This window comes from Petromyzon marinus, chromosome 6 (assembly GCF_048934315.1).
Source record: "Petromyzon marinus isolate PM22_M1 ecotype Great Lakes invasive population chromosome 6, UKy_Petmar_22M1.pri1.0, whole genome shotgun sequence".
Classification (NCBI taxonomy): Eukaryota; Metazoa; Chordata; class Hyperoartia; order Petromyzontiformes; family Petromyzontidae; genus Petromyzon; species Petromyzon marinus.
The window spans coordinates 8,159,002-8,303,180 of NC_133672.1; the positions used below are offsets into that span (position 1 = coordinate 8,159,002).

A 144,179-nucleotide genomic window follows, 5' to 3' on the forward strand; every position below is an offset into this window, starting at 1 on the left:
CAACCGCCGAGCCACTCGGCCACCTCATCTCGGTTCTCGTGCTTCTCAGTGGTGACCCAGTGTGTTGCGAGTCGGGTTTGTGGTTGCATCAGATTCGTGGCGGGGGGAGGGAGGATCGGCTCGCTGCTATTTCGAGCTGGGAGATGTTTGTCGGGAACAGGGCTCATGTCCTGGCCACTCCATGTGCCCATACATTAAAGGGGCGGTTTTTTGACATTGCAGCAGAGTAATGGTGATATTTTAATGTATTTTTTAAAAATGTCATTAGCAACGGAGTCGAAAGCTAAACTATATTATTTTTTTCCAGGTAAGGCCCACTGAGCTATCCTGTATAGCTCTTTTTCAGAAGCGACCTGGCCACAAATGAAAGCCCAACAAAGTGGCTCAATGTGGAAATTGATTACAAATACTATAAACGTATGTTGATTCTAAATGTGGAGGGAAAAACTGGAGGACAAGGAAAAACATCCAAGCGACCACAGGAAGAACATGCAAACTCCAATATATAAAGGCGTCGGGGCCGGTATCGAACCCAGGAGTTCCTGTATAGTAGGCGAGGTAGTTAACGTCTCGCCACCGTGGCGCAGCAGTCATATGCAGGGCGGGTGCTGGTGTAACGATTCTTCATCGGTTCATATCGATAATCACATAAGAACCAATGTTTTTCAATCTGTATATGCTCTATGCAATGGGCTAACGTGACCCCTGTAGCAACTAGCGGTGTTACATTCACCGTAATGTAAATTCAATGATAGATGTTTCAGTCGAATCGCGATGCTTAATCACGAGAACTCATCTAAGCGCCGTGGGTTGGCTAATGAGTCCACCCTGAGCTAACATTCTCACTCGGGGTGGAACACAAAGGTACACATAGCACGTGTGTGGCTGTGTGCACATGCCATGCACATTTAGAGTGGGCAATCTCCATTGGACGGCTCACCCCACCCCCATCCATGACAAAGACAGCGTCGGGTCTTAAAAGGCCGATGAACGATGTCACTAAGTAGGGGGATGGCTGGGGCATTGTTTAGCTTAGCATCCCCGGGTATTTACAACATTTTTATGCCAAAGGCAGACCCGCACAACGTGACGAGGCCCTCATCCAGCAGTGGATTGACAACAGGCTGTACACATGTTAGACATTATATCACACATCTCTGCACGTATGCACACAAAGGCAAAGATCCCCCGTATAGCCTAAACATGCTGTTGGGGCAAGTGCTGTTCGCGAGGACCAATGAATGCACACGAGGAGATGGGTGGCCAGTACGACGCCCGGCCGCCTTTGTCTCCCCAGTGGTGATGCTTACATACTGCACCAGGTAGTGATTTGAGGCTGAGTCGACTTAGGGGAAGGCCCATGACCGGTTCACACAATGTGACACGCACATGTGTTCCTGAGGATGTGAACGAATCACCCCCCCACCTCCACAGTTCGATGAATTTGTCACGCTATGAAATCGTAATTATTTTCAAGAATTGATTATTTTTGTCTACCGTTTGTATTTGTCCGTCTCTTACATCCTGCGCATGCCTCGTCGGTCACATTTTGTTTAAATGTAGCGTAGCATGTAAGGGAACAGCCCTGCATGGAATGCCCTGCAAATGTTCTAAATACATTTTAAATCAAGCCCCCACCAACCAACCCAGCGACCCCGAGGCAAAATGCCACCTACAACAACGAGTCAACAATTTGCATCGGACAGCTGCTGCAACTCGGGAAGGGGGATAAGCAGCCGAACTCGCACCAGCGGAGGGAAGTGGACACCTCAGCAGTGATTGCGACGTCTCAATTCGCACCGTTCACACGTGGCGCAGGTATTCTTAAGAATTCTCAAGCAACGCAGCCACCGACAACGCAACGATTCGTCCTGAGAGGCTCTCATGATCCGGATACAGTATAGAGAAGACGGTGGTGGTGGTGGAGATGTCGATGAAACGAATGACGGCTGTAATGTAATGTCCACGTATAGCGATTTTTTTGTTGTTGTCGAGAACTTCCCCGCGCAGTGCCGGGTATTCTATCAAAGCGGGCGCTTTGCGGGGGAGTTCAACAAAGGAACACGTGGAATCGTCAAGTCAAAAGTATGCAACAGTTATCTTAAATTATTTCGTGTACAGTGTTTATGTAACGCAAGTTACGCAACGGTAGCATCGTCAGGCAAACTATGTAAATATCTCTCTATATATCAATGGTGCAAGTGTGCCACAGGCAATTGGGTGATCAGAGGCAGCATGAGCGACATTTGCATTCCCCAATCGATGTTGGTGGTGGTGATGGGGAGCGGTGACGCAACGGTTCGCGTGCGGCGCTACGAACCCGGCCACCCGAGTTCGATTCCCGTTCACGGTCAACAACCAACACCAGTGAGGCTCATCTGAAGCGGTCCTGCGCCTCCCCCGAGGTCGACCCAGCCTTTAATTGGTGCCTGGTCCCATGTGTAAACATCGCCACTAGGGAGACAAAGGTGACCGGGCGTGGTGCTACCCCCTCGTGTGCCGTGCCAGCGTTAATTGGTGCTCGCTAACGGTACTTGCCCCGACAGCCTGTTGAGACTACAGTTGACCGGGGGGATCGTTGTATGTGGTGGCCGTGATGGCAGTGATTAGGATGCCCATCAAAATTGTGGTTTCACAATAGCTGCAAATTTGGAGGGCTTCGTGCGGTGATTTCCAAAGCCACTCCACCCCTTAGCTACCACCACACACCCCCAGCCAAGTCACCCCACAACCCCCTCACCCCAGCCACTCAACCCCCAGGCACCACATCCCCTATCCACCGCACCCCTGGGCCCTCGCATTAAAATATCCAGCCATGAAAGCCTCAGTCTCGAGATTGGGACACGAGGGTTCTGATGAATTGGGATTTTTGGACAATTCTATCAACGAGTGTTTGGCTTTACACGGGAGCATACCGGAGAAACCCCGACACGCATACGCGGGGACACAGCCGAAACGAGATGGCACAAATAACATAGACGATTGCAGTAATGTACAATAATACAAACGAGCCAGAAAAATACGAGGCAAAATATATAATCCTTTCTCAAATCGAACAAATTATTCGGTGATGCTGCGTTGGCGGTGGTGCCCAAGCACAACTAACAAAAACCTCAGCACATTCGCCAAACAAAACCGTGGCCTTAAATGGAAACAAAACATAAGTCATATTTTAAAAAAAAGTTTATTTTAAACAAGTTTTCATGAAATGTACCGTACTGGTAATGGCAGAACTCCACGACTCCAGGAAGTGGCCCCGAAGCTTGCCATAACGTAAGGGGGTGGTGGTGATTTACAGTCAACGTCAGTTGAGCGTGGACAATTAGACCCAAGCCGAAACATAACATATAAAAATAATGTTTATTTTTAACGATAGAATATATTGTCATCAGTATGACATACGTATACCAAATTTGCAGTCGATACCACGTTGGGAAGTGGGTTAAAATTGAGTTACAACATTTGAGGATACAACAACAGACAGAGTGAGTTAATAAAAAAGCGTGTAATAGAAAAAAAGGCGCGACGTTTCTCCTCTTACATACAAAACGTCGCTTTCTACGTAGACAGCCATTATTGGATGAGGGCCATTGCGCGAAACGTCGCCTGTAAATTGAATCATCGGCCGTGAACCCCCCCCCCCCCCGTGCTCACCCGCGAATATATCATCCAATTCACAGATCGTTTGCTTGCAGGGTGAAACATTTCGTTTATTACCCTCCCGATGATCAGTGACACTCGGAAGTAAACGTAATCCGTTGGATCATTCTAGTCGATTACGTAATGACGATTACTCGTTACATGCCTCGTGCAGCCCTTTTTCAATCCACTGCTAGATGAGGGTCTCGACAGTTATAGGGTTGTTTGGCCATACTTCACCACGCCGGTCAGTACAGGTTTAAGAGGCGGAGGGGCAGTAGGGTGCCCGGGACCGGTTCAGGCACCACTCGACACTGATGTTCGTCGTGGCCGGGAATCGAACTCGTCAGGTTTACCATTGCTCCAACGCTTGGTGGTGTGGCTAATACCACACCCGGCCGCCTTTGTCTCCCCAGTGCAGGCGTTCGCGAACCGCGCGGAGCACTCATTTAAAACCGAGTCAACCATTGGAACATCTAGGCCAGGTTCTGACACCACTTGCGTTCGAAATTACCTAGTTGGGAGGAATCAAACCCATCCCAGTCAACACACAAAGTCGGTACAACGTTGGCATGTGATTGCAACCGTTGGGCAAACGTTGGCTCAACGTTCAACATTTTAGGGGAATGCCTGGTAAAGTATTTTAATACGCTAACCATTGCACCACCGTTCCACACACACACATACACACACGTGTATGCATACAGAACCAACGACCCCGCGCGTAGCTAGCCTCCTTAAAGAGTGCCGTTAGCGAGCGCCTATTATAGGGCAGGCACGGACACAGACAGGTAAGTGTGGCCACCTCTTATCTCATTGACGATACACGCAGCGAAATATGCACACGTACACACGGATCCAAATGCGATTGCACGAGCGCAGGAACTAATCGCACAAGACAATGCAACTCCACCCCAAAGCAGCAGCAGCCCCTCTTAAAGCCCGTGACAGACGACAATATCGGTGGCGGGCAAGCGCCGTTAGCGAGGAGCGGCACCCAGAAAAATGTGGCACGTAAAGAGCAGCGCGAGTCTCGGCTTGCTACGGTGCCGTCACCTGGACATGCTTGGGGTTCATTCCCCAGAACATGCTGAGATACACCACCTTCCTGTGTGCACGCAAGCTACGTAAACTAAACGATTCCTTTCTGGATTTGAAGCTTTCGTGACTGCAGGAATCCATACTCATTGGTTCTTTCGGTAAAGTCACGTAGGTATAGAATAAATTAAATCACGACGTTTTCGGGCGCGACACCAGCGTCCGTCATCGGGTGGGAAAGCGTGGCCCGCTGCTGTGGTAGACTGTTTTAAAAGGTGTCCTCTCTGGCCTCTTTTAAAAGTCTGCCACAGCAGCAGGCCACGCTTTCCCACCCGATGACGGACGCGGGTGTCGCGCCCGAAACGTCGTGATTTATTTTATTTTATACCTACGTGACTTTACCGAAAGAACCAAAGAGTATAAACTATTCTAGATTTGAAGCTTTCGTGACTGCAAGGATCCATACTCTTTGGTTCTATTCGGTAAAGTCACGTAGGTAAAAAAAATATTTATAAACTATTCCTGTTATTTTACCAGATGAGTCCCGCTGAGCTATATGGCTCTTTTTTATTTTGTAAACGCATGTTTCTAAATGTGGAGGGAGGGCGAAAAAAAAACTCCGCCAGGACCCGGAGAAAAATCCACGCGACCACGGCGAGAGAGAGAGAGCCCAGGACCCCCTCGCATACCAGGCGAGAGCGTTAACATCTCATCACCACCGTGATGGTGGGGATGAGACGCACGAACCCCCAAATATACAGCAGGCGTCAGGGTCGGGAGCGAGCCCAGGACCCCCTCGCATACCAGGCGAGGGCGTTAACATCTCCGAGCCACCGTGGCACGCCTCATCAACAACGCCTCTTCGCCTCTTCATGCATCGGGCTTGTTCCAGGCGAGGTCGCACGCCGAGAGCAGCACGTGGAGACTCGCGCGCAGGTCACGGGAACGCCGACCGAGTTGACCGGCATCTCGATGCGCCATGCCATGTCCCTTCCCTCCCTCCATACTGCGCCACCTTGCAGCGATTTATCCGCTCCCCCACCCCCACCAACCCACCACCCCCCACGGCTATCTTGCTCGTCGTTGTGAGAAATTATTCTTTGTCAATAAATACAATATACACCCTTCACCCGGAGCCGTCCCTACAGGCGACCGCCCGGGGCCCCGCGCTTTCGGTGGTGGGGGGCGCGCTTCGTCGCCACGGTGCCAGATGTAATACTTCCGCTATAGTTTGGAGGCTGTCGGAGGGCTCGCAGTGGGACTTGCCCCGGGCCCCCGCCCCCCTCCACATCGACTGTTTTAGAGGCAAAGTGCCGATGAGTAGCCGGCACGGCGCACGAACGGGGGGGTGGGAAGGGGTTTCGTGCGGCGAGCGCCAAGGCCTCGTCGGCCGCCCCGCTTTTCCGCACCGTTGCCGACGTTTTACTCCGGCGCGCACCGATTTAAGGCCGAGTAGACCTAGGGGCGGAAGGCACGGCCGCAGGTAACCCCCGCGCCTCTCGTCGGCGATAGTGTATGTCCCGCGAGGCTCGAATGGAACTCGGGTCGCAACAACAACGACAACAACGAGGACGACATCGTCATCGTCTCGGCCCACCCACCGCCTCGCCGCGTTTTATCCACCCCGCGCCCCTGCGCCGTTGTTGTGAGCGTGGCGGGCACGGAACGCGGCACCGCGCCTCTCGACTCGCCCCTATGGGAAGTGACGCCCGAGCGGAATTTTCCTTTGGCCGGTGCCCCGGGGGGGTCTCGGGGTAGGCGTCTCCAAGCTCCGCGGACCCCATTGGGTCGCCGCCCCACGCCCACGGGGCACCATTGGTCGGGGGCTCAGACGCCTTCTATTTAGAGGGGATGATCTCGGAATCTGTGACCACGAACCTCCCCCCCACCACCGTCCTCCCTGCTCGCCGGCGCTCACTCCGTGTGTGTGCGCGCGCCATCCGCCACCCCCAGCAAAAGGCGATCCACGCCAGCGACCGCGTTAACCACCGTGTTAACCTCCCCCCCCCCGGCTATCTGAGATAGAATTACCGCTCCCCCAGCCACCCCCCACACCCACCACCCTACCTCTGTGATCCCACTCGCCACCATCACCCACCCCCCACCACCTCCATCAGCCACTTTCCTGCTGTACGCGTGGCTCCTCCTATCACTCGCTTGCAGTGCCGCCCGCGAAGCGCAGCTCAACGATTCACGTCCACGCGCCCACACGCAGAGAAGAGAGACACGGAGAGATATAGCGAGGCGCACACACACACACACACGTGTGCGCACACGCGTCCGCTCGGCCCATTCAACAGCAAGGACAGATCCGGCGAGCGAGACCTCTCATTTCACATCATCATCTTCATCACCACCAACACCACCACCACCAGGAGCAAGCTGCATCATCATCGTCAGGGCACAGGAGTGAAGGCTGAAGTTTGGAGCACGTGGAGGGGTTTACGGCGCGAAGGATGGACATGGCTCTGGATTTCGCGGCTGGGTGCTTGGGAGGTGCGTGAACTCAGCATCACCACCACCACCAACACCATCTCCTAGTAGCGCGGCGAGTTTGCATCACGGGGGCGCACGATTCATTCATCCGCACACGAGGGTCGCGGTCGCGGTGATTGTGACGATGATGTTACTGGCGCGGTGGGAGGGGGGGTGAGAATGCTGCACTGCGTAGTGGGATGAGATGTGGAGAGAGGGGAGAGGGGGGTGCCGAGCTCTTGAGCTCAATGCGCACGCAAACGCGGAATCCCCGCACGTGCGCCGTTCAAACGCGGAGCAGCAGCAGCGGCTGAGCCGGCACCACCGTCCGCAGCCCACGGCTCCGCGTTCTCGAACAATCCAAACCGGGAGCGCACGAAATGCCTCGCCTCTCGCGTATCCCGAGTCCCCGTATCATCGTTCACGGTTGCAAGTACCTGCCCGGCGTTGAATGACGCCCCCACCCCGCCCCCCCCACCCCGCCTCTCCTTCAACTTCTCCACCTCCTGCTCCCCCCACGACCCTCGCCCCCCCCCCAAACCCTCTCCCCCTTGGGCCCCCTCCGCGCACCCCCTCCACTGTTACGATTTTGACATTTATTTGGGGGTGGAGCGGTGGCGCAGTGGTTGGCGCACTGCGCTGCTCACCCGGCCGCCTTGAGTTCGATTCCCGGCTGCCGTTGCCAGCAAGGGGTATACATTTGTGTAAGCAGCACCCCGTTCTGTGGCTCCACGTACACAACCGGTGTAGTTCTAGTCCATCGGCCTACTACCAATGTTACCGAGCACCATCAGTGGCGCGATGTGAACGCTAAACTGAGCACACCGTCTCCAAGTCTCACTGACACAGTCTGGTGAAGTATGACCAAACAACCCCCAATTGCCGACACGGCAGTGAGAGGGCCTTCGTCCCAGTGGTGGACTCACGAAGGGCTGTACATGATTATCTTTCATTATTACCTTGCCGGCTGTGAGCGGTGTGCGTGTTCACTTTGTGAATAGGGTGGAGGCTTCCGTTGTAGAGTGACCTGCATCGTATGAATTGCCAAAGAGGCACGTTAAATCACTTATCTCAGACGGCCTCAGCGAGTTTTGAAGACTTCTCTTTAAGGGGCGTCTTGCATTTGGGTATTTGCCCAGTTCCCTAGCGATTTCGCTTACAGCACTGTATATACAACTTGCATTCCATGTTGCATAACGATGGCGACGATTGTATTGGTGCGTTATGTTTTTTTACGTGTAAGTACATAACATTATCAGGCATGATTTCTCCACTGCTGGATGAAGGCCCTCCCTCTCACTGCTGTCGCCTCTCGCAAGCCTACGGTGATACAAGCCATCTTGCTCCTTCGCATGAGCTGATCACATTGCTCCATCTTCCCTGTTGTCTGTCTCGGGAGCATTCTCTCCTTTGGCTGCCATTCCATCAATAGTCTAGTCCATCGGTCGTCATCACTTCTATCGATGCCCTGCCCCAAGCCCATTGCCTGAACATTCGGCGCGATGTCTTTGAGCTTCCAATGCTGCTGCAATGAAGTGCTCCTGGAGGGTCGTGTGGCTGCTGGGATGTGTAAAACATGCAAAGATAATTTACCTGGAGAGACATATGTGAAGGAGGCATATTGTCCATTTATTTAGCCACTATTGTGACATCACTTCAATGTTTTTCCTGCCAAGAGTGCAAATCATTGGTGATGCCACAAAGCACGAATACATTTTACATTGGTACAGAATGTATGATCCCAATATTGGAAAAAAATATCTAGGGATGTATCCAATCCTCTACCCTAATTTGTAGGTATTGCACAGCAAAATATCTGTGCTTTTGTCAGCTACATTATCATTCGTGCTATGTGGCGGTGGCCACTTGTGCAATAGGCCTTCGGGCCTGTGATCAGCATCAATGATTTACATAGGTATGCGCAGTGGTGGAAATGGGCTGGAACGCCATGGTGTTCCGGTAGAAATCAAGAATTAATCTTTTTTATTTAATTTGTATGTGACTCACAGACAGACCCCTCGGGTAACAGACACGCACAGAAACCCACAGACACGCTCAGAGACCCACACATGGAGCGAAACTCCTGCTCATATTTTAGTGGGGGTGGGGGGACTGATTTATGAGTTCCCGCAGTGATTTCTTCCCATTTCCAGCCCTGGGTATACAGCTGTGAGATGGTCAGGAGATGGCAGTACAGTAATGCATTCTTTATCAATCTGGTCAGAATTTTGAGTGTCACCCCCTATGCGTGGTGGGTTTTCTCCTGGTATTCCTGGCCCCCCCCCCCATGTATTGGTATAATTACTCTGCTTGTTTTACCCAGGAAAGCCTCAATGCGTCTCGAGACTCTTCCAGGAGGGTCCTGTTAAGTTGTCACAATAGGGAGCGACTTTGCTGCCATGTGTAATCCCAATTGAGTAATTTATAGATAATTGTTCATAATACCAGTTACACTGTACGTGTTTTTGTAGCTATGGAAGGAAATCAGAGAACCCGGAGTAAACCCACACATGTACAAAACGCCACACAGAAAGATGCCCAAGTAGAGAATCGAACCCAGGCCCTCCTTTCTGTGAGCCACTCTGCGGCCCACTTGATACCAAACATTCATGTAATTGGCAAAACATCCCAATTTGGAACTCTTCCGAAAAACAGTCTCTATATTCAGTTATACTTTGCTGGGCAGATAAATGGCAGAGTGAGCGCAGATTTAAAGTGACTCTTAATTAAACCACAATGAGGCACGGTTCCATAAGTCAGCAACTCAACACATAGTGGTTTCCAGATCATCCTACTGTGCCTACAGCCTTGAGTCAGTGGTGGAAATTCCACATTCATATGGCAGGTACAAATCGTACCAATCTATAGGTTAGCCACTCCATTTGGGTCGTGGAGGGTGAATTGACCATGCTTCATCACGCTGGTCAGAGTGGCTTGGTGAATGTTGGGCGCATAGATGTTGGAGCATAGTACAATACAACGGTGAATTTTTATGGTGATACAAACCAGTGACTAATGAATAATAAAACCCCATTGATTCCTGCATACACAGCAATGCGTGAATCGTTAGTTTCAAAACATAAATGAATCGATACATTGCATCATTCTACCCCTCAATAAATAGTTCAGGTGCACAGCAAAGATTCAGAACTGATTGATACGTATGAGGTATACACCCCATTCTGAAAAGTGTTACATTCTCACGTTAACCTTAACTTGCACTTATGACCACACTGCCCGGAATGAGCATGATCTCGGCAGATTTTGGAAACTAAGCAGGGCTCAGCCTGGGTAGTGATTGGATGGGGGAGACCATGGTGCGTAAAGCAAGTGCTGTGGGCGGATGTGGGGGCCACGTTATTAACAGAGGGCTGTGCAGCAAAATCCACTGATTGTACTGTGCTCCAAACGTCTGTGTCCTGCCTTCACCAACCCGCACTGACCAGCATGGTAAAGTGCGGTCAAATAACCTCCACAACCTGCACGGAGCATCTCCAGTTTCGCCGCCCCTCCGATTAGCACAGTTGGCGACGTACGGTGTAAAAACAAAGTTCTGCATACACACGGAGCAGTTCTATGGATTGGTACGATTTGTGCCTGCCATAGGTATGTGAAATTTCCACTACTTAATCGAAGCTGAAGGCGGTAAGATGATCTGCATAACCACGTGGCATTTTTGAGTCGCTGACCCCGTGGCTTTGTGCCTCATTGTGGCTCATTGAGAAAATACAAGTGCCCCTCAGCTGTTCCCATGTGAGCAATAACTTTCAATCTGCGCTCACTCCTGGTAAAGTCCACATGTAGCTCATACACAATATGACAACCGTGATAATCATCCCAACCGTCCAGCAAAGCCTCACTGAGTCTCGAGACTCTTTGTTCACTAGGGTCCGGCTACATTGGAATGTTTGGCCAGTTTTTTGTGTGAGTGTTTGGCTTTGTGTGGGGGAAAAAAAAACTACAATACCCACAGTGCATACGAGGAGGTGACACACTCAAAGTTCCAAACAGATGGATTCAAGAATCCATCTGTTTGGAAGCGATCACCGTATTGCCATCTCATGCCCAGTTTTTAGCCATCTTTTGAAATTACACTTGCTGATCACGGGTCCTAACGCCCATAACACAAAGCGGCCAGCAACAAATGGCATTAACGATTTTGCCAATACAAATGCATTTATTTAATTGAACAGAATGCACAAAAGCGCCGTGTTATTATATGGATGCATCGAGTCCGTGCATTGCAGGGGCAGTCGTGGTTTTTTGCCGACCGCCCAAAACTTCTATCTGCCGAGTTTATTGATTGAAAGGTTTTTTAGGTTTTTTTTCCACAAAGCAAAGATTTGCGAGGGTCGCGCTGCCAGGAAGGATGGCAAAGTCCTTTCATCTCGTGCGTGCGTGCCGTGACCTCCCCGTCTCTCCCGCTTCCCCCAGTCCCCAGTCCACCAGGCTCCCCCCCCTTACCCGACTTCCCAGCACTAACCTCTCCACGGCAGGGGTGGGAGTGGGGGGGTGCAATGGAAGGAACCAACCTGCCCTTTTAACCTGATGCTCAATGCGGAGCCCCTGAGAAATGGGTCTTGGCAGGCAGCCACCTGCCTCTCTCATTTTTCTCCGTCTCTGCTCTGCAGAACATTCCTTGCCTGGATGTTTCATTTATTTCAGGTACCAGGAAGAGTTTGTTCCATGAATGAGCCCGGGGAGAAATTTTGAGGTTCAGCTTTTTTCAGAAATTGGTTTTTGAACGCAGGTGCATGCACGCATGCACAGAATGCTAGCAATGTCATGGTAATGATAGGGTAAGCAATTTTGAAGTTCATGGAATGGAACGTGGAAATGAAGGGTTATTAACGCAATCGGGGAGAGGAGGTTGGAATGGGTGAGATATGCAGAATGGAAACGCATCGGGTAAGTGACTTGGAGGTGTTGAATGTAATGTAGCAAAAAAAAATCATTGTGGATGTGACGGTGGGTGGGCTGCGTGTGCAGGGTGTAGCAGGGCCGATGACTGACACGGGCATTGGAATGGCATACAGAAGGCCGGTGACTAAGGGGAAGTGATAATGATCCACTGTGTAACAAAAACAATTTTTGTTCCTGGGTAGTAACTGTTATTTCCTAATTGCTTATGCCTCAAAAGTGCAGAAAATGGCTATTATTCCCCACAAACTTTTCTTTTGTGACCAGGACAGTGATATTTGGAAATTTACCTATAACGTGTGCATTTGTGTCATTCTTTCACGTAAAGTCCTGGTCACAAAAGCAAAGTTTGTGGGGAATAATAGCCATTTTCTATACTTTTGAGGCATAAGCAATTAGAAAATAACACTTACTACCCAGGGACAAAAGTCGTGTTACATAGTGTGTAATTAAAGTAAGAGAAGCTGTCCTTAAAATACGTTTGTCTGCTTTACCAGCGACGGGACCAAGCAGAACGAATGAGGCAAGAGCGAGGTGTAGTGGCATCCTTGGCATGACTAAACCTGTCACAAACATTCCTCTTAGGGGATGCAGGGGAGGGAGAGAACGGGTTTTCTGCCACGGTTTACGCTTCATATTTGCACCGTCCCGACCTCCACCCCCAGTCCCCGCCCTGCCTCCTCCCACATGGCCCCCCACATGCTCGAGGCGCTCGGCATACATTTAATTGACAAGGCCATGTGCCTGGCACGCGGTGCATGGGCGCGTACGCTCTGCCCACTGACCACAAGTCCAAACATTGAGATTATATTCCACTTGTGATATCGGCCTCATCTTCTCACGAGGGTACAAGACAATTACGTCCAGGATTCTCGCAGAGCGGTGCTTCGTCACCCCATGTCAGAAAACGGCCTTTAGAAGCAGATGTTACATCACTACTTCTGAGAGCCCTTCAAGTGACCTCTTATATACGCTTGATGTTGCTACACTTTCCCACAAACCTAGGTTTCTAGGACGATAGCGCAGTGCGCTAACATAACCGCACCACAGTTCCCTTAACTTGCAGGCACTCTTATAAACTGTGGACAGAAAACATTATTTTAAGTTCCCCTGATCGTGTTGGATCTCGTTGTAAATACCACGTGTTTTAGGTGTGGGCTGAGGGGCGGTCAGTAGATGGCAGGGGTCAGTGCCCTCCCAACCACCCCCTAGTCTGCAGGTTCATAGCGTGACGCGCTAACCTCTGCACCACCTTTCCCACTCATTCGCATACCTCCACCCACACCTCGTCACGTACTGTTCCCAGAAAAGGCACGCGCGCCACTGTTGTTGACTAAATCAGTGACTCGCCGTCAACTCCGCGAGGCTGGCGTCATCACCGCGTGTGCGGTGTTCTCGTGACGAACATTCGCTCGATACAAATGCGTACATGATGCCCGTTTCTTTCACCGACAGCACGAAGTGCCACTGGTTATGAACTTTCCTCTGCTCTTGCAAGGGCCATTTGAACAACAATGCAACAACGTGAACGTCCAGAATAAACACCTCATTCGAGACTCAAACATTATCTCGCCTCCTGGCTTTGACATTGCTCAGAGACACAGTTTTAACTATCAGTCGCATCAGAACATTAACAGGCCAATGCACACACCTCCTTCATGAATCGAAAATAAGAGGCACGTGCCACAGATGTGTGATTGTGGCCATGCAGCCTAAACTATGGTGCATAGAGTAAACCACTGGACTTGAGCTCCTGAACATATTGCTGTTGCCATCATGAGCAAGACTAGAATAGCAATTCTCTTTACATTACTCAGGAGGGTCCTGCTTTGGGACGATTGGCACATTTCATAGGCGAGTGTTTGGCTTCACGTGGGAGAAATCTGGGGTGTGAGCAGCCTTACGGACTGATTTGAGGGTGGAGAGCGGAGACGATTTGAGAGACAAGGGGAGGGAGGGGGCAGGAGTTATTGGTGCTTGGGTAGAGTGAGGTTGAGAGTGGGGGGAGAGGAGATGGAGGGCACGCGATGCCCCCCTGGTCCTCTCACACCTGACCCGGACGCGTGTGGCTCTCCCTGGCAGGTGCCGCCGGAGTGGTCGTGGGGCACCCCTTCGACACGGTGAAGGTGAGGGCCGAGAGAAGGTGGAGACCGCGTGGGGAGCCGCCACAACACGGGCGTACACCCTCCAACCCCTCCCGATGCCGTGTTATACCATAAACAGCATACAGATACATACACACAGCCTGCAACATACACCAAACTGCATACCAATGCATACACACTATGCAATATGAACATACCAAAGACACTACATATGCATACTTACAACAACAACCACCGTTCACCACTAAGTAGAGGTGACATCACCACAGGGCTTATACCAGGCTAGGCACACCTTCACGAGCCTCTTCTACAGAGGCCGATCTCGACACCGCTGGTACCAGTCGTTGGCAAGTCCATACAGCTGCACATCCTTCTGTACCGCATCAGTACATCATCACTTTTCTTACCAATGCCATGCCCGTTTAACCCCCCCCCGCCAAACAGAAGCTGCTTGGTCCTGCGGTGGCTGGGCACATGAGCTACATGAATCAGCCTTGCCTGCTGGAGGAGCTCACTGATGGGACTGTGTCCGGATCTCTCAAGGATCTTTGAGCTCCTCACAAAATCCAGTCGGGTTTAACTCGGGGTGGAATGTAGGCAAGCCACCCTGATTGTTTAAAAACTGTGAAAATTGGTCCATGTTTTGCAAGCATATAGAAGGGAGGGCATTACTGTGGCCGAGAAGACCCAGAGCTTCAAGCTTCCACACAGTGTTACGCAGCTGATTAAAATAATGTCGCTCAACCAGGTACGCGTTTAAGGCTCAGTTGACCTAGGAGAGGCTCAGGGTCGGTTCAGACGAGCGGCACACTCACTTGCACATATACACTCCATGCACACTCGTACAGTGTCTACCATGTATACCCGATGACAAGAGTGGATTCCATTCGCAAAACATGATGAGTAATCGGATGCTAATTCCAGACGAATTAAACACCACCACCACTGGCAGAGCACAGTGTTTGGTCAGCGCCTTGGCTGTGAACGGTGAGCAGAGTTGCTCTGACTCAGTGTGAACATTGGCATTTGGGCGATGACTAAGGGAAACTACATAATGTAAATGTTATGTAACTATTCAGACGCTTGAGTTGCTCGGCATTGATACATACATACACACCTACAAAGATAGATCCCCTGTATAGCCTAAGCAAACTTTTTGTGTTGTTAGCAAGCAGCTATGAAGGTCAGCATGGTACACGAGGGTGGTGGGTGGCCAGCACCACGCCCGACCGCCTTTGACCCCCCAGTGGCCACACTCACACACATACACACATACACACCTATACACCTACACATACAAAAAGACAAAGATTCCCTATACATTGTTAACAGACTCTTGGGGCAAACGCTGGTACACACACGGACACACGACGTGCACACATACAAGAAGTTAAGCATGTGTTCTAAACAGGAACCCTTCACAACAAGGTGCGTGTGTTCACGTGGGGAGCGGTGGCGCAGTGATAAGTGCACTACCCTATGAACCTAGCGGCCCAAGTTCGATTCTTGGCCACGACCAACATCAGTGGTGATTATCTGAGCCAGTCCTAGCTCTTCCCTTGGTTGACTCAGCCATAAATGAGTGCATGGCATATGAACATCATTTGCCAGGAAGACAAAGGTGTGGTGCTGGCCACATTACCCACAGATGTGCTGTTCCAGCCTTCATTGGTACACGCAAACAGCACTTTCCAGTACAGCCTGTGTAGGCTAGGTGTGACTGTCAGGTTATATGGGATGCTCGACTTAATTATTACATTAGAGTAATGAACGCCCTGTGTGAAGCTTAAATTAATATTTCCATCAATTGATGTAGAGAGTGGGTCACCAGCAGGCGCAATGTGCGTGTTCAGGGTTTGGTGCTCTTTCCACCTTGGTCACAGAATGCCTCAACGCCTGGCATTGCTCGACTTACCACCACCACCACCACAGGCAGCAAATGCAAAAGCACGGCGTGTCGATTGTCAGTACATATTTCCTGTAAACACGAACTGAACTAACCAGTGATTCGGCATGTCACATGTCCGTCGAGACGAATTTACCCGGGATATCCTCACTCATTCTCAGGATCCTTCTTTTCAGGAGGGTCCTTTCGACACACTGTGTGGCATGTTTGGCTGAATCCAGCGATTGCGAGGAAACTGGAGAGCACCGGTAGAAAACTTGCCCCTCATGTGAGGGGATACACGTACAGCTTCACACAGATAGATTATGTGCAGAAAGTTGTAAGTGGTTAGTGCTTTGATGTCTCCTGTCCAAGTGCTAACCCTGCTTAGCCTCTGAGACATAACGAGGTGGGGCGCGTTCAGGGTGATTTGGCGATATGCAGTGACCGCTCACACGCGCTTACCAAGAAGCTGACCGTGACTTAAAACTGTTCTTTTTAAATTATCGTGGGGAGTGGTGGCGCAGTGGTTAGCACGCTACCCTACAAACCCAGCAACCCGAGTTTGATTCCCCAATCATGGCCAACGCCAATGTCGATTATCTGAACTAATCCTGGGCCTCTCCTAGGTAGACTCAGCCTAAACGAGTACCTGGTGCGGTGTGTAAACGTCGCCACTTGGGAGACAAAGGTGGCCGAGTGTGGTACTGGCTACCACCCCCACGTGTGCCGTGCCAGCCATCATAGGTGCTCGCTAACAGCACTTGCCCCAACAGTCTGTTAAGACTATACGGGAACTCTGTGTGTTTGTGTGAGTGCAGGTGAGGCTGCAGGTGCAGTCCGTGGAGAAGCCTCGGTACCGCGGAACATATCACTGCTTCTCATCCATTGTCAAGCAGGAGTCGGTGAGGCACGCACCCACCAGCCTGGGTTCAATACCTGCTTTCCAACTTGTACACTCCTTCGACGAGACTAAATGTGGTGGAGTAGCTAACAGAGGGCACAGGCGGTACAACTGCCCAGGTTGCCCACGGGCCAGAGGAGCCTAGTCGCCGGGCTACTCACGTGGAGGAAATTGGACCGGAGGCCTCATTTCATTCCTTGCACCAGGGCCCATGCCAACAACGTGACTATGCCACTGGACCAAAAGCTAAACAAAAATAATACTAATTAAAAGTGACAAGGGTCTGTGTCCACTACCAGCTCCATTAACCTCTCGGCCTTCTGTACCGACGTTTGCAGGCAAAACTCTAGACCGGTTTTGACTTCTCCGAATATCACCAGCAGTGTGGGGTCTGTTTAAAAAAAATGCTGCTGGGTTTTCTGGTGCTGTAGGTAAGAGACCTCCAAGAACACCCCATTTAGGGCTGTTCCAACAACATTGTACAAAGTGTCGTGGTGGATTGTGGGTAATGATAGACCTTGCTACATCTTCTTGTGGACTTTGGGATCAGAGTTCAAGACGTTGCAGGTGTGGCCTGGGGGGCTGACACGGCACCGGGGCACTGAGCCAGCACCGCTGAGATAATGGGCGGGTGGATCCGGCCGCCCGTGATCGAACCGCGTTGCGAAGCGAATTGCGTCGATGAGCTCCGCTCCGTTACCAGGGAGACATGCTATTTTATTCGGTAAATTCCTGGTATCTGGATGTTGCCGTGGTGTATAAGTACGTATGTATGTTAAATTTATTTCGTACCGTACGTAGCCATTTGCGCTAATTGGAGGTGCAGGGAAAGGACAACAAACTAAGCGCAAACAGCAGTTCTAAAGAAATTAGTTTTCAAGCTAGATTTTAAAAAGCATAGCTCCAGTGGCTTGCTAATATCGTAGTGAAGAGCGTTTAGTGGTTAACAAAATAGACCTGCAATTCAGAGGTTACCGGTTCAATTCCATCTCTCGGCACGGCATTCGACGCAATGGGCAAAGTTTCTTCAATACTCCTTCCTCTATCCACGCAGTCCTACAAATAGACCCCCACCACAGCTGATTGGCAGGTCATGTGTGGTGGCATAATCTGTGGGTACTCTCACCTCTTCCGAGATGGCTGGCCAGTGTCGAAAAGTAGGTCAAATACCTTTCTAGAGGGCCTCTCCAGAGGTCCCTCTACTAGGGGCCCTTCTGGACTGCCATGAGACAAACACCTCTCTGTGTCTAGGCATGGGGGGAGAGACTTCAGAAGTAGTTACATGATGTCCTCTTTTAGAATCTGTCATCTGACACCTGGTGATCTTAAACTGCTCTCTCCGCGTTATGAATAGAAATGTTACGCGGAAGATGCTTGATTGCTCAATTGGAACCTAATTGCGTGGAAGAAATAACAAAAATACCGAGACTCCCTTCCGCTAATACCACCCCGACTCGTTCTTCTACCGCACACCTTCCCCCCCCCCCCAACCCCACCCCCAAAGGCCATGGGTCTGTACAAGGGCATCGGCTCGCCCATGATGGGCCTCACCTTCATCAACGCCATCGTGTTCGGAGTCCAGGGCAACGCCATGCGCCGCCTGGGCCAGGACTCCCCGCGCAACCAGTTCCTGGCGGGCTCGGCGGCGGGCGTGATCCAGTGCGTGATCGCGTGCCCCATGGAGCTCGCCAAGACGCGCATGCAGCTGCAGGGCACGGGCGAGAAGGGCACCAAGAAGAGCTCGCGCCTCTACAAGAGCACGCTCGACTGCCTGCGCAAGATCTACCAGCGCGAGGGCGTGCGCGGCATCAACCGCGGCATGGTGTGCACGCTGCTGCGCGAGACACCCGCCTTCGGCTTCTACTTCCTCACGTACGACGTGCTCACGCGGCACCTGGGCTGCGAGCCCGACGACCCCAGCCTCATCCCCAAGCTGCTGTTCGCGGGCGGCATGTCGGGCATCGCGTCCTGGCTCTCCACGTACCCGTTCGACGTGGTGAAGTCGCGGCTGCAGGCGGACGGCGTGGGCGGGGAGAGCCGCTACGCCGGCATCACGGACTGCTTCCGGCAGAGCTACCGCCAGGAGGGGTGGCGCATGTTCACTCGCGGGCTCGTGTCCACGCTGCTGCGGGCCTTTCCCGTCAACGCCGCCACCTTCGCCACCGTGACTCTCTTCCTGAGCTACATGCGGGCGGGCGAGGGCAAGGCCGTCGACATGGTGCAGGGAGACCCGGCTGCCGTGGTCCAGCCGACCAACTTGTAAAGGGTGGAAACCGTGAATAAGGATGGCCGTGGTGGTGGTGATGATAACGATGGAGGTGATGGAGGTGGTGACGGTGGCGGTAATATAATTAAGAACAGGAAGCCTCATGGCGACACGAGCTCTGGTTGTGGCCTCGTGAAACATAACAGGAGGAGGTGGAGAGGGATGTAAGAATGTTTGACCTCGAGTACTTGACCTGGTTATTGTTACTGTATTAGCATTATTATAACAGTGCGTGTGTGTGTGCGCATGAGTGAATGAGCAGTTTGTCTGGGTTGGGTGAGCGACTTGTTGGGCGGTTGAGCGAACGGACACAACGGAGTAAGTGGGTTTTGTGTGTGTGACTCTGTGGATGCGCATGTGGATGGATGTTTCACTCAGCGGAAGTTTACGCTTGGAACACGTGTGGGCCAGAATGTGAGATGCATGGTCACAAGTTTTCTAACCACCCCCCACCCGCCCTCGTCTCATCGGAACGAAACACGTGGTAGGCACTGCGCAAGGTGCCAACGTAAACATCTCCATGTCCTCGGAAAATCTTGTTCAGCACTTTTATCCTTTCACCGTCGTGGACACTGTGATTGATGTCTCCGGGGCCGCGTCACTCGCGAACTCTGTGCGAGGTCCCGCAGGCGGTCGTGAGATCTGTGGCCGTGGAGCGGCCGAGGGAGCTTCACCAACCGTGGCCTCCGATTTAAGAATCTGGAAGCTTAATTTCCTACGTTAACAGGCACAGATATGTCCTCCAAAAAATAATAATTCATATATCCTGTACATATATAAAATATAACTAAGGGTAGACGTATTGACTGTGTTCCTAGGCACACTCAGCGTGTATTGTTTTGTTGTTTTCTTGCCATTGCTGCTTTGTTGCTGTATAAATATAAAGGGTGCCTTAGCTGGGCCTTTGAAGCCCCTTTTTGACATTTCCTTGCGTGTGTTTCATCAGCGGTCGCCACTGGTGGACAGAGAGTTCGGGTCACCAGGCTGGGTTCGTGCAGAGCACCACTTTACGGTTTTGGCCTCACTACCGCAGCCTGGCAGTTTTCTTGTGTGGATTTTACCAAAGCGCGCCCGTCTGCTGTCCAACTGGATGTTAAAGACCCTGTGAGGTCGCATGCGAGGGTACGATATTGTGTGCCGACATCAAAGCCAAACACCGAATGTAAACATTAACTGCGGCTGAACTTTATTTCATTTACATTTTTTACACGAGGCCAAGAATCCGACTTGACTCTTGCCTTGCTTATGCCTCAAAAGTACAGAACATGGCTATTATTCCCCACAAACTATGCTTTTGTGACCAGAATATTTTGAAATGTACCTATTTTCAATGAAAAAACGGGCGAATTTGTGTCTTTTCGTTCACATAAAGTCAGAAAAAACAACATGAATCAAAATTAACATGTATTTATACTAAAGTAATACAAAATTTACTACAAAATAGACACCACGATGCACTAGCACAGGCGGGACTGGCCACAGCGGACCGAGTCCTCAGTGGGGAGGAACAATCTCGAAAAATGACTCGCTTCTAAATCTTTTGTAGTAATTTTTGTATTACTTTAGTATAAATACATGTAAATTTTGATTCATGTTGTTTTTTCTGACTCTATGTGAACGAAAAGACACAAATTCGCCCGTTTTCTTATTGGAAATAGGTAAATTTCAAATATTACTGTCTTGTGTGAGGAATAATAGCCATCTAATATACTTTTTAGGCATAAGCAATTACGAAATAACACTTACTGCCCAGGAACAAAAATTGTTTTACATAGTATTATTACGTCGCTGAGGCTGATGGTGACATCTTGTGGGAGGGCTTCGTCCAACAGTGGATTGACCATGGCATGGCTGCTGCTGATGAAGAGGCTAGGGCACAGATTGAGGCATTTGCAGCAGCTAGCCCGCCATGACAACCCGCTACCCAAATTCAGCTTCATGTTTCAAAATAACAGCAGGAACTCCATTCTATACCTCCATATATATGAAGACAATTACTGTGTAGTTTAGAGCAGTGGTTCTCAACCGGGGGTACGTGGACCCTTGGGGGCTACGTGGCAATGTCCCAGTGGGTACGTGAGGTGATTTATAAATGTGTGACGTTACATCATTCATGAGTCATTGGTGAATAATCACGTATGAATCTGCAAATATAAAATAATTACGATAAAATGTAATTCACTATGGTCATCTAGAACGATTTAAAAGACCATAGTTGAGGGGTTTTGGGTTAGATCGTGTAAATATATAAATGCGTCGTGAAACCCGCCACCACCCGACACAGCCAACTAGTAAGGGTTGTCACGTTAACAGAACGTGACAATTCGTCACTAGTACAGCACGCCGGTGTGTTGGAGAGCCCAGCCACAACATTTGGCTGTGTCGGGTAGTGGCGGGTTTAACGACACATTTATACATTTTCGCAATCTAACCCAAAACAACTTTTATCGATGATATTGGTCGCGAAAGCCTACGTGTTAAACGGACATCAAAGACCTTTCTAAACTCATTGATTGTAAACAATGTTGGTTTCCAAGAGCAACCATCGATCGCGAACAATTCGCCTCACGCACGCAGAGGGCCCGTTGCATTTTTTTTTCTATTTGCTTGCAGTTGCTCGCTAGTTAGGATACCTCACAAAACGGACAATTGATTAACACACTGATGTTCATCACTCATATATTGATTTTTTTTTTCAGAACCATGTTGGGTCAGGCAAGAGGGGACACTCGGTTGGAACAACATTCAACAAGGGGGTACAGTAGCCAAACTAGGTTGAGCAACCACTGATTTAGACAATCCTCTTGGCTGTCTAGACCCATTTGAAAATATCAACCCATATCTCAATATCAATTCTTCCTTACAATGTCAATCCCGACCACAATACCAACCCCATAATACAATCCCAAGAAGAGTGTGGGCACTCTGTGGCGGCGAAGGGTTGTCGGCGGCGTCCTCTCCGCGCCGTTTGCCGCGCGCATGACAAGGGGGGAACTCATCTTCTTTGGTTCTTTCGGTACGTGACTTTACCGAAAGAACCAAAGAAGATGAGTCCTTGCAGTCACGAAAGCTTTAAATCGAAATTTAAGGGGGGAACTGCACCGGCCCGAGGTGGCAGCACCCCGGCGGCGTGGCTCTCGGAGAGCGCAGGCGGTGCAACTGCACCGGGCTGAGAGTGTAGGGGGGGCAATTGGATCGAAGGTCCCCCCCCCCCACCATTCTATGTACGAGGGCCCATGCTGACCACGTTCCAAGGCCACTGCTGTGATCACGGCCTGGGGTTCCCCATTGCTCCATGTCACCCATCGCGATGCACGGAGGTTGCCTGCGGTGGAAGGAGCGATATAAGAGAAGGAGGCGAGTGTAGCCATGAGTGCCACTTGAGATTGCCTCGTGCCGGCGTGAGATCAGAAAGGGGGGTTGCGAGTGGTTTTGACCTGCGAATCATGTCACTGCAGCCAACAAACAGTCTGGCTGCCGAACGGAGTAAATACAGAAGTTGCGTTGAGTGCAGCCATTTACTGATTGATGCAGACTTTTGTACTGGGTGACCGGAAGGCGAATTGTCTGGGAGCTTTTTAACAGGTCGTGGGGGGGGGGAGATGTGGTGGCCCTGGTTTGAAATATTGCGGAGGTGAAGGAGGGCGGGGGAAGGGGGGGGGGCCTTCAATGTCACCACTGCAGGGACGTGCATCGTACCGCACCGGTGCAAGTCTCTCCAAGCAATAAAACATTCGAGAAGGAAAACTGCTGTGAGAAAAAATGTCGTTATTAACGAAATGCGTTGCCGAGATGGGGGGGGGGGCGGGCAGCAACAGCGGGATTCCCCTGTTATTGCGAACGTCTCGCGCTGCGTCACATTGTTACTTTGTTCACTGCTGACAATCGCGGTTGTATTTATTTAAAAGCATTCCGGTACCCGTGCATTCTCGCGCTATAATTTATTTTCAGCTCTCTCCTCCTCCTCCTGTCCCTTCCCTCCGCGGCGTCCAGATTCACCAGTGAACCAGGCGCGGGCCGTGCGGGCGGCCACTTCACCTGCATTTGGTTGAGCTTGGTCAGCGTGGGAAGTCCCGAAAAGTCGTAGCTCATGGCGGTGAAGCCTCGGACGCGATCTTTCTCTGTGCACAGACACGCACGCACACGAGGGAGACGCGGCCGCGATGGATGCGGACGGTGGATGCGCGAGACCCGCATCGAAACCCAATTTTTGGTCCGACGCAACATTGTTACCAAAAAACAAACGCCGACTTGCGTCAATGTAGTTGATGGACTGGAAGGTCGACGGCGTTTCCCAGAAATTCCTGGCCCGCGCCGCTTCGGGTGAAGTGACCATTCGCCACCCCCACGCTGCCAGCGATTTGACGCAATTGTTACGGCTCAAGAATGGGCGATTGTGTCTTTTTTTGTCTCGCCTCTATCATTTATCATTTGTTGTTTCATTTTGTAGCGCTTGGAATACAATTGGCATGACTTGTAAATGATGGAATCTAAAAAAAAACACAACTTGACGCGTGCACCACCCCCCCCCCCCCCCCCATTAAATTATTTGCAACAGGAACCCACGCCAATCCCACCGAGGTCAGCAGAATGCGGCTATAGTGACAAGCGTGTTTGACGGCGTGTTTGGGCTTAGCACCCCGTGTGATGGGGAGGGGGTGGGGGTACTTTAACCCTATGGAGTTCGGGGACAAGATGGGGAGTGAGGCGTCAGCAAAGCGCAGCCCCCCCCCCCACTCCCGACCCCCTCCCCGAGGCGTGTAGCTTCGAACGCGGATGGCGGAGCGCGCACGATCCTCTCCCTGGGGTTCCAGCCATTGCCTATCTGTTTGACGCCGATTGACCGAAATTTTAATAATAATAACAATAATGATGATGTAGCCTCGTCCGACCGAGACTTGGTCACGCTGAACGCAGCAGAGGGCACGCGGGTGACGAATAGGAGGAGTAGGGGGGACCGCGTGCCGAGTTGCCCTCCCGATTGACCGCGAACCACCTCGTCGACACTGCCCTCATGTGACACTGGACACTCGTTACAGCCGTGTAACATCGTGGGCAATAATTGGCCTTACTTGCCTATTTTAGAGCAACCATTGACCAGGATTGTAGCTCAGTCCAGATCGCTCCGTCCCGACGGTAATGTGTGTGGGTTTTGGCACGCAACTGGTCCTAAGCCTCCCCTAGGTCGACTCGGCATCAAAGGAGTACCTGGTGCGGTGTGTAAACATCGCCACTGGGAGGCAAAGGCGGTCGGGCGTGGTGCTGGCTAGCCACTCCTCGTGTGCCGTGCCGGCTTTCAAAGGTGATCGTTAACAGAACTTGCCCCAAAAGTATGTTAAGGCTATATAGGTTCACCTACGTGACTTTACCCAATAGAACCAAAGAGTATGGATCCTAGCAGTCACGAAAGCTTTAAATCTAGAATATACGGGGGATCTTAGTCTTATCACGCAGTAGTAATATACAAAAGCCATCTCATATATTTACTGTGGTCAGCTGTACCGCATATGTATAGAGCTGTTTGAGACGCAGTGTTACATAAGAATGGCAGGAGTGAGCTGACGTGACAGAATAACGAAAGGCCGTTGAAGCAGAGCCGCCACAAACAAAGACTGCGTGCAGTCGGATGAGAAACGTGGCACAAATGTGATCACTCGACGGCAGAGCAAGTTGAGGTTCACATCCTGGTTGAGGGATTGACTCAGGCCATCATTTTGAGGTGGATAAAAAAAATGAGCACCACTTTGCATGGAAGTCAACGATGGTTGTCCTGTGCATAGATTCGCTCCCACCATAGCAATGTGGAATTTCCACCGCTGGCTCAGGGCTGTGAACATGGGATGAGTACCAATGCCTCAATTTGAGCTGGAAATAACGACGGCGGCCAAAATATCGCGATAGTGTGACGATTGCTTGGTTAGATTCAAATCCCGACGAGACTGCCTTAATACACCGCGTCAACAATGTTGGCGATTTCCATGATTTCGCTCAAAATCGGACGCGAATATGTTAAATATTCACCAACGCCACGAGACATGGGGCTCAACTTCACAAACCACGTGGTTTCACTGCTGTCCAATTCTCCACCCCCGGCGGCGTTCCTCAACTCCAGTTCCCACGACACATCCCTGCTCGTGATTACCAACCTAACCCGATCGAAAATAAATCAGTGCACACCGCACGCACCAGATAGTTGGTGAACACTCGATTGATCTCATCCAGTAAAAACGTCATGCACACTCAGCATACCGTGTTGCCAAGCAACTCGCTTGCATCCCTCAAGGTGCAGCAGCAACACTTGAGGGTTGAATTAAAAAGTCTACCCCAGCTCGGGTTCAACGATTGCATTTGGACGTACGCGCACACAAACACACGCGCACACACACGTCGTATGTTTGCAAGCTAGGCATGTTTGGAATGTTTACCGTTGCCAAGGTGGACAGGAGAGAAATCTGTCCAGCGCCGTGTCCCGTCCCACCACCCGCGAGCTGAGGACTCGTAGAGACCCAGACAAAGCGCACAGTGTTACCAAATTGGCTGGAGAGATTAGTCAAGACTTGTGTCTTCCAACGGTATGTGTCCTCCCAGATAACCCCCCCCCCCCCCGGCAAAATGCGCGCGTGTCACAGCAGCGCAAGCGTTGCGGAAATTTTCGGTTCATAATTCCAGAGGTGACGAGAGTTCAGGAGTGTAATCATCTTCCCGTGGCTGATATTCACGTAGGGAGACAGCTGTAATCTTGCGCTTGAGGTGGTTCAGCCAAATAATTGCGTCAGGAGTGGCGGGGTGGTTGAATCATCGCTGTTGATGGCGCCTCCTCCTTCGTGTTTGTGAATCTCGGGCACTGAGTCGTTCTACGTCCCGTGGTCTGTTCTGGGTGACCACAGTCGCAGCTTAAATGCGTTTAATGTGTATATTATTTCACCGGGTGACAACTACAGCGACAAGGATAGTCTCACTTGCAGGAGTGACCTGGCCATAACATTCAAATTTCGTGGCACAGAGTTTGCGACAGATATATTCCGATAGAGGGTTGCCAAAGGTTTGAGTGCATATCCGTGTTGTCTCTTCAACGCCACCATCCGTGAGAGCACGGGCCAACCCCCTGTCCCTGAATTGGCGAGCCGGCACGGGGTACATGCGGTTCGTCCTTGCGCACCGCAGCAATGACGCGCGTGGCGGGCGTCTAAACCACGCGCGGAGTGGGCACGGTTTGGTGGGACAGGAGAACGCGTGGAGGGCACCCGGGGATCAAAGACCAACGTCCTTCAGAATTTGGGTTCCTCGTCGGAAAAGGGGGCCTGCCGACTCCGCACCAATGGCGAGGCTTCTGCGTGACTCGATCGGCCAAATGTTGCTGAACGAGACTAATTCAACGGACGGGACGAGTCCTTGTTAAGGGTTACGTCGATGCGAAAGTATGTTCGCATGCGTACAGGCACGGTATAGGCTTAGATTAGCGAGGTGATGCCACTTCCTCTATTGACGGAAAACATTTTACTGGGTTCACGTAAATGACACGACCCACTCGGGCATGGCAACCAGTGGGCACATCATGTACATTTGGTGAGAACAGTTGTAACAGGAGGAGGTGGGGGGGCAGGACTGGACTTGTAGGGGTATAAAGGTTGTGGTTCCCACCTCTGTAAGTTGCTACCATGTATTCTACGTGAGGCGAGTTAACGATTCAACGCGAATTTCATTCGTGAATCTAAAATAAGTTTTGTAACATTTAAACCATTTCGGATGCAGTTTATCCCCCCCTCCCCCCGTCTCGTTTGTATAGTCGTTTTCCCCTTTCCACTGGTCTAAATGTGACAGTAGGCATATTCATTAATCGTAAATCATAAACAGTCAATCCTTATACGGAACGATTTCGGTGCGCGTGTCGTGACGGAACGATCGTCACTGCGCGCCTATCGGATGTCGATCAATTTGTGTTACTCTGCGTTTGCAATTTTAGTAAAGCTTAATATTGAATATAGTCGCCAAATAGTTGAAAGTCACAGGCACATTAACCTACTTCTCGATTTAGTGCCAGCACACACACACGCACGAGTGCCGAGTCCTGCTGGGACATTGGGTCTTCTCTAATCAGCAGGTGCATCCAATTAGTTTGATCCCTTTCAGAAAGTCCCCCTTTGACAACCGGCGGGCTAAGTTTTATGAGAGATGATGGCTGGTCGAGGTCTCGGTCTCACTAGAAGCGGGGTTTTAAGTCCCAAATCTTAAAAAAAATATATATCGATTTGCCTTCTAAATAAAAATAACATCGCCCGAACTCAGGGGGCGCTCCCAAATTGCCAGTTGCCTAAATCTGCTCCGTTCAAATGTAACAAATTATCTGATGCTCCTGTTGCTGCGTCACTCAAGCACAAGAACCGTTCATACTCAGCAGAGTCGTGAATGCAACCGCGTGGCCTTAAAAGGAAGAACAAAAACCCGTTAAATAAGAGGTGTTCGGGAGCGGTGGCATTTTAAGGAGTGTTCTTGACGAATGTTTCTCATTGAGCGATACGTTTTGTAAAGGGAAAGTTTGAACGGATACCAGAATAATGACCTATATAGGTTCAACGTGCTCGCGTGGTCAGACCCCCCCCCCACTCAACAGAGTTCGCTCAGATGCAATAATGCCAACCCGTTGGCATTATTGCATCAGCCATCAGCCAGAATAAAAATAACCACGGCTTTGAATTCGCAGTGCTTTCCTGACACGTGTGTGTACAGCATATGGCTCATGAGTTAAAACAAGGCTATAAACTTTTACAAAATCACTCTATTGCCAGATATCGAAATAAAAAAAACATGTTGGTGATGTTGCTGCTGCTGCGTTGGCAGTGGTTGCACAAGCACAACAGAAAAAAAAACACTCATTGTGAAAAAGGGACATTGCCCAAAACGTCGACTGTTGTACATGTCAAACCATAGTGTTGTTGACGAATGTGTTGAGTTGTCTTTCCCCTATAAATCTCCATCGTTAAAACTGCTAGAGCGGCCGGGAATAGGTGGTCAGGTTTGAACAACCGTCAGGCATATAAAGATTACATAATTGATTTTAAAACGTCGCTTAATATTAATTATTGTGCTGACTACACACACGTTAATTTGTGTTGGTAAAAAATAGCGTACTGGCATTGCCAAGGTACATTGAGTGAGAAAGGAGACTGGAAGCTGTAGGCAATAAAACGCATGAGACACAGGACCGAGAGTGGTGCAGCCAGTAACATGGATCGTGGCGTTCCGAGTAGAGCATCCAGGACCCCAATGCCTCTTCACCTCGGCCGGTTGCAGCGAGGGCTGCCGCTAGATTCTGCTGGAGGACGCGGCATCTATGGGATGTGTTCTGTACTCAAAACATTTATCTCCAGTGCTGTTCCGGTAACAAAAAAAATTACATTGAACAAACTAAAAAAAATGTCAAAAATGCATTCGTCAATAACACAGTGGCCTTAAAATAAAAAAAAAATATAGCAGCCGACGTTTCGGATAATTTGCCTATTTCATAGCACAGTGTACTGTAATGTTGTAAAAAAAAATGATGCATCAAAACCGTCTTTTAAAAAGTCTGCCACTGAACACCACGAATTTGTTGACAATGTTTTTAATACGCATTGAATGAAAGGGAATCATTTGTATAGAAGTGGAGGCATTTCTCCAACTGAACTTCAATGTGGAAGCACAGCGTCGCAGTGTTACCGCCACAGAACGTTTGAATTGCGTGCGGCAGCGACTGAAGGCGACTGCCGCACGCACCACGCGCGCGCTCCTCCACCCTCGCTCCTCCATCCTCGCTCCACCACCCTCGCTCCACCACCCTCGCTCCACCACCCTCGCTCCTCCACCCTCGCTCCCCCACCCTCGCTCCACCACCCTCGCTCCACCACCCTCGCTCCACCACCCACGCGCCTGCTACTCCACCCTCGCTCCTCCACCCACGCTCCTCCACCCTCGCTCCTCCACCCACGCGCCCACTCCTCCACCCTCGCTCCACCACCCACGCGCCCGCCCGCCCCCCCGCCTGCCCCTCTGCACGTAACGCGGCACGGAGTAGCTGGCATCAGCCCCGCGCTGTTTGCGCCAAGTCCGAGAATGGAAAGAGGCCGGCGCGGTCGTCAGGGGACGGACAGCTCACGAGGGGAGCCAACCAACGGAGCCGTCCCCACGACACACCCCTTCCCACACCAATCCACAGCCGCACACGTCCAACAATAGCGGCACACGCGCCGCGACACACGACCCAACAATCGACACGCCACTCCACTCAGTCATGGCATGCACACACACGCGCGCGCCCCCAAACAACCAATACGTGTAGCACACCCGCCCCCCTAAAGAACAACGCCGATACCGCCCCCCCCCCTTCCCTCTCCACCTTTGCACCCCCCCCCACACCACCAACTTCGCAACCGGTGCCACACTCGGACTGCAAGGACGCGCGATCATCGACTCACAAGCAGCAGCAGCGTTGGCAGTGTTGGTATTCGCGCCAAGCAATGAGCGGAAACAAATACTCGTCGATTGTGACGCTACCTTAAGAAAAAAACAGAACAAAAACAGAATTCGACGTTTCGGTCAATGGCCCTTCCCGGTAAACATGGAACGTTGGACCAATACTGGTCCAATATTGGTTCAACGGTTACAACCACGTGCCGATGTTGGGTCAACCACTGTTGGCGCATTTAATGTGTTCGTCACGTAGAGTAGTAGTAACCAAGGAGGCAGCGTCACCGAATCGGTTGTTTGAGAAATTCGACGTCCGGGCGTGCGGCACGCGAGCTCATTCCACGCGGCGCCGCGCCACGGTGGCTCCCAGTGAAGAGGAGGAGGAGCAGTGGCCGCCGATCGCGCGACACCGCAGGGCAGAGAACCCGAGGGTGTCACGGTGGCCCCGCTAGCGCCACTCCGCCGGTCTCCACGGGCTCATAAGGGGCGCCACGCTGGCTAGATGTTAACTCCCTCGCCTGGTGTGGAGGAGGTGGGCTCGATGCCAACCCCGACGCCTGCTGTGAATTTGGAGTTTGCGCGTCTCTCTCTCTCCCCGTGGTCGCGTGGATTTAGCTTCGGGTCCTCCGGTTGTTCCCCTCCACATTTAGAATCAACATGTCGTATAGAGGATTTGGCTGCTATACATTTCCGCGTGATAAGCCACTTCGTTGAGCTATCATTTGTTCATAATAGCTCAGTGGGCCTTACATGGTAAAATAAAATATATCTTTTTTGGTTTAAATCTCTCGAACTGCCGCCCTCCTATCCAGCAGCCCAGCAAATCAACCCCCAATCAATGGATGTTCGCTCATTCTCCTTCTCTGCTGCTCCCCCCACTGTCTGCAGCTCGCGTCTGCTGTTGGTCTGCACTGCTGTCCCCCGTGCAAATCTATGCGGCAGACAATTTTCACTCCTTTTCTCGTCTCTCTAATCCAACTCCTATCACGAATAACAGGTACACGAATGATTTACAGCAGTTTGTCAACCAAACACCTCGATGAACGTCACACCACACCATTCTGGTAATGACGGTGGCCTGACCATACTTCACCGTGCTGGTCCGTGCGGGTTGGTGAAGGGAGCGCACAACTATCAACCCCTTATCAGTGTCCTACCTTATTAGAGACCAATCCAGACCTTATTGGTCACCCCGTGCCCTTATGAATCTCAACGTTCATCCTACAAAACCCCATCATAAGGGAAAAACACAAATTGACAAAAAAAATTGCCCATATTGAAACGGCTGTACACCGTATGGACCTGAAAACTCAATTTCCCTGTTCAAGAATATGGGTAAACCGTATGGGTTGACACGGTATGGGAGCGGTACAGGACTGGTTCACATATCTCTCGCCACTGATGTTGGCTGTGGCCGGAAATAGAACGCACGTCGCCAGGTCTTTAGCGCAGTGCGCTTGGCACCCTGCGATCGTTCCTGCACTTTCATTTGCTTCCCCTGACTGCTCTCCCCACCTCCGTTAAGATTTGTTTTAATACTTATCGTTTTATTTCTGTCCACTCTGTTAGCCGTTCCACCATCGTGTACGGCATATTCATATAGCATTATTTGGACATCGACATAACAGATGGTTATCACTATGTCCGAGTTTTGCATTGGTATAACCATAAACTATAAGGTGCATTCTGAAGCATTTGTCTCATGCGACCAAACGCTTACGCAACCTTGCTCGATGCATTATTCTGGTTGAATTTTACCCTGATGAACCTGAGCTCACAACAAGAAACACACTCACACGGTCATACCCTGCCAACAAACAGCTAACGTGCCCCAAAGGACTGCCACAAGACTGACTGGCAGGACAGTGGGGAAAGTGTTACACGCCAACTGGTTTGTGCCGAGATTAAAACCGGATTTAAGGATTATTGTTTCGGCGCGTGGCCGAGAGGTGGCCGCTAGTTTCGTGACAGACGGACGCACATTTTGCACCTTCACGATGGCTTGATGGGTCCTACAGTTGGGGCATCGCAGCTACGGACGATGGCGGCAGGCGACTCCATCCAGGCAGCGGAGGCATTAAACTCTACCTCACACCATTCCCACTCTCGGGTGACACGTGCAGGCGGTGTGATTTGTCATTGAAATGCAAAGGCAGCTTGATGGCGGTGGTGGTGATGATGCACCAGTGCTGGGCTCCACCAGACCGGTTCTCCTGGGAAGCTGCGTGCGCTGCGAGCGTTTGTCTGGTGGAGAAAGCGCTGATGATGATGTCACTACCAAATGGTTCCAGTTTCTTCATTAAAACACCCGACATGATCTATCACCCGAGACTGAAAAACCAGAGGCAGAGTTTGGGTCTTCTTAAACTGCAGACACGAACCATCATTAAATCGTACATGTGTGATGCTTTAAGACACACACTCTTTTAAGGAAGAGTTTCCTCAGTATCTCGATAGAAAACACTTGTTGATTCCTGTAACTTGTTTTGCACAAGTTTGCTTCGAAAGCTCCGGACAGGCACGCATGGATATCGCATACTAGAGGGAGCACAAGTAGGCGTTTGGTACGTGCATGTAGGTGTATAAGCCAGAAAAGAGCCATTAGACTAGGGTAAAATAAACAAAATGAATCGCAGTTTAATTAAATGCCACACGCATGCTGCCCCAATAACACTCCCAACACAGCGACTTTCGAATGTAAGGGGATTTAAAATCACGCGAGTACATTTATAGAAACTATGTCAACGCAGTAAAAAAAAGTCACGTTCTTTCTAAAAGCAATTAAATTATGTACAAGAGAAACGGCGTGATCAGCAAGCCAAGCAGCTGCCTACTCAGTGTTCATGTTGCAGGGCCTCGGGCGCCCCTCTACCAGTGGTCCATGAAGAATGTGGCCATCACTAAGCCACGGTCCCTCAGTAGTCACTTCCAATCTCTTCGACGGCAGTGTGTGCAGAGTGCAGAGCGGTCATTTCTTGAGTGCCTCCAGGGATCCAACTAAAGCTCCGTGCTTCCGCGTGCAACGCAATTAGAAAGTGCAGCCCACGAACACAAGATGTCCCTCGTGCGTTTGTAAGTTTGCCACGGACGAATGAAAATTTCAGTCATGCATGTTTATGGAATATACATCAACACCCTGACGCCGATTTTAATTCCCACGCTTTACTCTCAGGATTGACAAGATACTTTTAAGATGGCGTCCTGCATTCACCACAAGCCGCGGCTGTCCCTGGGAGACAGAAACACTTCTGTGGAGATTACCGACTTCATTACCATGGCTACCCGGCGAGCAGGGCTGGGAACCGCATGGTCGTCTCATGCACGATGCTCCCGCATACGCTTCGAACGCTCACGCCCCCACGCTACGGCGATGCTGGTGCTAGGCCGCGCCACCCAGCGGCTTCTGTTCGCCGCCGGGACGATACGTAATAGAAGGCTGGATTGCCGTGGATGTTGAGAGCGTGGTGAGGCTGGGCGAGTCGGCGGGCCCGGTGGAGACGGCACGGTCGAGACGTAGGGTGCCCGCGGGGGCGTGAACGGACGTAAGGCTCCGTCAGGGGCGGTAGTGCTCGCGCACAAACTGGAGCACGTCCTCCTTATTGAGGTGGTCGGGGTGTGGCGTGGCGGCCTGCGAGTCATGCACCCGCGCGTCCGCCCAGCTCCACAGCAGCCGTGTCGCGTGGCAGTCGCTGTGCGAGACACGCGCGTGACAGCACGTGGTCCACGCACGGAACAACCAACGGTCGATTCCAATTAAACAACACATTCTCTGTATGAAAGTGACAATCAGCAGGTCCATTCCCTAGCCACTGTTAGATGAAACTTTTCCCTTACAATTTGGATTAAGCTGGCTCAAAGTGTGAACAATTTTTAAAATGATTTTCTTTCGCTTGTTTAGCTATCAGCCCCATGTTTATTGAGACACAGGCATTGCAATGGGAGATTGCTGGGGAACATTTTGCTGTTATAGACTCGTAGTGTGAGGTAACCAATAGATGGCAGCGGAGTTTTGATTGTGATGCCCTGGTACGCGTGGTGTTTTTCTCCATTCACCCCGGTTTCATCCCAAATGAGACAAAGCATTCACAAATGGACCGGACCAAACTTGCAGAACCCTGCAAATATAACTCGGGATAATTATTATTGTTGTGACAATCAGGTTGATTTAAGTGGCAATCTCATCACAAGGTGCATGGGGAGGGGTGGGGTGAGAGGATGGGCTGTTATCTAAAGGTCACTGGCCTGTGCTAGGGTTTAAGATCTCGCGATGATTAACCCGGGGAATGTTCCCGTGTCGCCGCTTGGGCGAGCACGCCTCGGGGTTGGCGGCGCACTTGATTGGCCTGTGCCGGCAGCCTCACCTGAAGGTGGCCACAGACTCGGGCGGAATCTCGAACGTGGACTGGTTCTTCTCTCGGTTGAAGAAGTATTTCATGCGAGAGTTCTTGCTGTACGCCATACACCAGGGGTCTGCGGTCACTCGCACAATGGAGGCATCATCATCGTCGTCGTCATCAGCGTTACCACCATCAACATAAACGTCATTATCTTCACCACCACCATTATGATCATCTAAAGTATATTCTTCTTCGTCATCATCAACATATTAATCATAACCAAAAAATAAGAGACTCCAAATCTCTCATGCATATCACAGGTGCTCATGAGCCCCTGAGTCACACACACACACAAGCATTTAAAAAAGCCTATAAAACAAATGAAATTAGCAAAATCACCTTCACAGGAAACACTGAAACAAATATAGTGGAGGACATTTTGGCGTGGTGACTTGAAAGGTCCTTATTATTCAAGTATGGAGTTTTCAGATTAAAGTGCTGTGGTTTGGCTAAGCGTCTTATTCTGTTTTTTTCGGGAAAGTCACGTATAAATAAGAAATAATAAAATGACATAATAGCGTACGACGTTTCGGTTGCAACACAAGCAGCCATCATTAGGTACAGAAGAGCTAAATTTACGAGAGAGAGGAAACACATAACCCCAGATGTATATACAGACACCCAAGTAGGGGGAACTAACACAGATACAACAGGGGACACAGAGAGAGAATCACACCAAACAAACAGGGTTTAGCAAAATTTGGAAACCATATAAAGCAACACAGACGGTCGGTCAAAACACAACGCATAGTCTGGTTGATTACGCTATTTCAAAGATTGCTAAATTGCAAGTTAAGTATGAAATTTTAAAATACAGACCGCACACACACACATAGACATCCAAGCAGAGCGAACCAGCACAGAGTGAAGTCGCCTTAAATAGGCAGAGAAGGTAAGGTTGAGAGACAATGGGACAAATTAGCATTGTCTTGGCTTGGATTTGTGTCTCTGTGCTGTCTCTGCCTGTGTGTGGGCCTTGGTGTTTTCGAGTGTGTGCTGCTGCTCCGCACTTTCCGCGCCCCCCTTTGCTCCATACATACCTCATGCTAATTTGTCCCATTGTCTCTCAGCCTTACCTTCTCTGCCTATTTAAGGCGACTTCACTCTGTGCTGGTTCGCTCTGCTTGGATGTCTATGTGTGTGTGTGCGGTCTGTATTTTAAAATTTCATACTTAACTTGCAATTTAGCAATCTTTGAAATAGCGTAATCAACCAGACTATGCGTTGTGTTTTGACCGACCGTCTGTGTTGCTTTATATGGTTTCCAAATTTTGCTAAACCGATTGTTTGGTGTGATTCTCTCTCTGTGTCCCCTGTTGTATCTGTGTTAGTTCCCCCTACTTGGGTGCCTGTATATACATCTGGGGTTATGCGTTTCCTCTCTCTCGTAAATTTAGCTCTTCTGTACCTGATGATGGCTGCTTGTGTTGCAACTGAAACGTCGTACGCTATTATGTTATTTTATTATTTCTCATTTATACGTGACTTTCCCGAAAAAAACAAAGAGTAATTCCTGCAGTCACGAAAGCTTCGAATCAAGTCTAAAGCGTCTTATGTTTGGCTTATATCCGATTTTCCTCTCATCTTGGATAACCGTGGGCACGGGCCCTGTCTGCTCGACCCACCCCGTGTGGTGCGGACAAAGTAGAGGCCCGACGGGAGGAAGTGGCGGTCGTCTTGTCCTGTGTACGACAGTTTTGGCATCCCGCCGGAACCCTTGGTCACCTTCATCTCCAGTCTGGACGCACCCAAAAAGACAAAGTCCCCCCCCCCGTGTCGCCTTAACAGACTGTTGGGGCAAGTGCTGTTAGCGAGCACCTTTGAAGGCCAGCCGCCTTTGTACCGTGTGTAGTGATGTATACACATATCAGGTACACATTTAAGGCTGAGTCGACCTCAGCCTTAAAATTAGTACCTGGTGTGTTCATAGTGCACTGCCTTATCCACTGCTCCCAAACATAAAAAGACAAAGATCCCTGTATAGGTTTAACAGACTGTTGAGGCAAGTGCTGCCAGCGAGTACCCACTGCTCCTACACACGCTAACAAATGCAAGCATGCTGCACACGCACACAAAAAGGCCAAAGATCCCTCGTATAGCTTGTTCGGGCAAGTGCTGTTAGCGAGAACCTTTGAAGGTGGTGGGTGGCCAGCATCATGCCCAGCTACTTTTGTCTTCCTAGTGTCGACATGTACACATCGCACCAGGTACTCATTTGAGACCGAGTCAACCCAGGGGAGGCCCAGGACCGGTTGAGATAATCGTCACTGGTGCTGGCCGTGAGCTGCAATCAAAGTCGAGTCACCGGGTTCATAATGCAGCATGCTAAGCACTATACTCCCACTCATTTACAGACACGTATATACTCTTTAGTTTTTTCGGTAAAGTCACGTGACTTTACCGAAAAAAACAAAGAGTATGAATCCTTGCAGTCACGAAAGCTTCAAATCTAGACACGTATATGTCCACACATGCACACACGAACCATGCAGGTCCAACCGCTATGATGATGATGAAGATTTCATAACTCTCATTTGAATTTCTAATAGTGGTGCTGGCAACAGTTGGTGGGGGAATTAAACCCCTCACCTATAACAGGACTAGGAAAATACTTGGTATAATTAGAATAGACTTCGTGGGGGTTAGGACTGTTCTAGATGGAGCCTGCATTAAGAGCAAGGCTTGCTCGGGGGGCTAGAATTAAGGTCGCAAAATAATAAAATAGGAATTGTGTAAAAAGTCACGCTCCAATAACATAAAGTCACCACGTTCATCTATGACTTTGCCTTGCAATAACAATATATACATATATACAGTACGAAGCTAAAGTTTCTGGCAATGCGCGTCAAGGAGAGGTCAAAAAGATTGACTAAGCCTCTGTTTTCTCTCCCAAGTTAATAGTCCGTTTGGCCGGGGTTGGAAGTAAGGGTCAGCTTTGTTTCACACAGCAGCACTGGCGGCCTAATGAATATACATTCGTTGAACTTCTTTTGCACCCTACGTAGCGTGCTAATCGGAAGTGCGGGGGAAGGACAACAAACTAAACACAAAAAGAAGTTGTAAAGAAATGAGTTTTCAATCTAGATTATTTAAAAGTGCATAGCTCCAGTGGCTTCCTAATATCGGAAGGAAGAGCGTTCCAGATGATCGCAAAAGCATGCTACGCCACTGGTGCAGATTCGTAATCCTGCGCCGTATCGGGGTCATCTGATCGCTTTTTTCACAGTCGCGCCGAGTCAGTCCCCTCCCCGAGGGAACGACCGCGCCGAGCCGTGGCACACGAGATGCAGGCAGGCGAGCATCTCACACCTGAGGAACACGCGGTCGATCTCCTCCAGGCGGTATCGCTCCTTCACCCTGCACGCATCACACACAGCCAGCACTGCACCAACCTGTTCTCCGAGCCGACACCTGACTCGCCATGTGGCTAGCGCTGCAGGGATGCCCGGGTAAATGAGCCATGTGAGGCAGTCTTCTCCGGCGACTCAGATCTGAGGGAGCTTCAGAAAGGGCTGAATAGGCCTCAGATGGAGGACCTAGAAAAGGACTGACAGTCGCTCAACTGTCATTTTATACCAAGGCCACCAAAAACCTTTTGACTGCCCTGAGCCTGGTGCCTTTGTGGCATTCAATGCTGTTACCGTGGCCAGGGCCTGGTTTGAGTATTGCTCTAGTGCTCTCGATGCAGTGGTGGGTGATGTCATGACTGCTGTTGATACTCTAGCATACACCTGTCCTTAATTTATTGAGACACAAATGTAAGTGGCTTCGAGTCAGCCTGTATGTCTGAATGCCCAGGCAGGCAGCCCATGTATTCACAAATAATGAGGCAGGTACACAGCGAAGGAAACAAACTTTTCAGCAGGATAATGAAGGGGATTTCAGAAAAAGAATTAGCGATGCAAGTTTAGGAGTGTTTAAGTTGTTGAATGTGTTTAAGCTGTAACAGTCAACAGGACCAACAGTTCACTGAAATTTTGTCTGCTGCTATTTATTATTGTACATTCAGGTTTTATTTATTTCCATACCCAAGTGCATGCCACAAACACGATGATTAGCCTGGTGGCTCACAAAATCGTGATGTGGGCCAGGACCACACCCAGTAACCTTTATGTCTCCACTGGTGATGCGGATAAACAAACAAAAAACACACCAAAGAGAACCAAAAAACAGACATAAAAGCCAAACAAAGTGAACACAAAGATCTCCCGTGTAGCCTTTAACAGAATGTTGGGGCAAGTGCTGCTAGTGAACACCTATGAAGGCTGGAACGACACACGAGGGGGGGGGGGTAGCCAGCACCATGCCAGGCCACCTTTGTCTTTCCAGTGCTGATGTGTCCGCATAGCACCAGGTACTCATTTAAGAAGTCGACCTAGGAAAGGTGCAGGAGCCATTCAGATGTTTGTCACCGATGTTGGTCGTAAGCAGGGATCGAACCCAGGTCGCTGGGTTCGTTGAACAGCTTGCTAACCGCTGCACTACCGCTAAAACCACATTACCACTCCCCATCACAATAACACATACAAACATAACGACAGACACACCAAGGCAAGCAGAATCATACACACAAAGACGATCACATGTCACTCACCGTATTGGATTCATGTCTGAGCGGCTGGGTTTCGCGATGGCTTTGACAAATTTTTCAGCCATCTGCATCCTGCACGCAAACATCCGCAGGGGGCAAGCAGGAAAGTCAAGTATGGTGAGAACCTGGATGGGAGACTGCCCGGGAATACCAGGTGCTGTAGCCTTTGGAAGCGATGTGGCGAGGAGATGCTTGTACAGCAATGAATTCTTTAATTCCCGTGTACAAAACTTTTACGTGTGTGTTTTTTTTTCCCACATGCCAAACACTTGTTAAAGGATACAAGTCTTGAGAGTCGGTGAGGCTTTCCTGGTTAAATTAATGGAATAAAATATTATTTTTCGTATTTCTCTTCACCTCGAAGTTTACAATTGCAATCGTAATGGCACAACTGACCGTTGCAATTCATAACAATGTGCGCATATTTAGTGGGGCGTATCTGACAGATTGTCAAATGTGTTGGGCTATGTGGTGGGCAGCAGGGGAAAGTGTGGCGATATCCACAGTTGTACTGTACTTCAATGCTACCACGTCTAATTATCCCTCACTGCCACCAACCCATATGAACCAACATCTTTTTGGTTCTTTCGGTTAAGTCACGTTTTCACACCTGATGCTGACTGCTTGTGTTGCAGTCGAAACGTCGTGAGAATTTTGTTTTATATTTTTATTATTTTATTGTTTCCCTTCTACGTGACTTTACCGAAAGAACCAAGAATATGAATCCCTGCAGTCACGAAAGCTTTAAATAAAAATTGAACCAGCATCGTGAAGTCTGGTCATATAACCTTCACGACCCGCACAGCGTATAGAGGCCATTATCCAGCAGCTTTTTAAATAAATGTTTAAGTAACCCTGAATTGTACAGAAAGTACAACAAAACACAGAAACAAGATGAAAGAAATGTGAAATACAATGACAAATTATGGGAAACTGATATCGTGATAATCGTCACACCGTGAAGTGTGACACCGTATCATGTGAAGTGTAACATCATATCGTGTATATTGCAATATAATATCGTATCATGGGCAGTGTGATATCGTATGGTATGAAGTATAATATCTTATCGTATGAAGTTCGATATCATATTGTGAGACATTATATCGCATAGTATGGGCCAGCCCGTCTCACGCACCGCAGGTTGAAGTGCTCGCTCCGCACGTCTGTGCCGCACAGGATGAGCGCGTCCAGGATGTGAATGGCCGTTACTCTTCTCTGTGCTCTCCCCTGCAGAGGCAAAGTTCCTGTAAGTAGCCTACATCTATTGTTGGAGCAACTGCCATGAGATATATTAAGGCTGGCACGGTAATAGAGGGGGTGGTATGGCTTGGTTGGCCGCCTACATTTCTCCAGCGCTGATGGTTAGACACCGCACCGCATCAGGTACTCGTATAAGGCTGAGCTGACCTCGGAAGAGGATTCAGGACCGGTTCTCACATCACTTGCCACTGATGTTGGGCAACGACCGGGAATCAAATGCACGCCGCATAAAATGACACACACATACACAAGTCACGCCATTGAGTGACGTTTATTTAAAGAAGACTCAATCCAAAACAAACAGCTCATTATAGATACATGCCTAAGCCAGTGTGTCCTGAGCTGTCTGATATAAGTTGTACGTCTCATTAGTGAGAGAAAAAAAATACTTTAAAGTAGTGATCAAACATTATTATGACACTGTAGTGATCTTCCTAATGACACCACTCCCCGACGTTTGAATGCAATGCCAATGCAGTGCATTACTCAAGTGCCCGTTTAGGCATCCGATTGATTTCAGTCCTTTCTCATTAACAAGCTTCAACCTCATGTTGGACAGAGTGTGGGTAGGCCTGGGTGCAGGTTTTAGTTGAACCTGGCGAGAGCTGCTGCAAACCGATCTCTCCTCTGCAAGAGGAATCTACGATCTACTAGCTCGTACTGACTCACGGTCGGTCCACAGAATTTTTACATCATTTATTGGGGGATCGTTTTTTTCACAGGCGGGAAGTGGGGGTGCGTAACCGCAACAATGGCACGCAATAATGGCTTGCCGCTCCAAATGGCGTCACAAGCTCTGTAGCGTGCACCACAGCGCAGGGCTCTGAGCTGTGGTAACACTGCCAACGCTGTTGTTAGCCCATAGAAATGCACGCTTGCCAAATGGAAGCTCGAATATAAAAAGGTTACTATATTGGGAACTCCAAACTTGGTCAACGGGTCATGAGAAGTACACACAGACCTACAGCCTTATAGGCTGTTGGGGCACATGCTGTGAGCACCTATGAAAGCTGGCATGGTGCCCAAGAGTGGGTTTGTGGCTAGCACCACGTCTGGCTGTCATTGTTTACACACGGCACAAGGTATTCATTGAAGGCTGACTTGACCTAGGGGAGAAACAGGACTGGTTCAGATATATGTCACTGATGTTAGCCGTGAGTGGGAATCTATATTGGGTCACTGTGTTTGAAGCACAGTATGCCAACCGGCTACACCACCGCTCACCACACACAAATACACATGCTCACACGCACACATGTGCATGTAGACATGCCCATACAGTGCACACACCCCCAAAAAGAAAGATCCCCTTTCAGCCGGAACGGATTGTTGGGGAAAGTACTGTTAGTGTAGTGAGCACCTATGAAGGCTGACACGGTACACGAAGAGTGTGGGTGACCAACACCATGCCCGCCCGCCTTTGTATCTCTAGTTGCAATGTTTACCCATGTTTACACATTGCCACCAGGTACTCTTTAAGGATGAGTCGATTTTATGGGGAGGCACAGGATCAGTTCAGATAATCGTCGCTTGTGTTGGCCGTGAGCGGGAATCGAACTTAGGTCGCCGGGTTCGTAGCGCAGCACACGCTAACAACTGCGCCACCGCTCCCCACACTACCCCACATGCAGACACGCGCGCGCACACATGGGAGTCACGCACCTCTCCACGGAGCTCCTGCACTGTCTCGACGAGCAGCAGTGTGTCGCGCGGGAGCTCTGTGCGCAGCCCCTCCGGTTTGCGCCACCGCACGGGCTGCCTCCCGTCCCAGCTGTAGATCTGGGTTTTCTGGGAGACATGAGCGCACGAGAAAACTTGACTCAGGTGACTGCACAGACAATGCCGAGTTCACAGTTTTGCGTGTAGGTATGTTGAACGTCTTCCGCTGTGCTAATCGGAGGTGCGGAGTGGCAGGGTGGCAACGCAGTGGTAACAGTTGTGCATCACGGCAAGGTCCTGGGTTCGATTCACAACTCGGGCCCCTTTCTGTGTGGAGTTTGTATGTTCTCCCCCTGTTCTGCATGGGTTTCCTCCAGGTTTCCTGGTTTCATCCCATAGCTCAAAAACAAATAATTTAACCCTTTCCCATTCCGATGACGTACATCTACATGTACGTCATCAGTTTTTCTTCCGATTCCGTTCCGACAACGTACACATACGTTTAACGTGTAAAAGGCTATGCAGGAGGGTGTGTGGCATAGTTAGGTGCTGGTTGTCCAGTCGTGTCGCTACAGTTCTCTGCGGTGAGTAAAATGTCTATAAAAACCACAGCGCTTTGCCTATCTAAATAAAATTAACGCTAAATGCTTGCGCGTTCCGAAATTCAGCGGTGAACGGGACCCACCCTGCAACTTGCAGACGTCTCGGAAGGGGAAAGGGTTAACTGGTATTGGCCAAACATTTCAATGCTGAAAATTTTACAACCAATTACTTAATGGGAAGTTCAAGATAGTATAATTTACGATTTATATAAATTAGATCGAGGTTAGACTAACATCAAACAAAATTATACAAACGAGACAGAATTGTTTTTTTTCATATCATAAATTGAACAATAAAAATTAGATTACAAGTTATTGATTCTCAAATCACATCGCAACCTCTGTATAGTGAAGTCCTATAATGACTGGGATGAATCATTGTCTATATTAAACAAACATGGCACGTATTTAAACATAGCTATGCAAAAGTTCAACATATTTGTATATTTCATTTTGTAAAAATGCAGGATGTCCAAAGATGTTATGTAAATTACTTAATGGAAAATCATACTTTTTGCAAATAAGTCATATTTATTATTTATGGTCAGTACAAAATAAAAACTCAATAACCCTTGGACCCCATTTACTTTTAACTGTTGTTTAACCACAACGGCTCCATTCAGATGAATGGGTTCCATCCAAAAACGACATCTGCTACACAAATATGTACAGTTCACAGAAAAATAAATGCATAAATGTAAAACAACTGTCCCCATGCACTCCGTCTGTCTTAGAGCTGATCTACGAGGCGCACAACGATCAACAAATTCAAGTAAAATCGATTCTTACGCAAAATTGAATCGTGTGAGAATTCACAACTGACAACGGTTGCTAATTATATACAAATTATATGCTGTTACATTCAGGCTAATGGATGGCGGGCAGGATTGGCAGGACATGGAGGTGTAACTCTGGGCCTCAGAGCTGAGAGGGCCTTAAAAGGGGTCATTTTCCATTCGGCTCTGAGCCTCAAAAAAACATTTTGTGGCCTCGCTTAAGGGAGTGAACAAAACTGTATAAGACAGAAAAAAATAGATACAATACCGATGGGTTAAAAAATATGGGACAAAAATTCCCTGCCAATTCGAAAATAAAATTGTGAACTGAAATCGTTAAAACATTTTAATGCTCAAGGCAGGGTGAACTGCTATTATCTGGCCAGAATTGGCATAAACCACTCACAGCGTCAGCAGCAAATCAATTGTGAACCCATGCTGAGCGAACCCCACGACCCCCACGTCAGTGCCAATGCCACCACTGACCCCCAGGCCCATCAGGAAGATATGCTCCCCTCCAGCCACCATGCAGCGGTAGTCCAGCACGGGCCGCAACTTTTCCATCGACTTGGACGTCAGCGCCAGTGGTTGACGCCCAAAACTTTCCACGTCCTTTTCCTGCTTTGGGAGGGAAGGGACACAGGGAATGATAAAACCGGACAGGTTGGTAGCAAACGGGCGGGAATTAAGCAAGGTAACTTCCGTGTTTCCACACAAGGCATTCGCATACAAGTTAACAAGATCCCACGTCACCTATTGATAGCCCACTAAGGCTATTTAAGCCAGTCTACAGAGTGATTTTCTTTGCAAGGAAGCAAAGAAAATCACTCTGTCCCAGATGATGGTGATCAACACAATTGAATGCCTTCTGGTGGTGCTCCATTTCATTTTGTTTGCGAGTGGTATTTTGCACGCGACTGTCAGTTACTAATTGAGAACTTCAAAAGAGAGTTTGGCCAAAATTAATTTCAAAAACAAAACTGCATAAGATGCTACATCTTGTCACTTGTGACTGATTGGGCTGACATCGGCTCCTAAGATTTGAGAAACTGGGTTCATGCCAGGTGACTACCTGTAATTTGGAAGCCAGGTCTTCTTGGCAAAAGAGACTTTTCCTTCATTGGGCTCTCACCTGCCATCGTTCGTCCCGGGGGGTGGGGGCGTGAGGGGGAGGTGGTGGGGGGCAAGAGGAGGGGCTGCACGGGTGCCAACACAAGGGTTCACGCTGCGAGGAGGGGTGTGCTCGGGGAGAAGGGGGGAGAGTGGGTGAGGCCAAGGAAAGGGTGCGAAAGGTGGGGAGAGGCGGCTGTGGGGGTGCTGCTTGAGGGGGTGGAGCGCCTGGGGGCTGTCCCACACAAGGGAGGGTACCTGGGGGAGGGGGGATGGGGGTGTTGGGAGTAGGGCTGTCGGCCAGGTCTACATACTTTTTTCTATTACCCGTATAGTACAGTATGCAGATGTAATACATGTAGCTACGCTGTATGAACCCAGAATCTCAGCTATGCTAGCTCTGTGGTCTGACACAGGCATAGCTAATGCACTCGGGATCCTCATCATACAAATGTATCTTAAAATATTGAGATGGAGGTGACTGGGTAGCTCAGAGTTTCGAGCGCATAGTCAAGATTACTAAGATATGTTTTGTTCAAATATGGGTTTCAGCCGCCTGTGATTAACATGGGTTCTCAAGTGTAGTGAGCTAACAGCCTTATCCAGGTCAACAATTGCTCAAAATAAAACACCACATTTAGCTTTTAAACTTGACTTTTTTTTTACTTCATTGGGCCAAATTCCAGCTCTGAAAATTAAAAAAAATATATATATATCAGTCTTCAAATTTTGTTACTTGAAGCACTCTCAAATACAGTTCTGTGCTATATCTTTCAATGGGCTGCTCTATTAACTCACAGGGTGATACACTACTCTGCGTGAGTTGTGAATGGGCACTTGTTCTCCTGACATGTTGCCGAGACCCGAGAGCACATGAAATAACATCGGCGAAAAGGCATGTCGAGACAGGGCAAGGTATCGAGGTACGAGGTTGGCCTGCAGCAGGGAGGCACAATAATGGGTGAATCTGCGTTGGGTCTTGGCAGTAGTGTTGTTTCAGGCCACATGTTTGTTGTGCACAGGGGCAGTGAGATCCAAGCACGGGCAATGCTTGAAGGTGACGGGGGTGGTCATGTGGTCAAACGCCCAGCCCGAGCAGGAGGGGCGAAGGGTTCCGAGAAGTGTTGGACATGATGCTAAAAAAAACTCGCTGCAGACTAAATACTGCGCCTTTCGTAATTGCATGCCGTTCTCCTGCTGCTGCTGTTGTTCATCTGTTTGACTCTGTGTTTTTTTATTCCACGCGTTTAATTTCGTTAACAGCCCTCCGCTAACCAGTGTTACAAACACGTAATTGCACCAAAGTCGATAAATGTATTCATTGAAGTGATTATTTTATTACTTTATTATTCACCTGTATATTTTAGAAAATTCATTTTAGATTATGTGTAGTGCTCCTGAATGAGGATTTTAGTTATTTGTGCCATCAATATCAGTGGCTGGTTGGAAACAACACCTTATTTATTTCTTCTCATGAAATTGACTGCTTTATATGGCCATCAGCCACAGGGGTCAAGAGTGAAATGCACAATTCCTGTACCCCTACTACTATAGAGGTTAGTAGCATCTGTAAGACCAGTATTCACATGCAGGTCTGAATGTTGGACTCAGGATGGAGCAATGTTGTCCACCACAGGAATGAGGATGACGAGATGGATCTCAGGAAGCAAAATGAAGAGACGTGGAGAAGGCAAGAGAGGGGGAGGGGGGGGTATCCAAGGCGACTAAGCGATATCGTAAGAGACGAAAACCACATCGGAAGAAAGGTGATGAACATGGAAGCACTGGGGTCGAGACTGAGAGGCCTGGAGATGGTGGTTCCAAGTGGTGAACCAGGATATGAATGGTTATGGAGTGGATGTGGAGATGGTGGCCCAGGACAGGAGTGAGTGGAGAAGATCGTGAAGACAAACTCCAAATTGCCAAGAGAGGTTAAAAGTGTCCGCTGGTGAATGTCAACGAACCTCAATGAGCTCCGCAAACTTGGATTTGGGGTCGTTCATGGGGCGAGCAACTCGTGCTTTGTCCGGTATCTGGAACGAGAATGCGGTACACGGGACAAGAGTGGAGAGGGGCAGGCACTGGTTTAGAAGCTGTGGAGAAGAATATAGTTGATTAAGTCTTGTTTGGTGTATGCCGTGAGTCGGGAAAGGCTTGGCAAGGAGGTGGCAACTCACCCCCCAGCGCTCGAGGCAAGCCTTCCTCACCTCCGCCTGCCGTGGCTCGTAAAGGGTGCTGCACACACACGTTTTTTTACACGCGCGAGTGAACATTTTCATGGGGACACACAGAAGCGCACAAGTCCGCAGCAAACAAACAGGCGCATGGCCAAGCACGGCTGTTTTCTGAGCAACTTCACGTGTGCATAGATTACGATCCCCGCTCCCATCTAGTTCCAGATTGCCAGGCAAGCTTTTCAGATAGCACTCCCCACTAATGTTAAAACAAAACAAGGTCGCTGGATCTGTAGTGCAGTGCGCTAACTAATGTGCCATCACTCCCCACCCATGCACTTACACACAGAAACACTCCGCATGCACACAGACACACACGTATGCCTTGACTTAAAGCTTTTGTGACTGCAGGAATTCATATTCTTGGGTCTTTCGGTAAAGTCACGTATATAGGTTCAAAGAAAATAACAAAAAATTTTTAAAAACTATGACGTTTCGACACGTATGCTTGTGTCTGGTTATCCCAAACATGGGGGCGGCAACCAAAATAACAAAAAAAAGAGCCTTATTTTCCAATTTGGTAAAAAAAGTCAATGTATCAATGTATGTGAATATGAGATGGTAGTCCTTAATAAATAACGTTACAAAGCAGTCCTTAAAAAGCTGCATGTGGCCCCGGAGCCGCAGGTTGCTGACCCCTGTTCTATACCCTCCGCTATCGCACCCAAAACCCCTTGGTGCTTCCATCAAAACGAGCCCCTACCTCGTCTGGGTCATGGACCCTGCAGAGGAGAGGTACTCACGGTTCTAGTGCGAAAGCGTGGATCTTCGCCAGCGCCAGCACCTGCACCTTGGCGTGGCTGGGTCAGAGAGGGAGGGAGAGTCAAGAGGAGGGAGAGAGAGTGGGACCCACGTGAGGCCAATGTATGGTGCGTCAGGCCCCCTGCTGGCCATCGCAAGCCGTCCATGACCACCCAAAAATTTAGAACGAACTCGGTTGACTTATAACGACATTCACCCTCTCAAAAATATTATGGAATTTGAGGATTTGGGTACACGATTGGAATCACTCATTTCTGTTTAGTCCATGTGGCCCATGTTGAATTGTAGAGTGGTGTTATCATACAGATCAGGCTGCTTCTCAGCCATCCACTAGCTTACTCACCAACCTTGACATGTTTCAAGTACAAGTTTATTCATTTAACCAGGTGGGAATTCAAGAAACACCAGGATAAGTGTCATTTGCAAGAGTGGCTTGGGGCATTGTTCTGTCAGTAGGGGGCGATGATTCGAGATTAAACGTGTGTTTAAAATCGATTTTGTAATTAGCAACTAATTTTAGAATTTGGAAAATGTGTACCTTGTCGATGGCACACAATGGCTTACTCTTGAAAATCACATCAGGGGATCTTTAACGTCCACTGGGAAGGAGGCGGCATGTAGTATTACCACGGTTGTTACATCGGCAGTAATAGAGGCCGCCGGATTCAAACCGTGCACCGCCGTGGTTAACTACCTCGCCTGGTATACAGGAGGTCATGGGGTTGATCCCTACCCCGATGCCTGTCTATTTGGAGTTTGCATGTTCTCCCCGTGGTCACGTGGATTTTTCTCCGGGTCCTCTGGTTTTTCCCTCCACATTTGGAAACATGCGTTTAGAGTATTTGGCTGCTTTACATTTCCACATGATAAGCCACTTCGTTGAGCTATCATTTGTGGCCAGGTCTCTTCTGAAAAAGCCCTATATAGCCGAGTGGTAAAATAGTAGTAATAGTAACCTCTGCAACAAGCGGCGAACACGCTACACCACCGGCCATACCTCTCGTTGGATGAGCACACGTACGAGAAGAACTCCTGGTCGCCCTTGAGGGTGGACAGCGGCACAATCTCCAGCACCTCGTCGTCATCGCCGCCCTTCAACCGGTTTATCTCAGCGTTCACCGCCAGCATTAACTCGCGCACGTGCTCCACGCCCCCTCGCAGGCCCCGGCACACCACGTACCTTGGTCAAAGTTACGTGGTCGTAAGGATGGTGGGGATGAAGGACAATGAAGGGGACAGAGGGAAGTAAAGGGGACAGGGTCGTGTGAAGGTCACCCGTCATCGGTGTGTATAAAGTCGCAGTGTGCATGCTGTAAAGGTATGTTTGATGAATGTGGCCTTTTTTATCGGAACACAAAGTTTAGGTATTTTCAGTGAAAGCAGTGTCAGGCCCACAAATATCTCTTAAATTCCTCATATCAGCATCATAATTGCAAAAATAAATATTTTTTTTGCACGTATCGCGAGTCTGATCTGTGATAATGCAACAAATCGTCGTACATTGTTCCTCCTCCAGTGGGCACAGCTGGAGCATGGACCCTGATTGTGCACTGAGCGTAAGTATAGTGCGTGTGGTGAGTGCGGTGCACCACCTCTCTGAGTTGGCGGGGCGGCTGGTGACGGGCTTGAAGAGGCACACCCTGGAGAAGCAGCGGTACAGGAGGTAGATCACTCCGACGCTGAAGCGCGTGAACAGGTCAAAGGTCTTGCACACGAAGTGACCTCCTGCACCACCACACGGCAGGCCACACCACACCCAGGCATTACGAGTGTGCGGGCTCAAGTTAATGGCACCAATACTTGAGAGTGCCCATCAGCCCCATTCTGTTTGAGCTGTCCGATCCTCTGCTATCATTGGGGAGAGAGGTGCACCAGTGATGTAGCTATTGGGGATGCAGGTGGTGCAACTCATCTGGGGCTCATGAGCTGGAGGGGCCCAGGCTACGAAGAGGGGTGAAGAGTACTGGTAGTTGGCAGGGGGCTCTAGCAGTGTCAGCTTTAGGTGTAGGAATTTACCTGGAGTGGCTGTAGATTGTTGGGTCCCCAAAGGAGGGGTGAAAATATCAAGTTAGGTGGCTGTGATTGGTGGGCGTTGTGTCATGTGAATTGCTCAAGTGACTTACTTCCACCTACATTGTTGGGAGACGCGCTTGTGTAAAAAGGCACCATCGGCACAGCGCGACGCGAGGTGCCTGCCTGCACCCTAACCAGCCCGCATGCCGGACACGCACCTTTGCGGACGACGGAAAGCGCCACCAGTGCCTGGCAGAGTAGCAGCTGTTTGCTGAGAATCTCCTGCAAATTCTCCTGGCCCTCCACCGAAAAACCCTGTGCACACGGGCGCAGATCCATGAATGAGGGTTGGTAGCTGTAGTGTGCGGCGGGTGCGTGGAAATTTTAGCAATTCACCCCCCTTGGCGATTCCATTCATTTTGATGATTACGGGTAGTGGTTCGATTCCCATTTGTACTCTCATCTGTATAGTTTTGCTTTCTAAATTTAGCCAAAACGTAACATTCGCATACCATTAGCATAAACTGAAAATAATACGTTCTTACACAATTCGACACGTGTGTCGTGAGCATAATATCTGATGCACTTTACACGCGTAATTTTGTGGTGCCCGCTTCCTAGTGGCGTCATAGCTACTGAGTGTGCTGGCGTGCGACTGCCCGGGGGGAGGGGGGGTCCATGGTCCAGAGAGGCCCAGGTGGCGGAATACAAAGAGTGGGAGGGCGGTGAATTGGACTGGGGGGACCTCTTCTCAATCCTTGCGCCAGGGTCCACGCGGACCACGCTACACCACTTGGTGGATGACCATGTGGAAGGCCAACCCGGCTCGCACGATGCCACCGTAATGCACCCGCCACTCGGCCGCGGCGCTCACCCCGTCGGCCATGAGGAAGTGCACGCCACGGCCCTCGGTGCCGCACAGCACAAAGCGGCGGAACTCCTCGATGTTGTCGGAGCGCGTGATGTCACCGTCCCCGTCCACTCCGCTAACGCCTGCGGGCCAACGCACGACACCACAATGCACCACAGTGCCTGCCAACCACTACCCGGCGTCAACGATGAACATCGCCCATCAGTGACATCTGCTAAGGGCGCACTTTTAAATAACCTGCTGAATAAATCGCAGTTGCTGAAAACAGGCCCGAAGGCCTATGACTAGCAATAGACATAAAGAAGCATCAACGCAATCTTTAACCAAATATTATCAATTCTCACAATCACAATATGATATGATATGCATTGAATCGCACGTGTCAGATGTTTTTTTTTTATTCGTACGTGTATGAATGCAGTGGGTTAATGTCACTCCTGCAGCCACAGAGGTGCTACCATTGACTGCAATGTTAAAATAAAAGTAATAGATTATTGAATTGAATCGTCACACTGAATGGTGACAATTAGTTGAATAACTATGAGGGTCGGGGGTATGGGGGCTTAATTCTACCTCTACTCTTTATGGACAAAATCATTAATGGGCGGCAGCATAGACACAACCATCACTGCAGGGATCGTCACTCAGCTTCCACAGTGCTGACGTTAAGTGGGTCCAGCATGAGTAATTAAATATCGACACTTTTCCATACTGAGTGTACTAAATCTATTACCGACACACCTCAAAGTGGTGACTTTCAGAGAGTCCTCCCTCCGGGAAATAATTTAGTTCCCCGCTGGCCAGTAAACAGATAAGCACTTGCAGGATTCTAAATTTCTCAGTCCTTTACGCAGCTCAACTATTACAAGTGCGAAACATTACAAATTGGTACACGGTTATTACTTCTACCTGATTTACTCACTTATTATGCAATTATCCGAGCGCTTTAAAGCATCTTTTCAAGTGCTTGGCCAAATGTTATTAAAATGGTTGTTTTTAACAACACAATGCTTCCTAAAATACTGAAAATGTTTACAACACTGCAACAAAATATATACTCAAATTTACAGATTGCAGAAACACATCATGAACACACACTGGGTGCATCCACACATGCAAACATTTGCGCATGCACTCATTCCAATTACTTAACTTCCTCCAATCATATTCTTGGTTCTTTCGGTAAAGTCACGTAGAAGGAAAACAATAAAATAATAAAAATATAAAACAATTAATTTTATTTTATTGTGACTTTACCGAAAGAACCAAGAATATGAATCCCTGCAGTCACGAAAGCTTTGAATCAATTTTTTTTCCTCCAATCAGTTCTTGCTATGTTGCTCGTATTGTGTAAACGACACAACAGACCTGGGGTCAATTATAATTACAATACAATTACACTGTGATTGCAATTAGATGATTGCGGGATTTTGGGTGGTACATCTGTCACCCTGGTTTGTGCACATGGATCGTTGTGTATCCCTTGTCTGTGATGTCCTTCACTCATTATTTTATGGTGCATTGTTCATCGTTGTTTCCCCTCTTCACATGACATTTTGGCCCCTACCGTGTTCTATTTCCCTGTTCATTTGGTAAAGCACTTTGAGAATCCGCGGCATTTTGGCAAGTGCTACGGTGGCACGATTTCAACTTCCTTGCCTGGTATACAGGAGGTTGTGGGTTCGATCCCGACCCTGATGCCTATATTTGGAGTTTGCATGTTCTTCCCATGGTCGTGTGGATTTTTCTCCGGGACTTCCGGTTTTTCCCTCCACATTTAGAATCAACGTGCATTGAGAGTATTTGGCTGCTATAAATTTCCACATGATAAGCCACTTCGTTGAGCTATCATTTGCGGCCAGGTAGCTTCTGAAAAAGAGCTATATAGCTCAGTGGGTTTTACCTGGTAAAATAAAAATACTCTTTGGTTTTTTTTCGGTCGAGTCACGTAGGTAAAATAAAGTCACCTATGTGACTTTACCGAAAAAACCAAAGAGTATAAATCCTTGCAGTCACAAAAGCTTCAAATCTAAAATAAAAAGTTTATAATTTAATAGTTTAGTTTAAAGGGAAAATCCTAAATCCTGCAATACAAATTACACAATTGAAACTATTAATTCACCCCAGGTCTGCCACACTGTGACGCAACGCCTACCGTAGTGCGCCTCGAACATCTCGCTGGGAGCCGCAAAGAAGTCCTCGAGCTTGAAGTCGTTGGGGCCGCGCAGGGTGAGGCCGAAGCCCTTGGCATGCCACGAACGGCGCCACAGCACGTACTCTGAGAATCCACCGGGGCCCGCGCACACGTCCGCAAAGTATAGCAGCTCGCCGCCCTTATCGTTCACCAGTGGTTGCTGCAAAGGACGCAAGCAAGCGCGCGCACACGCACGCACAGTGGTCACTACGATCCGACACGCTCGTGGTATCTGCCCTCCCGTGTGCCTGCCCTGGGCCTCTCTGCGCACGTTTATCGTCCACACGCGCCCACCCATCTATGCACTACTGCATCTCTCGCCCATGCCTTGGGAGTGAGTTGCATATAGATTCATGGTTGGCAGAGACTCACCCCATTTTTATCCTTTGGGTTGGTGAACATGAAGTCGAACACACAGTCCATGTTGGCCATCTTCACTGAAGCCCTGGTCATTGAAGAGACGCAAATAGGTGCGATTTAGATAGACAGATTTGATAATTTACTATAATTTATGACCAGGCGCGAGCTCATTGAGTATAATTCTCTTCTTCGTGGAATACATTCATCTCCCTTGTTTGTATTGTTTTGTCATGTACAGCGCTTTGAGTACCTTGTAGAAAGGCTCTATATAAACGTAATTCATTATTACAAATCTTATTACAAGTAAAACACTGACAATGTACACATGCAAAACGTATTGCTCCAGGTACTGCAACAGACAGGGTGTTCACAGGGTCTGCGGTGGACACCACCGAGCCGCCCATTGCACCTGTTGAGGAAGATGACCCCGCGGATCGTCTCATAAGGGTTGGAGCGCGTACGCGCCTTCCTCATTTCCTCCCCGTCCAGCTCGTCGAAGACGCTCTGCAGCCACACGCGGGCACGGACAAACACAGGAAGAGACCGTTCCAAGGATTGATCATCGAGTGATGTCAAGACTCTGCCAATAGCGCGGTGCCATGTGGATCTTCTGCTTTAATCATTTTCCAAACGGCAGGTCTTTGCCTCAAACTCCCTACCATATCTTAAGCTTTCATCTGCATTTCACTGTAATGGATACCTTCCTTCAAGTCGTCTATTTGACTTTTTCTAAACAATCATGCTTCCATGTGCATCATCCTCCTGGAAAATGTGTACATTAAGCCCAAGGATGCAATGGTGGCATACCCTATATTATTCTAGTGGCTGAGTCAGGTAGCCCTGTTCAAGCAGTCATCTATATTGGCTGACAAAACATGACTGCTTGATCCCATTATGTAACGAGATGGGAAACATCTTGTATAGGGTCAAGTAAGCGCCGTTAACATGTATACTAAAGACATCATGCCAGGTCCCTTGGACCACAGGGCTGAATCTTCGGTTTGAAATAGGAGCCCTTGCAATTCCGTGTATTATGACAAAATTTGGCATCATGATTCAAGAACTGATTATCTTGTGTCTTAAGTCATTCTGCCTTGTTTATACTGGCTCGATTGTACTGTGGCCCGCATGTTTTGCTTTCTTTGTACGGTCTTGTTTGCATCTAGTGTTTGCTTTTTCTGTCTTGTTCTTTACATGATCCCGTGCTCTATGAAGCAATACACATTGTGTCACTCCTAGTTAAGTCACTCCCTAACAAACTCTGACAAGTCTACATGGAAACATCTCCAGAGTGCCCCCTCACCTTACATCGCAGTACGTTGTGAATGGTTTGCAGGTCACAGAACTCCACTTCGTCTTCGGGAGCGTGCTTTTTCTGCAACAGAAATAGATTTAAAAAAAATTAGGCGTCTAACAATCCACACATGTACTGACTAATATCGATTATTACGCACAATATACGGTAATACCCTGATTTACGCCCTCCCATTCTACATACTTTCACTGTAACACTCAACTTAATGATACCCAAAACTGTTTCACGTACGGCGTGCCTCACCATAAAGTACTCGAGATTTACGAACTTGGGCCAGATGGTGCCCAAGCGTTAGCGATCCTGACTGCAGCAGTCTCTTTCATGTACTCTGTTCATTGTTTTTTTCCCACATACCGTATTTATGGAGACTATGTTTATACAAGTGTAAACCATTTGTATATGATAAACTAATAATATAGTGTAATAGACAACATATCTCAATATATCAAAAGTATACACTTACTTTTCATAACAATGGTTGTACAGTATAGTTGTGTAACGAGTTACTATTAAGGTTCTGGACCACATTACGATCTACCATCTCATCTCTTTGCTTTGATTTCACTACTTTCAAGAGACATTCTGATTTTCAGGGACAGAACCTGGGTGTACATTAAATAGTTTGTCCTAACCATCAATTATATATTGTTTATACATATTAAATTAAAATGTTGAACTTGGGATAATGGAATGATGGAGAATGTACAAAGAGATCCCTTAAACTAATGTCTGTTTCACATAGTAGGGGGCAGCACTTCCCACCATGCCACTGACAGTAATGTTCGTTACCTGACAGTCAATCCAATATTATTCTCAGAGCTGGAATTTGGGCAAATTAAATGCACAACTAAATTGTATGTAATGTTTTTTTTTTCAAGTCAGTAGTGACCATACTGATACCATAATCTCTCGATTCTTGAGAATCAGGTTTAATCACAGGCGGCTGAAACCAGCTACTTGGAATATTAGCACTGGCAAATAAGCGCTCTGGCCTCTCAGCCATCCGGCCACCTCACAACTGTGTCCTTACCGGCCCAACTTGCATCCACCGCTGCATGTGCTCGGCGATGGGCGGAGGCTCGCTGCTCTCTGGAAGCCACTTCACCTGCTCGTCCGCACTGGGCTGAGGCAGACGATGCAGCCGTAACAACAACAATGACAACAATAGCCATTACGTCTGGCTACGACCAATAAAGAAACAAATTAACCCTTTCCCATTCCGATGACATACGTGTACGTCCAATTCCAGAATCGCAATAAAAACTAAAATATAATAACTATATCGGTACGTCTTCAGGTCAGAAGACGTACCGAGACTCCCACAAGGACATGCTAAAGGGCGTGGCACAGTTTGGCGCCAGCTATTATAGAGTGCGGTCGTGTCGCTACAGTTCTCTGCGGTGAGTACAGTACAATGTCTTTCAAAAACATAGGCGCTATGCCTTTAAATAAATTAACGCTAATTGCTTAATTGTTCCAAGACTCAGCGGTGAACAGGACCAACCCTGCAATTTGCAGACGGAATGGGAAAGGGTGAAGAATACTGCTGCAACAGACTTCCGCTAATCCGAGCAGAAATTAATTTAATCCGGACCTCTCATTCTGGAACGCAAAAAGAATCCGGGGTAATGTAAATACATCAGTGGCACTTGCTCGATGCGCAAATTAGCAGTGAAGAGAAATTTTGAGTCTAGTGAGGTCACATGCACTGACTATGCCCATTTTTTTTCTGTTCGTTTTTGTTTCCTATTTACATTCCAACTGTGCTAAAAGCATCATGTCAAACATAAGTTTATTTAATTGAAATATATTCTCACAGAGAGCAATGTGAAGCTCTGTATCAAAGAAAGGCCCGAAAAGATGACATCACTATGTTCAAAGTAATTTCAATAGACCTCTTTATCCACACTAGGGGACACAAATTTTGATGCCCTGAGAAGATGAATCGTCACGTCAATCGATTCTAAACATGTATGGCTTGAGATGGAACAAGCCTAATTAGTTGCAAAAATATATTTCATGTGATTGGTTCTTTTTTTCTTCAATTACTACTGACGGGGCTGAAACTATCAACTCGCTTAAACTGAGAATTGGGTTAATCATAAGCGGCTGTTCAGATTCGAGCCCAGAATCTCAGCCGTGCCAGCTCACTGCTCTGATATTTTAGCGAACTGACCTTCACCTATGACCACTTTTTAATGCAGACGAATGCACAAGTGCACAGCCATCTCTACAGTAACACTGCCACAATATGGTGATGTATTAATACTTGTAGACTACTAAAATAGCAGTAACTAAACCAGAGCTAATTTAGCATGACTTCTTTGGCATTTGATTTCCGTCAAAAATTGGAATATCATCAGGTGGCTTTACATGAAATGTAATATCGTGTAAAGCCACCAGACCACTTTCCCATCATCTTCCAAACGATCAGTTGAACAGTTCCTCATGCAGGCAAATCTAAGCCAATCCCTTCTGACAACCACTGTCGTTTTGAAAGCAACTCTTAGAAAACTAAATCAACAATGAATGAACTCCTTGGACTCGGGCATTGTTCCAGATAAGCAGCGTACTGGGCATTTAATGCATACAAATTCTGAATCAAGTATACTATTGATATATTATGTATCACAAAAATATTAATATTGCTATACAGCTAGAGTTTGTATGCAAGAATAGGCACTGACACATGCCGGAGAGAGGACGTTCGATAATACATACCTCAGGCTCACTCCTCCAGTCGATCTCGAGGCTGCCCTCGAAGCCGGGCAGCGTGAGGCCTAATCCGCGTCGACCTCGCTGCGTGGACGCCTCGACGATTTCCTTGCGGCCCTGGCCATGCTTGCCCAGGCCCTCACCTTCACGGAAGCCCATCTTGGCCTAAAGCAACAGAATCGCGGTGACGACGACACAGCACGGCGTGGTGGCGCACGGGTGAGCACGCATTCAGAGTAGAAAACCTCATCTAAGACGTTGTTGCAATTGAGCTAGTGCATTGGGGCAATATGATGGAATTTTTTTCATATTCCCCAACCCCCTCTCAATTATATGACGCCGTTGACACCATGCAGCAAGCTAGGCACCAGTGAATTGCCTGGAAAGATGTCAGAGAACTATTTCTGAAGTCACTTCTATATAGCTTTTTTCCACACTAGAGTACACCTTATATATACCCTCACAATTGTTTATAAAATGCCAAACTAAAACTTTTCAAGCTCGTTTATTATCAAACCAACTTTGAAACACACAATTGATGTTTTTTATGTGCTTGTTTTGGGGTTCTTTTTGGAGAGACCATGAACTCACAACACTTGATAACTAAGTTTAATCATGGGTGGCTGAAACCCAGATTTGAAATTCGGATCTCAACAGTGCCAACTCGGTACTCTTCTGACTTCTGAGCCACCTTGTCCACCTTCAGGGACAATGTAATGATATCCGGTGAATAGTTTTCAAGCATGCATGTTATCAGGTAAATGTAAACAAACCAACTTTTCACGTGGGTAAATTTAAATGTCTGAAGTAGATATAGTCAAATGTGTCAAACTGAAAGAAATGTATCATACCATGACCAATATACCTCCAGAGGTGCCCGAATTAAGATCAAACTCTTCAAGTCTAATTTTAATACAGAACCTAAAGAATAAATGGCCAGTGTATCTTGCCTAAACGATCTAACATTCATTTTATCATGGCACCACCAATATCACAGGCTTCTCATATTTCTACGACGCAAGGTTTCCAGGTCACTCGGCATCACATTTCGTTTCAGAGACACTGTGGGCCATGATCAGCAAGGTATAGCACAGAACGTGACCGAGCCCAGAGGCTTACTACGCCTCACCATGAGCCTCTGCGAGACGGAGTTGTAGATCGGTAACGCAGAGGTGGTACAGGAGGGCCCGGTGCTGCTGCTGCTGCTGCTACCGCTGCCACCGCTGCCATCCCCACCGGCGCCCAACATGGGCCTCTCGCTCTCCTCATCCTCGTCACCGCTGCTCGTGGACTCTGCCAACACACCACCTCTCGTCAGTTTTTCTCCATCCAAACATGTTCCTTGTTGAAACTAAATATTGTGTCGTTAGTCTTGACCACCAGCCATCATTGCAAAGTCATGTTCAAGCTCATTTACTTCGTCTAACAGTCGAATGAGTGCAATACCAAGAATGCACCATTAAGATGGTTTCAATACGTGCGATATCCCTTCCTTGGTTAAATTAGTGAGAAGCGTGGTCCAGGCCCATTGGGGGTTTATGCAGACATTTTTTTGGAGATCGCCTTTGGATTTAAAACAGAAGAGGCATCTTCTGTTTTATATTTTTATTATTTTATTATTTCCCTTCTAAGTGACTTTACCGAAAGAACCAAGAATAAGAAGAGACATCGACAACAGATAGAGATGTAGCGTGATGAGAGAACAGTTAGATAACACATGTATTAGAGATGATTGGGATTTGAGCTATTATGTTCCTTAAATAAACATTTTTTCCATGCATCAGGTGCGACTTGAAACTGCCCGAGGCCATATGCGTGTTCTTGTCTGCTTATGCCTTTGAGCCACCACTGAGAAGAGGCAATGGAGAGAGAACCCCCGGACTCGTGCGTGATGTCGTCAGATGCCTCAACAAGAGGACTGCTGCAGACAAGCCCTGTTATATTGGCAGATGGGGCAATGCGTGACAGAGGCCAGTGGGAGGCATGCGTCTAGAAGCCAGGCGGCGGCGTGACTGACAGCGAGCATGGGTGGAGAGGTAAACAAAACACGGCGACTGCGTCTTGTCATTCGGTACATTCTTGTGACATTCCAAGTAGGGTCGTACGATGGCAACTGCAGCCTGTACTACATTGTACGGGTTTCGCCGCTGTGCCGCACGGCTCTCCGATGTGTTTGCGGGACTGCTGCACACCGCGCGTGGTCGGCGTATACGTCCAACAGCAGGGGGGGGGGGGGCAGGTCCTGAAGGTTTCCGACGCGTGCAGCGAAACGTCGGACATCGCGCCAATTTCCAGGACAAAGCCTCGTCAACCCTACGCGGCAAGCCACCGTTGCGCCGTGGGTGGGTTTGGCAACTCCACATTCCCGTGTCGGGCACCCCGCACCCCACCCTCCTCCTCGGTCACGTCTCATGAGTTCCTGAGTCGGCAGCGAATGTTGTGAGCGAGACTGGATCCTGGGGAAGAGGAAGGATGAGGGGAGCGTGAGGGTGGTGGTGATGGTGGTGGGGGGTTTGGACTCTCACCCGCCGCGCTGTTCAGGGGCTGCTGGGCTCCTAGAGCGCGAATGGACGGCGGCGGCGACGCCGCCGCGGGGCCGCCGCCGTCTCCCGCCGCCGTCCCGGGCGAGGCGCTCAAGGCGACTCGCTTCGCTCCCGGCTCCTTCTCGTCCGCCTCATCCCCCTCCTCCTCCTCCCCACCACCACCACCACTACAACAACCCTGCCCCTCCTTCAGGCGTCGCCTCATGGCGACGGCTCGCCGTTCCCTCCCCGCGCAAGTCGGGGGGGGGGGGGGCGGGAGTGGTGTGTGTGGAGTTAGAACGAGGACACGGACACACACAGAGATAGAGAGAAACTAAACAAACAAAAAACGAGAAGGCCCCGCGCGTCTCCCGCGCGACCAGCCCCCAACAGGACAGGGCCGCGTTTCTCTTCACCGCCACCGCCGCCGCCGCCACAAAACCCTTCCCGCCCGCCGCTTTCAACGCGGCGACGATCGCGCCTCCGTCGACACCTCGGCGAGCCCGCGCGCCATCTTACGTAGGGGCATTTGGCCGCGTGTCCACCGCCGGTGTTAAACAAATCAACGGGGCCGGCCCTCGTGTGTGAGGGGGCGCTAGAGAGCCGTTGGCAACTTCGGTTGCTGCGTCATCGAAACGAGCAACTCGATGCGAGTTGCTTCGGCTTCCCTTCCCCCACGTAATATGGCCGCCCGCGGTATCGGCTCGTTAACCCTCGCCCACCCCGGTCCCCACACACACACACGCAACGCTCTGCAGTGATGCAGAGCAACAGTGGCCGCTCGTTGTTTTCGTGTGGCCCGTGTCCCACTGTGAGTTTGTACCCCCCACCGTGGCGATGGGAGGCCGGTTTCTTCGTCGTTTTGCCGACGTGGTTTTCGTTGGTATGAGCCGGGGGGGGGGGGCATGTTGCATGTGGGGATGACTCCACCACGCACGTGGCTTCCACAGACAGACTTTGATGATGAGGCCCCAATGAAAACGACGCCGGTCCAAAGTTGTCTATCGCTGCTGCATCGCTGCTGCTGGCAAGTGGTCACATTTGCTCAAATAGATTTTGATGGTGACCCAAGACCAACAGTGCAAGTTCTCCAGGAACCGCAACTCTTGTTTTTCGCACGATATACACATTGCCCGTTTTTACTTTTTTTTTACACAGTTGTCACGTGTTGCATGAAACGAGTGAAAGGGATCTGCCACTTGTGGAAGATGTAAAATTGTATAATCATTATAGTGTCAGGTGGGGGCCCCATTTGGATAATCATGTATTTTGAAAAGGGAGACATACAATAAAAAAAACTAATTATTTTGTTTGTTTTAAAGCTTTCGTGACTGCAGGGATTCATATTCTTGGTTCTTTCGGTAAAGTCACGTAGAAGGAAAACAATAAAATAATAAAAATATAAAACAATTCTCACGACGTTTCGACTGCAACACAATCGAAACGTCGTGATAATTTTATTGTTTTATATTTTTATGATTTTATTGTTTCCCTTCTACGTGACTTTACCGAAAGAACCAAGAATATTTTGTTTGTGTTTAATGTAACATTTGAAGGACGAATTATAAAACCCAGAAATGAATTTGCAGGTACGCCGATTATAACGTGCCTGGTTTATTCAAGGAAAGCCTCGCCAAGTGTCAAGACTTGTTTTCAGGAGGGATCTGCATTTGAGACGTTTAGACAATTGCATTATAGTGGCTTCTCCGAGGAAGCCTGGAGAAACCCCACCACATACGAGGGCATAACTCAAAGCTCTGCACAGATTCAAGAGTCAAAATGTTGTATTGCCATCTCATGACCACCTACCTCGCAGCCCAAGCCTAACACATTCCTGCGAAGGGAGCTGGTAGGAACGTTGGGTTGCTCGGCCAATGGCCAGGGTCAACGGCAGGCACAAGCCGGCGTGAGTAGGTTGCACATTGAGTTTTATAAGGGCACCACGGGGTGACCAGCCCCTCCCCACCAAGCCCCACCCCACCCTCCCAACCCAGCCCCTCCCCACCCTCCCATCTCCACCCAGCCCCACCCCTCCAATTTTTGGATGCACGACGGACGGACACAATAATCCCCTGTGGGCTGGTGTAACCAGGAGGTTCCTACCAGTAAAAACACCTTGTACTGAACTATAGAGTATTTCCCATGGAAGTATTAACCAGGCTAAAACCCGTTTAAACTTTTAAGATCTGATGACATCTGGCACACTCCGTATAATGTGGTCATAGGTTAGAGCCAAACAAAACCAAATTATTTTTTGTAAAAGAGGTGGAAGCCTATTTAGGCTCTTTGAAAGGGAACCTAGGGAACACTATACAATAGGGGCATTATTTTGTAGGTTTTTTTTCAAACGTTTGGATATATGATGCCATTTTTGAACGGAAGTCAAACTTGTTCCATTCATGTCTAGACTTCACAGTTCCCTTCATAAGGAAAATAGTCTATTCAATATAACCTGTATTCTAAACTGCAAAAGGTACAGTACAGGGTTTGTGCAATGTCTTGTTGCACACAGCCAAGTGTCTCCTTAATAGCGACAATGTTCACACCTGAAAGGAAGTCAGTGCAGTCTCAGAAGCAAGACATTTGCTATTGGTCAATTTCCCACTGCCACACAAAGGAGACATGGACACGAAGGTGTTACCTGCTCAGCGATCTCATTCCTGCCCAACTGGTTTTATATCTCCCAACATGTATATGGTGCAGTCCTTTACAGTGGCGGACCAAGTGACGCTGTGGGTTAGCACGCTGCGCTAGGAACCCAGCAAACAGTTTGAGTCCCAGGCAGGGCTAACATCCATGGCGAGTGTTATCCCTTTACAAACCGGCACTGACCAAGGTGGTTAAGTATGATAACAATTTGTTTTAAAAACAGACATTCATGGGTAGGCCTTCATCTATTTGTGAATAGGCTGGAATATTTTATTTTAATAATTTACGTAATGTATTTCCAGGCATGAGTGTATACGCTTATAATGTAATCTCTTTGTTTCACCGTTTGTATTTACGAGCAAAGTGCATCTTAGGCTTCTTGCTATGGAGTACAAACCGACGGCCTCAAAACTGTACTGCCACCCATGAGGCACATATGTGCAGTAAGGATGCCAGCAAATACAGCCACCAACTGTTGAGATAGCTTTGTCGTGGACGTGCAACCGCTCGCGCATTGGAAAATGTCTTGGACCCCTGCCACATCCAAAAGAAGTCTGAATAATGTCCATCCGGTTCTTGCGAAGAGGAGGCAAATCCTTGCCAGAGGAGTCAATGACACAAACCTTGTGTACCACTTTCCAGTTCAAATTTATTTAGCTGGAATCACCTACATTATATAAGAACATACCAAAAAAATATTTAACACCAATCGTTTGGCCATTACCTTATGCCACTTTACCTTTATACCCATTTACAACACACCATGTAATGTCGGAAAATGACAGCTGTCAATTTGAATTTTTTTTTTCATATAAAGAGAAAATCATTACTTGTGCTAACACCAATTAATGTATGTTTTACATTTTTCAGTTATAACAACACAGATTCAGGCAAAGGATGGATTTAAACTGTAACAAAACAATTGAAAAAAAAATAAGAATATTAAGGGTGGGGGGAGATGAGAATGGGGTAGTGGAACAACATTGGTCCCTCACACACATGAAAAATGTTTCTTTTTGTTCTCAATTGACACCCAGACATGGCTTTGCAGAACGGGAGAATTCAAGACAATTGCCGCTGCTCCTCTGTTCAACTCAGCGCAGCTGTCTGTAGCTCTGGCAGAGCGCGTGGTCTCGCTTGTCACCCCAGCCACCGTTGACAGTGTGGGGGTTGATGGGCGACACATAGTGCATCTGCAGGATTTGTAGGGTGGTCGGGTAGAGGTGCGGCACATTGGCGGACACGTGCTCCGCGAGGCGGCGGGCCTCCCCCTCGGCGTCGCACGGGCCCTGGTGGTGCATGCCGCAACCGCCCGTGTGGCGCACGCGCGGAGCCTGCAGCACCAGCGCCTTGAGCGGGTGCGGCAGGCAGGCCACCGTCAGGTGCTGCAGCGTCCAGTCCCAGTTGTAGTCGTCGTACGTGCAGAATTCCTGCGTGCAGGCCAGCAGGTGCTTGTACGTCAGCCGTCCGATGGCCATGCCCATGTTGTGCCGCGATGACTGCCAGGGCAGCCCCTCAAGCTTGTCGCTCTTGCCCTCAAAGTTGTCCACCATATCGTAGGAGCCAAGGCTCAGTATGTCGCAGTCGGGGCACTCGCGCTTCTGCATGTCCCACATCTTCTGCAGGACGACGTAGAAGTCGGGCAATAGATAGTGGTCCTCCTCGATGAGCAGCACGAGGCCGTCATGGGCGTTGATGGCGTTCAAGCGGTCCCACACGAAGTGCAACTTCCACCACCAGTGGTGCTTGGTCTGCGTGAAGACGGCCTCGCGATAGTGGGCGTATTTATCTGGGAATTCGGCATTGTTGCACTTCAGCCGACGGGCTTCTTCCAGGGAGATGTCCCGGGGACAGTCATTGGGGTCCTGTCCCGGGAACTCGTTAGGGTAGATCTGTAGACTAAACGGGAAGAAGATCTGCAGCACACGGCAGAAGTCAATGGTGCGCACGACCTCGTTCACCTCCTCTGATATGTAGTCGTGGCTGAGTACAAGCAGCACCTCCTCAATCCTCTGGGCTTTTCTCAGCGACTCCACTAGCAGCTTGAGGTGCTGTGGGCGGTTGTGAACTTGCACCAGGATGACCAGCCCATCCTTAGCTGGAGCCTTGATTTTTTCAGAGTTTCTGATGAACTGGTAAAAGTTTTGGTGGTATATGTACTTTTTCAGCTCCTTTGATGTATTTTTCACACCAATTTTCACGTCGAAAAAATTAGATGACACATTGTCACGACCTCGGAAATAGTCATATTCATCTCGATCTTCGGATAAAATCCGGTTCTGCTCAGTCGCTACTGCATTTTTTGGACTTTCGCGAGGAGCCTGCTTCCGTGCTTTCGTCACGTTCCACGTAGCAATGCCGGCCACGGTTAGCAGCACAAACAAAATGGCCACCTTCCTCTTGTGTATTCGGAACCTCATTTCCAAAAGGATTTGACCACCCTTGGCTGGGCCCTTCCGCTACTGAGCCCTGCTGCTACCGGGCCACGCGAGGCTCCGGGGTAACGCAAATAGTGCCGTTAGCCGTCGAGCTGGGTATACAGGAGCCGGGGGGACACCTGTATCACCGCACAGCTCAGGGGAGCACCCAGCTCTGCATCAACCCAGGTCAGCATCCGGCCTCAGTTCTGAAACGTGAACACAAACAACAAACAGAATGTGTGATTATCAGGTGCTGTAAAAGCATTGGCCCAAGAAAAATGCTTCGAGGGAAAACATTAAAAACAAGCAACATAAACAATAATCAGCGTGCTTGTTTAAAATTAAAAACAAGCACGCAGGACACACTTTACCACAGATCACTCAAGACATTACAGGGCTCTGCAACAAATAAATATAAATAGAGCCCCGACAGGATATATTACGGGCCTCCTGTTACATCTATACAATGAAAAGTCTGTGGGCTTATTTTGGCCATTTCACGCACAGTATTGCATACCAGCTCGTACCAAGTATAATCAATAGCCATTGAGAATTACGATGGTTAGAGTGCTGTTCTGGTATAGGCAGAGGGATAATGTGTGCAGTCCCATATAGCTGGTGTGGAGAATGTGCACTTGTAGACTGTTCATTGATATGGAAGCTGTTTACACAGCACTTCTTAACAAATTTAGTCTTTGTTGATACTGATCAAGCAATAGAGGAAAAAAACCGAGGTATATCTGCACATATAGTTGGCAAATAATAAAGCATTGTTTCATTGATTACATTAAATCGTCATGCTCACTATACTGTACATGCATCGAAATATGTGTAATGATTCATAACGAATTGTCTGAAAACTACAACGTTAATAACTGTGCATGTGTCGCACAAAGCCACGTAATAAAACAACTTGTGACTGCCACATGCTGCCCTTTGAACTTGAATTTTACTCGCTAACCCTACCCCAAGCCCATCCTTCACACGTCAGTGTAAGCGCTATGATATATGCTGTATAATAACACAAGAGTGGAGCAGAAGTGCGATGGTTAGTGCATTGCACTACGAACCCAGCGAACTCGGTTCAATTCCAAGCCATAGCTAACATCAGTGACGAGTGATATCTGAACCAGTCCTGGACTCCTCTTTCACCAAGCCGCACTGGCCAGTATGGTGAAGTATGGTCAAACAACATCCCTCACCCCGTCTCGGCCGCGTGGCCGAGACGGGGTGAAGGCCACCCGATTGACAAAGGGCTGTAAATCATTCGGAGAACAACTTAAATTTTGGTAAAACACTGTGAACGACTCTTTCCCGTACCATTGGTATACTTAGCGGCATTGGTTTATCAGGGTACATCTTGCTGCTGAAACCCTATTTGCATTGCATTCTAAACATGTGACAGGAAGGTGCGTGTGTCAATAGATTTAATATAACTTACTGTACAGTATTTTCTTTAAAATATTTAAACAAACCCTTTACCTGTAAAATTATACATTTATAAGATTACACGTATAATTGTGGGTCGGGACTATTCCTACGGGATGCTTAACAGCAATTTAAACATTAAAGTTTCACGGCCAGCACCTTTGACTTGCTAAAATGAAAATCTCACGAGTGGTCCTGTGACGCATTATAGACCGACCACACACACATCTATCGAAAGGCTGATCACATTACTCCGTGTGCAAATCTAGCACCAAATGCTGTCCCTCCGTACCTACGGAGGGGCAGATAATGGACCTTTTTACGACCAGTTAGGAGCCCAATGAAACTGTTATTCTTTTTTTCTTTTAAAGGAGATCTGGATTTCAGTAAGTATTGCACAGCGATGAGAATATCACAATACTGCATTTAAACAAAACTGGTTACAGCGGCGTTGCAGAGTTAATGTCCTTGCCACAGCTACGCCAGTGGCGAGTGATGTACAGTATAACCGGTTCTCACAACCACGTTCCCCAGCATGTTCTGACCAGCGTGATGAAGTATGGTTAAACAACCCCAACGACCGACATGGCAAGGGGGAGGCCTTCAATCCCGAAGTGGTTTTACAAGAGGATGCCATTTTTGTTTAAATATACAAAATGATATAACTAACGATGGACATGCACGCACAATTTATATTTAAAACAATCATAACTACAGGTTTGATCACATAAACACCCTCATTGTGGAGCAAGTTACTCTTCCAACTGCTTGCAATTCAAGGCATTATTAGGGCTTCTGGGTCACAATTAAATCCACGAATAGTTTGAATGATAGTGCCTCTAATGGCTGGCATAATATAAACCTATTAGATACCACAAGCGGTATGAAAATAAAAAAACCGTGGACACTCTCGCGCGATGCGATGCTTGATTATGAATGCAATAATCAATGTCGATCAACTGATCGATGCATTCCACCCCTCAACAGTAATCCAAAGTCGAAACAGCGGACAAACTGCACCTTGATATAGGAATGTTTACTCACCACCACTGTAAGCTATTTACTCAACAATGGAGATTAACACCACCTAATATTCATGCAAGTGTTGGGCCTACAACCAAATGATCATAAATACCCTATCATCAAATCTCTGAAGCTAAGCAGGCTTGACCCTGGTCAGTACTTGTGGCTGGATGACCTGCCAGGGCTTGCCACGTCTTGTAGGTGTGTGGTTACAATGTGTATTGCAGTGCTGAGTCTCTCCCGTCGTTTGTGTGGTGGGTATTCTCTGGGTACCCTGGTTTTTATCCCACACAAAACCATAAACGATCATTAATTTAACTGGCCAAGGATTTCAATGTCGCAGGAACCTCCTGAAAAAGTGTACTGAGACTCGACTGACACTTGTAATGCTACTTATCTACCTAGTCTTTCCCAGGTACAATACAGTAATTGGCAATACAAATGTGTCATGCACATTTTCACACTATGACAATGACGCCAGCACAAGATAATCACTCAAACCTTGCTCAACAGCGGAATCATTAAACGAAAAGCAATCTTCGTTGTACTGTCACCGTATCTACTGATGTCGCCCCACCTTGCAAAATTCTAACCACGTGTTAAGTGCTGTGCCAACAGCTGCTGCATTGACAAAGTTTCCCTGCTTCGGTTTACAAGCCCCACCACCATTACTGCGATTAATAAGCAAGCCTGACTATTGATGAGTGCGTGAATGTCAAATCCGGTCTGGACTTTGCCTGCATTAAACCGATGTTGCTGAAAACATTTACTCCCGCTGGGCGGTGTGGCTAATGGGATGTGTACAAAAAGAAAACCCTACTTGATTTTTGTTATGTGGAGAGACAGATATGTAAATTTGGCGTATTTTATTTATTTATTTGGGGATTTATGTGACATTGGTAAGTCCAGGTTACTGATCTGATGATGGTTCACATCAACTCCCATTCAAGGCCCACGCGGTAAGATCATGGGGACCAATTTGACCCCATCAAACTAATCGTACATGCCTGAACTCCCTGATAATATTCAATAGGAAGCAATTAATTGACAGGCAGGCTCGCTCAGTTAACGCGATATATTGACACGCATCAGAACTGTAATGTCATGCATTATTTAAAAGACAAATTTGTAACAAAGGAAGGGTATACGAGTTTGAAATGACATTGTAGCCTCAACGTCATCAACTAACGCATCACAACTACTGTATGCACTGTAGATCTAGCTATTGTCCAGATCGGGATAATACTAAAAGTATGAGTTACTTGATTATGGTCATCATCAGTATAAACATCATCACCACTAGCAATCGTTTCCATTACAATCCTCATGACTGCCATCATACAATATCATCACTATGACAACTAGCACCCCTATCATCATCAAGCGCGTTGGTAAGCATCCTCGAAGATAGATAACGATAGGAACATCGCCGTCAAGATCACTACGGACGTCACTGCCATCACCAACATCATTAACACCGCCAACAGCTTCAGCAGCAGCATCAAAAAGCACCCTCATCACCAACACAACCAACGACCATCATCAAACCACCCTTCATCACCCACGCGACGATCACCGCCACTCCTCCCCCCTCATTATCACCATCACCACCACCACCCTCATCCTCACCATCAACACCAAACCACGAGCAATACCAAACCACCACCGTCACCATCAGGTGCACATCACCACCACCACACCACCACCACCACCACAGCACCACCACCACACCACCACCACATCACCACACCACCACCACACCACCACCACACCACGGCACCACCACCACGGCACCACCACTACCACAGCACCACCACCACACCACCACCACCACAGCACCACCACCACACCACCACCACACACGACCGTCGCGGGACCGTCTACGCCCAGAAGCGGCGTTCGTTCGCGACTTCCACCACTAGCATCGCGACCAAACCGCACTGACACAACACACACAGCCACACTTACCCGTGCTCAAAATGCCGATCTTGAACGAGGACGAGAGCAAGAGACGGAGGCGAGAGAGAGAGCGAGAGACGGAGGCGACAGAGAGAGAGAGCGCGAGAGAGCGCGGCCCTCCTCACCTGAGCGGGCTGCGGCTCGCGGAGGCGCCGAGCGTGCCAATGAATCGAGGCGACGGCGGCTTCCGCCTACGTCACGACACAGAGGCGCCACGCACGGGGCCCACCAAGGCGTCACCACAGTGTAGTCGGCGTGTCACGTGCACAGGGCCCACCAAGGCGTCGTCAAAGTGTACTCGGTGTGTCACGTGCACAGGGCCCACCACAGTGTAGTCGGTGTGTCACGTGCACAGGACCCACCACAGTGTAGTCGGTGTGTCACGTGCACAGGGCCCACCACAGTGTAGTCGGTGTGTCACGTGCACAGGACCCACCACAGTGTAGTCGGTGTGTCACGTGCACAGGGCCCACCAAGGCGTCACCACAGTGTAGTCGGTGTGTCACGTGCACAGGGCCCACCACAGTGTAGTCGGTGTGTCACGTGCACAGGACCCACCATAGTGTAGTCGGTGTGTCACGTGCACAGGGCCCACCACAGTGTACTCGGTGTGTCACGTGCACAGGGCCCACCACAGTGTAGTCGGTGTGTCACGTGCACAGGACCCACCATAGTGTAGTCGGTGTGTCACGTGCACAGGGCCCACCACAGTGTACTCGGTGTGTCACGTGCACAGGGCCCACCACAGTGTAGTCGGTGTGTCACGTGCACAGGGCCCACCACAGTGTACTCGGTGTGTCACGTGCACGGGGCCCACCACAGTGTACTCGGTGTGTCACGTGCACGGAGCCCACCACAGTGTACTCGGTTTGTCACGTGCACAGGGCCCACCACAGTGTATTCGGTGTGTCACGTGCACAGGGCCCACCAAGGCGTCGTCAAAGTGTACTCGGTGTGTCACGTGCACAGGGCCCACCACAGTGTACTCGGTGTGTCACGTGCACAGGGCCCACCAAGGCGTCGCCAAAGTGTACTCGGTGTGTCACGTGCACAGGGCCCACCAAAGTGTACTCGGTGTGTCACGTGCACAGGGCCCACCACAGTGTACTCGGTGTGTCACGTGCACAGGGCCCACCACAGTGTACTCGGTGTGTCACGTGCACAGGGCCCACCAAGGCGTCACCACAGTGTACTCGGTGTGTCACGTGCACAGGGCCCACCACAGTGTACTCGGTGTGTCACGTGCACAGGGCCCACCACAGTGTACTCGGTGTGTCACGTGCACAGAGCCCACCAAGGCGTCGCCAAAGTGTACTCGGTGTGTCACGTGCACAGGGCCCACCACAGTGTACTCGGTGTGTCACGTGCACAGGGCCCACCACAGTGTACTCGGTGTGTCACGTGCACAGGGCCCACCAAGGCGTCGCCAAAGTGTACTCGGTGTGTCACGTGCACAGGGCCCACCACAGTGTAGTCGGTGTGTCACGTGCACAGGGCCCCCATCAAGGCGTCGCCAAAGTGTACTCGGTGTGTAACGTGCACAAGGCCCCCGCCAAAGTGTACTCGGTGTGTCACGTGCACAGGGCCCACCACAGTGTATTTGGTGTGTCACGTGCACAGGGCCCCCACCAAGGCATCGCCAAAGTGTACTCGGTGTGTCACGTGCACAGGGCCCCCACCACGGCACCGTCAAGTGTACTTAGAGTGTCTCACACGCACAGGGTCCGGCAAGGCACCTTCAGCCTGATCGGTGTGTCACACGCACAGGGCCCACTAAGGCACCGTAAGTCGACTCGAATGTCTCACGTGCACAGGGCCCATCCATGCACCATCAGTGTCTCGGTGTGCCACACGCACATGGTCCACCAAGGCATCGCGACATCTTCACAAGAGTCAAGATTCACAAGGGGCCCCCAAGGCATCGGTGACTCTATACTCGAGTCAAAATACACAGGGACCACAAGGCATCGTGACTTTACTTCGAGCCACAGGGCCTTCAAAGCAGTGTGACGTTAATAGATTCCACACATAGGGGCCACAAGTCACCGTGACGTTACTAGCCCAAGACACAGGTACTAATAATACCTTATTAGCGTCCAGAGAAACAAGGTCTACATATCATCGAGATTTAAGTAATAGTAATACGAGGCATCGAAACTGTATAGTAAATGCAGTAACATTTAAGTCAAAATACATAAGGGGTTACAAGGCATAGGTTATTGTACTTAAATACGAAGAGTCCAAAGACGCAGGGTGAATAAAACATTTGACGTTACTATCATAACTAGAATTAAAGCCACGCGGTTTAAAAGGCTTCAACAATGATTCATAGCGAGGAACCGTCTCAGAGCTATTCATGCGTTATAATAAAAATCAAAAAATAGTCAACTTCGTCAGCTCCAATGAATTGTTTTATTTTGCAGTTCTGGGTCCGCTTGCTTGAAACAAATTCTGCGTGATTATATCGGTATGTAAGGCACCATAGGCTGATGGACTAAAAGACAACATTTATTCATGTTTAGACTCAGGATGGGGTTCTGCCTGTGTTAATGTTTTTGTACAGCCGAGGTCAGAGCCGCATTATTTTGGCAGTTATGTTGTAATCTCCTTACACTATTTAACTTGGACATTTGTTTTTGCTGAGCATGGGCGAGAATTCCCTATACCCCCTTTACATCCAGAGTCCATTGCAGACTTCAATACAAGGGTATACGGACTTCTCGCCCATCGTATTGATCCACCCTCCCAATAAAACACTTTTTTTTATTGGCGAGGTTGCTGCTGCGTTGGCAGTGATGCACAAATAACAAAAAATTCAACACATTCGTCAATAACACTGCCTTAAATGGTAATACAATATATAATGGTCGACGTTACGGGCAATGCCCCATTTTTTATTCTTCTACTTGGCACGTGGCCGGCCGACATCTCGAGCAGGGGCACGTTTTGAAGTGGTTGGCATTGGATGAGGGCAGCAAATGTACCCTTAACGAAGATGGCAACGAGAAGGGCTTCACCTCCCGTTGGGACGCTCAGCTCAAACCCCACGGCGCGTGTCGCGTTTGGTGCACACATCCATGCGTTCGAGCAGGCGGCGCGATGAATCGACGTGCGCGCCCTCTATTGGCGGCCAAAAACACGTGGCTCGCTCTTCGCAATCGATGACTGCTGACACAAGAGTTATCAATCAAAATGTGTGGCAGGAAAATTTATAAAATGTTGTCTCGTGTTTTTTTTTACGGTCTCGTTTATTTTGTTTAAAGTTTTTTTTCCTTTCCTATTCTGTTTTTCTTTACAAGTTTATCTTACTTCATCGGCCTATGTAGTTGCATGCAAGTTGCATTGCATGAGACAAACATCTAATAATCACACACGCGATTCGATTATTGTAAATGTGAGCCGTAGGTAATTCATTACTGGCCAAATCGTTCTTCGCATGGCTGATCTTAATGTAGAGCAACAGATATCATATTACACTGACGTGGTTGAGCCAGATAATGGCATCAGTAGTAGCGAAGTGGTGAATCACTGTGATGCCTCTTTCGTCTTTATGAATCCGGCATTGAGTCGTTCTACGTTCCATGGTTCTGTTCGGTGTGTCTCCGCACACTAGCAGAGAGTTTTATTTTTTATTTTCCATTTGTGCATCAAGTCTCCACATTTGTTGCCATGATTGGTGCGGATACGGCTTAGGGCTGTGGGCCAGGAGCATCGCGGAATATCGACGCCAGGGATCTACGTCGTCGGGTCTTTTACGAGTTGTTTGTGACTTCCCGTGATCTCGATTCGGATTTCCGAGCATCATCAGAATTTAATTGATGCGCTGCATCGGATCAACACTGGCCGCCGGGTGTGGGCCAACAATGGACCACTGGGCACCGTCATGGACATCTACACCTGTAGTGTGTGAAGTGCACCACGCCTGTGTTGTAGTCTTGCTGGAAAACCTCTATACCATGGGTGCAGTTTTGGTGAAGAGCCCCTATACCATGGGTGTAGTTTGGTGGAGAGCCCCTATACCATGGGTGTAGTTTGGTGGAGAGCCCCTATACCACGGATGTAATTTTTTGGAAAACCTCTATACCATGGGTGTAGTTTTGGTGGAGAGCCCCTATACCATGGATGTAGCTTGGTGGAGAGCCTCTATACCACGGATGTAGTTTTTTTGGAAAACCTCTATACCATGGGTGTAGTTTTGGTGGAGAGCCTCTATACCCTGGGTGGAGATTTGCTGGATATTTGCTGGATATTCTCTATACAATGGGTGTTTTTTTTTTTCTGGAGAGCCTTGAGTGCAGTTTTGCTGGAGGTTTCACGCTTTGTGGACCACGTGTTGTTTTTTTTCACAACAAAAATGCCACAGATCTGGCCGGCATCCCCCAACACCTATCGAGATGCCGGCTGTGCCACGCGCCCGCCAGTGTGGCCGTGTTGGGGCTGACGGTAGGGGTCTCCACTCGAGGGAGCTCAAGCGAGGCCCTCAACTGGAGCAGTGTTTACCCAAACCTTTGTTGGAACGCGTACTGTCACTGTCAGCCCACGACGTGACTTGGCGGTGCACCATGCATCAAGAAAACATTTTTGTATTTACAGTACGAATCTGAATAGGTGCGCAATGGGCAGTGAATATATGATTTTGCAAAAGAAAAAATATCAACAAGTGCAAAGAGTTCCGAGGACCACTTCCCACGACCTTGTAGTCACCAGTAGTCCGTGGACCGCAGATTCAGAATCACTGCTCTTGGAAGAGGTGGGAGAAACTCACGCTTTACCCCACCACACGTTGTGGTGTACCCGTTTATATTGCTGGCTGGATAGATGTGGAGGGGGGGGTGTTAAGAATCGTGCCCATTTTTTTCCACTGCCATGCCGGGAGATCAAACAGATTTGATGAGCCACTTCGAGAACAAAGCGATACAAACGATTGCATTGAAAATAAATTTCCTGTGTCTCTCGTAATATCACTCTGCTTTATTGACTCTGTGTTGTTTTACTCGTACTTTGTAGACACCACTACGTTGGGCTTCTCGTTTGTGCTGATGACTCTCTAATTCATATTGCGTATAACGGGAGAAGCATACAACGGGACGTCTGGTTTAGCCGATCCACTCAGTGGCTTCGGAGCTTCTTCGGAAACTAAACAACGAAGCTCCAAGAGGCGGAGCGAAACTACGAGCAGCGTATTTGTCAATGCACTGCTGGAAGATGGCCTTCCCATGGTAACTTCGTAAACTCCCAGAAAATGGAGCGAAATATTGGATATCGTGTCAAACAATACTCGGTGCAAGCCGAGCAGAAAGTCGATCATGACGTCTATCGTTGGCGATGTGAATTCCAACCCGTGCATGGACTCGTGTATTACTATAGGAATAATGGCGTTTGTCACTCGATGGCATGCATACGTGAATTGATATAATCACGGCTATATAGCATCATCATCAACATCATCATCGTCGTCACTATCATCGAGCTGTAGGAGGGTTAATATCTCGCGAATAATTCCGGAGTCCATTAACCCCACCTCTTTCCACCGGGGAATATTTTTCAGAGTTTAAGCCCTGGACAGTTCTGGATGAAAGGCAGTCATCGACATCAATGAAATGATGTTATTTGTCAGCCTGATAACTGTAACAATGCCTTTTCCGTACTTGATATGTTCGCAAAATAAATGACAACACGTGCAGTAAAACAATTTCAAGGCTTAACAACAAAGAACAATTTTAATTAACCGCAAATAAATAAGTCAACAAGCCACAGCGCCTCGATTCGTCAAAGGTAGATTTGCGCTGGTTCTTCTGATGTCTGTGGCCAAACAACCACAACAGCAAGAGGCACACGTAGTATCCACCTACATGCACAGCAACATCAATATACGTACGCGTCATTATACACACAGCGATGTCACGTAATAACCTTTCTAGTTCCGATTGTCATAGTTTAGAGGTGCAACCTATGAATGATTAAAGCTATGATGTCATACGTCATAATTCGTGTATTTCACGCAAGCAGGACACGTGTGATAAGTACACAAGCTCGGCCATGAACGTTGTGGGTCGAGTCGAAGTCCATTGGCTATGCACACGTTGCTGTTCCTAATCGCAGGGTCCCTAAGCTTCAGTCCTCTCGCCTTCAGAGTTTACGCAGCGCTCCAGTAAGCGAGTCTGAACATTCGTTACCGAGCACTCTCTGTATGATGAGTCCAGTCCATCACAAACGCGCCGCGCCGATCACACCCAGGGTCGGCTGTTAGCAACTACAGTGAGGGAAAAAAACTGTATTTTATCCCACTGCTGATTTTGTATGTTTTCCCACTGACAAAGAAATGATCAGTCTATAATTTTAATGGTAGGTTTATTTGAATAGTGAAGGACAGAATAACAACAAAATCCAGAAAACTCATGTCAAAAATGTTATGAATTGATTTGCATTTCAATGAGGGAAAGAAGTATTTGACCCCCTCTCAATCAGAAAGATTTCTGGCTCCCAGGTGTCTTTAATACAGGTAACGAGCTGAGATTAGGAGCACTCTTTAAGGGAGTGCTCCTAATCTCAGCTTGTTACCTGTATAAAAGACACGTCCACAGAAGAAATCAATCAATCAGATTCCAAACTCTCCACCATGGCCAAGACCAAAAAGCTCTCCAAGGATGTCAGGGACAAGATTGTAGACCTACACAAGGCTGGAATGGGCTACAAGACCATTGCCAAGCAGTTTGGTGAGAAGATGACAAGTTGGTGTGATTATTCGCAAATGGAAGAAACACAAAAGAACTGTCAATCTCCCTCGGCCTGGGGCTCCATGCAAGATCTCACCTCGTGGAGTTGCAATGATCATGAGAACGGTGAGGAATCAGCCCAGAACTACACGGGAGGATCTTGTCAATGACCTCAAGGCAGCTGGAATCATAGTCACCAAGAAAACAATTGGTAACACACTACGCTGTGAAGGACTGAAATCCTGCAGCGCCCGCAAGGTCCCCCTGCTCAAGAAAGCACATATACATAATCGTCTGAAGTTTGCCAATGAACATCTGAATGATTCAGAGGACAACTGGGTGAAAGTGTTATGGTCAGATGAGACCAAAATGGAGCTCTTTGGCATCAACTTAACTCGCCGTGTTTGGAGGAGGAGGAATGCTGCCTATGACCCCAAGAACACCATCCCCACCGTCAAACATGGAGGTGGAAACATTATGCTTTGGGGGTGTTTTTCTGCTAAGGGGACAGGACAACTTCACCGCATCAAAGGGACGGTGGACGGGGCCATGTACCGTCAAATCTTGGGTGAGAAGCTCCTTCCCGCAGCCAGGGCATTGAAAATGGGTCGTGGAAGGGTATTCCAGCATGACAATGACCCAAAACACACGGCCAAGGCAACAAAGGAGTGGCTCAAGAAGAAGCACATTAAGGTCCTGGAGTGGCCTAGCCAGTCTCCAGACCTTAATCCCATAGCAAATCTGTGGAGGGAGCTGAAGGTTCGAGTTGCCAAACGTCAGCCTCGAAACCTTAATGACTTGGAGAAGATCTGCAAAGAGGAGTGGGACAAAATCCCTCCTGAGATGTGTGCAAACCTGGTGGCCAACTACAAGAAACGTCTGACCTCTGTGATTGCCAACAAGGGTTTTGCCACCAAGTACTAAGTCATGTTTTGCAGAGGGGTCAAATACTTATTTCCCTCATTAAAATGCAAATCAATTTATAACATTTTTGACATGCGTTTTTTCCGGATTTTTTGTTGTTATTCTGATTCTTACTGTTCAAATAAATCTACCATTAAAATTATAGACTGATCATTTCTTTGTCAGTGGGCAAACGTACAAAATCAGCAGGGGATCAAATACTTTTTTCCCTCACTGTATAGAGCATCTAAAAAAAACCCATCAAGGAAATTAACGACAAACGTTGTGTAGAAGATGTTCCCATACAGGGGGAACCGTGTTCGCTGATGATTAAAATTCGGCGTGGGAAGGCAGAGAGGTGGTGTTTTAATTAGTGTTAATGAAAATAGCAGGCACAGAGACAGTAGCAACAGAGACGTGCATGATAGCGCCTGTACGACCAAGTCCTTCTGAGTTGAATGCGCCCAATCTCATCACATCTTGGACGCTAAGCAGGGTTGAACCCGGTTAGTATTTTGATGGAAGTGTGACTTGGTGGTGTAGGCCTGAGAAGCAATACGGCCATGAGATGGTGGTGGATTAATTAATTTGTCTGTGCGGAGCTTTTTACGTCGAAATGGCCAAACATCCCAACGCGTGGCAAGTCCTTCCTGAAATTGAGTGACGGGTCTCTGCGAGGGTTTCCTGGATAAATAAACGACATTTATAATATGTATTATTAGATTCCCTTGGACCAATGTGGCCAGGCAGATGTGGGGCCGCGGGATGCAGGATTCATGGGTGTCCAGAGATTTCAAAAATACATCTCACCGTGGGATCATTACTTCCATAATTCACCACCGCATCGTAGATCAACAAAGCCAGCGAACATTTTCAAAGGCGACCTCTACCCCATTCCCCATTGCTCCCCGCCCCCTGAAATGCGAGGCGAGATACATACTGAATTGATGTTCACTCTGGCCCAATGAGTCACCTGCACAGACGGGTCACGCCACACCATCTGAACACCCCGTGGGGCTTCCACAGCTAAGCCACCAGTGATATAGCCCAGTAAACAGGGACGTTAAGTCAACGTTGGCATGTGGTTGGTTGCAACAGTTGGACCAACGTTCACCCAACGTTCCATCTTTAACTCGGTGGTCATCTCAGTCGTGATCTTGTGAAGATTACTGAAGACCAAACAACAACCAAATACACATTATTTTGTGATCTAATTAAGGCTTAAAAAATCTCGCCATCATCACCATCAACACGACCTTCTGACATAAATTGATCATAACTATTGAATGAAAGTACAAACGCTGTACGCGGGTTTCTCACTCTCAAATGAAATACTGTACACGTTTACCTAAAGATGCACACACTTGAACACATACAGACATATGAATGTGATACTTGTAGACCTCGGATTAGGCATTGTAACTACTGTATAGTGTATACAGGCTATGACAATTTCAGGAAAAATGATCCGCTACTATGGAGAATTAACTAGCCCGATGTTTTGGGCAATAGCACTTGTTTAGAGCAAAAGCGGTTCACAGTTGGCGATCACACTTTACACTCTGGCGCCTTTAAAGTAAAATAACAATAGTTACGTATTTTAATTGACATATGAACAGTTTTCCGTGAACATATACCGATGATAAATACCCACCTAGACTTGTATAAATAAAATATCAACAATGTACAGCCCTTTATCAATCCACTGCTGGATGAAGGCCTCCCGTCACCGAGTTATGCACACTTCATTATAAGTGCTCTTCTGTTAGTTTAACACCTAGCAGGCTTTAGCGACCAATATTATCCATTATAGAGTTGTTTTTGGGTTAGATCGCGTAAATATAAATGTGTCCATATTCTTCGGGTCTTTCGGTAAAGTCACGTAGATAGGTTCAAATTAATACAAATAAAACTAACAAAAAACTATGACGATTGCTTGTGTTGTGATCGAAACGTCGTAGTTTTTTGTTTATTTTATTTGTATTAATTTGAACCTATCTACGTGACTTTACCGAAAGACCCAAAGAATATGAATTCCTGCAGTCACGAAAGCTTTAAGTAAAGATGTATAAATGTGTGGTTAAACCCACCACCACCCGACACAGCCAATTAGTAAGGTTTGTCCCGTAAACAAAACATGCCAATTCGTTATTAGTGCAGCACACCGGTGTTGTGGGTTTACGCTCCAACCTACTACTCAAATTGTAAATGTTGTGGGTTTACGCTCCAACACACTGGTGTGCTGATCTAGTAACGAATTGTCATGTTTTATTACCGTGACACACCTTATAAATTGGCTGTATCGGGTGGAGGTGGGTTTAACGACACATTTATATTTACGAGATCCAACCCCAAAAAACCCTCGATTAATGATGCGATATTCTTATTGTCGGTGTTCCACATCTCAGTTTACTCATGTAACTGTAACGCGTAGACACGGGGAGCCTTTCAATGACATACAGGCGCAAGGCTATGCTTGCTCATGATTATACATTCCATATTTTAACATTTTATATTTCAACAATATATTTCACACGTGTGCCGCTGTTGAGTAACACCAATGCCACGGTGACATTCAGACAGGTGTCTTAGCCACGGCTGAAACGATGAAAATGTAAAACATCTATCCATCTAAAACCCTGTGTGAAAAAAAGGTGATGACCTTATTTTTGAAATCTATTTTACGTCACGTGACGACTGTTCCAACATTTCACCTTGTAAATACGGTAAATACATTACCTTGCATTATAAAAAATATAAACTAGACTCAAAACTGGCAGTTTGTTGTACCCTTAAAAAAAACTTGCATTGATATACAACTGTGCGCTAGTTGACTGTGTTTGGCTGCATCTGGTGGTGGAGGGTCTTGGCGACACAGATCAGCACTGTCACTTTTTAACCAAAAATAATAATCAATGGTGAACCAACCTTTTCACTGGAAGTCACATCCTCCCGCCTCGGCAGATATTATTAAATGACGTACCGTTATTAAAGCGGTGTTTCAAATAAGAATCGATTATATATTTGTATTAACGTTATGAATAAAACATATCGCAAGTGGCTGCCATAGTTGTGACTGATGAGAGTTCCTACACTTGCGTGAATTGTGCACATTCACAATGTTTTTAAACAAACGAGCACACCCATGTAGGCAACACAAAGAAAAATATTCCCCCTATAGCCTCAACAGACTGTTGGGGCAAGTGCTGTTTGCGACCCCTATGAATGCCGGCGTGAAACAAGAGGGGGTGAGTGGCCAACACCACACCTGGCCGCTTTTGTCTCCCCAGGGCTGATGTTTACATGCCACGTTAGGTAATGAGTCGACCTAGGGGAGGCCCAGGATCGGTTCAGATATTCATCACCAATGTCGGCTGTCACCGGCAATTGAATACGGCTCACCGGGTTCGTAGCGTAGCGTGCTAACCACTGCACCACGACTCTCCACTCGACGCGCACGCACGTGCATGTACTTATATCCAGCAGCATAATGATTACAATAGGACACAGGTCCAAAAAGCCTCTCCATACCGTCTTCAACCCAGCTCCTATTCCCCAGATTCCACCCAGGGGATGCAAAATCTGTCATTGCTGTTCAAGTCCACTCCGACACAAAGCCAAAGATCCCCCTTATAGACTTTCGCAGATTGCTGCAGCAAGTGCTGCTAGTGGGTGACACACAAAGAGTATCTGTAAAGCCATATAGATTGTCTAGAGTTGGCTATGTCAGTGAGCGCACGTTAAGACCAGAGAGGTGAACAACGGGGTGAGGTGGCAAGCACCACGCCCAGCTGCCTTCGTCTCTCCAGTGCTAATATTTACTCGTCGTACCGGGTACTCATTTAAGGCTGAGTCGACCTATGAGAGGTCGAGAACTGGTTCAGATAAACACTTACCACCCCCGCAGGGACCTGACCTCGGGTTGCTGGGCTCATAGTGCAGTGCACCAACCGCTGTTCTGCCATTCAGGACTTTCTCTACACTGGCCTCATAATGCATTGGCAGACTCTGCTCAAATTACGTATGTTTAATGTTTACTGCGGTTGCTTAGGAAGCCAAGGGTTGATGGATCGCGTAACTGTGTGAAACTCCGAATTTCGATGGGCAGCGAAGTGTTCTGGAGATGGCAGTACAGCAAGTCGGTTCACAAACGTGGGGCTCCTCCTGGCACTCGAGTAGCTCCTCACATGGACACACACTGGCTGCACTGCAATCGGCAAAACAATCCAACGCGGTGCGATTCAGTGGTGCTCTCCGGCATAAGCGTATTACAGTATTATTACACATTCTTGGTCCTTTCGGGAAATTCACGTAGATAGAAAATAAAAAATAATAAAATAAAATGTTATTAAAAATAGTAAAATGATAAATTGAAAATAAAAAAATAAAATAAACCCACGATGTTTCGATCGCAACACAGGCGGCCTTCATCGAAACGCCGTGGGTTCTTTGCTTTCATTATTTTCAATTTATTATTTTACTATTTTTAATTACATTTTTTATTACTTTTTATTTTCTATCTACGTGAATTTACCGAAAGAACCAAGAATATGAATTCCTGCAGTCACGAAAGTTTTAAGTCAATATTATTACATCACAGTTATAATATGCCATGGCCCCATATGAGATACAGTATATCATTGGTCTCGACCACCTGAAGCAGCAAATCCTTCGCAAATTAAATGTTTTTTTTTTATAAGTCCAGTCACAGCGAATAATGTGAATACCATGTAAAATGCATACAGCTTGTTACATAATTAACTTTATCAACCGTACTTTGATAGTAAGCCACCTCAGGTGGTGCCAATTTTACTTGGGCCCATGAACTAAATGTTTATCTTTGAGTTTAAAATTCACCGTGGGCCGATGAACATAACTCCACTGTGGATGTAAGAAGCCCCCAGATGTGTGGGTGGCCGTGCAGTACGTCCACCACATGCCCGGCCCATCCAAGACGGCAAACAACAATTTAACACGTAGGCTTTTGCGACCAATATTATTCATAATAAAGGTTTTTGGGTTAGATCGCGTTATTTATAAATATGTCGTAACCATCCACCACCCGACACGGCCAATCAGCAAAAAAAGTGTCACGTTGACAAAAGACAATTAGTTCACTATTTTAGCCCACCGGTGTGTTGAAGAGTGAATCCACAACATTTACAGTTTGAATACGGCGTTTCGCTGGTAATTACATCCAGCATCATCGGGCAATTCGCTAGAATGGTAAAGCCCTCACTTGCTCTCGGTCTTAAATAGAGCAGCAGGGTGACGTCATCATTTAACTCATTTCAGGTGCAGTGATTTGAGGCGGAGGGGGGGTATTGTAATTATATAATCGATTGGTAATCAGTCAATGGTTATGATTAGTAATGAGTTGTAGGTTAGTAATTAGTTGTAATGTGTGTTATTGTGATTATATTCTACATTAGTAATCTGTTAAGTAACATGTGTTTCCCCTATAAGGAATTGTAATATGTATTATTTAATAATACGCTTCCAAGCCGCACTAAGCCTATAGCTATCAGAACGATTAAAGTTATTTCTGTTTCTCTCAAAAACAAACTCACCACATCCCTCACCGTTCACATCCCTCATTATTCACTGCCCTGTTAACTTTTCGGGTAATGTCGCTTCTTCGGAATAGACAGAGAAGGAAGAAAGGCAGAGAGCTTTAAAGGACTTCCCACAGTTGCAGATCACATTCTATACTGCGGTGCAATTAAAAATGTTCTTAAGTTGACACCAGTACTTTTAAATTGACGAATAAGCATAAAAAAAAACATATCCATTCACAGATTTAAAGTAGCACAACGTATTTGCCGGGTGAATGAAGTCAGCATACACAACTGGAGCCAAACTCCAAGAACTGGCCTCTACCAGGCACAAGCCTGGTAGCTCGTTGGCCCAGTACCAGCCTCTTTGTTTTTACACAGTTGGAGAGCGCAGGCCCAAAGGCCCAACACGTCAAGCGGCCAGCAACAACCAGCACCATTTAAGTTGTAATCGATGAGAGTGTAGCAAGTTCTTAAACCAAGTAAGAGCTGGGGCGACAGAGACGTTGGGAGGGATTTCCAAAGTCGATCAGTGCGAGGGAAAAAGCAGAAAGATATGCGTTGTGACCTGCAGTGTTGTGAGTGGGTAGGTGGGTGAGTGAGTGGGTCAGTGTAGCATTGAGTGGGTGGGTGAGTGGGTGAGTGTGTGGGTGAGTGGGTGAGTGAGTGAGTCCGTGGGTTAGTCGGTGAGCGAGTGGGTGGGTGAATGAGTGATTGGGTGAGTGTGTGGGTGAGTGGGTGAGGGTGAGTGAGTTGTTGTGACCTGCCGTGTGGAGGCTGAACCACAGCATGTACGAGCACTGGGCCCGCTCCGCTGACCCTAATCCGTGACCCCTAGGCGGGATCTCGGGGTGGGGTGGCCTGGCGGCTCCTCCTCTGCGCTACGCCGAATGGGACGTGCGCCGCCACTGTGCCGTGCTCCTTGGCGCCCTCGATGTGGAACATCTGGTCGTCGAAGAAAATGTGCGGGCGGATCTTCTCGAGCAGCGGCCCCTTGGGCGCGCCGGCGAGGAAGAGCGCCTCGTCCAGCTCCAGGCCCCAGCTGCGCAGGGTCTTGAGCGCACGGCCGCCCGAACTGGCCGCGCTGCGCGCCGTCACCAAGTACGTGCGGATCGGGCAGGTGAGGCGCTCGCCCTTGGCATAGAACTTGCGCTGGATCCGCCCCAGGGCCTCCGCGAAGCCCTTGAAGGGGCCCTGCAGTGCGGATGGCAGAGGGGACGGAGAGAGTGGCTGGGTGGGGCCGGCTCCGTGCGAGGGGAGCGCAGGCGGGAGCGCTCGTGCAGGCCACCTACAGCTGTTAATAAGCATGGTTTGAGGTTGTCTCCGAGTCTGTCTCTGCTCTGGGAAGAAGGTGTGGACGAGTGCTGGTGGTTGGTTGGATGCCCAGGCAGTGCTGCCTTTAGGCAATGTAGGAATTTGCCCAGGGCGGTGGCAGATTGCTTGAACTTGGGAGGGGTAGCAATGTCTAAATAGATGGGCAGCCCCTGCATGTGACGTGGGGGGGCGGCACCTGAATATGACACGGGTGAGGGGGCGGCACCTGAGATTGTGACGCGGGTGAGGCGGGCGGCACTTGACAGTGTGACGCGGGTGAGGGGGGCGGCACTTGACAGTGTGACGCGGGTGAGGGGGGCGGCACCTGCGAGAGGGGCTGGTCGACGTTCTTCTTCTCATGCTCGAAGAAGGAGTCGAGGCCGTGCTCCTTGACGATCCTCTCCGACTCATCCGAGAAGAGCACCGCGTCACCGTCAAACGCCACACGCAGCTGCTTTGTCCCGGGCGCCACCTGTACCCCCGCGCCGGGGCTGAACATTGTGGCCGCAGCGATGCCTGCCCACGCGGCACGGCCGGGGATTCGTTTGTGCCATGCCCAGCGCACCACATCCACCATGCCCCTCTCTCTCCGTGGTTGTTGCCACTGGTCACTTGCCAATCTTATTGCCGGTCTTTGCCAGCTACTTTTACATTTTTTTATTTATACTTTATATATTTTTCAGACAGAGGTGAAGCCCTGGGCATGGGCAGTGAGGACACATAGAGGTGTTTATGCAGGCGGCTGCGTGGGGGAAAGCAGGCCTGAGGAGTTGCTGTCATCGCCACCGTTGTCACCGTCATACAGAGTTTAAGGAGCAGCCCTGCGATTACTGCCGCACACTGCCGCTCGTGGCGTGGAGAACTACTCTCGAGGGTATCTGCCCTACTCGTCCATGCTGGCCCAGACATATTTACACCGCTGGGTGCCCGCGCCGGAAAGTCAAACAGGCCACCTCTGGATTGCAAGTCCAGTGTGCTAACCGTTACTACCATGATTCACTTCGTCATCATTATCAATGTCACCTTCATCATGGCCACACCTACTCATCCTCAATCAACCAACAAACCCATATACCCATAATCCATGATCATAATCACCACCACCCTCAACACCACCATCATCATACACATGACAAATAATCATCGCATCTCCCAAAGCTCTTCTTGACCAGATTTGATAACTGAACGTCAACCCAAAAAACGATGCCATTCCTCCATATGGCATCATCACCACCACCAACATCAATGTTATACGGAACCAATTTGACACCATCATCACCACCATCGCCTGAGTGGTGGGTGAGAACCGGCGAAAGGTGCGCGTACCTTCTGCCAGGGCCTCCTGCACCTTCTCCTCATCGGCCGACAGATAGAGGTTGGTGTTGTAGGCCTCCAGGTACCCGATGGGGCTGTTCCCTCCCGTCAGGCAGAAGCGCTCGATGTTGAGACCTGAGCATCCGGCACAAACCGCATGCCGTGTGCACACACACACGCTCTGGGTCAACCGGACTGTTCAGCCCCTGCTGTCTCATCGAACATTTCATCTCGCAAACTCCGATATGCCTCAAATAGGCCTCCACTTCCTCCTTGTCAAGCCCCGAGTCTCTCGAACCAGACGAGGTGATCGGTGCTTCCCTTTCACCACTCCGGTCATCTGCAATTCACTCCCAACATAGACTAATGCCCATAGACCCACACAGAGACCCATAGACCCACACAGAGATCCATAGACCCACACAGAGACCCATAGGCCCACATAGCAACCCATAGACCCACAGAGACCCATAGACCCACACAGAGATTCACAGACTCACACAGAGACCCATCGACTCACGTAGAGACCAATAGACTCATACAGAGACCCATAGACCCACATAGAAACCCACAGACCCACAGAGACCCATAGACCCACACGGAGACCCACAGACTCACATAGACACCCTGTTGCAGCTCCAGGCTTCTGGCATTCACTCCCTCCTCCTCTCTCGCTGTGCCGCACATCGGTGTCTGTGCCATCCTTCTGTCAGACTCTGAATGCTTCTCTCTCTCTCTCTAATTTATTCTCGCGTGCCTCTGCATGTCCTTTTTTAAGTTCCATTTGTTCACGTTAAATATGTAACAATGAAAGAATGAATGAAGGAGAACGTTAACATAACGTCTTTCGGCCCTTCTGGTTTGTTGACCGAAGGATGCTGGGCACAGTTTCTAGCCGAACGTCGTATTCTTATCGCTAAATTTGGCTGTGAGAATTGTTTTAAACTCACCGTTGAGCGAGCTGAAACAATTATAATCATAGCGTTAAACGTTTCTTAAACGTGACAATTAACATTTTTGTCTGTCAACAAAAAAATGTGGCCACATCATTACGTGGCCGAACTAAAAACACTTTTATGGATAATAGTGATAATAACGATAATATTTCGTATATTATGCTTATGTACACAGGCAAGCCTCCGTGAGTTTCAAGACTGCGTTTCGGAAGTGTCTTGTTGCATCGGGATGTTGGCCACTTCCATTACCAAGCGTTTGACTTTGTATAGAAGCCAGAAGGAAACCAGAGAAATCTGGAGAAAACCCACCATGCATACGAGGGGGTGACACTACACAGATGGGTTCAGGAATGTGTTTCTGCACTGCTGGCCACCTCATAGCACAAACCCACGACAATCGATATGCCCAGGCAACCTCTCCCCGAAATGGTAATTAGGCTCAACCCTGCTTAGTTTCTAACGAAACCGGGGCACATAAAGCCAGTGTGTTCATACACTGTTCTTGATTCTAGCCTGGAATGGATGGAATATGTTAAATGTTGCTTATTTTTACTTAAAACTTATTCACAGCATCCTAAATGTCATTATTCAGCACTGTGGAGGCAGAGAGGGTTGGTGGATCGCACGATTGTTGTGCAACTCCCTCTCCGTGGGCATCGAGGATACGTACCCTGGTGGTACGGCGCTGGTATGGAAAAAAAAACTGTGCACTTCACCTGTTCCGTCTGTATGGGATAGCGTGTTTCCCCCTCGCACGTGTACTTTTTCTCCGGGTGCTCCGATTTCCTTCCACATGTGTAAACACCCATTAATCGGCTGATCACACAATCATATACAGAGGAACGCAGACCTTGGGAATGCGTTGGTAGTACCGAGCTCACAGCCTGGCTGCTGCTGCTGACCTTTCCGCTCGTCTATGGCTCCTCCTTGTGCCTCGGACTCGTCCTCTCTCTGCGAGAGCGAGTGAACGCCGTGCGGCGGCGCAGCGTTACACGTTGGCAGCATTGTCATCATCATCATCATCGTGCCGTGTATCGTGTTTGCAACGGGGCACTTTGTTTTAAGAAGTCTGAATCACCTGCAGCCATCTGTCCCATCGAGTATTCAAACGACTGACTGAATGTGAGCAATCGCCAGGCGCGAGATGTTAATAGTGGAGCTGGTAAAGTGGCACGGGAAGGTAGTGGCTATTTACAGCCCGGGGTCAGACGTCCGTGGATGTCGTGCGGGAAGCAACACATGTCGCATTTCTCCGCATGTACGTGAAGCAACAGCAGCAGCAAGAGCAGCAGCAATAGCAGAAGCAGTACCAGCAACGGTGATAACAGTAATAGCAGCCATAATAAAAGCAGTGGTAGCGGCAGAATAAGAGCAGCAGAGGCAGTACCAGCACAAGTAACGACAGTGAAAATATCAGCAGCTGTAGCAACAGCAGCTATGGTAGCAGCAACAGCAAGCGTGATTTACTTAAAGCTTGTGGGAAGTGTGGCATTGGCAGTGCAGTGTGGGTAGGGCAAGGTGGATGGCACATGCGTACAGCTGCTGGCAGTGGGTAGTGCACGGCAGTGGTGTAGCGAGTGGGGTGAGTGGTGGTGTTATGGTGTGTGTGGGTGACGTGGTGGTGTTGCGGTGTGTGTGTGGGTGACGGGGTGGTGTTTCGGTGTGTGTGGGTGACGTGGTAGTGTTGCGGTGTGTGTGGGTGACGTGGTGGTGTTGCGGTGTGTGTGTGGGTGACGGGGTGGTGTTTCGGTGTGTGTGGGTGACGTGGTGGTGTTGCGGTGTGCGTGGGTGACGTGGTGGTGTTGCGGTGTGTGTAGGTGACGTGGTGGTGTTGCGGTGTGCGTGGGTGACGTGGTGGTGTTGCGGTGTGTGTGGGTGACGTGGTGGTGTTGCGGTGTGTGTGTGTGACGGGGTGGTGTTTCGGTGTGTGTGTGTGACGTGGTGGTGTTGTGGTGTGTGTGTGGGTGACGTGGTGGTGTTGCGGTGTGTGTGGGTGACGTGGTGGTGTTGCGGTGTGTGGGTGACGGGGTGGTGTTGCGGTGTGTGTGGGTGACGTGGTGGTGTTGTGGTGTGTGTGTGGGTGACGTGGTGGCGTTGCGGTGTGTGTGGGTGACGTGGTGGTGTTGCGGTGTGTGTGTGGGTGACGTGGTGGTGTTGCGGTGTGTGTGGGTGACGTGGTGGTGTTGCGGTGTGTGTGTGGGTGACGGGGTGGTGTTGCGGTGTCTGTGGTTGACGTGGTGGTGTTGCGGTGTGTGTAGGGGTGACGTGGTGGTGTTGCGGTGTGTGTGTGGGTGACGTGGTGGTGTTGCGGTGTGTGTGGGTGACGTGGTGGTGTTACGGTGTGTGTGTGACGGGGTGGTGTTGCGGTGTGTGTGGGTGACGTGGTGGTGTTGCGGTGTGTGTGGGGGTGATGTGGTGGTGTTGCGGTGTGTGTGGGTGACGTGGTGGTGTTGCGGTGTGTGTGTGGGTGGCGTGGTGGTGTTGCGGTGTGTGTGGGTGACGTGGTGGTGTTGCGGTGTGTGTGTGGGTGGCGTGGTGGTGTTGCGGTGTGTGTGTGGGTGACGTGGTGGTGTTGCGGTGTGTGTGTGGGTGACGTGGTGGTGTTGCGGTGTGTGTGGGTGCGGAGCAGTAGTGCAGGGGTGCGCTGCGCTGCAAACCCGGCGGCCCGAGTTCGATTACCGCTCATCGCCAACACCATTAACGATGATCTGAACCGGTTCTGGGCCTCCCCTAGGTCGGCTCAGACTCAAATGACTACCTAGTGCGGTGTGTAAACATCGCCACTAGGGTGACAAAGGCGGTCGGGCGTGGTTGATGGCCACCCACCCCCTCGTGTGCTGTGCCGGCCTTCATAGGTGCTCGTTAACAGCACTTGCCCCAACAGTCTATTCAGGCTACACGGGGGGATCTTTGTCTTTGTTTTCGCGGTGGTGTGTGACGCCCCAGGGGTCGTACCGTAGTGGTTGATGGAGTTGATGAACCGCACGCCGACCTGCGCGTGGTTGTGCGAGATGAGGAGGATGTCGAAGAGCTCGTCGCTCTGCGGGTAGAGCTCCCGCAAGCGAACGTTCACGTTCTCTAGCGCCTGAGGGTGGGAGGAGGTGGTGAGGGGCAACCGAGGCAGAGGGAGCAGCAGACCGGTGGGGGGAAAGCCCAAGGAGAGACGCAGCGCAGTCGAAGTGTTAACAACCGAGGGGCGCCGCGATATACAGGAGGTCGTGGGTTCCATCTTGACCCTGACGATGCCTGCTGTATATTAGGAGTTTGTGTGTTTTCCCTATGGTCGTGTGGATTTTTCTCCGGTCCTCTGGTTTGGAAGTATGGTCAATGAATAACCATGGTCGATTATGGTATTGTAAGACCTTCATCTGGCAGTGGATTGAGGCCCTGCGCATGTCTGTGTAGTGACATAGAATCGGACACGTAGCAGCATAGCGCTGGCTGCTGGCAGGGAAGGTGATATGCAGCTTACAGCAGCCCTGACTGACAGCAGGTCGCGTGATAGACCGGAGAGGGATGTCAGGGAAAGGTTACGGAAAGGGCACATCGAGAACCCGCTTGTAGGTTCCAGAAGGGGGGCGTGGCCGGGGGCGGAGCCAGGCCACGCTGACAGTATATGAGGGGCCCCGGGAGGGGACCTCGGGGCTGTCGTTTGGAGTGGGATCACCGTCGTGCTGCTGCTGGAGTCTTCACCGTCGTCTTCGTCTTCACCATCTCGGCGTCGCCAGTCAGGCAGTCTACCAGCTGTCCTGACCATGGAACTTTTGTTACTAAGTGTTACTGTCAGGCCGTGTTAATAAACCAGAGTGCCTCCTACTTAGTGGTGTCTCTTAGTCAGTCACTACATCTGTACGAAAAACGGTATGCACACTTAATGTTTCCGTATTTAGTAATGGAAGTCCTGGTCATCCTTCCCACGCACACGCAGAACGCGACGGAGAGTGTCGCTGAGACTCCAGAGGGTTTTCCTGGAGGGTCCAGAATTGGAAAGCTTTGTCATAAGTTCGGAACGTTTATTGTGCTTCATGTGAGAGAAAACCCCCGAGCACCCGGATAACACCCACCACTCATATGAGCAGCAAACATTATTCAGAAGTCCACAAGGACCGGTTTACGACCTCACTTGCTGCATTGCCATCTTCTGTCCACCTTGCATAGATAATCGATGTTTATGGATGGCTTAGTTTATGACGGCAGCCCAAATTTAATGTTTACACGGCAGAGCATTGCTCTCTGGAAAGTGCATTAACAGCATTTAATAATAATACTTTAAAGCACTCTGTCCATGCACTGCTGGATGAAGGCCTCTCTAAACTGTGTTAGTCATGGAGGTTGTTTGACCCTACGTCACCATGGGCCGGGAAGAGAGACCAATTTATTTGCCACTGATGTTAGCAGTGGCCGGCATCAAACTCAGGCCAATGGCTTCATGGCACAGTGTGCAATCCACCGCACCACCACCACCACCGCTCCACCATTTCAACGTTGTTGCTGCCGCCAACACAATCCAATTCACACGAGCTAACAGTCAAATCAGTCAGCGCTGAAGCAGGGGCATTAGTTTCAGTCGCAATCTCTGGCTGCATCTAAATTTAGGCGGCCGTTCTTGCCATGGTTGTGTCTCACCGACGTGCAAGTTCCCCGTGTTTCAACAGACAGCTGCATAGTTATTATACTCATAGTATTAACAGTAAGAGTAGCAGTGGTAATAATCCACTTTTACTGCGCGCAAATTCCGCGAACGGACATTATATGTTGGAGCACTATCCGGAGGCGTGGAGCCTTGCTCAGAGTTCCTCAAGAAGCTCCAAAAAGCTCGGGAAATCGGCGAGTGCGCCTGTGTTCTGGGTGTTCGCTGGAAGGAGACTGGTTGCTGCTGCGTACGTGAAGCAGGGATAGAGCTCCGGGCAGCCGCAGCTGCTGCTTTTGTTGCTGCATGAGAATCGGCGACCGCCTGTCACTGTCCCTGACCTGGAGACGGCTGTCTGGTTGAGGGACGGGCTGCTCAAGTCAGGGTTAAGTGACAAGGGAGCTCTTCCGTTGGTGCTGTTGGTGTCGGCCTGAGGGCGGTTGACGATGATAGTGAGTGAAGTGACAGCTGGAGGCGGTGGTCGTGTTGGTGATTAGGTTATATTGTGTGTTGAGTGAGCGGTTTTGGTGATGGTGGTGGCCGTGATAGTGATTAGGATGTATTGTGTGTTGAGCAAGTGCTTGTGGTGGTGATGGTGGGGGGGCCGTGTTGGTGATTATGGTGTATTGTGTGTTGAGCAAGTGCTTGTGGTGGTGATGGTGGTGGCCGTGATAGTGATTAGGGTGTATTGTGTGAGGAGCGAGTGGTTGTAGTGGTGAAGCCGGATAGTGGTTTGAGTGATGGAGGTGAGGCTGACTGTGAGTTCAGTGATGCTGGTATTGGGGGTGGGTAGTGTTTCGGATAGTCGTGTGGCTGGTTGTGCGTTTGCGTGCCGCTGCTGTTGCGGTGGCCTAGCTGGTGATGCGTTGTGGCTGTCGCGGGTGTGGCAGAGTGACGGCGAGGGTGCGTGAGTGGCGCTGGTGTGGTGGTGGTGGTGGTGACGATGGTTGCGTCCCCCCCTCCTCTCCGCCCTCTGTGGGGGGCCCGCACCTGCACGAAGGGGAAGGCGGGCCCCTTGGGGAGCGGCTCCTCCTCGTGCTCCGTCTGGTAGCGCACGTACTCCTCCACGCCCTGCGAGTCGAAGATGTCGCGCTCCAGGGACATGTCGAAGAGCGATCGGGACGACACGGCGATCGTGATGGCGTGCTGGGGCTTTGGCTGCACACACCCGCAGAGTGCACGCGCACAAAAGACAAAGATGCTCCGTGTAGCCTTCGCAGGCTGGTTGCAACAAGTGCTGTTCGCGAATAGCACCGATCAAGGCCTGCATGGTACACGAGGGTGTGGGTGGCCATACCACGCCCGGCCGCCTTTGTCTCCTGAGTGCTGATGTTTACACCAGGTTCTGCACCAGGCTCTAACTATTAAGGCTGAGTCGACAAAGGAGAGGCACCAGACTGGTTCAAATATATGCCACTGTTATTGGTCGTAAGTGGGAATCGATCTCAGGTGACTGGTTCATAGTGGTTAGAACAGTGCACCAACCACTCCACTACGGCTCCCAAACACATGCATCCCGGGATTAATTTATCATGGAATATTTTCCAGGGACCTCCACCCCCTGAGCCCCGCTCATCATCGTCATCATCACTATCAAGGTTATCAGAAATATTCTCTCGACCTCAGCCTCGGACAGCTGTTTGCAATTCATGAAGCCCTGCATATACCCTATGCCTCATTTCCATTACCATTTGAAACCGTTCGGAACCAGGCTGCACTGGTCTGGGAATGGTCGGGGTTCCACCAATGCTCCTGTGCTATCTGCCCCCATTCCCGACATGCAATGGAGGCTCCATACAAAATTACGAAGTTTCGTTTTTTAGTAAACGGTATTCTGGTCCATGTATGATTTCAAGGTTCTGTTTTTTTTATCATGAGGACGGACACGCAACGCGGGTTTGGCCCTAAAACAGCCAAGGGCCGGCATGAAAACACACGAACGCAGCCAAGGCAGGCGATCATGGCGCTATGGAAACAATTCATTAGAACCACATGGGAGTCCTGAGATTAAAAAAAAGTTTCTTAATTTGTTACGTGATACCAACTTTCTGATGCCATGTTCTCACACGAGATAATCCACTGCACTCTGCGATAGTTGGAAGTTGACATATCTTTGTTTCATGACAACACAATGCTGAGAACCAAGTTGGAATAACATTCACGAAGAGACTATGGCTGTTTTTTTTAAACAAGGAAAATATATTTTGAATGGGGCATCACGAGCAAAAAAACAAAGACGAAATAATATCATTTCGAAAGGAGCAGATTGTCATCTTAGGGTGTTCAGTGGTGGTGCAGCTCGGGTTAAGACACTCGATCAGCTCAAACTCCAGCCAACTATTGTTTGCTTACACGAACCCTCGCCACCTGTTTGTGCAACAAGACGGCAAGAAGCCGTTATATAACGCAGCGAATCAATTACATTGTCGGAAATTTGAGACACACAGACACAAACCCTGCGCGGGGCATCGCCCACAACGATAACAGTTGCATCGGCACAGACTTTTTTAAAGCCCAATTCCAGGCAGGGCGTCTCATCAAGAGTCGGAATGACGGCCGGCGGTCGAGACGAACGTCGGAGCGAGAGCCGGCGGGGTCAACACGCGCGAGATGCCATCTACAGAGGAGGTGGAGCGATGAAATGAGATCATACTCAGCAGATTAGATGGATGGGATGGTGACGGCTTGGGAAGGCCTTCGTCCAGCAGTGGATTGATCATGGCTCTCGATGATGGACTCCAAAGCGAGCATTCGAATATGGCGTTTGAATGACATTTCTGTGTCCGATGGCCTTATGAAACATTCAGGTGTATATATAGAGGTGCGATAGAGTGAGCTATGCCGCCTGTTGTTGCCCAGTTAGCTGTGCCAGCAGGTAATGGCAAGCCTAAAATTATCCAGATGCCAGTTGCTGTCGGCTGTCTGTGAGGGTTATGCATCGTGCTGTTTGTGGGCTGCTATACATAGCCAATATCGCCCTGCACGCGACCCGCGGTGGTGGCGGGGCGTGCTACACGATACAATGCTAATGGGTTTCAACCGCAGGGGTGGGCCATCTCCGACTGCAGGCTGCCGTGTTTACTGAGATTGTTTGCCGGTGCTGTGATCGTGAAAATAAAGGTGGTTTGAAAACACGACCGAGTCACCCGCAAAGGGTCAGATCTCGGGCGTTAAGCAGGGCTGAGCCTGGTTAGAGCAGTATTTTGCATGGGATGACAACCAAGGCGAACTGTCAAGGCGTTGCAGATGTGGGGCTACTTGCGAGGTGTGGCCAGGAGAGGACAGTGCTGAGTGTCAACCCCCCACCTCGTATACAGCGCCCTGCTGGGTTAATTCTCAGATTTCCTGCCACGTGCCCAACACTCAGCAGCAATTGGGTTTTGCCAAACATCTCAAATGAAGGATCCTCCGCAAAAAAACGAGTATTGAGACTTTATTTTAAAAAAAACGGGGGGTTGCATAGCTTAGAGATTTACACTTTAACAAAGCAACTATAATAGAAGCTTCTGGTCTTTGAATGCAGGCGTTATGCAGGCACTCGGAATTTCAAGGAAGAATAGGACACGAGCAACTTGGGGGTTCGGAAAGAAACGTGGGAGGAGATATTTGTAGCGGTAATCAGCTAGGAGTAGGAGGTTTGTGATGGGTGGGACACCTGCACAGAATGTTGGAGGAGGACAGGTGACCGAGAGAGACGGCATTGGAGTGGCGACCAAGAAGGACCTAAAGCCAGGCGGTGGTGACGATGGTGGTGGTGATTAGGATGGAGACTAAGTGTGGTCCTTAAAGGTATCGGATGTCGGCTCCGCAACTCCAGGGTCAATGAGAATGGTGGAACCCGTGAAGAGGGGTGGTGGCATCAACAGAATTGGCACCAATGGCCTCCTGACTTTGGTTCTGCGTGTGAGCGTGTTCATGTGAGCACATGTGAGCGTGTTCATGTGAGCACATGTGAGCATGCGCACGTGCGCACACGCGTGCGCATGTGCCAGAAATCACGTAGAGCCGCCGCCACCGACGCATCCGCACCAGCAGAGGTTGGTCAACAGAGTTATTATAGGATTATGAAAAGACTTCACGTACACGCACGCTACGTGGCAGCGTTACGCGCAATTACCCCACGCCAGACGACACGTGTTGTTAACGAGCACCTATCAAGGACAACACGCACGCACGAGAGGGCGGCTTGTGTTGCTTTCCCAGTGCTGGTGTAGGACAACAGCATCAGGTGCTCGTTTAAGGTTGAGTCGAAGTAGGGGATCTATGTGTAAAGGAGAGCCTCCCTTACATATAGTAGGATGATATCTAATACGAGCCTCTGCCATTCACCCAGCTGGGTCGAGTTCGCAGTGCGCTAACCAATTCGCCACCGTTCCCCACGAATAAAAACACAAAGATACCCCGTATGGCCTTAAATACTGTTCGGGGAAACTGTTGTTTGCGAGCACTTATCAAGGCCGATGGGTATTTATGTTTAATTATTTGAAAAGCACTTTGGGTGCCATATTTGTGGCAGAAAGGTGCCAATGTGTTCACCAAAAATGAATTCACTTGACTTGAGGGTGGTGTGGCTAGCACCACTCTTGGCCTTCTTTGTGCCCCAAAACGATGGTATTTATAAACCGGATTAAATACTCATCTAAGGCTGTGTCAAACGAGGGGTGGCCCAAGAAATGCTCCGACACTTCAAGTGCCGTGGGCTGGGAATCGAACCCGGATGGCTGAGTCGAATCAGACGAAGACACATTTGTACTTTTTCTACAATAATTATTGAGACCAGGAACGTGAAAGGGCCGAGTTGGTGCCGTGTTTGCTGCACGTGCTGGACATGCACCTGAACTCGCAATGTCATGAGGTCGTGGTAACGATGCGCATAGACTCATCGATTCTTATCCTCACCACGCAGGTCTCGGAACGGGTTTCGGGAGAGTCGATGTTTTACTCGATTTGTCCACGTGGTGGCTGAGTAATGAGTGGCCAAGGGGGTTGACTCAACCAATCATCCGTCGCTGCGTGGAGAATAGCATTAGTACAGTAGCACTTTGTGGGGGGGAGTCAATAGCGGTTGTCCTATAGGATAGACTCGCCCCTGTAAAAGGAAGGTGGAATTTCCACCACTGGCTCAGGGCTGTAAAGAGGCAAATAAGCACCATCGCATCAAAGCCCGGGAGTAATCTTGACATTTACGAACTTGCATTGTGTAACGTGACCCCTGCAACCGCTAGAGGCCACTGCACTCACTATTACTCATTTTATAAAGGGTGACTTCTAACAAACCTGCACCTAACAAACCACGTTAATGCGTTTACGCATTTTTAAAGAGGGATCGTGCGCGCGTGTATATCATCTCTGTGCTATATTTGGCCAGGCTAAACAAAGTCGGTTACCATATTCTCCGGAAAGTAAGACGCCCTCCGAACGCGTTCACGGTGTTAATAAAGTGAAACAAATGCGGTCTTGTACACAGAGAAAATAAAGGAACGCACACGCCATATCCTTATTACGAGACGCACCCCCCTTGAATTTGCTTTAAAATCAAGGGGGATGTGGGGGGGCAGTGCGTCTTGTAATCCGGGGAATACGGTAACCCTGTCACTCGTGATGATGGAGGAGTTCCCCTACAAGGCGTGTTCGTTTTGAGAGAGACACGCCGACTGCTTTCTCTCTGGTAAAGGGAGATAGTGCGTCTTACACGCTGCCCAATGTAATCGATAATCGCGCGCAGTCGTGAACACGCTGGGCGTTACTACCACGTGTCAACCCACTGCTGGATGGTGGAGGCTCTCCATCCTCCCCACGCGTGAAGGGAATCGGCGAATGCGTGGCGGTGCGTGATGTAAGTCACCTGGCAGGATTAGGAGTTGTGAATATCGGACATGTGCGGCATTCAGTCCTTACCCAGGGCGGGGGGGGGGGGGATGGAACGTTGGCTCAGCGTTCGTCTGCCTACGTTGGACATCACGGCACCATAATAGACCCCGGGGTTACACTCACACAGTGCACTCACAACGTGCTTTGCGTGTGGTTCGTGTGTGCAAGCGAAGAGACAACGATCCTCCTAAACAGACCACTATGGGCAAGTGCTGTGAGCACACACCCAAGTGGGTGGCCAACACCACGCCCGGCCGCCTTTGTCTCCCTCGTGGCGATGTTTACACATCGCACCGGGTGCTCATTTGAGGCTGAGTCGACCTAGGGGAGGAGATAATCGTCACCGGTGTTGGCCGTGAACGGCAATCGAACTGAGGACGCCGGGTTCCTAGCGCAGCGCGCTCACCGATAATCTACCGCTCACCTACACAAAGATAAAGATCCCCTACACACACACAGTGACACACACGCATACAGTAAAACAGTGACACACGTAAATATACAGTCACACAGATAAACAGACACACACGCGCGCAGTGACACAACCATAGCAGAGATATTCACAGAAACGCACAGTGCCACACGTAAATATATAATCACACATAGACACACAAACGCGCCAGTGACACAGTGACACAACCATAGCAGAGACACGCACAGAAACGCACAGTGACACGTGCAGACACACACACGTGCATATACACACACGTGCATATACACACACGTGTGCATATACACACGTGCATATACACACACACGTGCATATACACACGTGCATATACACACATGTGCATATACACACACGTGCATATACACACATGTGCATATACACACACATGTGCATATACCCACACACGTGCATATACACACACATGTGCATATACACACACGTGCATACACACGTGCATACACACACACGGACCCACAATTGCCTATCTCAAACCTATCTGCTGCTCCCTCTCCGTACGTGTTGCATAATAAAAAACTAACCCCCCTCCTCCTCCAAATCAATCCCCGATCCCGATGCTCGTCGTGCACGGACCCCCCCCCCCCCGCCCCCCGAGGTTACCGTGCGCGGGCTGCGCGTCGGCGTCAGCGCGTGGAAGCGCTTCTCGGCATCCCTCCACGCCGGCTCCCCTTCCTCTGGGCCCCCGTTCCGATCTCCCCCTTCATCTCTGCCGCCGCCGCTGCTGCTGCCGCTGATGCCGCCGCTGCTGCTGCTGCCGCTGATGCCGGTGGTCGGCCCCGGATCTCCGCCTCCTCGTCCCTCGCTCATGATGATCGCACGGCCACGGTCATGGGCGCCTTTGCAGCAGATGAACAAGTGTTGTTGTTGTGGGGCGATCCGCCGCCACCCGCCTCTCCCTCCCACCTTCCTCACCCACCCCCTTCCCCTGCTGCTGCTGCTGCTCCTCTGTCTCGGAAGGGCGATGGAGGTCGACACTGGGATGGAATTGACAGTGGGGGGTGGGGGGGATCAGAGAGCCGGGAGCCCGGGCGAGGCAGGTGCCGGCTCAGTTGGGATGTGACGGGGATGGATGTGGGTGGGTGGTAGGGGGTGGGTGGTGCGCCCCCATGTCCGGTCGTACCCCGCAAGCCGCTCCCTCCTCACTCGCGTCCTCACTCACCGGCTCAGCTCATCACTTCATGACCCAGCCACTCACTCGCCCACCCACCCATCCACCAAATAAATCATTGCTTGACCCAGCCACTCGTCTACTGACACGCGAATTCACTCACCGAGTCAACCCGATCGCTCACCCACCGACTCACACTCGCCGGCTTACCCATTCATTCACTCACACACCCACTCATTCACTTACTCACCCACTCATTCACTTACTCACCCACTCATTCACTCACCCACTATGCTAGCGTATGGCAATTTGTTCAGGAGCTGAATGGCAATGCCGAGGCCTGCTGAGCCAAGATATTGCTTCAGGAGAGAGTTCGTATAGTTTTGCTGTTACTCCGTTGAAGGAGCGCAGACTAAAGTGGTTTACTCTATGGGTCCATAGTTTGGGTTATATGGCCACAAATCGCTCGATTGCGCCTCGTGTTTTTCAATTTATACTCGTGAAAGTGATGTGCGTATCGACCTGTTGGTGTTCTTATGCGGTTGATGGTTCCACCGGTGCCTTCGAGGAAGAGGAATGTCAGTCACCCACTCTCCCTTACTATAAGTCACCCACTTGCTGACCCACCTATCCACCCAATCGCCCACCTCTAACTCGGCCGTGGTGAGGGCTTTCCCGTCTCTTCGTAGCGGCCTGGGGCCGCGTGGTGTGTGGCGTGGTGAGTGACTCTACGGCCCTAATTGGGGGTACGGCGAGTGGACGCTCACAAACTGTGAATTATGTCAACGCGCCGTCTGTGTAGGCATTATTTACATGACATAGTAGTCACACACGCGGCGCTAGGGAGTGTGGTGTGGCCAACACTACGCCCGGTCGCCTTTGTATCCCCAGTGACAGTAAACTTAATGTTTCATACAATCATTTCCAGTCCCCGCCCAACCACCAAACTTTGAAACTTCCCGCCCCCCTCTTGCAAACAGACAGGAGGAGGAGGAGATAATTTGTTTCCGGATCTCAGCCCCGGGCAGATCCAGATATGATTGAGCCGAGCCCATTTCTTCAGCTGTTATTTGCCACAGATGTTAGATGTGGCCGGGAAGGCCACGACGGGGGAGCTTCAGAAAATACTCAGTGACAAATGAAGCCCCGTAAACATTATACACATGTACTGTATGCCCACGTACACACACCAAAGACAAAGATCCTTAACAGACTGTAGGGGCAAGTGCTGTTAGCGAGCACCTACGAAGGCCGGAACGGTACACGAGGGGGTGGGTGGCCAGCACCACGCCCGACCGCCTTTGTCTCCCCAGTGGCGACGTTTACACGTCGCACTAGGTACTCATTTGAGGCTGAGTCGACCTAGGGGAGGCCCATGACCGGTTCAGATAATCGTCACTGGTGTTGGCCATGAGCTTGAATTGAACCTGGGTCGCCGGGTTCATAGCGCAGTGCGCGAACCGCTGCACCACCGCTCCCCACATGGACACACAAACTCACCCACGCGATGCCAGCTGCCTGAAAGTTACACGTGTCACAATTCTTACGAACGGAAGCACTGAAAATGAGGGGGCCTATGTATATAGCCATATAACTCGTATTCTGGTTTATGGTTATTTCATACGGTGTATCGATATGCGTGCAGGTACAAGGGTCATGGCCACGGTTTTCTTGTACTCTCTCAGAGAGAGAGAGAGAAACACTCAAAAGTGATTGTAACTTACGTACGTGTTCATGCATTGCCCTGCCACTCGTACGCATGTCGCGTTGGTCGGTGTTCCAACGCCTCTGCGCTTCCAACATGGACACAGTGCTGCTCAGTGGCGTGGCTTGTCGAGTGTGAAGGCGGTGCAATTGCACCGGGGCCAATTGTCCGGGATACCCATGGAGAACGAGGGAAGTTGGACCACCCCTCCTTCCTTCCCTCTTTTGTACTGCTACCTATCCAGTCGCAGTTTACACACTTGACTCCAGTGCCAGCAGGCTGTCAGATCAAGTCTCATCTCCGTGAATAGTTTTTTTTTAAGTTGGAGTTTCGGTAACTTTTAATGTAATTTATTGCACCATGGAGCGTGTCAGCCAACCACTGACTGCTGAAATATGCATTCATATCTGTAGCAGTGGTGGTAGTGATTGGAGCAGAGGCTGTGGCGGTAGTCAAAGCCGGAGCTGGATAATTCGGGCCACACTGCCAATCTAGCACACCCCGCGCCTGCTACGGCAAGTTCAAGTTTATTTAATTTAACCAAGAAATAATAAGTATAACGTGTTTATGCAGGAAAGTATACACTCAGTCCAAGGAGGGTCCTGCATCGGTTTTTTTTTTGTTTAAGATGTTTTCAGCCAATTTATGAGTTGTTTATACAAGTGGGAGGAAACCGGAGTACACGGAACAGAGCCCACGCGCGCGAAGATGCAACATTCGAACCCACGTATACATGGAAACAAATGGAGATTAGTCAACTTTCTGGACTGCCTTCTGACAAACGAGGGTACGGCACCTCGACGCCCACGGGGAAGGGTAGGTGGCGGTGATGTTGGGAGAGGGGAAAAGGCTGCCTTTGAGAATGACGCTGACGTTGAACACCCACCCACCCGAAATCCATCTCGGCGTGATCCCAGATAGGGGTGGTGGGCACTTCGCAACGCTGCACCGCTCGCTCGGCCCGACCTTTGGGCGTGCAGCACACACCTCCCACCTCGCACACGTACACTCGTTATACTTGACCCAGACCCCCACCATCAACCCATTGCCATCATCACGGCGGCGAACACAGGACTCGTGGACACTTCCTGTGCCCAGCCCCGCCTGGCCTTCAGAATTCCCTCTGGCTCCCTCCTCCTCCTCCTCTCTGCTCTTTATCTCAGAGGCGTCAGTCTGTGTGAAGGATTGCCCAATTATCGTACAGTGGTTTTACCGTATTCCATGTACTGTATTATATACATCACCCACATGCCGTGAATGTGACACATCTAAGGGCAATTTACCACGGATTAAACAAACGAATTACATATTATTATCATACAAATTGTACAATAGCAGATTAAGTAAAAGACGTAGAAATATAATATCGATGTTTTGATGACTGGTCTATGGGATATTTCATATGGCTTATGTTTGATTTGCAAGTAGATAATGTACAACGTATCTCCACGTGCAATATAGTTTGGTAGATTGGCCTATTGGCCTTCAAGGCCAATGTTTTCCAGCATTTGTTTAAGCAGGTACACTCTGGACAAGGTTCAAGCTTTATAAGACTCATCAGCAGTATCATCCTTGTTAAGCAACTGCTGCTGAGCTACCATTTAACACATTCCTGCGGAGGGAGCTGGTAGGAACGTTGGGTTGCTCGGTCAATGGCCAGGGTCAACGGCGGCGTGGTGTATTCCGCAAATATGCCCGATTGTGAGGGCGGGCCCAACCGGCGTGAGTAGGTTAAACGTTGAGTTTTATAAGGGCACCACAGGGTGACCAGCCCCTCCCCACCCAGCCCCACCTCTCACCCCCCACCCAGCCCCACCCTCCCCACCCTCCCCTCCCCACCCAGCTCCTCCTCCCCACCCATCCCAGCCCCTCCCCAGCCTCCCTTCTCCACCCAGCCCCACTCTTCCCATTTTTGGATGTACGACGGACTGACGGACACAATAATCCCCTGTGGGCTGGTGTAACCAGGAGGTTCCTACCAGTAATACATGTATATATATGCAACAGCCATCCACCTTCACGATGGAGCATTTTAAGTGCAGCAAACTATTCAATTTTCTGAGTCTAATCGACTGAACTGTCTCGATGCCATCATCTGAGTAAGCAAACCCATAAATAGATGTGTTTAACGTAATCTATTTTTCATCATGTGGGGTCACTGACACAGCAACACACGTATCCATTACTTGTAGAGGCCAACCGAAACTGAATTTCTGGTTTCGGCCAAAACCGAAACCAGACCGAAAGTAAAAGAATCACTTTCGACCGAAACCGAAACCGAAAGGTTAACGACACTTTCGACCAAGACCGAAACCGAAAGGTATATAACCGAAGTTATCGAACACAAGATTTATGAAATGTCATGATGCAATTCTACTTTAATTAAAAATAAATCTAGACCTAATCATTCAGAGCCTGCAGTAAGAGTGGCTAAATATCAAATATTTAGGTGTTACTTACTTAGTAATTATATCCAAACAAACGAATGTCGTAGTTAAGAAACAACAGTTTTTCCGCATTCAGCCAGACAGGCTGCCGTCTGTTGACCGGTCGTATATACATTAGCAGACCATGGTTGCGGCTGTAACCTCGCTCCGAAGCTGCTGCTGCTGACGTGTATGTGTGTTTGCAGCTTATCGCATAGGATTGCCTAGCGCCGACTGACCGGCCAATAGGCAGAGTGATAGACATAGCACTAGCATTCTATTCTAAAAATAGATCTTCGGTTGACGAATGACGACCGAAAGTCAATATTAGTTTCGGCCAAAACCGAAACCAGACCGAAAGTTAAAAATTGACCGAAAGTATGCCGAAAGAGGACATTTGCCAACTCTCGGCGCCGAAACCGAATTTCGGTCGGCCTCTAATTACTTGTAGGTTTGCCTTCGACCAAATCGCCAAATCTCACCGGGTCTCGGATGCCAAGCAGGGTTCAGTAGGGCTGGTACTTGGATGAACCACCGAGGCTTGCCAGGTGTTTGTTGTAGGTATGGGGCTGCGAGGGTATGGGCAGGAGATGGATGGCAGCGCTGAGTGCCACCTCCTAGTAATCGTAGTGGTTTTCTCCTACCACCTCCAAAAGCTAGAGGCTAATGCATGGAATTCACGGCCAAACATCCAAACTTAGCAGGACCCTCTTGAAAAGAGAGTATTGAGACTTAGTGGGGCTTTCCTGGGCAAATGATTGGCATTGTTGGTACATTTTTTTAAAAGTCGTATTCATGCAACAAACTCGTGGCTCTGTGTAAAAAACATCCATACTATGTAATAATTATGCCCATCCATCCATATAGAATGCATAACACGCAATAAAAAAGGACATTGGTCGTGTATTTTGTTTAGGGCTGTGTGTGTTTTTCCAAGTGTTGTACGTCCATGCATCGTGTTTTCACCATGTCACGCCAAACTCTCAGCTGACGTCACCTCGGCATTTTTATCTGGCAAGGTATATAAGCAGGACTGAGCCTTGGATGGGTAGCTACCACGCATACATGAAACAGGTGTTGTAGACTGCTGCAGGCCCACGTTGTCAGCAGATGGCAGTGCATATAAGTGTGCTGTACAGTACTGCACCATGCTCCATCGTCTATGTTGCCCTACTTCACCACCGTGGGGGCATATCCAAAATGAGATCAACGACACAGGGGTAGAAGGGGTCTGGGCAGGGAGACATGGGACACAGGAAAGAGAGAGAGCAATACGCCGGGACGAAGTAATCGGGGCACACGTACACCATTTAAGAAATAAGGCCATGTAGAGATATTGCTGCTGGTATTGAGTGGGATACATTTGCAAACTTTTGAAAAGTGATGTACTCTATGCACTTGAACGTAAAGTGATGTGATTGAGAATATAAAGTCACGACAACAATTTGGGGCACACCAGTCGCTATTTTATCCATAGACTCTGCAAACGCCATGGTTTCCTTGCCCTGAAACAATATCGCTGAAATCACCCCAGCGGGCCGTGCAGCTGATGGGTTGTATAAGAAATATTTTTTACGTGGATAGACGGATATATGAAGGGGTCGTATGTATTCGCTTATTTATTTTGCTATTTATATTCTCCACAGCGAAGCTAATTATTTTTTTGTATTTTAATATTTTAATGAGGCTATTTACAAGAAGGGGATGGTAGTCTTCATCAGTATTTCACATTCCAGAGTAGTAACAACGGGTTTGGATTTGAGACAGCACCTTGTGGCCTGGGAGGGAAAGATTGTAAGTACAGGAGGGTGGGCTTGTAAACAATTCAGAATAGAGGCCAGTGTCGCATCATCTGTGATATATACATTACTTATCGGGCTACTCTTAAATTTGTACTTAAATAAGCAGCGGTTTTTCAAGAAAGTAAACAAATATGAAGGCCTCAGAAAAAAATACCATGGTCGATTATGCAACCAAAATCAGCCTATGCTTGATCTCGTCTGATTCCAGAACCTAAGCAGGTGTGTACCTGGTTAATGCTTTCATGAGAGCCTGCCTGGCAATATCCGGTATTGAAGGTTTGAGCTGGGAGTTGGACAGGTGATGGTGGCAGCACTGTACAGAAATGGATTGACTCTTATCTGGACGGAGCTTTGAGTGCGCGGTGGGTTTTATCCATGTACGTAGGCCTCGGCAAGGTAAGGTAAAAACAACGAGCCTACCTATACCATACCTTTTACCCTTACCACAATACAATCACTCTACCCTATCTTTTACCCTTCAGCAGGTAAGGTAAAAGGTTAAAAGCAACGAGCCTACCTTTACCATACCTTTTACCCTTACCCCATACAAATTACCCGATTACAGGGTAATTACTGGGGTACTACACATGAAAAAGGTTTATAACAGGTAAATGCTAGGTAGAGCGCTTTATTCATCTATAGACTACTCTCGATTATTCCAATTTTACACGCTTGTTGTTGTCGTTGTATCCTCAAATCTTGTAACTCAATTTTAACCCACTTCCCAATGTGGTATCGACTGCAAACTTGGTATACTTATGTCATACTGATGACAATAATATATTCTATCATAAAAAATGTAAACTATATTTTAATTTTTTTATGTTATGTTTCGGCTTGGGTCTAATTGTCCACGCTCAACTGACGTTGGCTGTAATTGACCACGGTCCCCTTACGTTATGGCAAGCTTCGGGGCCACTTCCTGAAGTCGTGGAGTTCTTCCATTACTCGTACATTTCATAAAAGCGTGTCTTAAAAAAAGTTTTAAAAATACTATTTATGAAATGGAGGCCACGGACTTCGCCACGGAGCTTTTAGCGGTAAACAAGGCACCGTATTTACCGGGTAATACTTCACGCTACCTTTACCCTACCGGGTAATTCTTTCGAGCTACCTTTACCTTACCCTTTACCTTACCCCTTGGCATGTCGACACCTTTACCCTTTACCGTTACCCTTTTACCCGGTAAAAAGGGTAAATTACCTTACCTTGCCGAGGCCTACGTGTACGTTAATTCCATTTTCTCGCGCAAGTTGGGCACTCGTGAATGAAAGTGGCTAAACATCCCAGTGCAGGCAGACAAAGTGCCGCTGTACCTGGGTAAACCGAAGGCTATACCCTAATTTGATGTACTGTATACAGGTACCCCGTAATGTATTTACACCTGTGGGTTTGGCGCTACAATCACGGGACTAGACCGCCAGAGGGTGGCGCCGGATCTCTCTGTGGGTATATACGGTATAATTAATGTCGATCAAGATTCACCGCTGACGCGTTGTGACAACACGAATGCCAGAGCAATGGCTTGCGTCCAAAGGTCTCCTTTAAATGCCCCACGTGGATGCGCTGTGCGTGTACTGGACTCCAGTAGCTTAAGGATGACCACGCACTTCGCATTTTCAGCCAATGGCAGTGGTGAAATAATGCGGGGAAGGCGGTGATAGGGGTGGTTGCTGGTTGTGGGGGGTGGTCATTATCAGAAGCCACGCGCTACCTCTTCCCCCACCTATGCCCAAACATTTAGAGGCAGCTTCTTAAGAGTGGCTCACCTATGCTCAAACATTTAGAGACAGCTTCTTAAGAGTGGCTGGGGAGGGCCTTAAGTTAAAGTAAATACGACACCCCCCCCTACTTTTTTGAAGCTAAGCAAATAGTCATACAGTAATCACTTTGAAATACAGTTAGGCTTTCCAGGATTGCAGGATACAGGGCGGAATTTTTACAGCGCTTGCGTCATTGGCTTTAGGCCGGGTCGGTCGTTTGGTTACTTGACCATAACCTCACCACGCTGCACGGTCAATGTGCGTTGGTGAATGCGTGGGGTATGGCCAAGGGCGATGGTGCAGAATTCGTTCAGATACCACTGATGCCGCCATGGGCCGGAATCAAACCCAGGTAATTGGTTCAAGGCACAGTAGTACGTTGACCACCACGCCGTTAGACTTGTTTTCAGAAGAGTCATGTGTTGCGATTTTTGGCCAATTACATGTACGAGTGTTCGGTAAAAGAGTTAATCACACACCGCGCCATCACTTCCTTCTGCTAGATCCAACAGCAGATGTACAGTTGACATTTGAACTACGAGTTCTGCTCAAGTCCTGTATATCAAATTGTTTTACATTGAGGGTGTGGACTTTATGGAACTGCCACTGAGCCAGGATTGTGCCCTTTGGTGGGGGGTGGCTCAGAAGGAGCCCCCCCTGACTCATCACCTGTCCCCTCCCCCCCAAAAAAATGCCAATCATGTAAAACAACGCAAATCAATTATTTGAATCGTATTGAATATAAATTTAAAAAATACACAGACACGGTCTCCTTCTGTCTCCACATAAAATGTATTTCTCACCCAACCCGGATCGGCCCAATGATTTAATATTGACTCGTTATATTTGGGGAAATATTTCATCCTATTAAAATACATATTTATCACTACCTACCTCTGCCTATGACTCGCTCATCCTTTTAAAATGCATAATCACCCAAACAGTGATAGATTAAATCAAGCTCGAGAAGAGTATACTGAAACTTGAGTTTCATAGAAGCAAAACGTTACAGTAACTGGGCAGAACCCTGGAGAAATACATATGTCTCTCTCTCTCTTATCACGGATGTTCGCCTCCAGAGGAACTACCCGGTTAAACTTCTTCAGTCAAAATGTTCACGGGCATTTGCGTCAAAGGGCCTTGACTCAATCACCTGGAATGCGGCCGATCCCGTCAGAGCTTGGAAGCTGAGCCAGGTGTGACCGTGGAGGGTGGCTGGATGGACGACCACCATTCATACACAAACAGGTTGCCATAGCTGCTGCTGCTGCTTGCTTGCCTGAGTTTGTCGGCGTAAAACGAAAAACCCATTGCCATACTGCACTGTACTATGCCACTACGACGTCTGTGTTCCTCGCCTTCTCCATTATATTATTGCGTAAGACGGCAGCAGCAATGTGCTGAGGAGCTCAATGGCAATGTCTGCAAGGCACGACGAGAGTTCGTGTCGTTTTGTTATTCCTCCTCTGTTGAAGGAGCGCAAACGACAGTGGTTTGCTATATATGGGTCCATACTTTGGGTTGCAGGGTTGCAATCGCACTCTTGTGGCTTCTGCCTTTAATATTCCGTAATGAAAGCTCGGCTTCACCCATCCACCCACCCCCTGCACGGCGCGGTCGGGGGGGCTCATCTAGCAGTGGATTGACTAAGAGTGCTGTCTTTATTCGAGAACGCGCGACGTCAATGTCCAGAGATAATAAAAAAGCCCTCTGGTCTGGTATGCGCTGTGAGTTCCGTGTTTGGTTTCGTTCTCAGGCGCAGCGCGACGAGTGACTCAAAGAGTCCAGGAGGCCACCTCGTGTGCCATCGTCACCACCACCACCTGCCACGTTCAATCCACTGATGCTTCAATGCTTGACCGAAGCCGAGATGTTAATCACCTCGCCTGGTACACGGGAAGTCGTGGGTTCGATCCCGGACCCTGACGCCTGCTGCTGCTGTATATTTAGAGTTTGCGTCTCTCTGTGGTCGCGTGGATTTTTCTCCGGGTCCTCGGGGTTTCCCCTCCACAATTGGAATCAACATGACCACGCGTTTAGAGTATTTGGCCATTGTTATAAATGTCCACGCGATGATAAGCCACCTCGTTGAGCTATCATTTGCGTGGCCGTTTCGCTTCTGAGAAAGAGCTAAAGGGAGCTCTGCGGGTCTTATCTGGTAAAATAACAAAACGTAGTTTTAGTTTTAGCCGTGTAATGGTCGTAACATTAGTGGCGAGTACTTGTAATTATAGAGTACCGTACGTGACTGTACTGTATAGTGTGAAGTCTCGGATACCCAAGTCCACCCTGGTCCCATCCCGCATTGACCAGCTTGGTGAAGTATGGTCAAACAATTGCCCACGACCCACAACGGCGCAGTGAAGCCTTTTATTTTATCCAGCAGTGTACTCTTGACCGGGGTGACATTATAATGTATAACAGACGGAAGGATAATAGGCCTATTTTTTTTATTTAAAGCTTTCGTGACTGCAGGGATTGTGGTTTTCACACCTGATGATGATTGCTTGTGTTGCAGTCGAAACGTCGTGAAAATTGTATTGTTTTATATTTTTTATTATTTTATTGTTTCCCTTCTACGTGACTTTACCGAAAGAACCAAGGATAATAGGCCTGTTAGATCACCATATATAATGGAGCACTTTGGAGGCAATGGTTGGTGATTCACATGTTTGTGAAACTCCCCAACCAGCTGGGCGGCGAGGTGACCAAGCAAGGGGAACCTCAGCGTCGTATTTTGACCCTTAAGCACACGTGCTGTGGTGTCTCCATGTACGGCTGATAATATGGTTTCCTCCACACGATGCAAGTTGAATCTCGAGTGAACACAGAGGACCGGTTCATATTTCACACTCGCTCATGATGTTAGACGTGGCCGGGAGAGCGACCTCGTTCGTGAGCGGTTGCGCTAACCACTGCGCCACCGCTCCCAGCGCATACGCAACCGCAAATAAAGATTCCGTACAAGAATCGGAATCTTTATTTATCCTGGAGAAATCCGATGAGCTAAGAAGCTCTTTTTTTTAAACACAAAAGTTACAGAATGTTACGTGAAAAACAGCACGCGTAAATCCATTTAATCCGCGACAATTGAATACGCCAGTGGCTTGTTTCATCACGCACACGTGCCAAGAAGGAACACGCATCGAGTCCCGTCAGACTACGACGAAGCCTTACGAACTTTCAGCAGCAGTATGTTTAGGCGGAGAATATTGAACCGTTTTTGATCCTCTTTGGTTCTTTCGGTAAAGTCACGTAGAATGAGAATAAAATAATAAATTGATAAAATAAAATAACATTTTATTCTCATTCTACGTGACTTTACCGAAAGAACCAAAGAAGATGAATCCTTGCAGTCACGAAAGCTTTAAATCGTTTTTGATCCGTTGGGGCCCATCGGCTGCGTGTGGTCAAAGAGGGAGGTGAGGATGCTGCTGCTGGCTGGGCACAGATTGGCAAAGTGGGGTGAATGATTACTGTGCTGTTTTTTCTTCTTCTCCTTTAAATAGTGACTGTTCTTGATGACGATGGTGATAGTGTGCGGTTGACTCGGTTCGGGTAGTGTGGGTAGGTGGATGGATGCTAAATAGGTGGACGATTGTGCATTTTGGAGACGCCAAGAGGCTGAGAAATGGGGAGGGGAGGACGATCACGATCGTGAATGTGGTGATCTTGACGATGCTGCTGCTGCTGATGACGAGTGAATTGTAGGTAAGTGGGTGCATGATTGTATAGATTGATGATGATGATGATGACAACGCCAACGATTACAATACAGTAACGGATAACCCGAGTTGACAAACCCCTGCCCATGGATTCCGACTCACGCATTTATCACGGGGAGCTCTGCTCGCCCCAACCAACCCGAGAGCTATTGTCGTCCGCGGTCACAGCACGCTCTGTGTGTACGCCGAGCAATAACTTGCCACGTGTTCCCATGTGTGACACAGCCAGCACAGATCGTGACACACACACGTAGTGAACATAAAGACGGTTGACGTGCAGTCCTGCTGGGGAGGGGTGGTGGTGGTGGTGGCAGCGTTCACCACGTTTCTGACCCCGGAAATTTGATCAACTATCACAACTCAGGGAGGCAATTCTATCGGGGGTTTAAAATTTTTTTATATACTGTACATGCGGTTTTGTGGAGAATTATTGCGGCCTCTAGTGGCTGCAGGGATGATGTGAACCCACATAACACACGACACACGAACGGAAAAAAAACATCCATAAGCCTACGTGTTGAGCGTGGGAAAAAAAGCATTCTTACACGCGCGAATCTATCGTGCTATTAAGAAATGGCAACTAATCGACAAACCGAAAAGCCTCGTAATTATAACCGATACCTGGTCAACCGTGCACGCACCTAAACACAACCGTGGTATACACACACACAGACACACAATGTCACGAACGCCAACTACCTCGAACCACCACCGCAGGAAACCTCGCCTGCTGAGGTTGGTAGCGTGCCCAGACGCCACCTGTCCAACGTGGCACGCGTCAAGCAGATAGCGAGCAACAAAAGGATCAAACATTCGGCCCAAAGCTCTCAAGAGACGGATGTGCCACTGCGGCCAACACGCAGCGAGCTGGCCACAGCGGTGGGGGGGGGGCACAGGTGGTGCATCTGGCCATTCATTCCGGTCAGTCGAACCCATGGCCACCCGGGTTATGTCCCGATACCTCCTGCCAGCCAGACTTCGACACTTAACGCGGCCTCAAAAGTGCACCTAGCCTGTCACAAGCGCGGTGGTAATGCCACCACTACTCGGTGCGAACGGCGGTTGTTGTTGTTGTTGTGAGTCCATATGGCAGTGAACTCCCTGCCTGATCTGGGTTGAATTCACCGCCACGGATAACATCAGTGGCAAGTAAATTGTATCTGAGCCTATTCTGGGCCTCCCCTCGGTCAATGTAGCCTTAAACATGTAGCTTGATGCGGTGTCATGCTCGCCTAAATAGGTGCTCGATGACAACGCTTGCCCACAAAAAAATATATATGGCTGCACGGGGGATCTTTGTATGTGTGTGACGAAGATTTTGCATATCGCCTTGAACAGTGTGTGGGGCAAGGGGCCTTAATCGGTGCTCGCTAACTAACAGCACTTTTGCCAACTGGTATGTTAAAGGCTTCAGGAGGAATCTTTGCGTTTGCAGGGAAGCGGTATTGTCGCGGTTAGCACATTGCGCTACGAACCCGGCCACCTGAGGTCGATTACTGAACACGGTCAACACCAGTGACGATTATTTGAATCAGTATTGGGCCTCCCCTAGGTCGACTCAGCCTAAAATGAGTATCTGGTGCAATGTGCAAAACATAGCCACTCGGTCGACAAACGCGGCCAGGCGTGATACTGGCCACCCACCCCACTCGTGTTCCATACCGGCCTTCATTGGTGCTCGATAATAGCACTTTCCCCAAAAGTCTGTTAAGGCATTATGAAGGGATCATTACCTTTTGTGTGTATCATCATCACTGCTGCATGAAGGCCTCCCCATGCAGACACGAACACCCATGGTCCTAAAATGGCACAATCCATCTCGGTTCTGCACGTGAGCAGATCTCATCTCTGCAGCGGTCAACTTATTGGCCGTGTTCTTTCATTTGGCTGCCATTTCCTCACCAGTCTTGGTAATCAACCATCGTGCAATCTGGTGGTGTGTCTTGCCCAAGCCCATTTATGTTCCTTAACAGTCCAGATGAGGTCTCTCTGATCCATGTGTTTCTCTTTCTGACTCTTAATGCAATTCCCGACGTACATCGTGCCATTTTTTATTTGCACACTTTCGACCTTTTGCTCCATGATATTTGTCAGTCTCCACGTTGTCTTAGGCTGGTCATAGTGGATATATGTACTTTTTGCAAACGTATTTCTTTAATCACATTATGCTGCTTTGCATAAACAAATTCAGTTTTCCAAAATCACTCCATCCTGATTTCGCTCATCTCTTTATTCCATAATTTTGACCACAATATTCAGGCTTTCTAAGTAAACACAGACATTTGTCAGTCACTTCAGTCGGTTAACACCCTCACAGCTACATCTGCCCCTATGGCCTTTTGGCAGGGTTCCTTCACATGGCTTCAAAGTTCACCTATCATGGACAATGTGGATTTATAAAACATCAAAATACAATTGTAGCCAACAAAGAGATACTGGAAAAGACACACCAATACAAAACATGGACACACCAAGACAATGCAACAATCTACACACAAACACCCAGAGACAACACACACCATACACTTACCCACAGATGCACAGAGACACAAATTTAGACATACCAAGATAATACACCCATACAGATACACAAAATATGTACACACACAAACCATACACTTACTTATAGACAGAACAATACTTTATACAAACCAATACACATCCAATAAATACATGGATATAAAGAGACAAAATGATTAACACATATCTAGACACACCACTATGATACAGACACATGCATATTAACGATACAAACAATATGTATTCATATGCAGAGAAAAATACTATTACACGTACAGAGACAAAAACAACTAATTACACAGCCATACATTATTTACATAAGCAAATACCAATACACACAGACATACCAACACACACTCATACACATTCAGAGACATAAATCATCAGAATGACTTCTTTAGTGCCGTAACATGGCAAGCCATATTAGTGTGTTTTTTTTAAAACAGAGAATATGTACACGTACATATACACAAATAGACACACCAGCACACAGACAAGACACCAACAAACACAAAGAGAAACGTAGAGACACACACCAATACACGTAGTCATAGACACGCGTGTACAGCAATGTACATTCATTACACGAATGCACATCCATAGAAAACAAGACACACACCATCACACGTACTCGGAGACACGCACACACACACACACCGTAACACATGCTCATAGACGCCAAGAGGAATGCACCCACAGACGCACAGAGATAATACAACATGACAATACACTTGTTCATAGGCACACACACAGGCGCACATCACACGTATTCGTGAACACACACAAAGACAAATACACGCACACACACACGCGACGCACACCCATTCATTACGCACGCAGCGTCGCAACAACGCGATAAAGGCCCCTTCTCGGACTCGTCCACTCCACGCGTGGGGGGGGGGAATGGGCGACACCTCCCATCTCGCCACACAACCTACCCCACATTTCAACAAGACCTAAACTCCACGTGGCGATTAATAAGAAAACAATATTAACATGTTGTGTACAGGCGACTAAAAATACCGCTTCTCTTGTTTAAATTATGCGTAATAATTGACGGATGTTTTACAAATCCCCCCCCACGCCTCTCGATCGCAGTGGCAGCGCCCGCCAGCTGATGAGAGCCGTCAGCGCTGACAGCGGGGCTAGCGGCCCCGACTCTCGGCCGCACTCGCCGGCCTCTGCTACTCCGCGTCACTCCGACTCCCTTCACACAGCCGCCTTTGTCTCTCTGCGTGCGCGTCCGCTTCCCCCCCCTCCCCCTGAAGGCCCCCCCCACCCTTACTCCCCCCCCCTACATCTCCTTCCCTCGTCCCTTCCCCGTCGCTATCCGCTGGCCCGCGCCGACCCCGCTTCGCTTCAGCCATCGCCTTTAACCCTCGCCCTACCCGCAGCTCCGGCCGCCATTTAACGCGGCCGAGCTGCTCCCATCATCACCACCATCACCACCACCAGTAACCATCATCACCACTAGTATCATCATCATCACCACCACAGACGTCGTCGTCGTCAAAGCCAAGGAGTGGTATTCGAGCCTCTTGTAGAGCCTCGTAGGCTCGCACACGCCCACATAAAAGCGTCGTGTACGGGTGGGGGGGGGTTCTGCTTTCGTGACGGACGAGAAGAGAGGAGGAGGACAGTGCCAGGAGGAGACGCGCAGGCGAGGACGAGGGCAGCAACAGCGGGGAGACGAAGCAGGAGCGGCACCGAGAGGAGAGGAATCCGAGGGAGAGGTTCCGAGGAGCCGCCATGGGCGACACCGGGAGCGAGGGCAGCGAGGCCCCGCGTTGTCAGCCGCGCTGCCGCTGCGGCTTCTGGGGGTGAGCGAAGGGTCCGGGTCGGCTCGACCCGCACCCACGGCGGGGTGGGTGGTGGGGGTGATCGGAGTGGATCTCGTCAAGTCGGATCGGTTCTGGGTCGAGCTGACTCCGGTTGGGTTTACGTCTCGATGGAGTTGGCCTGGTTGTTTGGGGGTACGGTGTAGTGGTGGTGGTGGGTGAGATCGGTTTGTATGTAGTCGGATCGAGATGGGGAGCGAGGCCATGGCTGTACCGGGACGATGGGGCCCGTGTGCGGCTATTGTTGGGCCGGGACGGTGGGAGACTGGTTCGGGTTTCGTGGGGGCAGACTGGCAACGTGAGGCTGGGGCGGGTCGGGCCGGGCCTAGCTGGGGGGTAAGGTCAAGCTGGTCTGCTCGAGTATTTTAATATGGTCGAGCTTGGGTTGGGTCATGATTTGTGCGCCCTCGGTTTCGGTAGTATAGAACGTGGCTTGGTGTGTTGAGACGCCAAGGTCTGATCGTTTTGTGGCGTGGCCCTTGCCCCTTGCTGGTCGGGCCCGAGGTCAGGCCTGGGTCCCGTAAGGTCGGGCCGAGTTGGTTGGGCTCGGGCCCCGTGTCCCCCTTCCCCGCCGGGTGGCCGCTCATCTCCCTTAGAGTTTCTCCCTCCCAGCCCTGCTTCTGGTCCTGTGATGTATTGCCCCGTATCCCAGTCGGCCCATCGCCATCTCGCCCCCTTGTGCACAACACCCTGCTGTAAATAATTCTACACAATCACTTTGTGTGCGTGCGTGCGCCAGAGTACAGTACAACATGCTTACATATCTCGCGTGTGCGTCGACACCGCACCTCTTAACGTGTACCTTCGACATTCCCGTCTCGTAAAGCCTTGCTGGGCCTGGCTTCCATTATCTCCCGAGGCACTGCTATTTGTTAAATGTGGCTCATTACGAGTGTGCCGAGTGTTGTTTGTACTGCGTGTGGGTGTTGTTGCTTGCGTGATGGAGGCGCCGGGGCAGGGCTGTTAGGCGGGGGTTGGGAGAGATCCATCACCGTGTTAACAATTAAACAAATAAATCTTTTTTTTAAATGGCTCGACTACACTGACAACGAGCCCACGCTTGTGTGTAAACTCTACAACACACTTGTGTTACACACCTGTCTGTACGTAATATACTCCTAGCACACTCCCAGAGCGCGCAGACGGGCGGGCTGGCGGGGTTCTTCACGTCGCGTTGGGGCTTTAAGATTTTTGTTTTGAGTTATGGTTTTATTTATTTTTTATTTTTTCCTTCCCCGAATGGGCGTGCTCTTGATGTGTCATGAGTGCCGGACGCTATGGCTGAAGCGGGGTGGTGGCCGCTCGGCTGGGGGGGCTGCTGTGGTGAGTTGCCTGCTGGCTGTGCGAGTGGCTATGTGGCTGAGTGGAATGGTGGCTGAGTTATTACCCAAGTGGCCGGCCGGGTGGGTGGGTGTGCTATTTGCAGGATGGGTGAGTTGTGTGGCAGGGTGGCTGAGTGGTTGGTTGAGTCGGTGTACGGGTGAGTTTTTTTTACTCTGTAGGTGAGTGGTCGAGCAAGTGGCTGGGTAGGTGGGTGAGTGAGTGGTTTGGTAGGTGAGTGAGGTAGGGAGTGGCTGGAAGACTATACGTGACTAGCTGAGTGGATGTGAGTGAGTCGCTGGGTCACTTATTGTTTGGGTGAGGTGAGTGGTTGTGTGAGTTGGACTCGTTGCTGAGTCGGTGAGTCGGCTGGTTAGGTGGCATGGTGCAGGAGTGGCTGGTTGGTTGGCTGTGTAGTTGGTGTGCAATGATTGTCTGGATAGGTGGATGGGTTAGGGGGTGGGTGGATGAGGGCTTGTATGAATAAGTGGGAGACATAAGTGAGTAAATGGGTTGCCGTATGTGTGGTGGATGGATTGGTGAGTATAAGATAGAGGATGATGTAGGGATGCAATTGAATGAGGTCAATGGGTGGGCTGAGTGGTTTGGTGAGTGAGTGGGTTAATTAATGTTTGTTTTCCCAAGTTGTTGAAGTGAGTGACTTGTTTGGTTGGTGGGTGTTTGGTTAAGGTTTGTGTTGGGTCAGAGAGTCAGTTGGTGAATAATTTGAGGTGTGGGTAAGTGGTGGAGGTCGTTGAGTGAATGAGTAGGTGAGCGAAAGCATGGGTGAGTGAGGAGGTGAGTGGATGAGTGAGGAAGTGAGTGGTTGAGGAGGGTGGGTGGCCGCCACACTGCAGGATTTGGGAAGGACAGATGGGTCATATTCACACCTGGACACACATGTGCATACACACTCTTGACACACAGCTCGCACAACTGGAACCTACCAACCAAAAGTAAAAGTCAATATTTGCCATGGTGACATGTAGGGGGTAGAGGAGTGCCACTGTGACATAGAGTATGTTCTTTGTTTCATCTACAGAAGCATGAAACAACCTGAATGAGGAGCTATTTCAGTCGATGCTAAAATATCACTTGCCTATAGGTGTACTGGCCAACTCTTATTCATTTTATGTATTTTTCTTTTTATCTTTTATGTCCAGATCTACCAAGACAATGAATCTGTGCTCCAAATGCTTCGCTGGTAGGTGACATAACCATCACTGCGATCTGTGCAGTACTCACAATTTGACATGCTTGCCTGCTCACGACAAATCGCGACATGGTGTTTAACCTGTAATTTTTCACCCTGCTCTATCTCTCGCCCCGTTCCCTCGCGCTGTCTGGTTTAACACCAGACTACTTGAAGAGCAGGGATGGCGAGGGCAGCTCATCGATGGCGCCTACGCTGGGCGACGGTGGCGCCAGCGATTCCAGCGCTTTGCCCACGGAGCTGCAAGGTTCCCCTAACCTGCCCTGCCGTGGTGGCACAGCCTGCGCACCGCAGCTGGCGACCGTTACGGACGTGGCCGATGCCCCGGCCTCTCCAGCCGGCGCCAGCATCACCGCCACTGCTACAGCCGAGACGACGCATGCGCAGCCTTGCGCCCAACTGCAGCCGTGTCCCGCCCCGAAGCCATGTGAGGGGGCGAGTACCGCTAGCGAAGAGGCAACGGGGGCTGCCCCCTCTTCCCTGCCAGCGCCTTCGTCTCGCCTATTGGCGCCCGTCGCGGAGATCGCGCTAATCTCCAGCGCAGAGCTGGAGCGCGTGAGTCCACCCCGGGAACCGCAGCCTGCACCATCGAGGGAGCCCGAAGCAGGAAGTTCCACCTCGATGTCACCATCCAGCCGTTCCACAAACCAGGACTCCAGAGGTTGGTGCTGGCGGTGAATTCAAAATTACAATCGCAAAGGAGTAGCTGTTGCGGCTTTTGCGCGTGCAATGATGCATCGATTCGTCGTGACAGTAAAAATTATACGACAAAGGATTGCCTGTTGCAACTGTGATAGTTCATCAGTTCGCTGGGATGGGGTGTGAATTGCTGCACGTAAACCCGGTAGCTTTGCTGTACATAGTTTAACGAATTGATGAAAGCGAACACTCTGGTTCACCATGAACCACAATTACTTTGCATTTGCATTGTTTCGCCCACTGACCCTGCAGAACATTACAAGTATCTAATTTTAATTGTGTGTGCGCCTCTTGTGCCTGACAGAGACGGAGAGCCCTGTCTCCAGATTGCGTGACATCCCTTTGAAGAGACTTCATGACCCAGGTAATGTCGCCTTTGTGCGAGCACACATGGGGAGGCAGGCAGGTTCTGATGATGATTTCCACGTGGATAACTCTGTGGCATGGTGCCTGTATTGCAGATGGATAGTTAAACTTGCACACAAAGCCCGTTTTACATCGAGCAGCATTTTTTATGTTTGAGGTTATTTAAAATGGTCAGTTATTACGTTTGTTTTATAGATCGGTGTTGTTTCGAGTTTGTTGTTGTTGACATCGTTTACTTGTGCGTTCACGTTATACCATTTTTATGTACACGTTTATAGAACCGACTATAAACTACATATAGATACACGCCTCTTGTTTATTGTACACACCATTTAAAGTAAAGGAAAATTATCTAGGTTGTGTCACTGATTGTTTACAGTGAGTTCTTCTTTGACGGTGGAGACTATAGAACCAGTCGAGTGCTTTGTCCCAGCCCTCTTGTGGCGTTACCGCATTGACTAAAATACACGGGACCGATTACACTCAGGCTGTAACGTCTCCCTTTCTCCGTAACATTCAAATCTCTTATTCTCATTTACGAAGCTTCAAACCTGTGTTAAAGCAGCCCCGGAAGACGGGCTGGGTGGATATCTACACGATCTCTGCCACTTGTTTTACGTTGTACAATGCGTTGTTTGGCGTGATGACACTCCCAGCACATGGCGCGAAACGTTGGACAACATGGTACGACCCAAAAACACGTCGGAGAGCTATCTAGCACAACCACGACACTCTACGCAGTGAGAAGAGAGCTGTTTGTTTATGTTTGTGTTATATCTCGTTTTAAGCGACGCACACGGTGAGTTCAGTGTTGAAGGTGCGCTGTGTTGAAGGCGACGAACGCTCGTGTTTCCTGCGCTGGCTGCAGACTGTGTTGACGGCGAGTCAGGCAGCGATTCCCCAGCCAAGAAGACTTGCGGAGACAAGGACGAGGATGAGGAGGAGAAGGGCAGGGCCAAGCAAAAGAACAAGCGCCGCTGCTTCACGTGCCGAGCCCGCCTGGAGCTTGTGCAGCAGGAGCTGGGCTTGTGCCGCTGTGGTATGTCTCAGGGGTCACAACAAGTCTGGGTCACCAGGGGCGCCACCATGGAGGGTTGCCACAGAGGCCACCATCGGCTTCATGGGGTGGTTGGGGGGGGTATGAAGAGGGATATGGGGGCTCGTGCTTGTTGGACATGTAACCATATGTAAATGCGATTTCAAATATCGTTTTGTATTTATGGAACATGCTTTGGATTGCGCATGTGAGAATTGCAGTCTTGGCGGAATATATGCTGCTACTGGTATATTAAAGCTAATGGAGTCGACAACATGAGCTACAGAAAAACGAGAAACTACCCACACAAAGGTTGATATGAGACCAAAACAATAATTTATTAAAAACAGAACGGCTTTGCCATTAGCTTGACAGTCAAATGGATGGGACAGTACTTGCGTTTATGTGCATACTACTCGGCTACGTTTAAGTGGCATCATCAGTGACAATTGGCCGTGGCTTGGCCGGCTTTTGAATTCGGGCTTTACAAGTCGAGGCGACAAAAGTGTAGGTGTTTAATTAATAATTTGTAACACAGCGACATTGAGTAATGATGCTCCAGCGCCCGACTGTCACCAGACCAATTCTCCTGGGATGCTCCATGGATTCCACGTTACGACCACCTCGTTCCATTTTTCCCATTTAAGCCTCCTGGACACGTCGCCAAAAACTGAAAAACCAGCGGCGTACATTGTTACCTCCACAAACGTAACACCGCGCGCCTTCTTCGTTGGGCACAACGCGTTGTGGGTTATTACTCGCGTCAACCTGGCGAACAGCGTTATCCACCTCCAGGATTGAAACCCCTTTTTTGTTAATTGCAGTGCGTGGATGCTGTAGTTGCTATGACACGTTCCCGTAGGTGATTGTGATTAGTGGGACGTGCTCGGTCGAGGCTGACCTTTATCAGTCGCTTTGCCATCACAGTGGCAGACAAAAGCCATGTGCTCCATGCCCCCATACATAAATTGTACAGCTGGTGGCACCGCACAGTCCAAACAGCGCCACAGTGGTCTTTACGCAGTCTGGGATACCAAGAGACTCCATGTGCTCTGGTAACCAAATTTCCATGTAGCAGCCCAAGCAGCACTTTGCTAGAACTAGCCTATGTCTCTGTACTGATTCACTCAAGCATTTTTTTATCACGACTGATAAAAAGAAAATAACTCTGTCGCAGTGCTGATGGAGACAGCTGTACAATTATATATTGTTTCTGTTGCATAATAAATGGATAAAATTTGCGGAAGCCACTTTGGTTAATTAATTTACTGACATTCATTGAATATTTTTTCCAGGGGAACTTTAAGCAATGCCGGTAAGCACTGTATGTGTGAATAGAAAAATACACGCTTGGTATACCTTGACATCGGTGAAAGAGTTAAAGCTGACATTTTGCATGATTTCTACCACCAAATCTATTTTTGAGGCTAGAGCACAAATGTATGTACGTGCTATTCTCGAATGTAATCGGGGTCATTAATTAGGTTAGTTGCCTTGGAAATGCCAGTTACCCAAGTTTTTATCATTACTGATAATCCCAGAACCGAAAGGCAAACCAGAGACTGAGCCGGCAGTGCTGCCGAGCTCGGAAACTTGATGCCGTGTTGCCCTATCCCTTCCGGCCCCTCAGGGTTCGTGTTCTGCAGCCTGCACCGCCTGCCGGAGCAGCACGCGTGCACCTACGATCACATGGGCCACGGGCGGCAGGAGGCCCTGCAGAAGATGGTCAAGCTGGACAAGAAGGTGGGCCGGTCCTTCCACCGCATCGGCGAGGAGTGCTGTTGAGAGCGTGCCGCTGTGCAGCGACGAAAAACTTTTGGTTTCAACAAGCGCCACTCAGCTTTCTCTCCTTACTGCAAACAACGGGCCGACCTTGGGGGATGCGTCGAATCTTAAAAAAAAAAGTTCAGTTGTACGATGATTTCAGCTGTGATTGGTTATTGTTAAGCTAAAATAAAAGCTCGGCTATATGATATTTACTTATTTGTACAATATAATTTTTTTTTTACTATTGATCGAAATAGTGACGTTTATTTCTGCAGCAATTCGCCACTGCCACGATGCAGTGGTCGTGGCGTGGAGGTTTTAAGAGTGCCTGCCTCGGATGTGCTAGAACGTAAGAGTGAGCTTGATATGTGTCGGCAGGTAGGCGTGTGTACCCTGGCAATTAAATACGTTGACATTTAAGCGTACCTCGGCTTGGCGCGTGCTGTTAATTGGTGGAAGCGTGTACACGTCCTCCGGTGGAGCTTCCTGCTATTAGAGGAGAGGGCGGTGGTAGTTGTGGGGAACGCAAGGCCACTTCTTCAGGACGAGTGGCTTGGAACTCAGTTCCAGGAGACCAGGTTTCAGGCCACTGTTGCACATTAAACTAGTGTGACTGAAATGGCTTGCACAGTTTAGTCGGTGACATTTTCAGGATTTGATCTTGTGCCTATGCAGTAAGGCTGGTAAAACAAACAAACTAATTACCATGTGGATGGTTCACCCTCAGAATACTGGAATAACTCAATTATATGTGGTGGGAAGTATATATATTTTGTAATTCTGTTGCTTAGCCAAAAATGTGTGAATAAGCACATTTCAAGTGCACCCTTAGAACATCGTAGGCTTTTTCCTGTACAGTTTTCTCTCTACGATCTGCAGGGACCCAACAAGTAAAATGCCTCATTTTGCCGATTGGCTGGCGTGGCACCAACGCCCTCTACCTGCTGTGCCCAACCCATGGCCTGAAACTGATCGTCTGAGACTAAGCTTGAAACCACAAAGTGACTCCTTCTGTCCCGATGCTTCGGAGCCGATGAGGTCCGTAAGCCAAGTTTTGTTTGCTCGGATCTGCATTTGGCCAGATAAGATGACTCAAAAGGAATTGTATACGAATTTTTTGGTGAAAAGCAGGTAATGCAATTTTCATGAATATGTTTTGTAGACGTATATATATACCAGAAATAAGATCACTAACATAGCTCGACATTATCAGTCCGTTAGACCTTTTTTGTATGTTTCCTTGACCGTTATTTTAGATTATTCCCATACCAATATATTTATAAATTGCTTAAATCTGGAATGGTATCGGGGTAATGTAAACTTTGGGAAATTTACGGTGAATATGATCTTTAAATATATACCATAATCTTATGATTCAGGTGGGCATATTTTAAATGTCAGAACATTGAAATTGTCAGGATTGGTAAAAAAAAAAGCCCTTTGTTTTCTAAGAAGCATATAATCCTCCTGCTTGCTTGTAATACAGCTTTGAGAATAACACAGTATTTTAGGGATAATTTCACTTATTTTGTTTCCACAATTTTTTTTTATCAAACGGGAGCGTTTTCTTTGCTTTTACTCACCCTGTTTGTCTTTCCCAGGTGTAAAGTGCTCCCCTGGCCTGCAAATGTTTTGCCAAAGCTGTTAATAGACACGAGGGGCCGATGGCCTGGTGGGGGAGCTCACTTTATTTAACTCTTCCGTTGTCTCTTGCCGAATCCTCGACTTGCAACAAACACATAAGCCGTACAATAACTCCGCGCGTCAACATCAAGTATGCCAAGGAAACGTTTTGTACTCCAAAGATGAACAACTTTGTTTAAGACTTGAGGAGTGGAGACTTTACGTTCAATACCAAGACCGGCCAACTTTAAAAAAAAGCAATTTTGGTTGGAACAATGTTTGTACTTTTGTCAGATGTTGACACTTCAGCAGCAGTCGCACACAATTGATTAACATTCATCGATGTTAATCCTTGCTGGGAGTTAAACGGTCTACATTTTGACCGGCTGGATCCTCTGCGAGGTGACTTTCTGAATGCCATAAAGCTCAACTTTCATGTCATCTCTCCAAAGAGGAGGAAAAATAGTTTATTTGTCATGAATGTCGCCGAATAAAAAAAAAAGGAAAGCCCAGATGTTTAGATAATAAATGTATGTAGATACTCTTGCCCCTACCAGCAATGATTAGTACACAAACGCGGAGGGTTCTGACTTGGGCGTGTCTTTTAAGGACCGTGCCATCTTAAGATGATTACTGTCCATAGCGGAGTTTTCAAATTAGCTTTTTTTTTGCTCTAAAAAGTGAGTAAAATTGGATTTGTACAATCAGTTGGACAATAAAACAATACATACTGCCTTTAAAATGTTTCTCACTCAAAACCATAACATTTACACATCCCGTCCGCAAAATAAATGCATCCATCACGCAGTGAATGCGTAGACGGGGAAATATTGTTTGAATTTGTGTCAGTGGAGTCGTTTATCTGACTTCTGATTGGAAACCTGGTGCATGTATATGTAGTTGCTTGGGAATATGAAATGGTACCCAGGATATGTTGCGGAGAGCGCTGCTTCTGCTGGCCTCCTGGTGCCTTTGGAAGAGTGTGCAGAGAAGTGACGTAGTGCTGTTAACACGGGCCCTGGTGCAAGGAAATTAAATGCCCCCCCTCCTATCTAATTTCTTCCCCCGCCTTCCCCTCTTCATAGCCTGGCGACTGGGCCCCTCTGGCCCATGGGCCCTGGTGCAATTGCACCGTCTGTACTCTGGTTGGCGATGCCGCTGGCGCAATTGCAGTTGGTGGCCAGGCCCCTGTGCGTGCACGCATAATCCGATGACAGTTTGGTCTTTGCAGGTTCTTCTCGGTTGCATGTTTACTTTGCCGAAACACTGACATATTAAACTATTTGTACATAGATCTGTGGCTATGAAGGTGCTAATTTTTTTCTCTCTAATAAACCTTGAACATTAAAATGCAAAATTGTTGGCGTACGTGTGGTTTGAACACCTCGGGGCAAGAATGAGGTATGTTCGAATGCATTTGGTTGTCCTGATTTAACAATGTAATAGTTACAATAATGCGCACCACCAGTTTATGATGATTAATTAGCAATGCATATACTCGTTAAACTGTCAAATTTATATAGTTCTTAAATGCAGCTTGATCTCAAGGTTTTAAACCAAACGGGGCGTACTTGTTTGAGAAATTCAGAACCATATGCAGATTAATGGATTTCTTGGACCGGGAGTGGGTGGCTCATACGGAGTGCCGGAAAGGGAGTAGAGTGAGATGAGAGTGGAGAGGTAGGCAGCGCTGAGTACACGGATAATCTAGAACCTGGTGAGTGCGAACCTAAATCTAATTTGAGATTGGATTGGGAGACGGTGGTGTCATTTGGGTGATGTGGCCTAATTTACGTATGTGAGCGAGAGGTCTGGCAGCAGAATTTTGGATCATCTGGAGTTTAGTAATTATGGATATGGGAGGCCGTAGAGGAGATCGTTGTAATAGTCGAGTCGGGATGAAGACTGGGATGAGGGTCTCGACAGCAGCTGGGGTGGGAGGATGGAGGTATGAGTTGCTGCAGGGATGAGATGGTGGGAGCAGAATGAGAGCTTGGGATCACTGAGAATGCTACGGTTTTGTCCTCTGCCAGTGTCATGAGTTTAGGAGGTGCACACTCAAACTGAAGTGGGGACTTTTTTACTGATGAAGAGTACTTCAATTTTACAATATTTAACTGGAGGTTAGAACCAATCCAAGATCAGACCGCATCAACAGAGGATGTTGAGAGTGGACAGCGAGGCGGGGTCCATAGAGTCAATCGCGATGTACAGCTGAGTGTCATCAGCGTTGCGGTGATGATTCACATTAAACCAGGAGATGATTTTGCCCAGTGGGATGAGATTTCTTGAGAAGAGCAGGGGACCAAGGATGGAACCTCGTGGGACACCATGGCACGGGAGTTTCTGAGAGGAGGAAAGAGACAGTCCTTGTATGGAACGTACGATCGGATTGAGAGGTAAAAGCAGAACCAGGAGAGGATTGTGCTGAAGACACCTCCTTGGGTATGGGGTACTCAAGCTGGACGGAGTGGGTGTTTGGTATAGAAAGCAGCAGAAAGGTCGAGGAGACTGAGAATGATTTTTGGTCTAATAGGTCTTGTCACATTTCGCCATCCCAGTGAATTGATGATCTGTCACAATTGTAGTTGGCTATAAGTAGTTGCAGGAGATTTTTGTTAGGTGGATTTTTTGCCATCTTATTTGTATTCGAATTAAAAATGTTCTGTCCTAATTTGTTCCCCTATTTCTATTCGCGTAAATGTTACATGAGCATGTAACATTGCAAACATTACACTGGGTAACAAACTAAAATATATTTTTGTTCCTGGGTAGTAAGTATTATCTTCTAATTGCTTATGCCTCAAAAGTACAGACAATGGCTATTATTACCCACAAACTTTGCTTTTGTGACCAGGACAGTGATATTTTGAAATGTACCTATTTTCAATGAGAAAACGTGTGCATTTGTGTCATTCCTTCACATAAAGTCCTGGTCACAAAAGCAAAGTTTGTGGGAAATTATAGCCATTTTCTCTACCTTTGAGGCATAAGCAATTAGAAAATAACACTACCCAGGAATAAAAATAGTGTTACATAGTGTTATCTTGCATGAGATGAAGTTCAATAGAGGCATCATAATAACATGCCTTGTCTCTCCCTAAACATTCAACGAAAACACAATTCACCAAGCATCCTCATGACAACGTGTCTTGGGACTGATGTGAGAGTGGTGGAATTAAATCCTGCCACTGAGCGACGAAACAATGAAGTCCACGTGCAGCCCTTTGTCAACCAATTTACCCCACGCCGTATGCGTCGTGGAGGTTATTTAATCATCGCCAAGCAGTGCAGGTTGGCATGCCCGTGGGAGTTGTTTAAAAGTAGCGTGGAGCTTATCGGCACTGCCCAGATTCCTCAGCCCAAGCTCTGCGGTCCTCTCAATATCAAGATTTTATCGGACAATTAATGAGTGTTTGCATATGGGAGCAAACCGGAGCACCCAAAGAAACCCCCCACGCGTGCGAGGTTGCAACACCCTATTCCGTACAGATGGAAGATGAATGGCTGTCTGATAGTGATGATGTGAGTGGCGTCGCGTGGTTGGCAAGGGATAAACTTGGGGCCCCCAGTCCAATTCCCCCCCGTCTTCTACGTAGCCCGGCAACACGAGACCCTACGGACCATGTGACTCGGTGCAGTTGCACCACCTGCGCACTCCCGATAGCTGTGCCACTGGACGAGATGGATCCGGTTAAAAACCAAGATACGCGTGACCGCACTTGCAGTTGTGTTGATGGACGGCCGGATAGCGACCTCTAGCGTCTAGTTGTGAAAATGTTTTGGGTCATTGCAGAGACCCTCTGACGGGTTCTCATCACAAGACTATACCAGAATAAAAAAAAACTCAATAAACACAGCCAATAACACTGTGTGTGTGGCTTTCACAAAGTATATAATTAGCGACGTTTCGGCAAACGACCCTTCTTGACAGTACATAGAGAGGCCAGAGAGATAGAGTGGATAAGAGTCGGAGACATCGGTTCCCGTCGGACCCCCCGGAAATTGATTCTGAAAACGGTTTAAGTCACGAATGCGCGGATTTCCCTCGTTTCTGAGTCGATAGGTAAAGGCGCAGCCCTGAAATTGCTCGCTCACGCCACGTGGAGGATGTGGGCGCACCCACGATTTACCCCACCGCGCGCAATCTGCATGCAGGTCCACTGTCTATCCGTGTCGAGCAGGCCACGCCACAATGCGCTATTGTTACAACTGCCGCGTCGGCAGATCGAATCATGAACAACGACCTTTTGATTGCACGTTCAGTGTACCAACCATTACACCTTTGGCACTGCTGGTTCAACCCCCGCGGGTCAACCGCGAGGGTTGAGTCAACTACGGGGGTTGACTCAGCGGTCAGTATAGTATCCCTCCGTGGTCGATAAAATAGGTACCGTTTTGGAGGGAAGTCGATAGTGGTTGTCCTGTGGTTAGACTCACCCTCGCAATAGGTTCGTGGAATTTCTACCTCTGGCTCAAGGCTGTCAACAAGGAGATGAGCACCAATAAAAAATAATAATACATCACTTTGACTTTCTAAGCGATTGCCTAATTTATATTCTAATGATGTACCACATAATAAGAATCATTATCAGTAAGCGTGGTCTATCCGTCACCATCTCTCGCGGCCCTGTCACTCAAGAATCCACCTACATCATGCACAGCAGCCGGTAGAGCATCCACGAATACAAATAAATCCACACCGCTGCACGTGTGGTGAGCTAAAACGAGTCTTATTTATTAATCTATATTAATTGATGTTGTGTTACACGTCCCACCATACAAGAGGTATATGGGTGGGTTTGGAGTGGGTTTGGAGGAGATATCTGAGTTTGATGGCCCATGCACTGGTCGCGTGATGGCGCTGTAAGCGCATAGCATTACTTGGGTCCAAATAAAAGTAAGCTTAAGTATTTTATTTACCAAAGTAAAGCACACTGAGCTATTAATTTGTTTTCAGAGGCGAACGGGCCACACATAATAGATACCCGAAACGGCTTTATAATCGCACGTGCGAATTTAGAGTCGCAGCCAAAAAAAATTCAAGCATGGTTTCTAAATATAGGAGAGCGTCAAAACCGGAGGAACAATCCACGCGACCACCGCAGAGAAAGAGAGAAAACACGTGGACACCGAACATACAACCACAGGCATCGTCAGGGTCCGGTATCGAACCCACAAACTTCTGCGCACCAGGCGATGGAGATGATATCTCCTCGCCACCGCGGCCCTCAAGCCTCGCAGCCGCAGGTGCAACGTCCTCTTACGTTTGTCTCAAAGTCCGATTAAATTATAGGCCATGAAGATTTAAATTCGTTATTTTTATTTGTTTTTCATTTGATCCCAGAGCCGGATTGGGTGAGAATTTGGAAATAGAATACCTCGGAGGTCAGGAGGTCACCGACTGTTTTGGGGGCAGTCCATAAATGACGTCACGCGATTTTGGACGATTTTTTACCCCCCCCCTTCGTCACACGGCGTCACATAAAGTCAGACCCCCCCCTCGAATATGACGTCATAAAGCTCTGCCCCCCCCCCAAAATAAAACATGCTTCAAATTGCTTTAAACTATTGTCATTGTAGTGCGTATTTAATGTGGCGCTGGACTCTGATGTTGTAGGAGAAAACATTTATTAAAAAGTCTATTCAATTAAGTAGAACGTGTTGCACATTTTGATGTGACGTCACATTTATCACCCCCCCCCCCCCATCGTCACACGTCACAAATGTCTGACTCCCCCCCCCCTAGGTGCGTGACGTCATTTATGGACAGCCTCTTACTGCTGTGGGATCTGGCAAAAGGAAGGAAGCGATGACCGAGATGTGTTGGCATCAACGGCATTGACCGTAACGAACTCTTGACCTGAACCCTGGGCAGAAATTAAACGACAATGGAACGGCGCACACACCTCGCCAATGTCCAGTAATAATACATAATAATACATAATCATAATAATACATAATAATGCAGTACTGATGTCAACTTGCAACGGGCACGGTGTTCGCTCGCTCTCGAACCCGGCGGCCCGAGCTCAATTCCCGCTTATGGCCAGCAACCAATGACGATTATCTGAATCGGTCCTAGGTTCACTCAGCCTCAAATTAGTATCTTGTACGACGAATAAACAGAAAACCCATGCGCGTGTTGTTCACCCTCCTCCACCCGACACCGCCGATTCATAAAGTTGTCACAAGGGAGACAAAGGCGGTCGTGTGTGGTGACGGCAAACCTATCCCGTCGTGTGCCGCAGGTGCCCCCACAGTCTCGACAGGGGATCCTCGTCTTAGTCCACGTGACGTGTCTAGGGTTACATTCACGTTGAGTGGCAGCCAAAGGAGAGAACCCAGCCGACAACAAGTCCACCAGGGAGATGGAGCTATTAAATCAGCTTGTGTACGGGAGCAAGATGGATTGTTGCATCGCAAGATCGTGAAAGATGACGGCGGCTCTGGAAGGCCTTCACAGGCACTGCATCCAGCGGTGGATAGAACACGTCTGATTATAACGATGTTAAGAAAATCAGGAAAAATCCTGATGAACGGCGTCACGTAATTCCGAACAATTCCACACATCGACCATGTCAATCGATTGTTTTGGGCTCATCGCGTAAGTAAAATGTGCGTCGTACACCCTCACCCACCCGACACGGTCATTTAATAGAATCGCGACGCGGCAATGTATGATTCAGCACACCGGTGTAGTAGTTGTTGTTGTTGGAGAGTGAGCCACACACATTGAACAAATTAGCCGAAAACGTCCTCCAGTCTTGGGCCTTAAATAGTTGGTGTGATGTCGTCAACGTGTCGGGTGGAGGACAGTTCACGACGCACATTTTTGCCTACGCGATCTGACCCAAGAGTCAAATCGTGGATCTTAAATGCTGCGCGTTAAATGTTATTCATGGTGTCTTTGGCGCAGCAGACTACGGTGGAGCACACATACAAAGATACCCCGTATAGCCTAAACACACGTTTGGGGCAAGTGCTGTTGCCGAGCTCCCATGAAGGGCTGCACGACGACGTTTTTACACATCACATTTGTGTACTCAATCGAGGCTGAGTCGACCTAGGGGAGGCCCAGGACGGCTCAGATTATATCGTCACTGGGGTTGGCCGTGAGCCGAAATCGAACTCGGGTCGCCGGGTTCGTAGCGCAGCGCGTTAACCTCTACACTACCGCTCCCCACACACACACGCAGAGACACACGCAGAGTTGACAAGATCTTCAACAACTCGAGACCCGTGTTTGTTCTGGTGCCACACCGCACCAGCAGCAGCACTAGCCGCTGCTTCATTAATTGGGGTTCGCTAATTGAACCTTCGACCCCCCCCCCCCCACCACGGCCCGGTCACTCAGAGCCGCAAGCATTGCACCTCCCCACGCTGTCGCGACAGAAGCCCTGCCGGAGAGGCCCTCGCGAGCGTGGAGTGTGCAGGCGGTGTAACTGCGCCGGTGGCCAACGGGGCCGAAGGGACCTCAGGTGCCGGGTTACGAAGAATAGGGCTAATGACACACAGAGGGACCCCTTTCAACTACTTTCCCTGCTGTTAATGCACTGACAAATAAGTGATTTCAACAACTCGCTCTCCGTTTCGTATATCCACACACAAGTAACAAAAAAATGTATTTGGTCAATCGGACTATTGGCATCCAGGTTTAAACAGCGGCAGCTGTTTCTGTTCACCAGGTGGTCGGCGCCACCGATGACGATGCCCTGGGACTCGATTGTGCTGACCTGGTTGCCGCCCTGGCTGCCCCTTGAAGCCCATCGCTGTTGCAGTGATTGTTGTTGTTGTTTTTGGTCCTGGGTCTCGGTGGCGTAGTCCCCGGCTGTTCCGGTCTCTCCGTCTCCCGTGTTTCTCTTCCCCCACCCGCCCTGCTCGCTTCCCTCCCTCCAGCACCCCCCACCCCACCACCAAGCTCTCTGCATGCGGTCCAACCCCCGTGTTTGTGAAGAGTCTCGCCGCGGCTTTGTCTCGCCGAGTGCATCACACGAGACGCGCGTGAGTGCGCGTGTTGCACGTTTGATTACGTTCCAATATTTTTTTAAACTGTATCATTGCGTCCCTCGGCGTGTGTGTGCGCGCGCGCATGGAGCAACCGCGGTGACTGTGATTCATTGTAGGATTAATTAATATATGCACACGCTCGTTCGTTAGTTTCTCAATCCGCTTGTCCTGGCGAGGGTCGTGGCGGCCGCATGTTGAGTAGTGGCGGTCCACACCTCTCTTTCCCTGCCAACGGACTCCAGCTCCTGGGGAATTCCCAGGCGTTCGCAGGCAAGCCAAGCGACTCGGCTATATGTATATGTTTTTACTTGAAACAAATCTATACCAGTGGATGAAACGCTTCAACAAAACGATGGAATTACAAACAGAGGAAACGATTTTAAAATCTAAAAATAGGGGTTTTCCCCCTTTTTCTGTCAACAAAACTGAAACCTTTTTACAAGGATTCATGTCTGCATTAACCATAATACCTGCAGTCAAAATGCAACATACTATGATCATATATGCATTGTCCTTGAAACTGATTGGTCCACACCAAGGGACGGCTTTCTTTTGAGCCATGACCCTATTGGTGCTCGACAAGATGACGCCAAAAGGCGATTTTAAAATCATCACTGACTATGGTTCCACTCACAGTGTAAGTGGCGTAGTTGTCATAGTTGTCAATCTCAACCCGTGGATCGCACATTAACGCCACTGCCCTCCGAACATTCACCGGCAGTATCTCAGATATTCACCAAGGGTGTGAGTCTATGCGACTCTGTGAGTATCTATGTGAGTCTATGGGTCTCTACGTGAATCTGTGAAGCTCCCTGTGAGTCTGTCTCATTGTTGAGACCGTGGAACACACATCAGCGCCACTGCCCTCTACGATCGTTCACCGCAGCGTCTGAGATGTTCACGACGTGGCTGGTCCTGAAGCCGTCCACTGGCTCACTCACCAATCTCCACACAAACAGAGAGATGCTGCCCATCAGCGAAGTGTGAACAAACAACACGTAGCCTTACTCGAGGCAATGTTAATGAACTCAATCCACATTGCACTTCATGGTAGAGTATGCTAGTAACATGACCGTGGTTTACCAATTGACGCAACCCTCGTAGACACCCAAAACCAACGAACCACAACAGAACATCAACAGGAGCAGATCTCTTTAATGAGTGGAAATGTAATGACACAAGCCAGAATAGTGCGATTGTGGCTATGCACCCCAAACTATGGAATTTACAATAAACCCACTGTGGTATTGAGCTCCTTCAAGGATAGAGGAACAGCAAAACTACACGAACCCTCGACTGAAGACATTTTTTCGTGGCGAGCAGACCTTTACATTGGCATCGAGCCTCTGAACATATTGCTGCCACACGCAACAATAGAATATAACCCTTGTAAAACATATCTTATCTTGCAGAGACATAGCTATGATGCGTGCCTCGGGCTGCCTAACACGAGGTCGAATCTTCGTTACTGAGATAATATAAATCCAAAAGTCGTCTAAAGGATTGGTGCTGCGCTCTTTAGTGCCATCAATGCGGTGTCACGATAGCATTACACTGAGCAGTGAAACATCACGCCATGCCAGGGAAGTAGAATTCACCGAACCACAATCGATTGTTGCCACTATCGCGCAATAGGAAGCGCCACTCTTTACACGCGCGCTGCCAAGCATGTTCAAATCAGAGACATGACGTTGAACACGTAGGCTTTCGCGACCAACATTATCCATAATAGAGTTTTTTTGGGGGGTTAGATCGCGTAAATATAAATGTGTCGTTAAACCCGCCGTAAGGTTTGTCACGTAAACAGAACGAGCAAATTCGTTACTAGTGCAGCACACCGGTGTGTTGGAGAGTAAACCCACAACATTTACCATTCTGGTACTACGTTTCGCCAGTAATTACAACTTGCATCATCAGGGGACAGCCAGAACCCCAAAACAAACTATTACAGAGACATGAAATACACGTTTAGTCCAAATCAGCTGCATTTCAGGAAGGACCCAATTTAAACTTAATGGGTTGTGTGTAGTCATTGGTAATCGTGCTGAGACCATCAACGTTTGAGAAACCGGTTCCATCGCAGCGGGCGGTTGAAATCCCAATTGAAAACCCCCCTCGTGTCAGTGGCGTTTTCTCAGCGCCGCTGACACGGCCGTGATGAGCTCCTTGCTGCGGCGGACTCAACAGTATCCATAACGGGGACACGGCAGCGGCGGCCTCCGCCTGCAGCCGTTACAGTTACCTGGGTTCTCACGAACCATTAGGAGGTCTCCCCACCCCCCCCCCCCGGGAGTCATCTGAACTGCGTTGGTTCGACAAAGACCCGATGCGATCGTCCACGCGTTATTTGCCACGCAATGTGCGCGCCACTGCCAACGCAGTGTGGCAACCAAATGACTCGGGGGGGTGGGGGGGGGGTTTCAAAGGCGTCACGACAATAGCTGTGAATCGGTGGGCGGCTCAAACATCTTCGGTGGGGCGGGGGCAGTGCCGGTGGGGGGGGGGGGAGCAACAGCTGGAAAGATATCTGAACCGGTACGGGGATCCCAAAATGCATTACATGTTTTATTCGTATGCGGTGGTCAAGGTGATTGGGAGTGTCGAGTGTCACCGACTTGCCTTGCCGTGTGTGATTTCTCCGGCTTATATGCACTGACAAATGTCGTTATGTGAATGGGCCAAAAAATTCAACGTAGCAGGACCCTCGTGAACGAAAAAGGAGGCTTGAGACTCAGTGCAGTTGAATTTGTAGAGGCCTACACACGTGTACGATGCTACCTCTGGGGACTCGGAGCGCGTTAATTATGTATTTTCAATTCGCACTGCGCAACTCAGCGCTCCATAAATTAAGCGGTCGCTTGTGCAGAACTCCCCCCCCCCCCCCCATCGGAGTTACGTGAGGTCACGGAGGATGTCACACAAACACGGCGTTATTATTGACACGATTATTTGAGTTTTTTTTGTTGGTTATTAAATCGAATCCGCTCGTAGTAGGAGTAGACACATTAAATGAAGACATTGGTCAATAACACTGTGTATGTGCTTGGCCTTAAAAGGACAAACATATATACAATAGGCGACGTTTCTGACAATGGGCCTTATTCATAGCACACATGTGAGTGACAATTGTGTTTTTGTTGTTTGTGCGCCAATGACAACGCAACAGGAATCACCAAATAAATAGTAGTTGTATCACTTACTAACCAGGGGATGAAACACAGACCCGCTCAGACACTTGATGCATTGCCTCCTGCAAGGGCGACCTCGTCCCCCCTCCCCCACCACCTGCTAGCCAAGTTTGGGGTCAGGGTTCAGGGTTGGAGGTGTTGTTTGGTCAGCCCTCGCCCGTGTTTCGACTGGGAATATTGGCGGTTGCTAAATTAGGGCTCATCAATACGCAGCTGCGGATGTGGCTAATTGGAATGACAGGGTGTCACTATGCAAATAAACAAATCCCTTGTTTTTCTTTTATTGAAAATCTCTAACAGGGAAGAAGGAAAAACCGAATCCTTCTGAGATGACATTTCTCATAATCACAAATGTCCGCAGGACAAGAGTTTCCAGTTTATTTGCTTTAACCGGGTGAGAGTCTCATTTGCAAGAGTGACCTGAGTCATCACCAAAATGAGAAAAGCTAAAATTAAGTTAAAGTACAGCAATGAAGTCAATAGACCCCAAAACTAAAACAACTGCACCGCACGAGGTCACCGGTGCAGACAGCACCAGCAGTAGCTACATAAACAGTTATTTATAAACATCTTTTTACACAATCTTGATTTGAAGCTTTCGTGACTGCGGGAATCCATACTCTTTGGTTCTTTCGGTAAAGTCACGTGGGTAGAAAAAATAATAATATATCACGACGTTTCGATCGCAACACAAGCGGTCGTCCTCAGGCGGAAAAAATAATCCAGCAGTTCCACAGCAGCTCCACTGCTGGATTATTTTCCACCTGAGGAACCAAAGAGTATCTTTTTAAACACGACTTTTCTATGTTTAAAGCTATAAGTTGCTTTTAATAATGTGCCATTATAATTAATAATGAGCTCTTTTTCATTATACTGCTGGATCATGGCCTTCCCATGGTTATAGGTGGTGTTGAACCATACTTCACTCCGCTGGATAGTGTGGGTTGGTGAAGAGGGAGAGATGTGGGTGGCGGAGGACTGGTTTAGATATCAATCTCTTCCACTGACGTTAGCCATGGCCAGGAATTGTACCAAGGTCACCGGAACCACCACGTCACCAGCCCCGTCACATGTTAATAATGGTAATGATTTGTTTTGATCGAGTGCCCTGTGCTTCGGGGCGTCTGAGAGCACTTTACACACAATAAGCGCTTTACATCACATCTCAAACATTCGAAAGAGCACCCCAAGTGGCAGCTGGCACTGTGCAGCACAAGGTGGCTCAGCACCTGAAAGTTTGGACCATAGTGCCGGCACACAATGGCCTACTCATTTCTCGAAAGGATCTTCAACATCCACTCCGCTGCAAATGACGCGTAATGGTTAATACACAGACCGCAGTCAGTAATAACCAGGGGCTGCTGACCGGATTCGAACCAGGAACATCTGCAACGAGCGGGGGACCGAACTCCAACTGGGCCATGTCATGTTGTGTTTTATATGTTTGAGTCTACATCTTGTGTAATTAAAAAAACACTCACAAAAGCAGCCGATTGAAGAAATGTGGCCCGCAGACTAAACACGCTCATTTAGTGAAGTCGACACTATATTTAGCCAAAATAGGTCGTTTTCTAAACGTATAAACAAAACGAAAAACCCCACAACGGTCCCTACGGGCGCTGCCGCAATGACCTCAAATGTTCTACGTTGGTGACATCAGCGCGCGCCCCAACAAGGGCCTTGCCTGTGCCGCGGTGAGGGCGGGGAAACGCGTGGCCAGTCGCCGCCGCCGCCACCACAAACGCCGAGGGCCTCGCTGATCGCACACGAAATGTCCGCTGTGTTTCTTCTCCTTCTCATTTTCCTCCTTCTGGCTGCCTGTGATCCAGCACAGTGCAGGAGAGGGTTGGTGGATCGCCGCACGGATGTTGTGAAACTTCCTTCACCAGAGCGTCGAGGTGGTGCTCGCGAGGTGAATGCGGTACAGCAAGTTAACTTATCGCCATCTGTCTCCATCTGTACGGGGACATAATGTTGCTCCCTCGCGTGCGTGGGATTTCTCCATGTGCTCCGCTTCCCTACCACGTAAATAATAAACACATTGTCATTAATTCGTGGAGAAGATCTTAAAATAAAAGCCTCATTCAGCAGTACTCTTCTGAAAAAAGTCTGATTACTCAGTCTTGCTTTCCTAGATAAATAAGTAAAATGATTAATTATGATCAATTATTAAGAGGTATGTATGTAGAACCTTTTTCGTACCCTATGCAGCTAACCGTGCCAATAGGATTATTTAAGGAGGTGGATTTAAACAAATCATTGTGAAATGTTATTCGGAAAAATCACATCTGGGGTTATTTCATGTACCCATACTGCAGGTAAAGCGAAGACTTGAAAACAATTAATTAACGGTCGCTAATTGAACACAGGGGATTTGGGGACTTGAATTTGATGGTGATGACCCCAGCCACCTCCACGAACAATGACGATGACGACAGCCACCAATGCCATTATGAGCCGCTCCGCGCTCAGTCAACCCACACCGCAATTACAGTGAAGAGACCCACGGTCATTAGTGGGGGCATTACGGTCACTCCACACAGAACCACAATCACACCGAATGCCACCACAATCACACCGAATGCCACCACAATCACACTGCTCCCCACCACAATCACACCGAATGCCACCACAACCACACTGCTCAATACCACAATCACACTGCTTACTACCACAATCACGCTGCTCACTACCACAATCACACTGCCCCCCACCACAATCACACTGCTCCCCACCACAATCACGCTGCTTACTATCACAATCACGCTGCTCACTACCGCAATCACACTGCTCCCCACCACAATCACACTGCTCACTACCACAATCACACCACTCCCCACCACAATCACACTGCTCACTACCACAATCACACTGCTCCCCACCACAATCACACTGCTCACTACCACAATCACACTGCTCCCCACCACAATCACACTGCTCACTACCACAATCACAGTGCTTACTACCACAATCACACTGCTCCCCACCACAATCACACTGCTCACTACCACAATCACACTGCTCAACACCATAATCACGCAGCTCACTACCACAATCACACCGTTCCCCACAACAATCACACAGCTCACTACCACAATAACACTACTCACTACCACAATCACACCGAACACCACCACAATCACACCGCTCACTACCACAATCACACTGCTCTCCACTACAATCAAACTGCTCACTACCACAATCACACCGCTCCCCACCACAATCATAATGCTCCCCACCACAATCAAACTGCTCACTACCACAATTACATTGCTCCCCACCACAATCAGACTGCTCACTACCACAATCACGCTGCTCAATACCACGATCACACTGCTCACTACCACAATCACACTGCTCACTACTACAATCACACTGCTCCCCACCACAATCACGCAGCTCACTACCACAATCACACCGTTCCCCACAATCACACAGCTCACTACCACAATAACACTACTCACTACCACAATCACACCGAACACCATCACAATCACACCGCTCATTACCACAATCACACTGCTCTCCACTACAATCAAACTCCTCACTACCACAATCACACTGCTCCCCACCAAAATAATAATGCTCCCCACCACAATCAAACTGCTCACTACCACAATCACATTGCTCCCCACCACAATCAGACTGCTCACTACCACAATCACGCTGCTCAATACCACGATCACACTGCTCACAACCACAATCACGCTGCTCACTACCATAATAATACCGCTCCCCACCACAATCACACTGCTCACTACCATAATCACACCGCTCATCCCCACAATCACACTGCTCACTACCACAATCACACCGTTCCCCACAACAATCACACAGCTCACTACCACAATAACACTACTCACTACCACAATCACACCGAACACCACCACAATCACACCGCTCACTACCACAATCACACTGCTCTCCACTACAATCAAACTGCTCACTACCACAATCACACCGCTCCCCACCACAATCATAACGCTCCCCACCACAACCAAACTGCTCACTACCACAATTACATTGCTCCCCACCACAATCAGACTGCTCACTACCACAATCACGCTGCTCAATACCACGATCACACTGCTCACTACCACAATCACACTGCTCACTACTACAATCACACTGCTCCCCACCACAATCATGCAGCTCACTACCACAATCACACCGTTCCCCACAATCACACAGCTCACTACCACAATAACACTACTCACTACCACAATTACACCGAACACCATCACAATCACACCGCTCATTACCACAATCACACTGCTCTCCACTACAATCAAACTCCTCACTACCACAATCACACCGCTCCCCACCAAAATCATAATGCTCCCCACCACAATCAAACTGCTCACTACCACAATCACACCGCTCATCCCCACAATCACACTGCTCACTACCACAATCACACCGTTCCCCACAACAATCACACAGCTCACTACCACAATAACACTACTCACTACCACAATCACACCGAACACCACCACAATCACACCGCTCACTACCACAATCACACTGCTCTCCACTACAATCAAACTACTCACTACCACAATCACACCGCTCCCCACCACAATCATAACGCTCCCCACCACAACCAAACTGCTCACTACCACAATTACATTGCTCCCCACCACAATCAGACTGCTCACTACCACAATCACGCTGCTCAATACCACGATCACACTGCTCACTACCACAATCACACTGCTCACTACTACAATCACACTGCTCCCCACCACAATCACGCAGCTCACTACCACAATCACACCGTTCCCCACAATCACACAGCTCACTACCACAATAACACTACTCACTACCACAATCACACCGAACACCATCACAATCACACCGCTCATTACCACAATCACACTGCTCTCCACTACAATCAAACTCCTCACTACCACAATCACACCGCTCCCCACCAAAATCATAATGCTCCCCACCACAATCAAACTGCTCACTACCACAATCACATTGCTCCCCACCACAATCAGACTGCTCACTACCACAATCACGCTGCTCAATACCACGATCACACTGCTCACAACCACAATCACGCTGCTCACTACCATAATAATACCGCTCCCCACCACAATCACACTGCTCACTACCACAATCACACCGCTCATCCCCACAATCACACTGCTCACTACCACAATCATACTGCTCACTACTACAATAACACCGCTCACTACCACAATAACACTGCTCCCCACCACAATCACACTGCTCTCCACCACAATCACACCGCTCCCCCACCATAATCACACTGCTCACTACCACAATCACACCGCTCATCCCCACAATCACACTGCTCACTACCACAATTACACTGCTCACTACCACAATCACACTGCTCACTACCACAATCACGCAGCTCCCCACCACAATCACACCGCTCATCCCCACAATCACACTGCTCACTACCACAATCACACCGCTCATCCCCACAATCACACCGCTCCCCACCACGATCACACTGCTCACTACCACAATCACACTGCTCATTACCACAATCACACCGCTCTCCACCATGATCACACTGCTCACTACTACAATCACACTGCTCACTACCACAATCACACCGCTCACTACCAAGATCACACTGCTCACTACCACAATCACACCATACACAACCAAAATCACACCGCACACCACCACGATCACACCATCACAATAATACCCGATAACTTTCTCCAAAATTGTAAAGAATTTTACCACGACCACACTGAACACCAGACATTATTGTCAATGTGGCAGCTGGCGAACGATCAAGGTTCTACAAAATCCCATCAGCACACACCTGCTATTATTCTACTTCATGAGTCACCGCATAGAGGCTTAAGACCAAACACGGCGTCGTCCAGGAAGCGAGGGCATTTACAGGCAACATGGAAAAAGCTGGGCACACAGATGGTGTTTATGTTTTATTATGCACCTCTTTAAATATAAAACAGCGAGCATTACGATTTTTTGCGGTGGAAGCGCAGCATCATTTTTTTAATGGGTGGTTCTGGCGAGCCCAGTATTCTCTTGAGATTGAATTCTCCGAGGATAAAGCGAATAATTGCTGTGGCACAAGAGAGCAGAGCCACTCTGAAGGGGCGGCGAATACGGTTCTCAAGCATCTGTCCATTAACTGCGTAGGTTCTCATCTCTTTTAGTCTGGGATGTTCTTCAAGTGTATGATGCATGGGGGTTATGTTTTTAACAACCGGTTTTTTTCCTGGTTGTTAAGTCTATAATGTTGCACAATTTGCCCACGTGTTGATTTCGCCTCTCTGGAATGAAACGCTTGTCCTGGAATGGCTGTTCCCAACTGCTGGACGAATGCAGCGACCCAGGGAGACCGCGTTTCACTCGGTCATTCACGAACAACAACAACACCACCACACATTGGTGCCTTCACGAGCCCCTCTCCCCTTCAAAAACCAAGCACCCTTAGTGTTCTGAGTCGGGGTTAGACTCAGGCTTGACTCTGCCTCAAGTGAGCCAGCTCCAACCCACACTTAACTTGAGCTGACTTTGAGCATTGTCCCAGACGTGCTGAGGATTCCTGTAAGCTGAGCCTGAGCCAAACCATGGTTGAGCCAATGCCAGAAGGCCCAGCCAGAAACAAAAGCCGCGATTTACAATGAGGGAAAAAAGTATTTGATCCCCTGCTAATTTTGTACGTTTGCCCACTGACAAAGAAATTATCAGTCTATAATTTTAGTGGTAGGTTCATTTGAACAGTGAGAGACAGAATAACAACAAAAAAATCCAGAAATACGCATGTCAAAAATGTTATGAATTGATTTGCATTTTAATGAGGGAAATAAGTATTTGACCCCTCTGCAAAACATGACTTAGTACTTGGTGGCAAAACCCTTGTTGGCAATCACAGAGGTCAGACGTTTCTTGTAGTTGGCCACCAGGTTTGCACACATCTCAGGAGGGATTTTGTCCCACTCCTCTTTGCAGATCTTCTCCAAGTCATTAAGGTTTCGAGGCTGACGTTTGGCAGCTCGAACTTTCAGCTCCCTCCACCGATTTTCTATGGGGTTAAGGTCTGGAGACTGGCTAGGCCACTCCAGTACCTTAATGTGCTTCTTCTTGAGTCACTCCTTTGTTGCCTTGGCCGTGTGTTTTGGGTCATTGTCATGCTGGAATACCCATCCACGACCCATTTTCAATGCCCTGGCTGAGGGAAGGAGGTTCTCACCCAAGATTTGACGGTATATGGCCCCGTCCATCGTCCCTTTGATGCGGTGAAGTTGTCCTGTCCCCTTAAAAGAAAAACACTCCCAAAGCATAATGTTACCACCTCCATGTTTGACGGTGGGGATGGTGTTCTTGGGGTCATAGGCATTCCTCCTCCTCCAAACACGGCGAGTTGAGTTGATGCCAAAGAGCTCCATTTTGGTCTCATCTGATCACAACACTTTCACCCAGTTGTCCTCTGAATCATTCAGATGTTCATTGGCAAACTTCAGATGGGCATGTATATGTGCTTTCTTGAGCAGGGGGACCTTGCGGGCGCTGCAGGATTTCAGTCCTTCACGGCGTAGTGTGTTACCAATTGTTTTCTTGGTGACTATGGTCCCAGCTGCCTTGAGATCATTGACAAGATCCTCCCGTGTAGTTCTGGGCTGATTCCTCACCGTTCTCATGATCATTGCAACTCCACGAGGTGAGATCTTGCATGGAGCCCCAGGCCGAGGGAGATTGACAGTTATTTTATGTTGCTTCCATTTGTGAATAATCGCACCAACTGTTGTCACCTTCTCACCAAGCTGCTTGGCAATGGTCTTGTAGCCCATTCCAGCCTTGTGTAGGTCTACACTCTTCTCCCTGACATCCTTGGAGAGCTCTTTGGTCTTGGCCATGGTGGAGAGTTTGGAATCTGATTGATTGATTGCTTCTGTGGACAGGTGTCTTTTATACAGGTAACAAGCTCAGATTAGGAGCACTCCCTTTAAGAGTGTGCTCCTAATCTCAGCTCGTTAAATGCAAATCAATTGATAACATTTTTGACATGCATTTTTCCGGATTTTGTTGTTGTTATTCTGTCTCTCACTGTTCAAATAAACCTACCATTAAAATTATTGACTGATCATTTCTTTGTCAGTGGACAAACGTACAAAATCAGCAGGGGATCAAATACTATTTTCCCTCACTGTAGAATACGGCCCTCGATGTTGCAGAGATCGCCTCTTCAAACAAATGCGACTGGACAACATCGTTCCACGAGACCCATCAGCTATCAAGCAAAAGTATTATTTTATTTAATGTCCACGATGAAACAGACCCATTATTATAGATTGCACCACCATCGACGTATTATGGAGTGGAGCATGTCTGTAATGACACTGAAAGGCATAAAGAGGAACATATGGATTAGAGAATAGATACGAGCTAGAGCCATCATTGACCGTCAAGAAAAGTAAGTGGGATTGTACAGGACGTGTCATGACTCGAACAGAGATGAAGGATGGTGATCAAAATTAACGATAGTGGGCAGCCAAAGGGGAAAAATCACTCGAGATGATCTCCATGCGTAGACGGAGCGTATAAATCATCTCATATGCTGATGTTGGATGGGTTGTTGAATGGCAAGACCGTGAGAAGGGGGCGATGGCTTGGGGATGACTTTATTCAGCACTGGATAGATCATGACTGAGAATGCATTATCCATAATCCACCACGGCAGAGGATAATACATGTTGTATCCCATGTTGGTGTACTCCGCTGAACGTTCTCCATGATTTACATAGAATGCTCTTGCCAACAACCCCGGGCAAGCCAGTAGCGTTTGTTTAACAGGACTACCACTGCTAATGAGACTCCGAAAGTTGAAATCATAAACAGTCTAGAGTCTGCCTGCATTAATGAAATGCCGCTGTGAAACATTGGGCCAGAGGGTACATAGACTTATGGACTAAATGCAATTTTATTTATTTTTAGACCCTAAAAGTTTTAAAAAAATTTAATAGAAACGTAGCGCATTTGGTATTTGCACACACAGATTCAAGTGTCTCAATTTTACTTTCCTACATTGGGAATGTAAATTCCCTCAACAATTTTGTTCCGAAAACCAAAAGTAATGTGTTTTGTTTGGTGCAGCGTTACTATAACACACGCAGCACACGTGGGGATACATACAAACACACACACACACGTGTGTGTAATTGGAAATGTTTACATTTTTTCCCGTAGCCAATTTTTTGCAATCACTGCACAGATTTCCGTTCCCGTCTGCAGATCCTTCGATATCTCTCGCTCCATATGCGAGCTCCACGGAACAAGGACGGCCGCCACCGCCCTGATGTGTGAGGTTTCAAGCTGGGGTCAAAGGTCAACGCTGAGGAACCGCTGATGTCCTGGTGTTGAAACGTGTCATGTTTGAACTACGGGTTGAGTTAGGCTGCAGTTTTTCACCAAGAAGTCATGAGGCTGCTCACTCTATGTTTACCCTGCTCGATTACCATTGTTACGTTTTGTTTGTTTCTACAAACGTCACTAGGTGCTGCGAAGAAGGGCAATTGCCCGAAACGTCGCTTATATATTTATTAATTTTAAATACAGTGTTATTGACGAATGTGTAGTTTTTGTCACTATGCTGAGGTTGGCTCTTAAAGAGCAAACAATAATTACAGACATTACCATTGGCAATGCGCCAGTTAGATTTGTATAAAGTTATCTAGCTGGCTGTGGTACATGGGGTTAGACAAAAATAATGATGAATGCATGACCCCACTGCTGGATGAAGGTTGCCACACATCATTCGGTGAAAGAGGATATTTGATCATACTTTCCCATGCTGTTTGGTGCAGATTGTTGAAGCCGGTTAAGATTTTACCTGCCACTGATGAAGGCTGTGACCGGGTTCATACCACAGTGTGTGAACCACTGCGCGACTGCTCCACCGAACACAATTATAACAACAAAAAATATTTCATCAGAAAAGCCTCACTCAGGCCTAAAATCTCCTGTTCAGGAAAGTCCTACATTTAGATGATTGGCCAATTATTTTCTAAGGAGAGATTTGCTCGTGGGAGGAAACTGGAGAAAGCCCACTCATACGCGGGGAAACACTCAAAGACCATTTTCTGCAACGACAGCTCATGACCACCTCTCAGTGCAGAGGGTTCTGGAGTTTCACAAATCTCCATGAGCCACCAACCCTCACCTCCAAAGCGATGCACCAAAGCCGTGTGCTCCGCGCTGGGCCCCATCTCTGCTCTGCGTGATATTGGCACATTTTGATCGATGGATATGTGAATTGTGCCTTACAAATGTAATCAGTAATTATTATTTATATTAAGCAGTTACACTTATTTTATTGCACTCCTTTCCACTTCACATCCACCACCACTTGTAACCTCTATGACAAAGCAATATGCATGAAGCTCTCCCTTCTGGAAAATAATGTTGATGTCTCCCTCGCATGAAGAACTCCCCTCTAATGAACCCTATCAGTGGCATAAATATCGTGGATACAGGTGGTGTAATGGCGCAGGGGCCCCATGGGCTGGGAGGGACCCGGGCACCGGGTCACAAATAAAAGGAAAGATATTTGACAGAAGGCCCGATTGAATTATTCGCTCCAGTACCCATGCCAACCACGTGACTACGCCGCTGGACCAATTGCTTTTTTAATATTTGTTTTTACTCGGTGAAACGAATACCGGTCGGTGTAATGATTTTTTTTCACTCGCAGCTCACCACAAGTTCAGTTTTTCCCTTCTTCTCTGAATCGGCCGCATGCACTGTGTTCGTAGAGTGCTCTTGCCAATAACGCCGGTCGATGGACGGCCCAGCAGCAATTGTTTTAAAGCGCCACACTCTATGCTTCTGATGCTGCTCATGACGATGATAGCGACAAACAATTGAAACCGGCTGCAATCAATAATTCCCCACCCCGCGTGTCTCCCGACGGCGATGAATTGACGTGCCTCTCCGCTGGGGTCTGCTGTCTTTACCTGCGACGAATGTTTACCCTTTCAGTGGCAACGATATTAAATGTTGCACACCACAGAGCTCGAGGAATCCCGGCGACTCCATTCATATAATTGTCTCCATTGTCGACTGATGTTTTGACACTCGTGTGACCATCAGCCGCATCAGAACATCAACAGGACGATACACACATCTCCTTCATCAATGCAAAATGAAAGACACACAAGCCACGTCTGTATATTTAACTTTTTTCGCACCCTACGTAGCCAACCGTGCTAATCGGTATTGCGATTGTGACATTATAATCTAAATAATGGACCATAGAGTAAACCCATACGGACACATATATACACATAAAGACACATAGAGACCCATAGAGATCTACAGAGGTACATTAAAGACAAACCACAGTCGTGCGATTGTGGCCATGTAATCTAAATTATGGACCAAATTGTAAGCCACTGTAGTGTGCCCTCCTTTCATTCCTCTCGTCGTGGCTACCAGATCTCGACATTGGCATTTAGCCCCTGGAGATTATGCCACACAATAATTGAATACAATTATTTTTTCTGTAGATGATCCAATGTGGACTAAAGTTTGGGATAACGTTGTGCTGCTATTATGGACTTTAAAGCACGCATTTTCGGCGACTGTGATTTAGACTTTAATGTCTAAATAATTATGAGTAAATAAATGTGTCACTTTCTCCAACCGAAGTGCTTTCATATCCAGATGTTTCGACAGCCGATCGTGAGAACGTCTAATGTCTGCCGTGTATCGTCACCCTCGCTGTGCGGCGCAACTGTTCCTTACGGAATACCTCCGAGGACAAACGCGTGCTGGGAAACGTTACG

General features: G+C 48.7%; 5 protein-coding genes and 1 long non-coding RNA gene across 8 annotated transcripts; 2 read left to right on the plus strand and 4 right to left on the minus strand.

Annotated features, from left to right (window-relative positions):
* The first annotated feature begins 5,868 nt into the window (after positions 1-5,868).
* On the plus strand, positions 5,869-20,148 carry SLC25A29 (solute carrier family 25 member 29). Its single transcript, XM_032948139.2, has 4 exons — positions 5,869-7,173; positions 14,155-14,198; positions 16,884-16,967; positions 18,471-20,148. The coding sequence occupies exons 1-4, from the start codon at positions 7,134-7,136 to the stop codon at positions 19,227-19,229; spliced, it is 927 nt and encodes a 308-aa protein (XP_032804030.1). The 5' UTR covers positions 5,869-7,133; the 3' UTR covers positions 19,230-20,148.
* Positions 20,149-20,395: 247 nt separating this feature from the next.
* LOC116939572 (uncharacterized) lies at positions 20,396-29,041 on the minus strand. The gene is made up of 3 exons (XR_004402430.2): positions 25,658-29,041; positions 23,271-23,353; positions 20,396-22,557 (listed from the first exon to the last, which is right to left on the minus strand). It is a non-coding gene; the product is annotated as an uncharacterized LOC116939572 (long non-coding RNA).
* Positions 29,042-32,287: 3,246 nt separating this feature from the next.
* CMTR1 (cap methyltransferase 1) lies at positions 32,288-59,768 on the minus strand. Of its 2 annotated transcripts, none has more exons than XM_032948136.2 (23): positions 59,063-59,768; positions 57,667-57,830; positions 56,544-56,702; positions 54,853-54,945; positions 53,811-53,882; positions 52,917-53,011; positions 52,520-52,592; positions 52,109-52,307; positions 49,957-50,075; positions 49,301-49,397; positions 48,662-48,794; positions 48,067-48,249; positions 47,051-47,107; positions 46,251-46,308; positions 46,038-46,106; positions 43,450-43,584; positions 41,589-41,714; positions 39,802-39,893; positions 38,667-38,735; positions 37,382-37,429; positions 35,698-35,810; positions 34,037-34,145; positions 32,288-33,364 (listed from the first exon to the last, which is right to left on the minus strand). In XM_032948136.2, exons 1-23 carry the CDS (start codon positions 59,283-59,285, stop codon positions 33,229-33,231), a joined length of 2,622 nt encoding a protein of 873 aa, XP_032804027.1. In that variant the 5' UTR covers positions 59,286-59,768; the 3' UTR covers positions 32,288-33,228. The 2 variants fall into 2 exon arrangements, with proteins under 2 accessions (XP_032804027.1, XP_032804028.1); XM_032948137.2 differs by having other exon boundaries at positions 43,450-43,581; positions 59,063-59,766.
* A 2,572-nt stretch (positions 59,769-62,340) lies between these two features.
* MGAT2 (alpha-1,6-mannosyl-glycoprotein 2-beta-N-acetylglucosaminyltransferase) lies at positions 62,341-68,848 on the minus strand. Of its 2 annotated transcripts, none has more exons than XM_032948134.2 (2): positions 68,664-68,848; positions 62,341-64,334 (listed from the first exon to the last, which is right to left on the minus strand). In XM_032948134.2, exon 2 carries the CDS (start codon positions 64,126-64,128, stop codon positions 62,803-62,805), a length of 1,326 nt encoding a protein of 441 aa, XP_032804025.1. In that variant the 5' UTR covers positions 64,129-64,334; positions 68,664-68,848; the 3' UTR covers positions 62,341-62,802. The 2 variants fall into 2 exon arrangements, with proteins under 2 accessions (XP_032804025.1, XP_032804024.1); XM_032948133.2 differs by having other exon boundaries at positions 68,548-68,848.
* Positions 68,849-74,239: 5,391 nt separating this feature from the next.
* Positions 74,240-97,343, minus strand: LOC116939569 (cytosolic 5'-nucleotidase 1A-like). Its single transcript, XM_032948132.2, has 6 exons — positions 96,867-97,343; positions 90,917-91,084; positions 88,252-88,381; positions 84,353-84,475; positions 83,352-83,542; positions 74,240-82,906 (listed from the first exon to the last, which is right to left on the minus strand). Exons 1-6 carry the CDS (start codon positions 97,071-97,073, stop codon positions 82,547-82,549), a joined length of 1,179 nt encoding a protein of 392 aa, XP_032804023.2. The 5' UTR covers positions 97,074-97,343; the 3' UTR covers positions 74,240-82,546.
* A 15,093-nt stretch (positions 97,344-112,436) lies between these two features.
* On the plus strand, positions 112,437-122,534 carry ZFAND3 (zinc finger AN1-type containing 3). The gene is made up of 6 exons (XM_032948131.2): positions 112,437-113,135; positions 115,637-115,677; positions 115,832-116,347; positions 116,690-116,749; positions 117,620-117,790; positions 119,418-122,534. Exons 1-6 carry the CDS (start codon positions 113,065-113,067, stop codon positions 119,570-119,572), a joined length of 1,014 nt encoding a protein of 337 aa, XP_032804022.1. The 5' UTR covers positions 112,437-113,064; the 3' UTR covers positions 119,573-122,534.
* The last annotated feature ends 21,645 nt before the right edge of the window (positions 122,535-144,179 follow it).

Bases quoted from the DNA above. Each gene is read 5' to 3' on its own strand.
- SLC25A29 (XM_032948139.2), top strand. From the start codon at position 7,134: ATGGACATGGCTCTGGATTTCGCGGCTGGGTGCTTGGGAG. The intron at 14,199-16,883 runs GTGAGGGCCGAG...GTGTGAGTGCAG, and splicing joins ACCCCTTCGACACGGTGAAG to GTGAGGCTGCAGGTGCAGTC. The intron at 16,968-18,470 runs GTGAGGCACGCA...CCACCCCCAAAG, and splicing joins CCATTGTCAAGCAGGAGTCG to GCCATGGGTCTGTACAAGGG.
- CMTR1 (XM_032948136.2), bottom strand. From the start codon at position 59,285: ATGAGGCGACGCCTGAAGGAGGGGCAGGGTTGTTGTAGTGGTGGTGGT. The intron at 39,894-41,588 runs GTGCGTGACTCC...TTGCCTCTGCAG, and splicing joins TGCAGGAGCTCCGTGGAGAG to GGGAGAGCACAGAGAAGAGT. The intron at 33,365-34,036 runs GTGAGGCTGCCG...TGTCTCGCACAG, and splicing joins GAGTCTGTGGCCACCTTCAG to CGACTGCCACGCGACACGGC.
- MGAT2 (XM_032948134.2), bottom strand. From the start codon at position 64,128: ATGAGGTTCCGAATACACAAGAGGAAGGTGGCCATTTTGTTTGTGCTG.
- LOC116939569 (XM_032948132.2), bottom strand. From the start codon at position 97,073: ATGAGCGAGGGACGAGGAGGCGGAGATCCGGGGCCGACCACCGGCATC. The intron at 88,382-90,916 runs GTGCGGGCCCCC...TCCCACCCTCAG, and splicing joins CCGCCTTCCCCTTCGTGCAG to GCGCTAGAGAACGTGAACGT. The intron at 82,907-83,351 runs GTGCCGCCCCCC...TCCGCACTGCAG, and splicing joins TCGACCAGCCCCTCTCGCAG to GGCCCCTTCAAGGGCTTCGC.
- ZFAND3 (XM_032948131.2), top strand. From the start codon at position 113,065: ATGGGCGACACCGGGAGCGAGGGCAGCGAGGCCCCGCGTTGTCAGCCG. The intron at 116,750-117,619 runs GTAATGTCGCCT...CGCTGGCTGCAG, and splicing joins GAAGAGACTTCATGACCCAG to ACTGTGTTGACGGCGAGTCA. The intron at 117,791-119,417 runs GTATGTCTCAGG...CCGGCCCCTCAG, and splicing joins GCTGGGCTTGTGCCGCTGTG to GGTTCGTGTTCTGCAGCCTG.